The sequence below is a fragment of the Paroedura picta genome, chromosome 6 (assembly GCF_049243985.1).
Source record: "Paroedura picta isolate Pp20150507F chromosome 6, Ppicta_v3.0, whole genome shotgun sequence".
Taxonomy (NCBI): domain Eukaryota; kingdom Metazoa; phylum Chordata; class Lepidosauria; order Squamata; family Gekkonidae; genus Paroedura; species Paroedura picta.
The window spans coordinates 74,765,850-74,887,745 of NC_135374.1; the positions used below are offsets into that span (position 1 = coordinate 74,765,850).

Sequence of the window (121,896 nt, forward strand, 5' to 3'; positions counted from 1 at the left end):
TCCAAGAAAAAGTGCTGCATGGAACAATTTGAATCAATGACATAATGAACAGGATGATCTAATATGCTGTTCTCATCTCTTGTTTTTCAGATTCTATTAAACATCCCTTGAGTGCTATACTTATTATAGCACAGAGTTTTGCAAGAAGCTATCATTACCCTGCAAACATTATTTCAAAGAGAAATGGCTAGACAAATAGAACCATTGGTTAACTACATAGCCCATAATTATCTGCAGCCATGTAGCATGTGGCCTTTTATATTGACATGTAGAGCTGTAAAAATGTCAAGCTGTTTTTTATGGCAGGAATATATTTGTGCCTGATGCTACTGAGTGATAGAAACATTCCCTGACATCTGAGATAAAAGCCTCTCATTCAAAAGTAATTGCAATTTAAGCTCTTTGGTATTAGCACTGGGCAAGCAGCAATATTACTGATGCCAGTCGTCTGATCAATGACCCCTAATTGAGAGCTTTCCCTCACAATGTATTTTTGCACAACAGATGCATATTTCTTACTCGTGTGTTATGTACAGCCAATGACTCCACTGGAGCTGTTGTGCTTCCTTTGCAGAAGTATCTATTTATCATTTAGAGGTATCAATCAACAGTAGCTTGTACCCTAGAAAAAATATTTCACAGTACCACTCAAGTAACATACACATGACTACAACATGTCCTATGTCAATGTGTTTGCATGAATACAGAAACCAAATATCATTTTTTCTGGGCCTGGGACAAGCCTGTAAAACAGCACCCCGCAGATTCCCCCTCCACCTACTGGAGTTGAGCTGAGGGGTAGGATTGCCAGATATACGTTGGGAAACTCTTGAAAGTTTGAAGATGAAGCCTGGGGAGGAAAGGGACCTCTGTGAAGTACAATGTCATACGATTCAGTCTCCTAAGCATCCATTTTCTTCCTGGGAACTGATCTTTGTGTACTGGAGATGTAGGATTGCCAGGTGGCTCTTCTGGTGCTGCCACTCCCCTATGTGCTGATGTCATCCAGAAGTGATGTTGGTACATTGGAGATGTAGCTCGCCAGGCATTTTTTCATCTTCATCAGGCAAGGCTACTAGCTCCCTACCTGTCTCCCGAGCACTTGGCCACGGTGATCCATGCGACGGTCACCTCCAGAATTTACTTCTGTAAATCGCTCTAAGTGGGCCTGCCCTTGTCCCTGGCCCGGAAATTGCAACTGGTGCAAAATGAGGCTGCGAGGATCCTCACTGGAACACCTTGGAGGGCTCATATCTAGCCAGTGCTGAGGCAGCTGCATTGGTTGCCCGTTGCAGCCCGGGTCTGGTTCACAGTTTTAGTTTTAACCTTTAAGGCCCTTTGCAGTCTGGGACCAACATACCTGAGGGATCGTCCTCATTTCTACTCCCATCTTAAACCGCCTCCTGAGTTTGCCTGTTAATGCAGATGGCAACATGTCCCATCCAGGGAGGAGATGGTGACATGTCCCATCCAGGGAGCGTGGCATGGGGGCGTGGCCAGCTGATATCTCTTCTGGGACTCCTTGATGCCCGAAAAAATATTTCAGAGGCTCCTCCATGGCCAAAAGGATAAAAAAGGCTGCCTTAAGAGCTTTCCTCACAGAACCAGTTTGAACATATATCTTTAGCATCAGATTTAGGGTTGTTGATTTTTTAAGTTGTGTGTGGAATCCTTTCTCTGACTCAAGTTTTAATCAGTCCCACTTATTGACTGGAAGGAAATTGGGTACAGAGACAGCAAGATGGAAACAGAGCAAGAGAAGATGAAGCTGACCATGGAATCTTCTCTCTTCTGGAGCGGGTGACGAGGAAAGAGGAGTTCTGTATAGGCAAAGCTAATTACCTCTCCAAATGTTTTCTGCAGAAGGCAGGAGAAGAATGGAGACAAAATAGGGTTGCCAGATCTGGGCTGGGAAATACCTGTAGATTTTGGGGGTGGAGTCTGGGGAGGGCAGAGTTTAGGGAATGGGGGACCTGGTCTCTATCATCCTAATATCAATTGTAATACCAGGAGATCTCCAGGTACCACCTAGAGGTTGGGTACCCTAATACAAGAGCACCAGTTGCAGATTAGACTATGAGTGTTAGGGCTTGCGTGCTGTGCAAGGCCAAGAATGGCACGAAGGTAGGAAGGGAGGCTCTGCCCATGTTGTGCACCACAGATCTAGTTCCAAGCAATATATATGGCTGCTCAGTAGCAGAAGTGGGAGAAGAATGAAGGAGGGCATTAAGCCCCACTCAGTTTAGCCAATAGGCCATTCACCATCTTTAGATATATAGCTGCTGTGTAAACTGTTTGCTAAAACAGCTGAATTGGGTATTTACACTTAGGAATCATTACGATCAGTTATCGTTCATCACCAAGAATAAAGTTACTCTAAATTAAGTAGAAATCAGCAATGAATGTGACCTAATATTCAGCTGTACACTAGTGTGGCCATGTTCTATCCTGTATGCAGAAGGTCCCAGGTTCAACACTTTCCTCCACCCCAAGCATCTCAAGTTAATGGATCTAAAAGGAGGTGATGTGAAAGACATCTATCTGAGGTCCTCAAGAGCTGCTGCCCACCAATGTAGAGAACACTGATAAACCGACAGTCTGATTCGGTATAAGGTAGCTGAAGATTTCCCGGAATTATAGCTGGTCTCCAGGTTACAGGTATCAGTTTCCCCAGAGAAAACAGATGCTTTAGAACAGGGGTAGTCAACCTGTGGTCCTCCAAATGCTGGCAGGGGCTCATGGGAATTGTAGTCCATGGACATCTGGAGGACCACAGGTTGACTACCCCTGGTTTAGAAGGTCCATTCCCATCCCCATTGAGGTCCTTCCCATCCCCAAAACCTGGCCTTCCCAAAATTTCCAGGTATTTCCAAAGCCAGAGCTTTCACCCTATAGTAGCCAAATGCCAGAGGTACACGAGCTTGCATAAGAGGGAGAGAAATTTCCACGATTTCCCCGTTCTTACTAGTCCTCCATCCCATCCCATTCTCAAAGGTCCTCCAAACTTCAAATGGAGCGAAGGATGTATTGTGCAGTCAGGATGTCATCATTTTTAAAGACTCACTTTACATAAAAGGGTTTGTACATCCTATATTCCAGAGGTGGTGCACACTCCACTACTGCAAAACAAATCCAAAAGAGTGTTGTGGCACTTTAAAACCCACCCTGGTTTATCATGATATAAAGTTTTTGTGGACAGCCACATCTGATGGAGTTCAGCAAAGTGTTGTTAGAATTTAAGGCACCATGACAACTCTTTTTTTGTCCCTTAAAGAAAGCAATTTACTGGCCCATATACTTCTATGTAGAGGAAATGTCTTTGCTGTTTATTTCACGCAAGTCTTATGAGATCTCATGCAATAATAAATTAGTTTGTATTAAGTTGGCTCAGGAGATAGTCTCTGCGATCACCAGATGGCACTGCAGAGTAGTTTTGTACGCTAGTTAAACCTGTAGCCTTGTGCAGCCTTCAAAAAGGCTGGATGACAATTTTCAGTTCATTTTAAAGCATTCTATGGGGCGCTAAAGTGAACTTTTTAAAACAGTATTGGCTGTTGTATGACATTAAGAGCTTTATCTGTTTTTAAGACTGCTGTTGAAGATATTTCATTTCTCTTCTGCTTTTAGTTGTTCGCGCCTGCTTACTCTGTCGCTGCTTTTAATAGTTCCATGAACTTTTCTCTGCTTATTCTTTTCATGCTGCTGTTATTGTGTTTTGAAACATGATTTTATTGTGTCTACTTTATTTTATGAAAGCTGCCTTTTCAGAAGCAGATCGCAGCCTGGCAGCCTGATTCCAAGGCCCATTCCGCACAAGGACCAATGTTGCCAATTTTTAATAGTGCAATCTTGAGTTACGCATACCTGCCTTTGTAGTGGAATCCAGTAGCATTTTAATAGTTTCCCACAGGTTTCCAGTCTCGCCAAAAATCGCTAGAAAGGAAGCGATTTTTTCAGTGCTTTGTCCCGTCCCTGGCCGTCAATCAGCCAATGGGCGGCCATTATCATGCTCCCGAAAAGCCACTTTCCCTTTAAGAACAGGTTTTGTAAAAAAAGAAAAACACACGTTGCAACGAATATGCCTTGATTCCTTCTAACGTAGAGACCCATCTAGCTGGCAGCTGGCGTGTGAGCTGGCGATTCATCGTTACCACGCTCCCCCCGAGTGACAAAAAAATCCCCCCCCCCGTGCACAGATGTGATTTTCGGCCGAAAATAATGGGAACTTGCAAATGGGGCTGTGTGACTTGGTGACTTAGGGGAGCTTTAAAGCAGCTCTGTGGAGGGACTGTTGCCAGAGAAGCCTCGCCGGTTCACCAGTTCGTTGCTTTCTGCTCGCTCCGAGGAAAAAAAAAATGGCGATTGCTTCGGAGGAGAGAGCCAAGGGGAGGGACTTGGCTGGAACTGCAACAATGGGAATGCACAGGTCTTTTTCGCTACTGTTGCAGATTGTTTGCAAGAGTGTAGTGCTTTTCGGAGGGTGAATCCACTTTTCTGGATTTCCCTTTAAGCACTACAATGAATTGCTTTTTGTGGATCGGTTTCAGGAGAGTGGCAGATTGTGTGCAACGTCGTGCATAACTGCAAATTAGTAGCATTTACAATTTGGACCTTTTTGCAACATTGAAGTCGTGTGGAATGGACCCAAGTTCTCAGATGGCTCTGTTATCTACTGGGGGTGGGGGGAGGCTTACAAGATGATGGCCATTAGAGAGAGTTGCAAAACCAAAACCAAAAAAGGAACACAACACAACCTTTACAGGTAGGAACTCAGAAGTTGAGCTGTACAATAAAATAATGTAAAAATGTTGATTATTTATTATAGTGCACAATTAAAAACAGAATAAAAACTACATAAAAACTATACAGAACTAACAGCACATAAGACCAAACGCATTTCGACCCCACTGGGTCTTCCTCAGTGGTCAGAACTGTGACAATACACTCTATATAAAATATCTAAACTCATTATAAAGTGTAGTTGAGTGGTTGAATGGTATCTGTAAATTATGGCTCCAACCAATATATGTAAATTTTAGACTTTTTGGAGACCACCTCCTATGGCATATGCCTAGGCTCACCACTCTTCGCTATTATATCATTCTGTGCTGAGAGTGTATCTCCTGTGCGTCAGGAAAAAAGAAAAAAAGCTATCAATTGGATAATCTCATGGATTGTAAGCCATGAGAGAGAGTTGCCAGCTCCAGGTTGGGATACCTGGAGATTTGGGGTGGGGGGGTGGAAGACGGAGTGGTTTGGGGAGGTAAGGGACTTCAATGGGATGCAATGCCATAGATCCCACTTTCCAAAGTAGCCATTTTACTCAGGGGAACTGATCTCACCAGGGAGATCTTCAGCCACTACCTGGAGACTGGCAACCCTACCATGACACTATGATTTGGCCCCAGTTATCTTTCTGTGGTCATGCCTCTTACAAAGTGATTCTTCTGTAGGGGCAATTGCAGGTTTTCTGGTTAAAGTGGACTAAACTTTGGGCTTTAGCCTCAGTAAAGTCCAAATTATGTAAGCAGTTTCCCAGCACAACAGTCTTGTCCGAAACAATATTACAGAGATTGAGCATGCTATGGAGATGGATCACTTTTTGGATGACGTAAAATCTATGAAGTTTTAAATTAGTTAAAGCATTCATTGTGGGTTTCTATAGTGCATTTGCCATAAACGCATAATGTGCTCTATGGATTAATGACATCACACCACACATACAGAAATGAGAAATCCTGATATTTTGAAAGTGATAAATCTGCATTACATGGATCATCAGTGCACTAGTCTTTAAATCTAAAATGCACAATTTACAATCCAAAAACCATAAAAATGTATATAATTTCAAGACATGTATTTGTGATTTTTTCTTCTTTTTGTAACTTCACAAATGGCTCTTGCTACCAGTAATTCTAGCCAAATGAAGGGGAAAGCAAAATGAATTAGATTTTTTTAAAGACCTACCACAATGTTCTCATTCCTCATGCCAACTGATTGCAAAATAAGTTAATCATACATCAAGCTGTAGTCGCTGTCAGCATGTGACACTGTTCCTTTGGATACACTTCCCAGTTTCACTGCCAAAACTTCAACTGCTCAAGAAAGTAGCACTTAATATACACCAGAGTCACAGACATACATGGGTCACTGGTGCCTTTTCCAAAATAAACTGAGGGGGTTAGGGGGGAAGCAGTGAAATGCAACAACTTCTACTTGCATTCTTATTTAAGTCTATGTGTAGGCATAAAGCTCAATCTATTAAAAGTTTAAAGTTAGCAGATCAGTAGAAGTAAAATTAAGCATATGTGGAAATTCTTCTGAGATCTTAACTTCTTAAAAATGTGCAACCACTTCCTGTCATTTGTCTTTAACTGTAGTACCATAATCCAGCCCAGTTGATTTTAAGGCCATCTGGCTAACCCTTGAAGCAGTTTTTCTGTTTCACAGACAGCTCCTCTACCCGTGGACTATTCTTTCTTCATACCAAAGTTTCTAGATGCTCCAGTGTTTTGTTAAGAAAGACCTACCATATATACTCAAGTATAAACCAACCCGAATTTAAGACAAGGCACCTAATTTTACCACAAAAAACTGGGAAAACGTATTAACTCGAGTATAAGCCAAGGGTGAGAAATGTAGCAGCTACTGGTAAATCTTAAAAATAGATACCAATAAAATTACATTAATTGAGGATGAAGGTTAAATCTTTTTGAATATTTATTTAAAAGAAAAACAGTAAACTAGCTCTGTAAGTGCAAATAAGGATAATCCTTAGCAGGATTATTGCATGAACTGTCCTCCAGTGGAGGAGCTCAGGGTGGCCTAAATGCTTAATCCATGCTTCATCATCACAGGCTCTCCCATCCACCCCCCCCCCCCCGCAACAAATACAGAAAAGTCAAGTAGATGAGTAGCTGCTGGTTTTTGTACCCCACTTTTCACTCACTAAAGGAGTCTCAAAGTAGCTTACAATCACCTTCCCTTCCTCTCCTCATGCCAGATACCCTGGGAAAGCCCTGACAGAACTGCTCTGTGAGAACAACTCTGGAAGGAGAACCAAACAGTGCCCCCCAGGCCAGCAAACCAGAGTAGAACAATACCCAAAGTTGGCAACCTACTACAACAAGTATGACGGCTACCAAACTGAGAGAATGGATAACTCTAACTACAACAACAGTGCCCCCCTCCAAAACACTGAAATAAAGAAGTGTAAAACTGAACACTGAAAGAAAGAACGGTAAAAATCAACTTTTAAAAGGAACATAACCCCAAAAAGAAAAGCCAAACAATGCTGCCTCTCAGATAAAAGAAGAAACACTAGGAGAAAGAAACAGTGAATCCTAACGCACCCCCAAAATCCACCCCACCCACAGAAACCAAAATAATAGTTGGGAAGAAGTGATTAAGAAGAAGAAGAAAAGTGAAGGCGGGGGGGGAGATCAGAGTTCCTCAGTCAAACCGTTGATGTCTTCTCCAGCAATGATCCTCCAATGTTCAGTGCAGCAGCCAGCCAGCCATCAGTGCACTCTCTGGGAGTCAAACTGCAAACTCTACCAGACAAAGCAGCACAGGCCAGGCCAGCAACAGAAGGCAGGTAAGAACACCCCTAGCCTTATATACTTTCCTGGCCAAACACAGAAGTTTTTCAAAAAGGAAAAAAGTTCTGTGCTTGGCCAGGAAACTTTCCCCCCCCAAAACATGCTTTCCTGTAGGCTAACTTCATCAGCATTGCAATAAAATACAAACTGCATTGCAATGATTGGCTAGCCTCAGCAGGCTGTTCAAAAGTATTTATTTCAATTACTGTATATACCCGAGTATAAGCCCAGAGGGGCTTTTTCAGTATAAAAAATGTGCTGTAAAACTGGGCTTATACTCAAGTATATATGGTACCTAATCCATCTGCCTAGTTTTATTTCATTGTTTAAACATTTGTGTGATTGTTTGTTTTACAAATGTCTAAGGAAGTTAACAAAGATTTTAAAAGGCCACAATACAAATTTTAATAGATCAAGTGAAGCTAACACTACAGTAATGGTGGTCGTATATTTTCAGAAAACAGAACAGCCTGGGAATCTCCTGGAATCATAGCTTCTCCAGGTGACAGAGATCAGTTCCCCTGGAGAAAATGGCTGCTTTGAAAGGTGGGCTCTGTTACCATTATTAAACTCTACTGAGGTTCCTCCTTGCTCCAAATCCCGCCCACTCCTGGCTCCACCCTGAGTCTCCAGGTATTTCCCAGCCCAGAGCTGTCAACCCTACTTACACTCCCTGAAGGATCAATACAACCTTGGTTTGGCACCTGGGCACTAAAACCAAATGTAAATATGACACTGGAAAGCAATCTTTGTTGCACCCACTTCTGAAAAAGCTAGCTTCATAGGAGAAAGGGCAGTCCTTAACAGATGTTGATCTCAAACCATGTAAGGTTGGTGTTATGTATGTGGACATGCAGCACAACTTGCCAATATGCAAACAATGGCTTGAAGGCTACCTACTCACTAATTGTTAAAGTCTATAATTATGGATCAATCCAGAGGCCAATCAGGTTCACCTGTTAAGGACCACTCAGAGCCCTCAGTGGGCTGCCTGAAACTGTATATAAGTTCATGTGAGTGCACATTATCCCTGTTCAGTGCTTGGAGTTGGAGTTTGAATAACGAGCTGCTGTTTTCAACGAATGTCTATGTGCACACTGAACCCCAGACTTATCAGTCTTAAGGTTAAAACCAACATTTTCAGTTTTGATCAGAAAGAAACTGGAAATCAATGGACGATTATATATTCCAGGTCTGTCTAATATATACACTTTGTCTCTGAACCAATGGTAAATTCTAAGGCCTTTTGAGAGGTAGCCTGTGAAGAGAAGACTTTGTAGTTGTCCCAGAGATCCGCATGGGACTGATCACAAGGAGAGCCTAGTGAGGGCAAGATTTGTTTGGTGGGGGGGACGGATCTCACAGGGATATATTGCCATGTAGTCCACCCTTTAAAGCAGTCATTTTCTCCAGGGGAACTGATCTCCACCATCTGGAGAACGGTTGTAATTCCAGGATGACTACAGGCCCTAGCTGGAGGTTGGCAATCTGCCCCCTCCCCCACCCCCAGAACGGATGTATTTATTTTGCTACTTTTTCAGGGCAAAACACATGACATTTGATCTCAAGATAATGCGAGATTTTGAAAGCATACTAGCAGGAAAACTAAAGATGCAATCTTTTGCTTGCTTTTGCAATACTTCATTATTTTACTTTGAAATGTCACTTGGGCTTTGCTTCTGAGAAACTATGTTTAGAATACAGGTACGTAAAAGCCACTAGTCACGGCAAGGCAGGTGGTTGATTTAGGGGTACCGTTAGAAGGCCACTGGATTTTCTATCTCACCCAAAATGTCAGGCTATCTGTGACTGAAATTCACAGTGCCAACCTAAGCACAGTAACACCCTTCTAAGCCAATCAACTTCAGTGAACTTAATGTTGGAATATGCAAGATCTGGAGTGTACATGATTGAGCAGAATATAAAGAGTATCCTACGGGGTCACGAGAGGAGATGTGTATTTAGCAAGCCAGAATAGGAACTTCCTTATGATTTTCAAATTAATTCCTCCAGTGTTCTGACAGGCTCAATGGGAAACTTCCTGCTCCTTTGAATATACTTCCTCTCTGTTTGCCTCCAGAACAGCAGCTGAACAGAAGAATAACATCAGACAACAGTCAGAACAGATAACAGTTAGTTAGGTCTCTTCTCTCCTCCTTGTATACATTGTTGTTTCTTTTCATAAATAAAACGAATTTATTCTTTAAGCAGACTGGTGCTTTACTTTTTGCATATTTAAACCCTGCCAACACTTAGAAGGCTGTAACTGGCCTTTAGATGGCGATGCTTGAGAAGCAGGAGCAATTAGCAAATGAGCAAATATTTATGGCATGTCAGTGGTACAAAGCCTAGTTCCAGAATGGTTGACTATACTATGAAAGGTGATACTACAGTCATGTTTAATAGGAACGGCACTTCCTTCACAGGTACTGATTTCATGGCTCCAACTCCCCAAAGATTTGAATGATTAATTCAAACCAATATATGCCTCTACAATTGTGACATCTGTCACATGTTATACAAAAGTCCCTTGGAAAATCCTGATGGCTTTATCAACAATATATTCAAAAATGATTGATGTTTACTGAACATATTATTTTCTCTGTTCATCAGATGTTGTCTACACTTTGCCATATTTAAAGTCTGTTTACAGCCAATAGTGTTAGTAAACAAACCCTGTAGTGTGACTTACATAATGAAAATCAATCACTACACATTTTAAGTCAGAAATGTCTGACTGGCTTACTAAAGTTGTAAACATATCTCCAGATCTATGCTTTTGAAAAAAAATACAAAAATATTTATACCATCCTTACTAGGAACTAGCTCAGCACCATATGAGAGCCAGTGTGGTACAGTGGTAAAAATGGCCGATTGTAATCTGAAGGACCAAGTTTGATTCCCCACTCCTTCATGTGAAGCCTGCTGGGTGCCAGTCTCAGTTCTCTCAAAACAAAAATTATATTCCTCCTTGTTTCTTGCCTACCTCAACCTGTGATACTATCTCCTGATGTTTTCTTAAATAATAAAAAGCTGCGTGGGGGGGGGGGCAGAATTTGGTTTTGAGTGAGCCTGTGATACTGGAGGGCTAACACTTCTTCCAATGCCATTTCCCTAATAGGTATCACTCCCCAAACCAGCTGTTAGCCATCTAGTAAGAGGAACGGCTGATATTTTTCCTGTCTTTTCCCTTTACCAAAACAGCAGATCTGGGGAATGATTTCTGACTTCCCTACCCTAGAAGCAAATATCTAATCTAAATTCCACCACCACTCCCAACACACTTTTTTCCTCCAAAGAAAACATTGGGATACCCAGTTAATAATGGCACATGTAGTTGGATTCTTACTCACTGCAGTTGGCATGGAGACTTAGAAGGGATCCCTGAGGTAATGACTCCTTGAGGGTGTATCAGTGCCAGATGCCTTCTGCAATAGTTCCTGATATTTCATAATGTCACAAGAGCTACCTTGCATTGTTGAATCATCATCTCCAGCTGGATGCTTCTGGGACGATCACAAGTGATTGCCTTTTACGATGCCCAGGCTAGCCCATCAGATCTCAGAAGCTAAGCAGGGTCAGTTTGACTGATAGTTGGCATGAAGTGGAAGATCATTGGAATACTTTTTAATGTCTTCTCTAGGTTGTTGTATATATGTGCTTCCTCTAGGTCAGGGGTAGTCAACCTGTGGTCCTCCAGATGTCCATGGACTACAATTCCCATGAGCCCCTGCCAGAGCTTGCTGGCAGGGGCTCATAGGAATTGTAGTCCATGAACATCTGGAGGACTGCAGGTTGACTACCCCTGCTCTAGATTAAGCCTTCAGTTGTTTAAATAATGTGAAAGATACTCATACAGCAAAAACTTTTATATGTTAAAATATTTACACTTTAGGTAAATTAGTTACACCTGAAGCAAAACATCCCTGTTTCACTTAGTCAGTTCCCTTGAAGAGAAAAATAGCTGGGGGGGGGGAGAAGAGAGAGAGAGATTCTGTAGCCTTGTGCCCTGCAATGGCCCCTCTCCTTCCCAAGCTCCATCATCTCCAGCCTTCAACATCAGATCTGCTGGCATTTCCATGATGGAGTTGAAAATCCTACTGGCCAGCTGCTGCATAATACAGGATCCTGAACTAGATGGGCCACTTGTCTGATCCAGTAGAGGCCTTCCTAGGTTCACCTGTGTTCCCTGCAGAGCCTCAGTATGCAGCACTTGACTGAATGTATCAAGAAGCCATTCTTGAGCACCCTTCCTAAGGCATTTTCCTGCTTGCAATTTGTGATTGCATTTTAATTATGCATTAAATCAGTGTTAACTATAGTTTGATTTTTGCATTCCTGTTCTGGTTGCATGTTGCTATTTAAACACTTAATACTTCTGCAGTAATAACCGGGGGGGGGGGCTTTTGGGATAGAAAATGGGATAGAAATGTTTTAGTAAATAAATGGGATTAATGGGAATAGCACTAATTTATTTCAGTAGGCTGGAGAACATGTCTCCCAAGTTACAACCAGATTGTACCCATACAATGGATATAATCACCACTGGAGGTTTCTATAGAACTTTGAAGCTCAAATGCCATACTCTGAGCAAATAATTTTGCTGATGCCTTGGGACAAAACATTATTGAATCTCACAATCCAGGCTGCTCGGCAAGGTTTTTTTTATGACTGACACTTCAATTACATGTTAAGATTATACCACTGATCTCAGCTCACTAGCTGAAATAATGAAGACTCTTTGATTACAGTTTTTCCAAGAATGTTTTCTGACCCTCTTAAGAATTAGATCTATGTCATGTGAAACACTCTGGTCTAGATTTATAAATTATTTTTCAACCTGTAAGGGATATGATGCCAGTGATAAAACATTTTTATAATAGTTTGTATTAATGGGAAAATATATTGCTAGGCCATCTGTTGCTTCCATGTCTCATCTGCGCTTCAAAAAATGTTGTCCTATTTTAATTTAAAATGATTCCCATTTGAAATTTCCAAGTGCTGTAAACAATGACTTTAGGAGTCTGAGTAGTTCATAAGGGAATCTCAAATTGGATCAGGGCCAGCCTCCATACACTATTCTCCTCTATTAAGTTCAGTTCTCTAGCACTCACAGTCTTAGACCGTACTATGCAACAGATTAGAATTCCTTCCTTCTGCCAAAGGAATTCTGGCAATTGTAATTCTGACAGCACCTCACAGCTATTGGGGTTCTCTAGGGGAAGGTGTGAAAGGTAAAATGATGTAAAATTTATATACATTTGGAATGTGGAGTTGGAAGGAATTTAAAGGTCATCTATTCCCACAAGGCTGGTCCATCTATTTGCCTGCTCTCCATAGATCAACCTTGTGCTATAGGGGCTGCAATACACCTATAGCAGAGAAACAGCTATTGTTACAGCAGAGGGCTAGAAATTAAATGGACAAGAAGTGAAATCACAGCTTCAAGGGAAGAAAGAAAATATGCACACCCAGGGCACACCCATAGAGACATTGCCAAACACAGCTGGAAGGAAGGGATATATATGGAAGATCTCAGAAGTTTGTACAATTAAAATAGCCATTTCTCATCATCACAGTATATAAATATGTTTTGGTTTTCCAGCATGTGAGCCGAGCTCCTTTGTCCATATCCAGTTTCAGCTGTGACATTCTTCCTCTTATTGCACATGACACAGCAGGAGTTGTCTTCTGCTTGTTTACTGACTGCAATTGGTGCCAAAGTGTGGTTTGCCTTGTCTTTTGAATTATATTATTTTGGGGCTAATATCCTGAAATTGTTACTTAGTTCCTCACTTCCACCGGAATTCTGTTCAAATCCTTTGAGAATTGGGTCTTTGTTTCAAGAAAGGAAAGGAAAATGCCTGTGTGCATTAACAACACACTATCCCAATTCCAGATCAGGTAAATCTAAGATTTTGTCTACAGCCTCAAGCGCTTCACCTGTGGTTCAGCCAAATGGCAAAGAAAAAAACATGTATATATCTTGTGGTCCTTTGGAGCAGCTGTCCCCAACCCCCAGTCTAGGGACCGGGACTGGTCTGTGGATCAGTAGGTACCGGACTGCGGCTCCTCCTCATCCTCCTCCCCAGCTGCTGCCTCGGGGACTGCCCTGCCGCTCTGCCACCTTTGGTGCTCTCCGGTGGCTGCCATGGCTGAGGCTCCCCCTGGCTGGGGCTCCCCCCTCTGGGCAGTGGGAAATCAGGGGCACCAGCAGGAAAGCAAGAGGAGCAGGGGCTCAGGTGGCGGCAACGTCCCTCGGCAAAACACTACCACCCCCCCAGGCCTCAATAAAATTGTGAAGCGTTGATAAAAGGTTAGGGACCACTGCTCTGGAGGACAAGATAAAAATGTGCTAGAGAGAATAAAAGCCAAACAAATAAAAGTCTTTATCATGATGGCCATTATGGGTATGCACAAACACACACAAAAATATTTGGCGATGGGCTCCAAAATTTGAGACAATTTTAATAATTTTTTCCCTAGAAGCAGCAGGAACAGGGAAGGAAAGGAAACTGGCCTGTCAAACATGTACTTGGAGGGCCATTGTTTTCTGCAGGAAGATCTGGTCTCTATACCATCCATTATTTCTGGTGGGAGCTAGACCCAGCTTCCAGCTCTACAAGAGCAGCTTTTAGCTTAATGGTCCGTTTAAAATGTAAGCAGAAGAAGAAAAGCTGGTTCTTATATGCTGCTTTTCTCTACCCGAAGGAGTCTCAAAGTGGCATTTCACATTCCCTTTCTTCTCCCCACAACAGAAACCCTGTGAGGTGCGTAAGGGTGAGAGAGTCCTGAAATTACTGCTTGGTCAGAACAGCTTTATCAGTGCTGTGGCGAGCCCAAGGTCACCCTGCTGGTTGCATGTTGGAGAATGCGGAATCAAACCCAGCTTGTCAGATTAGATGTCTTTGCTCCTAACCGCTACATCAAGCTGGCTCTCTTGGTAAACATGTTTGTCATTATCTTCTGTAGTGGTAGAGCTGGCTTCCTATTTCCATATCTACCCCTAGAAAATAATGACCCTTTAAAACTTAAAGGGAAGTAGATGCCACTAAACTAGTGTTTGTCAGGCCAATTCCCCCCCCCCTCTTGGCTCCTGGTGTCCAAACCTCAAAATCCTGGGAGATAAATTTTCTTTACTTCCAGATTTTGAGAAAGGTTTGGGTCATTTTGGATATCCCTGATCTGATCCAAATCGTCTAATTTCCAATTTATTTTCACCCAGCGCACACACCTAGTGATCATGAAGTCTGATAAAAGTTTTGCAAACAGGAATATACTTCAAATTGCACTGAGGTATAATATAATGGCCAGATTATTGATGCTATCTGCAAACATGGAATTTCATTGTTAGTTATGGGATGATTGGTTCCTTTAAAAAATCACTAAGGAAGAAGAAAGGCTATAAATCCAATGGCAGACAGAACAGGTACCAATTATGGCAAGGCAAACCCATCTGTACCTTGTAGCATTTGAGCATAATTTAATTAACCTAGTAACTCAGCTGGTAAATAGGAAGTGTGAGAGGCTACGCCCAGCGTTTCTTTTTATGGCAACAAAATATTGTTAATAATTTTATTCCAGTGGACCCAAGTGAATCCAACCAATTGTCCAGAACGGTCCATACAGCTGGCTTTTATCTACAGAAGTTCAGCCTTTGGGTCATCTGGTACACAGCTTGAAAAACACTCAGAAACCACTTAGTGTAAAACCTAGATTGTGCACTGTAACATTCACTACCAATATATGCAATTCAAGATTTCTTGACAATCATATATTACAAGGAATACTGGTGATATTGTGTCAGCAGGCTCACTTTATCTAGTCACTTCCCAGTTCATGGGCCATACACAATGGCAAAAGTTAAGGGTCAATACTTGAAGGATAAAGTAGCTGAGATACACCTACATGCTATAATAAGACAGGCCTACTCTAGCACAATAATGTTTCTCACCTATGGTGAGAGCCAATGGGACACACTAAAGCAGCAGAAGATATTCTAAGAGCCAATGGGACACACTAAAGCAGCAGAAGATATTTAAACCATTTCCCAGCTTGTTTCCCCCAAACAACTTGTCTTCCCACCTGTGATTTTCTAAACCATGTTTACATGAGAAAAGCTGTGGGTTTGGTCAATGGTATCTCCAGAAAAGTATTTCAGGTGGCACAACTGAAACAGACCTGTTTGAAATATTTGAGAGGTTCTGCTACACTAAAAAGACAATACTGGTATGGACAACCAGTGGTTGATGTAGTATATGTTCGAAAAGACAAGTTAAGAAAGAAGCTAAGCATCCCTTTGCCCCACCATCTCCTTACTGTGTCTACTAGGAGCACTTTTTCTAGTTCAGAAATGCCAATTGAACTATTGCTTCACACACTATGCTAAACTGGTTAGGAGTGCGGACTTCTAATCTGACTTCTAATCTGGCATGTCAGATTCGATTCTGCACTCCCTCACATGCAGCCAGCTGGGTGACCTTGGGCTCAACCCGGCACTAATAAAACTGTTCTGACCGAGCAGGAATATCAGGGCTCTCCCAGCCTCACCTACCTCACAGGGTGTCTGTTGTGGGGAGAGGAAAGGGAAGGTGACTGTAAGCCGCTTTGAGCCTACTTCGGGTAGGGAAAAGCGGCATATAAGAACCAACTCTTCTTCTTCTTCTATAATATGAAATTTGGGTCAGGTTTCTAAGAAAGAAACAATAAAAATCTGAGAAATTAAATAAGTGCATCATCCAACATATAAATTCCACTGAGAAACAGCAAGATATGGATCCTAAAAATAACTGTTTGTGGGTATGTTGTAAAAAAATAACAAACATTTTTTTAAAGTTTAGATCTAACGGTCGTCATAACTTCTAAGAGATGACAGAAATAAATTGAATTGAAAGAATCTGCAGCTATTTATACAATCCCAGGAAGACCTCACAGCTGTAGCAGTTTTTGATTCTGGGTGGATTGTTATTCCTTGACTTCTTTGATATAAACACAGGGTGTTGCTGGGTTCATCTGCTTCATGGGTTCAACACCTTTTGATTTTGCAAAGTTAATTTATCCTACCAAGGAATTTGAAGATGCACACCTGGTAAAAGAAGAAGAAGAAGAGTTGGTTCTTATATGCCACTTTCCCCTACCCGAAGGGGGCTCAAAGCGGCTTACAGTCGCCTTCCCATTCCTCTCCCCACAACAGACACCCTGTGGGGTGAGTGAGGCTGAGAGAGCCCTGATATCACTGCCCGGTCAAAACAGTTTTATCAGTGCCATGGTGAGCCCAAGGTCACCCAGCTGGTGCCATGTGGGGGAGCGCAGAATCGAACCCTGCATGCCAGATTAGAAGTCCACGCTCCTAACCACTACACCAAACTGGCACTACACCAAATAAGCAGAACAACACAGAATTCATAAAAGGACTTTAATAATAATAATAATATATAACTAGCATGTTAACAAATATCACGGAGGACATTTTTAGCCCATTAAGCAAGGGAGATCCACAGAGAGAACCAGAGCATACACAATTAAGGTGGATGTCTGTCTCTTAAAGCATGCTGACCTAACAGGGCTTGGCCAGTTCCTTGTTGACTGACAGGAAGCACCTTTTAATGTAACTAGCTGGTAACTCCAAAAGCTAGATTGAGGTGATAACTTTTGGGAACCATTTATTTATTGTTATTTATTATTACACTTGTATACTGCCCTCCCCTGAGGTTCAGGGTGGTTCATATGGAATGTAAAAGAATAAATTGAAATTGGGTTTTGTGTCAAATTGTTCATTAGTGCCCGGTTTTTAAAGTTAAATAAAGGGGGGGGGATCTAAGAGGAAGAATTAAATAAAACAGTGAAAAGAAACTCTCACATTGGCTTTTAAATCTGACATTCACTATGGTAATTTGAAGCATTCTTTTCTGGGAATAACACACAGTTTAGACTTGACAAGAAAGCTTGTTCTTCTAACTGTTAAAAATCTCCAGCGATCTGTAATGTAGTATGTAACTATGCATCACTGTGACATCCTCCAGCGCATAGGGGCATAGTAGAGAAACAGTTTAGAGCAGTTAGCTGTTTGAGGGAAGCAGAATGAGACACAAAGGCTCAGCAGTGGGAGGTGGGCTGATCAGCTGAGTGAAGATGAAGCATCTTGAGGGGCAGGGGCTCTCTGTGGAAAATTGCTTTAGTTTAATGGGTTCACTGACTATTGTAAGTGTGGCCATTTGCTTACAATACTCTTTGCTTGCTCATATATATATATATAAATATCTATATCATTAAGAGCATGTTCTGAGACCATGCAACAGGTCTTACACCTGAGGAAGTATATGGTTGCCTGGAGCCAGTGTGGTACAGTGGTTAGGAGCTTCAGCTTCTAAGCTGGAAAGCTGAGTTCGATTCCCCACTCCTTCTCCATATGTGGCCAGCTGGGTGACCTTGCATTGGTCCCAATTCTCTCAGAGCTCTTTCAGCCCCACCTGCCTGACAGGGTATCTATTGTGGGGAGGGCAAGGAAGGGTGATTGTGGGCCACTTTGAGATTCCTTCAGGTGGTGAAAAGCAGGGTATAAAAACCAATCATTCCGTACAATGGGGAAAATAATGTGATCGGTGCTTCATGGGCCAGTGCAACATTTTGTAGCATCCTACCTTCATTTCAAATGAGCCTCTTGTGGCGCAGAGTGGTAAGGCAGCCGTCTGAAAGCTTTGCCCATGAGGCTGGGAGTTCGATCCCAGCAGCCGGCTCAAGGTTGACTCAGCCTTCCATCCTTCCGAGGTTGGTAAAATGAGTACCCAGCTTGCTGGGGGGTAAACGGTAATGACTGGGGAAGGCACTGGCAAACCACCCCGTATTGAGTCTGCCATGAAAACGCTAGAGGGCGTCACCCCAAGGGTCAGACATGACTCGGTGCTTGCACAGGGGATACCTTTACCTTTACTTACCTTCATTTTACACTAGAGAGCCCTACCCGCTTTTCTCTCTGCAATCCTAGCGATTGCAGCGTTCCTCACCTTCTTCCGAGGAGTGAGGAACACGTTACAAGCTTCCAGCGTCTCCCCCAGCTTGCGCCCGTCAATCACTCCTGACAACTAATCATCTTGCAGCATGGCACTTTAAACCCCCATGGCTTGCCATGAACACTTAAAATATATGAATTATGCAATGAAACAAGAATCCATTTATTCACATATGCATTGGTTGGGACATGTTTTTAAACCATCTTGCAGCCTCACAAATGCCTATTCATTTATCCAGTGGCTTTGCCATTTTTTAAAAAGACAGTGAAACCCCACTCCCAGAAATGAAGGGGGCGGAACAAGGATGGAACATCTCGTGTGCTGACTACTGCCCTCGCCTCCTGACTCTCCCTTGGCCGGCTGCTTGTGGTAGCTGGCAGGATTTTCCCAGGGGAATCCACTTTTTGGGATTACACTGATCTCACTACAAATCGGAAGATCAGCGCTGGGAGGAGATGGGAGGCTGTCAGCATTGTTTAAAACCACAAAAGAAGTGTCTGTGTAAGGTGAGAGTCTCAGTGCTTTTTGTTTTTGCAGAATGGCCCCAACTCTTCTTCTACCTTAAGTTTCCCTAATGGATGGGAAGAGTCCAGAATATAGCCCTTTCTCATGACCCTGTTTCTAGCTAGGAGCCTGGGCCATGATAGCTGCCACTTTCATTACTTATTCTCAGGTAGGTAATCACAGGATCTTCTGGAGGAATCTATTATGGCTGTTCCCCATAAAATTAGTGATATAAAATGGAGATACTCTACAGTGTCTTCCATGCTTTTAAAATAATCTCAGACAGGTTCCCAAAATATTTCCACATTGTTCCATATTCTGATCTAGATTTGTGGTATGAAGATTAGTTCATTTGTATGTTCTAGGCCAGGGGTAGTCAAACTGCGACCCTCCAGATGTCCATGGACTACAGTTCCTATGAGCCCCTGCCAGCATTTGGGAATTGTAGTCCATGGACATTTGGAGGGCCACAGTTTGACTACCCCTGTTCTAGGCACAGTTATTGATCTGAAATCTTTGTCCATACACATACAGTATCGGCTGTATTTCCAATATGCCATTTGAATGGTGGAGACTACACCTTGTGAACACTGAACAAGACAACTGGGATAATTTAGGCTGTAATTCTACACCTGCACTTGAAAGCCACTGAATAAAGAGGCACCTACCACAACCAAGATGGAATAGGATCCACAGGAATTTTGTTTTAAAAATTCTGCAAGAAGCCACAATATCATGTAATCTGTGTCCACATGTACATATCTTCTCTGAATGAAAAATGAATCAAGTGACTATATAAGTATATTGTAAGGAGATTTGAGGATATTGATTTCAAACACTATCTTCTCATTCTTCTTTATCTTGTTCTCCTCAAGCATGAAACATTATCCCACTATACAAAGCTATTCCTCTGCCTTCTTGTCACTATAGAATTATTTAGACAGGAAAGCATTTATGCTTGCTTGGCTAAACTCATTTCCTTCTAATGTCTTCTTAGGGAGGTTTAGCCATATCCCTATAGCAGAAAGGCTGCGCATTCATAGTTGCAATGTCCCTGATCTTATTCGTCATATTATTTCAGTTTGTCCCAAATTCTATTCATATCACTTTTTAATTAATGACATATTGTCCACTTTGGTGTAGTGGTTAGGAGTGTGGACTTCTAATCTGGCAAGCCAGGTTTGATTCCCTGCTTCCCCACAAGCAGCCAGCTGGGTGACCTTGGCCTTGCCACAGCACTGATAAAGCTGTTCTGACCGAGCAGTAATATCAAGGTTCTCTCAGCCTCACCCACCTCACAGGGTATCTGTTGTGGGGAGAGAAAAGGGAAGATGAATGTAAGCCGCTTTGAGACTCCTTCGGGGAGAGAAAAGCGGCATATAAGAACCAACTCTTCTTCTTTTCAGTCTAAACAGTTGTCCATAGATTGCTTGATGGCTCTGTTCCTACACAAACTTCTTGTTCTGTAGCATTTTAGGCAACATTTTTGAATTAATTCTATATTCTTAATGAAACTTAGAAACATTGTTTTATCATAACTATATCACTGTGTATATTCTATATATACTGTACTTAAATGCCAATAAAAGCTTCTGTATCTATCAATAAAGTGACTACCAGTGCAGTTCTAAGCACATTTACACCCTTCTAAAGCCTTTGGAGTTAATGGGCTTAGAAGGGTATACTCTGTCAAGGATTGCACTGTATATGTGCAAATTGTTATCACAAATCATACCATTTACTGGGTATTCGAGAAAGTTTAGAGACAAGATCCTGATTAGTTCAGAACTGCAATTGTAGTTTGGTGGAAAAGGCCACCATACCCCTGCCTGTACCTAATTTTAATCATAACACTAATACAAGGCAGAGTGTATGAACTACCATGCCTATGAACAGCATACCGCATTAGCACTGCATTGAATGACTGGAGGGCATATATGTTCTTTATAGGAGTGCACACACAGATGCAAAGGTTATTCAATACAAAAATGAGATGAGAATCTTAGCTGAGATGACAGAGAGCCCAGGTCAAGTTGCTTGCGGAAGCAAAATGCACTTTACAAAGCACATCACGAATTCACATTCACAGATCTTGAAAGGAATGATTCATGATGCGGTGCATTCGAATGCATTTTGCTCCAACAGACAACTTCTACTTCTCCCCTGGGCTCTGTCATTAAGTCTTTTTGGAGTATCCCAGAGACATCTTGTTCAGACATCGCTAAACAGCAGAATGGCAAAGGAGCTGCTACCACTCTGCAACCATTCATCCCTGAGCAATTCTTAACATCTGTGTTCGGTAAAGGCAGTACTTTACTATCAAAAAGCATTCCCAAAATAATATAGAGGCATGCATTGAAGCCACATATCCTAATGCAAAGCTACATGTTATTATGTTGCCCACTGGAACCGCAGGCAGGATGTTACTTGAAGCTGAGAGGCAGGGACATTTTCATGGTAATCAATAACACAGAGTCTGATCCCTTCCTCTTCCCTCACCAACTTTGTGCTATGCAGAAGCAGTTGCACAATGGTGAATCAGGTCTCTCCTTTCCAGAATTCTTCCGTAATACACATGCACACATTCATCACATTCATCAGTGCTGCAGAGAAAAAATGGTCACGACAAAATATAATTAAGAGTAAACAGCATGTAGAAACTATAGAGAGCAGGAGTTGCTCTGATGCTAAAATAAATACAAATTTCTTTGCTGGAATGGACAAGGAGATCCCCAGATACCCTGAAGGGGCAGAATGGCAGCTTAGTGTAATGCATGACTTGGTAAGGAAGTTCAGAGCAAGCAGTGGAGCATCCACTGAGCTGTCAGCTTTCCCCAATGGAAGGTTCTGTTCTAATCCCTTGAGGACCCTAAAGCAAAATGGTCCTAAACCCAGCTTGAAGGCTGTGGCTAGCAAGCCTCTGATCCATGCCTGGGAATATTATCACCAAACTGGTTTGTGGTGGGAAACATAGAACTGTCCTTTGTGCAAGGAAGGAAGGAAGGGAGCATCTGCCACAATCCCAGATACTGGGGTGCCCAACCATTTGCCCCTTTGCCTTGACTCATATTTTGGTTTGTTTAGTATCAGAACCTCAGGAGGGTAGAAGCAGACACATCCTCTAGATTATGAAAAGGGGAAATGATTCTCAGGGTGTAAAGGAACTCCAACTAGCATTTCTTTTTTTCTTCTCTAGCTACATTTGCTATATGTTCCCTTGCTTAAACTACTCACTATTTAACTGTGTATCTCATTTAAACGAGACTTGTGGAAGAATAAAGCTCTCTTCAGAAACCAAAGTGGTTGATCCATGGGAGGTGGAGGACTGCCTTACAAAAAAGACTCCAGTCCCATATTAAGTCCACATTGACTCAGAAAATTCAGGGGGGGAGAGGGGGGGTAAGAAACTAGGATCAGTTATCTCATCTTCTCTCCTCTCTTCACACCCACGCACCTAACATAGATGGATGCCAGACCATCACCAAGATACTACGATTTTTCAAGTGGTGGTAGTGCTGCTCTGTTCTGATCTAGTCTGTGTAAAGGAATCCAAATAAGACAATGTTTTCCCCTACAGATCCAGACTCTACAGTGCCTTAGCTCAGTCATGGAACCCAGTAGCAGCAGAACAAAAAGAGTAAGCTGTGCAGCTGAGGGGGCAGGACTGTAACAGAGGCAATATCCCGTCATCTGCAATACAGCCTGTGTTATAGTAAAGCAGCAGCATATACACAGGATGTGCATGAAGCAACTAGTAGATATTGTTTCCCTGTCTAGACACCAGAAGGAAGGCACATACTCAGGGGCCAGCATGGGAAAGTCACACTCATGGGAAAGTCACAGCAACCTGGCTGTGATAGGTGACAGCCAGTGCAATCCTAAGAACACCTTGGTAGGATGCTGAGTAGACTTGCTGAGGATTATTTCAAGGTCTACCAGGATTGTAGCCAAGTGCTCTTCACTGTCCCCAATAACCACTTCTTTCTGGACTAGTTTTCAGGGACTGTATTTGATCTCTGTGATGACAGCTGAACTCTCCTCAGTTGCTGACTCTCCATTGATTTTTATAGATGGTGATGGTACTGGGTGGCCATCTATATGGCTGAACCATGCAACTGCCACAACTTCTACTTTCCATTGCTACTTTTCGAAGGAGAAGGAAAAGGAGAAAAAAAAAAGATTTGTTTACTACTCAAAGGAGTCTCAAAGACCATTTACGCACTGGAGGTTTCATGCTGGGCTGCAGGCTGGAGTTTTAGTCAAGCAAGTTGCCTTACATCTTCCTGCACCCACACAGGGGAGCATTTGGCCCAGTGCACCTCATCAGCCTCCAATTTGTGCTCCTGCACGGGAGCTGGGGCACTGAAATTCCCAGTGCGTAAATGGTCAAAGTGGCTTAAAATTCCCCACCCTTCTTCTCCTCACAACAGATGCCCTGTGAGGTAGATGGGGCTGAGACAGTTCTGAGAGAACTGTGACTGGCGCAAGGTCACACAGCTGGCTGCATGCGGAGGAGTGTGGAATCAAACCTGGTTCTCCAGATTAGAAGCCACCACTCTTAACTACTACACTAAACAGGCTCTCATGAAATACAAGGCCATGGTAGAGCAACAGGGGTAATAACAAGGGGAACAGGTATCCATAGGTCTGTGCAGAAGGCTCATGGCATTGTCTTCCTTTTAACATAGTACCAAGTTCCAGTGTTTTTCCAGCCATTACAGACACAGTTGGAGTCTCGCTGCCAGGATTTGCTGTTCTATACATGCTGAGAACACTTTATTGATTGCCATTATCAGACATCCTCTGCTAAAGTGAAGGGTACTGAAAAGGCATCTTTTGCCAACTATCTTGCATTGATGTTAACCACAGCTAAGCAATAAGCACAAGTGTGCATAAACAAAAGGTTTCATCCTCATATCATTTTAAAAAATGAATGAAAAGCATATTTCAAGATCTTCATTGGGATGAAATTCTGAAGAACCTTAGCTTTCAAACTGCAGGTGTTTGAGGATAAGCCGATAGCAGCTGTGGCCAGCAGTGCCTTTTACCAGCTTTGACTGATTAGACAGAAGCAGCTTTTCTTGGACAGAAAAGATCTGTCCACTTTGAGGCATGCCCTGGTTACATCTGGACTAGGTTACAACATTGTGCTCTATGTGGTGCTGCCTTTGAAAAATGTTTGACACTCCAATTGGTACAGAATTCTGCAGCCAGGATGTTAACTGGAGTCCACATCATTCAAGTCTTCATCCATCTATGTTGGTTCCCAATTTACTCCCAGGCACAATTCAAGGTGCTGGTAAAAGGTAAAGGTAAAGGTATCCCCTGTGCAAGCACCGAGTCATGTCTGACCCTTGGGGTGACGCCCTCTAGTGTTTTCATGGCAGACTCAATACGGGGTGGTTTGCCAGTGCCTTCCCCAGTCATTGCCGTTTACCCCCCAGCAATCTGGGTACTCATTTTACTGACCTCGGAAGGATGGAAGGCTGAGTCAACCTTGAGCCAGCTGCTAGGATTGAACTCCCAGCCTCATGGGCAGAGCTTTCAGACTGCATGTCTGCTGCCTTACCACTCTGCGCCACAAGAGGCTCTCAAGGTGCTGGTATTGGCCTTCAAAGCCCTATGTGGTTTGGAACCAACAGGTCAGAAGGACTGGTACTCCCTCATGAACCCACCTGAATCATCATTGGTGACCCTGCTTTGAGTGCTGAGATTTGGTGTTATTTAATTTGATGAATTATTTAACGATTTAATTTTTAAAATACAAATTTTAGAATTTTAGAATCCAAATTTGTATTTAATTTTACTACGTATCTTGAAATTTTCTGTAAGCTGAGCCTCCATGGAAGAGCAGGGTATAAATGGAAAATAAATTAATAAATGAAATAAACTGGGAGATGTTTTTTTCGGTCATGGCAGCAAAGCTCTGGAACTCTTCTCCAGGGCGATTCCACTGTCCTCTTCTGTTGCCACCTTTACGAACCAATGTTTTAATTGTTGTTTTTATGTCTTTATATTTTAACTCTATTCTTAATTGCACTTCCTCTTAATTGGTAGCACTAAAAAGTTGGCTGTCTGCTTGCACCTTTAACAGAAACATTATTATTATTATTATTATTTAGACTTGTATCCCACCGCTTTTTGAATACTCACAGTGGCTTACAACATAACCCCCATATAAAATCCCCACATAAACCCCATTATTCTCAGCCCCCTATGACCACAAAAGATTGGCAGCCTAGAAATCCCTCCCTTGGGCAGGCCTCCCTAGGGGTGGCAGGTATAGATACAATACAACTGAGCCTGAGGAGGACTGTTGCAAACATAACGTTAGCCTAGATGGGTTTTTCATCTGTTCCAGCAGGGCTGGAATTCTTTTCTTTGCTTCACAACCCATGGCTTCATTTGCATAACACACTATTTGAGAAGAAATGAAAGATATACAACTGAGGCAGCAAGTAACACCCTGAGTGCATGTCACACAAGCACTCAACGTTACACTAATATGGAATAATTTCTGCTTACATTAATCAAACTAAGTTGTGTAAATTTTCCAAGTTATAGAAAGTCCATCTGAAACAAACCAGAAGTACCCCAAGTGCTCTGTGGATTAAACAAAAAGGCAAAGCATTGAGCTAATAGAACATAAATCAAATTTATACCATTGCCAAGTGCCTGAACAGCTCTCCAGTCCCACCTTCATGTTATTTTGTATAATGGAGGGGAATGGAGGAAGCCTTTCATCCACAAACTAAGGAATAATAGCTATCATCATTAAGATTCTACCAAATATTTAATTTAATGTCCTTTAGATCATTTTACCAAGTGGGTTTAAAACAAATAATTGCTGTTATCCAGGCAAGAACATGCTCTTTATACTCTGATGGAGTGTGAATTATAGAGCAGCCATTCACATCTAGTGAGGTCAAGTGACTTCTGCTCAGCAAACCGTGAACTGGAACACTATCCTACAATGTGACATGTTTCAGTCTGTAAATGACTACTCAGGCTCCTGTGCCTCACCACCTGACCTTCTTCCCACTCCTCACCACATGTTGTTGCCACTGTGACTATTACAACTACAGGTACTACTTTACGACTGTCCAGCCTCTCCAAAGGTGGTGAGACCTACCCTTGCATCACATAATACTACCCTAATTTGAAGTGGTTGTTTTTATAGAGCAATATGACTGAGATTACATGTATGTCTCATTCATTTTCCATTCTAAAAGTCACTGACTGCGTCAGACTTGAAACATTACCTGTGTCTGCAGTTAATCGGGGATAGACAGAAGTATATACAAGAGCTTCCTAAGCCACTAACATTGCTTATTAAGTTGGGCAACACTGTAAAAACTGCTGTAGTGCCATCTCAGAAGGTTGGAATATGCAATACCTGCAGTGTGCATGATTCAACAACATAAAATGAATATCCTGCAGGGGGCATCAGAAGAGATGTATATCTTGCATAGTTATAAGAGGAACTTCCTGGAATTTTTCAGATACTTTCCTCCAATGTCCTGCATAAGTCACAGGAAACTTCCTGCTCTTTTGAGTACACTCCTTCGTGCTTGCCTCCGGAACAGCAGTTGGACAGAATGAACATATAGAAAAATTAGACTGTTAAGAATTTCTTTCTTTCTTTCTTTCTTTCTTTCTTTCTTTCTTTCTTTCTTTCTTTCTTTCTTTCTTTCTTTCTTTCTTTCTTTCTTTCTTTCTTTCCAGAGTTGGTTATCTTCTTAATAAAACTATTTTATTTTCTTAAGTGGCCTTAGTGCATATTGACAGCTAGGTTCCATCCAGGTGGCTGCAGGACCACTTCCCTTCCTAATAAGGGGATGTCCAGTATAAGCACTAGAACCTGATTTAGCATGCCCTCTCCAGGCAATACTCATGGTAGGAGGCTGCACCTAAGCTAACTATAAAAAACAGGAAACAGTAGCAAATGGGCTTCACCGGAATCCTGGACACTGTTGCTGCTTTAGACCCCAGTGACCAAATGGACATGAATAGCCTAATTTATGTTTTGTGTTATCACAATTATTGTTATTCTTCTCTATTAATATCATATTAGTTTCAAAATAAATAAACAATAAATAAATAAAATAAATAAAAATAAAAATAAGAAAAATACAAAAAGTTACTGCAATGATCCCATATTCAATTATTTCCTTAACTAATACATGTTATAAAACTGCTTACTTCTATATAAAGTGGCATTGGTCTTGGAATTCTTCAAAGGGTCTTCAAAGCTTGTTATTTTTGTTACCATAGCACCTTGCCTTGTTGAGCTTCCTTTGACCATCCACATATATTAGAAAGAACCCTTGCCTCAGGCAAGAAAATGGCCTCTGGCACAACAGATGCTCATGAAAGTCTATTGCTCTTTGAGCCTTGGAAAGCCAGTTGCTTTTTAAAGTTAGCAGGAGAACAAAGAGCCATCATATCACTGTGCTGGTACAATGGAGTGCTGTCTCTGGAATGCTGCCCAAGGGCATCTGTTCATGATGCTAATAGAGGGCTGATAATACAATGGCATGTCTCCTCTCCCGCAGACACTTGCCACAGGCAAACAAATGCGGGCTCCATCACAAGGCTGGAATGTCTTACTGCAATATGACGTTCTTCTCCATATTTCCTGTACAAGAAAGGAATATATTAAATTCTATAGTTTAGAAATACAACTGAGATCATCAATCAGGGTCATATTGCACAGCAGTAAACTCTGGTGTGCATCAATATATATTCTATAGAAAACCACGGACAGCCCCAGATCCCTAATGATTCTATCCATATTAACTGTTGACTACTTTTGTTCTGTTCTTGTCTTATCTTTTAGGGACATGTAGAAAACATCTCATATGTACATATGCTTGAGAGGAGAGGAAAGGGGCAAAAGGACAAGGTCTCAGCTAACCATTGTTGGCAATTGATTATATATTTGCTCATTATTCACTTAATGAGGACATCTTTATTGTACACAGTGTTTCCCGTGCAATTCAATCTCAAGTGAATACAAACAAATCCAAATTGCTGGTTTTTCCTATTTATCTCCAGAATTTGGTAACAATTGTTATTATGCTGTATGTAAATTTACTCTTACACTTGGTCTATAAGTATGAACTGATTACTTACATTCCCTGACATTGTATCTGAGGAAGTGTGCATGCACATGAAAACTTATACCTTGAATCAAATGTTGTTGGTCTTAAAGTTGCCACTGGGCTCAAAATATGTACAACTGAAAGTTATAATTGTAAAGTGCCTCATGGCATGAAATGAAATGCTGCTGTAAAGGCACTCCATTCTCAAAAGGTACAATAGAGGGACTCAACCTGTTTAGCAGCTTAAGCTGAACTACAAAGAACATCATTGTATTACCTTAGATTTAAGTACCGTACTAGGATTTTGAGTCAAGCTGTGCCTAGATATGCAGACTTCACCAGTACAAACAAGTTAATGCCATGAACACCACCATTAATAAGACTGATAGGGTTATATGTAAATCCGTAGCAACTAAGGAGTTTTCTTCCAGTTTAAGTGGCTCTTCTGTTGGAAGAAGGCTTCAGATTTTGCTTAGTAGAGTGAAAGGATACATATCACAGCTTTGGCCTTTACCACGATTACTCATGTTATATAAAGAAAGATTTCTGCCAACCTATTCCCTCCCTGTCTCCTTCAGTCAGGGTTCTTGGGAAGTAGGAAGCTAGATGCTACTCATTTTTTTTAATTTACATTATTTATAATCTGCTTATCTCATTGAGACTCAAGGTGGATTATTTATTTATTACACAAAGTAAACCAATACAATCAACAGGATGGGACATTAAATAAATGATACAATAGGATTCGGACTGTAGAAATTTGGAACCAACCAGAAATCTGAAAATAGGAACTTACAGCAACATCCTTTATCTACAATTTGTCACTGTTGAAAGTGATGCTAGAATGCAACTATTGCTAGTATTTATTAGATCAACATAGACTAAATGATTGCCCAGTATCAACAATGGAACTAATGGTCAGCCTACCACTAAATGGCTTCTTCTGTGACATACTGCATTTTTTGAGAACTTGGTATGCCATGATGCATACCTTTAATAGAGGAGTTTTGTTTTGCATTTAGGGTTGCCAGCCTCCAGGCGGGTCCTGTAGTTCTCCTGAGATCATAACTGATATACATACTACAAAGATCAGTTCCACTGGAGGAAATGGTAACTTCAGAAAGTAGACTCCGTGTTGCTCTCCCTTCCAGCCCCAAACTCCAGCTACTTCCCAATCTGGAGTTGGCAGCCCTACTCCCAATGCAACTTTTGACTTTCTAATGGTTACAAAACAAATAATGGTGGTGTTCACTGATCAGGAAACCTTCCATTACATAGATCAAACCAGCATTATCAATAATTAGAGAAGACTGAATTAAAGTCATAAAAGCCCTGATTTGTTTTTAAAGATTCAGAAGGAGGGAATATCATGTGCATATCAAAATATGCTTTGTTAATTCAGTGCAAGAAATGCTCCAAAGATAACATGGTGAATAATATTCAAGATATTTAATAGACATATTAGTTAAGAATGCACTTCGGGAAGCTTCCAGTTTAAACTACTCCCTTTTTACACATTTTGAAACCTCAGTTTACCGTTTAACTGTGCCATTATATATCATAAGAAGGATTTCTTTTATACAGAGAGGGAAAAGAAATTAGATACTTTAAGTAGCTTTCTAAAGTATTTTGTTGAGGGGGGGAAGCATTCTCTCCTCAGAAGGAATAAAACAAACCCATGAGTCTTGTGGAGGTTTGAGTAATTTAAGATTGCAAGCCTGGGTTCTCTCCAATATAGTACTCTGTGTTTTCCCAAAAAGAGAAATAGTAGTGCAACACCATTGTTTATTCAAAGGTACTCTGTTGGAACTGCTGCTTGTGTGCTGGAACAAACCCGCCCACATCCACATTCTCAAGATTACATCAGAACACTGTGGCATGAACTCTAAAATTCCTGGCGGATGTCATTTACACTTCAGAAAGCCAAGATCATAGGAAGCCATGCACGTGCTGGAACAATCAGGCTAATAGCAGAAACTCCATGTGAGTGTCTTCCTATTTATCATCAAATAATAAACCTTCAAGAACATTTAGAGACAAACCATCACATATGCTGAAGAAAAAAGCATTAACAGTTGGAAGATTGTTATTTTTATAGACCCCACCACCACCTCCACCAAATTCCTGAAACAAGTATACTTTAGCCTCACAAAACTTTGTCACTTTTAAGTCAGGTGAAGAAAAACAATTATAACAGCAAATGCTATGGGCTCTAAATGGATGGAGGATACACTTTTAACATTTCTGATCATTTACTCACTACATTTATTTCACTACAACTAGATAAAGGGATTTGTGATCAGAAGTTAGCACGATTAAGTCAACGGATCCAGTGCATACACATCGGCTGAAATCTTCCTAGATTACAGTATCATTGAAGAGCAATAAATAAATTTTGTAGTTGTAACACACTGTAAGTACCAGGGTTCACACTTAATACTGGCAATTCAATGAATCAATCAATAAACCTTTATTGGCATACAAATAGTGGCATTTAATGCTTATAAAATGTAGTATATTTTTTCCATTTCTGTCCTGTGTTGACAATTAAATACTTACGTGGCCATTTGCTGCTATTCACAGGTTTTACCAAATGCTTTAATCCAGTATTAGCTATACTTATTGCTCAGTTACTTGTACATCTTAACTCCAATTAACCCTCCCCAGCAACTAACAACCCATTACTACCTATATTTAATGGTTGGAGAAGTCTGTTTCAGTGTATCTGAAGAAGCATGCATGCACATGAAACCTTATACCCAGGATTAAACTTTGTTGGTCTTAAAGGTGCCACAGAATTCATGGCAGTTTACATAACATTCCTCTTCAAGTGTAGATAAGACTTTTACCTATGTAGCTTCAGGAAAGGTGCTGCTTTGTGCACGTTCCACATGTAACCTGGGACCTAATATGGTTATGTCAAATAGAGGACTCATGTAAGAACATAAGAAGAGCCCTGCTGTATCAGGCTGTAACCTTTAATTTGAACACAGTACAGCCTTGAGAGAGAACACAATACTCTTAGAATTTGAGTATTGTTAAAAATTCATTTACAACAAATGAAAATTGAATGTACTCTTTAGCACTTATTGATTCATGCTAAAAAGGTAAAGGTAAAGGTATCCCCTGTGCAAGCACCGAGTCATGTCTGACCCTTGGGGTGACGCCCTCCAGCGTTTTCTTGGCAGACTCAATACGGGGTGGTTTGCCAGTGCCTTCCCCAGTCATGACCGTTTACCCCCCAGCAAGCTGGGTACTCATTTTACCGACCTCGGAAGGATGGAAGGCTGAGTCAACCTTGAGCCAGCTGCTGGGATTGAACTCCCAGCCTCATGGGCAGAGCTTCAGACTGCATGTCTGCTGCCTTACCACTCTGCGCCACAAGAGGCTCTTTGATTCATGCTAAGTCTTCTTTATTGTGACCATAACCGATGAAAGCTGTTTAGCAGAAATGAAGCAAAATAAAATTAAGAGACAGCAAGCAAATTTGTTCATTGCATCTTAAATTGTCCTGTTTCAGACACAGTTTTTCTCTAGTGTGTTGGTGGTTTTCCACTGGGTCTCCTAAACTGTTGTTGTAGCATAAGAGTCATACAGTCACCATGGCATATAACAAATGTTGGTGCTTAGGTGCTTCCTTACAAAGCAGCATTAGATTCAGGTGGGCAGCTGTATTGGTCTAATGCAGCAGAACAAAGTTTTTCAGTGGCATTTTGAAGGCCAACAAAATTTTATTCTGATATACTTGCGCACAAAAGGTTATACCTTGAACAAAATGTTGTTAAAAGTGCCACTGAACTCATACTTCATAATGCAGCACTAAAGATTTAAAGTACAACACAGGCCAGTAGAAGAGCCAGTGATGCCAAAATGACCAGAGAAACAGCACACACACAGAGAGAACGGCAGCACAGTTGTCCACCTCCCACACTATGTGATTTGGAATGACATGTTTTAAATTGGGTGGTAGCACTGCCCTGTCTAACAGCCCAATCCAAAGCAAGAATGATGCAACTCAAGAATGATGCAACTCTGTTTAGGATCGCACTGTAATTGTGTTTTAAAACAGTATGTGTTGTAGTGGTCAGAGCAGCCTTTCTTAATTTTTTTTACCACTGAGAACCCCCTGAAATATTCTTCAAGCTTTGAGAAACCCCAGAAGTGGAATGATCATTCAGAATATGGTTGGCAAGCATAGCTATGTACACACCCACCCGGGGCCCCTCCTTTTCCCACCCCTTTCAGATCCATCATTGGCCATTTGGGGAGCGGGGGGCAGGTCAATGTCACCATATATGGCCATATCACTGGATAATATATTTAAAATTTATTAACTCCCACCCATTTGTGAAACCCTTCCAAGGCCATCAAGAAACCCCAAGGGTTTCACAAAACCCTGGTTGAAAGGAGTGTCAGACTAGGATCTGGGAGACTCAAGCCTGTATCCTCTGTCTGCCATGGAAGTATGCGAGGCTACCTTGAGTTAATCACACTCTCAACCCTACCAACCTCACAAGACTGGGATGGCTTTTAGGGCCATCAGGACTTTTCCCAGTAGGCTAATAGGCTCTTCTTTACACATCAGGGGAAGGCCTTGACCATGATGCCATATGCTGGCCCTAAAGGACAATGGTGTGAAACAGGACATTGGATTAGATCAGCTTTTTTCAGGCTTTTGACCATGGAGGAGTCCCTGAAATAAATTTTCAGACTTCAAGGAACCCCGTAAGTGATGTCAGCTGGTCATACCTCCCTAAGTGACATCACCACCCATACCTTTCACCCTCCTTTTGCTCCCTCCCACTTTTACTACTACTACTATAGTGGCTCTGCCTCATGAAAGCCAGGAAAAAGTGCAGGAACTGAAAATACAGCTGAGTTCTCCCATACCATGCCACAACCAACTCCCCCTTTGGTTTTTATACCCATGGCCTACCCACTGAGCCCTCCAGGCTGAGGCAGCCAGTTCCCCAGGTTGTGGCCAAGTCCATTAAGTCAGGAGGGGAAAGGCAATGGACCCCCTCCGGCACTCCCACAGACCCCCGTTTGGGAATCCCTGCATTAGCTAGATCTCCATCTGACCTACTAGAACACTTTTGGATTTTGAGTTATAACTTCACACACAGTACCATATAATCAAGAATCACAGACAGGTGAATTTCTGCTGTCCGCATATATAGTTGAGACAAGCTGTGTTTTATTAAAGATTCTTAAACAGCGATGATGATGATGATGATTCCGATGAAGCACTTGAAGACGCAAGTGATTGCTTCCCGCATGTATCACTCCTCTAACCCACCTAAGAACACCGTAATTGTTCCAGAGAGGGGGAGGCGCGGCAATGAAACGACCCTGCAAACCAGGGCGCGCGAGGGAGGCAGAGGCTGGCTGCCCGCGCCTGCACGCACACCGCCAGCCTCTATTTCCGCACCCGGGAGGCCGTGATGGAGACTCACGCAGCCGGAGCCCCGCAGCCGTGTCGCCACTGGCTCCGCGCTCCCCCGTCCTCCGCCGCCGCACCCGTGACTCTGTCCCTTTACTACCTGAGCTCCCCGCCGATTGGGTGGGCTCGTCCCGCCTCCAGCCATGACGCAGGCCGCCCCGGGTTTGACAGGCAGGTAGGGCTCGGGCTCCGCCATGTTGGGAGCGGAAGCGGACTGAGCCGCGATCGCCTTCGCGGGACGAGTCAGGAACTGAGGCTGGGCGCTGGCGGCAGTTTGAGGTCGCGTTGCCTTCTCCGGTCGCGGCGAGACCTGGCCTTCGTCCCGCGCTTGCTGGGCAGCGGCGTCCCGGAGTCTCCTCCCCGGGGGGGGGGGGAGCGGGAGAGGCGGCGGCGGCGGCGGGAGCGTCCTGACCCTTCGCGGGAGGAGGCGGCGGCGGCGGCGGACCGGGGGACGCGAAGTTAGAGAGCAACGATGCCGTTGGCGCAGCTGGCGGATCCCTGGCAGAAAATGGCTGTGGAGAGCGCGGCGGAAAGCAGCAGCAACAGCGCCGAGGTAGGCAGACCCGCACAAGGGCTGGCGCGCTCCGACGGGACTCTCTGGCAGCCGCGCGGACTTCGGCACCCTCCGTCGCCCGGCGGCCCCACGGGAGAGGAGGCGTCCCCAGCCTCGCCGGGCTCCACGCTTGCCGGGGGAGGGCGAAGGGGGATACCCCTGCTCCCTTCCTCCCCCCCCCCGTAGGTCGGGTAGGGCTGGGCTGGGCAGGGGCGCTCCCTTCCTTCCTTCCTTCCTTTTCAAAAAGGTCCCGGCAGAAGAGGGGCAGAGGGAGTTCCTCCTTCGGTCTCCCCTTCTCACTCGATTGCCCGGAATCCGAGCCTCTTCCCAGCCTTCGCGCTGCACGCTTCTTTTCCCGAAACTAGGACAGTTAACTTACTGAAGGTTAATTACCCCACACGACTTTCCTTGGGGGGGGGGGGGGAGAGTCTCCTTTTTTACCGGAAGTCGGTTGGAGAGGACAGAAGGGGTAGTTTCTCCTCCTCTGCAATACAGGATTGTGCAGTATTCTGACACACAGTAGTGGGGAAATGGAATGGCAACTCTTCCGACTTCATGAAGTCGGAAGCATGATGTTGAAATAGCTCTTGGGACGTCTAATTTTTCTTTTTTCATAGATGCTCCTTTTCTTCTAAAAAGAGTAAGGATGAGAAGTGTTTTAACTCTAGCACAAGGAGGGGAAAGGTGTGGGTAGGGGAAAAGGTGCTTGGAAGAGAAGGAATATATTGACTCCTGCCATTAATAAAGTTTGAGTTCAGTGGAAACCTTTTAAGACCAACAATCTTATTCAAAGTAGAAGTTTTTGTGTGTACACACACTTTTAAAGAGACAATGAACTGAAAGCTACCAATCCATACATATAGGTAGACGGTAAGCAGTAAATTAGCATGCAACATAATGAAGATGTTAAGGACCAAATAGGAACAACAGGCTTAGTTTATATGGTTACCATTTGTTTGGGTTTCATTCCAGGGGGAGACTGATGGGCAGAGGTATCCTTAATTAGTGGAATGCAGAAGGTAATTAACTGAGACACTGTCATGACCATCCATCCGTCTCCTCTCAAGCATGGAAGCGACCTTACAGCATCCTCTTTTTTGAAAGAAGTTGATTGACTGTGTAGAATAGTCTTTCTCAACCAGGGTTTCGTGAAACCCTGGGTTTTCTTGATGGCCCCAGAAGAGAATTAATTAATTTTAATATATGTTTTAAATTTGTCAAACATCAGATGATATGACCAAAGTTGGTCATGTTGACCTCCCGCCCCCATTTTCAAAATGGCCAATGATGGGCCTGGAGGGGGTGGGAATGATAGCCAAGCAGCCTAATCAGGGTACTGTCAGGAAGGGGAGGGGCCCCTGGTCATTATGTTTACAGCTACACTTCCCATCCGTATCCTGAATGATCATGTCATTTATGGGGTTTCTCGAATGTTTCAGGGGTTCTCAATGGTAAAGTTGAGAAAGGCTGGTATAGAGTTATCTCCCCTATTCGTAGACTAGAGAAATACATTTCAGTTTACCATTCCAAATTATATTACATGGTGAGAATACAGATGTAAGGGCTGAATGTATAGTGAAATAAGAAATCAATGTCCTTATTAAGTCCTGGGTTTCCATTGATCCCTGTGTTGTAATATCTTTCAACTCAGCAATTTCCCTTTCTAGTCTGTTCCTGAAGTTTCTTTGTAATAAAATGGCTGCTTTGAGATCACCCATTGAATGTGCTGAAAGCTTGGTCTTAATGGTGCCACTGGACCCTGTTCTGCTGTCTTCCTGACTCTACCATTAATACCAGTGTTGGCTTTCAGACAGTCTTCTTTGTCCCATGTGCTTGCAGTGACAGGGTAAGCAGTCTAGTAACAATTGCAAACAGGGGAAGAGAAGAAATTTAGTAATGATAAAAAATATATACAAAAGTTGACTCTAGTCGGTGGATAATATGGAGGATAGTTGAAGGAGCTTTCCTATTTATATTCTACTTCTGAATTTTGCCAAAGGAGGAGTTAAAAAAAAAACAAAAAAACTCTTTTCTGCTCTTCCACAACCCAAATATGTGATCTTCCTGAATCCAGTAGTATCCTGTTTAGATGAGTGAGTGTTTAGGGGTGGTCCTTTCACCAGACCATTGAGAAGGACCTGTGGGACTGATTTTGCTGCTTTTATTTTACTCTAGTGGTGTCTGTTTACTTTCACAGTGCATGTCTTTCTCCTCCTTCCATTCCCTCTCAGTTTGCCCAGATGCCCAGCTTTTCTCACACATAGGTCCTAACCTGGAAGGAGGAGTTGTTTACATATGAGTGCTATTTTTTAAAAATAAGACTAAACCTGCTTCCACTACAAAGGAGCATCTCATGGGTCAACAAGGATCCATCTGTATCAGTCACTGCCTCCTGTTATGTTCTAAGTTGCAGCTTGTAATTTATCTAATCGTATCAATGTACTTGTGGTTTGACTGAATTTAGGTCCCCTCGCTAGATAAGTCACTTATAGCATATTTCTAAGAAACACTCAGATACTTCATAAGTTGGATTTCTCTTCCTGCTAACAGTGAAGTACTGTGAAAACTTACCATAACCAGCTTCCGGACCCAGCTAAATCAGGAAACTGGAGAGTTAATTTCTTTCTAGCCTAGCAGAGTTTTTTTTAAGCAGTGTTTTCCCCAGTTCTAATATATTTATATAATACTTTTGTTTAAAACTATTTAAACTTAGTGTGTACTAATTAAAAAATCCAACGAGTATCACTTGTCTCCAAACTGCTTTAAATGGAACACCCTCACTGTTAATGCTGCTTACAAGTGCTTCTGCTTGTTGCCACTTTAAGGGGGAAATATAGTGTTTGATATATATATATATATGTGTGTGATATGTTGGCTTCGTAAACAATATCTCCATGCTGTCTTCAATCACATCTAGCCTTGGTGCAGAGAGAGAACAAGCAATTGTTCCAGTGTATGTATAAAGGAGTTCAGATATTATATCAAATACAGAATGTTACTTTTTAGTCCGCTTTTTATATCAAATGCAGAATGGTACCCCACAGTCTTCCCCTGAGAACTGTCACATTTAAATTGACCCTTGAAATACATTTTCACCTATAAAGATACATATTGATGAGTGCAGAGTTATTTAGTTATTTATTTTTCATTCAGGCAAGAAGGATTTTATGTTGACAGTAATGGGATGGAATTAATGCCTGACCCATCCTCCATGGCAACAATCTCACCAAGCCTGGAGCTGCCACCAAAAAGTAGGGTTGAGCTAGGCCCCTCCCTCCTTCTCAGTACCTCCAGCAGCCCCCAATGATGATGGAGTCCTTTCAACAGAACCAGAGCAATATGCCTGTCTCGGCAGTTAGAAGCAACCCCAATGCCTCTCTCCAGGGTCACAGAACCTTCAGCCCAAGTCAGTGATATCATCATCTAGCACAAAGTAAACAGCAGCGTGGGTACACCACAGGCTCTGCCAGCCCAGCAGTAACAGCCAGTGTGTGCCCAGCCAGGTTTCAACTGCTGGCTCAGGTTTTGGTCCACTCAGGTCCAGGGTGGGGGGGATTAATCAAGGTTAATCAACAGGACATGAGAAATACATATAAAGAAACCAGGGAGGGAATGAATGGGATGTTGGGTTTACAGTAGATGCAGCAGCATTCCTGTGGAGAAAGGACAGATCAGGGTGCCCATAACTTTCTCCCCAAGCCTTATTCTTAGGCCTGGGGAGGGAGACTGAGGGCAAGGGGGCAGTGCTAATGAGGGAATAGCCTCACAAAGTGGATCTTGCATGTAAATTCTGTGAATGTTTCTTGCTACATAGGATTTTTGATGTTATTGGGACCTAGAAGGCTACTGTCCTATGTGCCCAGATTTGAATATGAGTTATAGTACTTAATTTACATGAGAATAGTCACTAGAGTGTACAGACTGAATCAATTCCTGTGTATGCAATACTACTTATTCCAGCACATGGAATATGTTACACAGCCAAAGGAAGGAGGGGAAAGATGATATGCTAATTCAAAATTCCTTTGTTTCATAAAACACAGGATGGAGAAAAAGGACAAAAAGGTGAATTGTTTCTTTAAAACCTATAGTTAAAGGTTTTCATTAAATATTTTACTATTATAAAGTTTATGTGTAAGATAGAAATGTTGTAATTTTTACAAATCATATTATCAGACATTATGAAGTAAGGCTGAGGCTTGGAAAAACTATGAACATTGTTACCTTGAAATTTATTGACTCTGACACATGGAAGATGCACCGGCGATTGATTGAAAGCTGTGTGGTCCTGTAGGCTTCGCAGTTGTTCGTGTGATACAGCTTTTCGTTCACTCCAGAGCAGTAAAGATTGAGGAGTTGTTACAATCAGTGACAATCTGGTTTTCTGTTTCCACCATACCTTTGGCCACACCCTTCAGACCTTCTGTAGTAGAGGACCTTCCCCAGTACTACACCAGTTACCCTTGGCCTAGTAATACTATTTGTAGCTAAAAGAATAGTGCATCAATTGGTCTTGTAGTGCAGTAGTTTTGCATCAGTCTGCATTTGGAGGTTTATGTGAAATTTAAAAAATCATTTAGTATTTAATGGTGCTTTTTATAGCTCCAACAAAATTGTTTTACTCTGATATTTTGCCAAGGTACGTGGTACATTGAATTTCCAGGCAATTGTATAAAGAGAAAAGGCTTATATATTTAATTATGCCATCAGTAAAACATGGCAATAAAGGCAACTGTTGAAGATTTGATCTAAGGTATTATCAAAAGGTGTATAAGGAGGTCATGGTGCAGGATTCTTTGGAATGATTGTATCTGGCCAAATGGGGCAACAATGAATACTTGGTATTCAGTAAAGTATTTGTCATATGAAGGATGTGCGTAACATCTAATAATTAAAAGTAGAAAAAGTTCTGTGATGTGGTCTTAAAAAAGGCAGCTTGCAGAAGAGAAAGTTAAACCATTAAATTAAATTTAAATATAAGTGGGAATAAGCAGTATTGATGTTCTGTCAATATTGGACTAACATAGAAGGACTCATCCATTATGTAACACAGTCGTCTCAAAGAGCAACACTTCAAGAAAAGTGGGACTGCTGTTTCCAAGGATTTTCCTTGAGTGTCTTAGCTCGCTACGCTGTATCTCAAGTTCTACCCTCTGACCTTGGAAGCAAGGGTATGTAGGAGACTGTAGAAGACAAGAGGGGAAAGGACAGAGCGGACTTTTTGTACAGAATACTTTGTTTTACATCATTAGTGTCAGTATAAATTTCATGTGTCTTTTATAGTTTATTAAATTTGCTAGCAAATTTTCAAAATAAGCCTAAAGCATGTTGCCTTCTCAATATTTTTACTTTCAGCTGATTATACTTAAGTATTTTTCAATCAGAGGTTTTGATGTCTGTGAACTTGTACATTGTGCAAGCTGTGTATTTGGAACTATCCAGGGCAGGAGATGCTGTCTCCTGCAGCTGGTGGGTGGTGTGTGCTGGGAGTGATTTGGTGAGTTGGGAGGAAAGAGACTGCATTAGGCTGCTTTCAGACGATAAGCAGTCAATATTTAAAAAAATAAAATAAAATAACTTCCCCAAGTTAATTTTGTATCTGTTCTTGCACTGAAAGATCTGTAGACTATATTTACCCTAGTGTTGTATTAAATACTAATTGTGCTTCCATGGCTGAGTGGAACTCTGAATTTGGGTCTCCCAGATCCTAATTGAACACTACACAACAGCATGTCTATTTTATGCATTTTAAAAATATTTTAGGGTCATACTTCGGTATTCTACCAGAGGATTAAATAGTTTTTGGTAGTGTGTCATTTTATTACTCTTATTGTTCTAAAGAAATGACTGGATATAGTGAATCACAATCCACAATAGACCTTTCGATAAATAGTACATTGCATATTACATGGTTGATTCACTAGGTAAGTCATAAGATATATGCAGTTATTGCTTGGATATTACTTGTGCGTAGTACAATTGTGGGTCATTGGAATGATTATAACATACAAAAGCTAATGTAATTGTGCAGATCGCAGGCTCCTACTTTAGAGTTTTCTTAGATATGTAATGTGTAGGATCTTTCTTGACAGTTATTTGTCAGATCTGTTTTTCATTGGAAAATAATTAAAATATACAAGATTTTGATCCTGTTGTTCTTTACAAATAGTTCCGTAGAAGACTATAGGGTTTAATATTGATTAACTAGAATGGATAAGAGTTGGATGCATTTCTGCTTTATTTTACCTAGAGAAAGCGGCAAGGAACAACAGAAATATTCAGGTTTCCATATATTGATTATATAATTTCAACAATGAAAAATAAAATAATTATTAGTAATTGTTTTGACTACCAAGCGTAGGTATATGAATTGTCTGATTAAGGATGTATTTCTACAATGTTACAGTCATGCCAGTGCATAGGAAGTGACTAATTAGGGCAAATAGAAGTTGCTTTAAGGAAAAAGGAGTTACATTGAAATGCCCTTGGAAGCTTCCAGTAGAGTTTGCTAGACTCCATGGGAGGGATTGGTGCACAGTTGTGTGTTGAGGCTATTTTGTATACATAGATATGAGTGCATATTTGTGGATTCTTAGTGTGAGAACTGAGGAATGAAAATAATGTTTGAAACTAAAAACTGGTTGCTCACAGGAAAAATTCTAGTTCCAGGTTGGCAGTTAACCACTGCTTTTTCTTTGGCAAAAATCCATTTCCAAAGTTGAGAGGGATTTGCAGTGCTGTTGCTAAAGTTGAAAGCGATGGCTGAGGACCAGCTTTAATGCTGTGGGTTGGCCTTTTCATTATGCATGTAATTTGTTGCAGGTCCTAGTCATTATAAGATGTATTAGATGTATTATTGTTTAATAGTAAATGCATATATCTGAATGAACCATAACAAATGTAAAACTGAGATATATCTTGAAATACAGTATTGTTCTATGGTGCTGGTTAATATAATGAGCTGCCAGCCCAGACTATGAGTTTATCAGTTAGCAATCCTTGGAATTTCAAATAGCAAGAAGAGGTCTATCTGGTGGTATTATTAAAAGAAGGCCTTCTTAACACTGCCTGCCCTTCTGGGGAGGGGCTGTGGCTCAGTGGTAGAGCATCTGCTTGGCATAGAGAAGGTTCCAGATTCAGTCACTGACAGCTCCAATTCTGGGAGATGATGTGAAAGACCTCTGCCTCAGACTCCAGAGAGCTGCTGCCAGTCTGAGTAGACAGTACTGACTTTGATGGCTCTAGGGTGTGATGTGTCATGTGTATGGTTTCATGTGCTTGGGGGGCGGGGAGGAAAAAACGCCATCGCCACTGCATCCTTTCCCCATTGTCCTGTCCACTTTAACTGAAATGAACCTTTATGTGTGTAAAAAAACAAACAAAAAAGACTACAGTAAAAGTATTATTTGTTGAATTAAGAATATGGATAAAATGTTTATACTTTAGTTGCTTTAGTAATTCCTTTTTTAAAAAAACTTTTTGCAGAATGGCCAGCAAATTGTGGATGAACCCATGGGAGAAGAGGAGATAAATCAAACAGTGAGTAAAACATTAATGTGCATCTGCTGCTTGGACATTGCCTAGCCAAGATTATGGGAAAACTGGCAATGACTTGTACTTTTGGAAATAAAGCTTTCATTACACTAATGTGATTTTAAAAATTTCTGCCACACAGTATTCTCGAAAAGTTGATTCTGATATTGACTCATCAGTTATGTTAGTATTGCAACATAGACATATTGGGGAGATTTCATTTTCAAAAGTGAAACTTTTTAGGGAAAATGTATCACTGGAGTCAAGTGCCTGTGTCATGGCCCCACACATTTTAACAGCAAGACCCATATAGTTAGTATGGTGTGATGGCAACCTAGCACTACACACGGCATAGGTGGAGGTCATAAAGGTAAAGGTAAAGGTATCCCCTGTGCAAGCACTGAGTCATGTCTGACCCTTGGTGTGACGCCCTCTAGCGTTTTCTTGGCAGACTCAATACGAGGTGGTTTGCCAGTGCCTTCCCCAGTCATTACCGATTACCCCCCAGCAAGCTGGGTACTCATTTTACCGACCTCGGAAGGATGGAAGGCTGAGTCAACCTTGAGCCGGCTGCTGGGATTGAACTCCCAGCCTCATGGGCAAAGCTGTCAGACGGCTGCCTTACCACTCTGCGCCACAAGAGGCTCATTAGGTGGAGGTCATACCAGCATACTATAGTGTGATTTGAACTTTTTGCACTGTGTCTGAACGGAGGAGGATGCAAGTTGAGCAGATGACTAGTTTATGCCCTTTTGATGAGATGGCTTGAGGGAACTGACATTCTTTTCCCCCCTTCTTTTTGGGTTGGTTTAGAATTAATTGGGTCTTTATTTATTGGTTTGTTTATTTGTTTATTTATTATATATTTATATACCACCCTCCCCTGAGGCTCAGGGCGTTTTTTTTTAAATTACCTTAAGAGTGTACATTAACTAAGCCTTTTGTCTCTCTTCGTGGTGCTACCTGAATAGTAAGTGCAATAGAGCCAGAGGTAGACTCATGTAAGCCCCATTTATTAACATCTGTAGAAGAGTCTTAAGGACACATGCTCAATTTTTCCACTGACAGTAGTGAAACTTGGTGTTTAACTTTGGCTGCATTTTGCTGTGTTGCTTCCTTTTGATATTGATATTGCATGATCTATGCATAAACAAATACTTGCTGCATACAAGTAGAACATGTTTGTAGAAATATTTGAAGTTTACATATAGAGCCTTATCTTCAGCTGAAGGTAACATTGAATGATCAGCAAAAGCACAAAACTCATGAGCAAACAGAATTTAGGAAGTTTCCCAGTTTTATTTCTCTGTTTATAGAAGTACACTGTCACATGACAGTCAAGGATATAATATCCCTCCCCCCTTCTGCAAAACCTGATTGCCAGACAAATTTATTTGTATTTATATACAACCTTCCCTCATGGCTCAGGGCAGTTTACAGAAAATGTTAGATGAGTAACACCGTTTGGTGACTGTGTCAACATCAACAAACATAGCATAACATCAAGGTCAGATAACTATATCAACAATCTTAAAATTCAACAATCGTAGCATAAAATTTTCAGGTAACATTTCATCCACAATCCCAGAGAGTGTGTTTAGCGGGAGTTCATGATTAAACCTTAATTCTCCAAGATCTGTAGTCTTTTAGTATGTAGCACTAAATTAAATTTCTCATTAGCCACTGTTTATCCAAGCCATTTAGCACTATGGCATCTGATTTAAGAAGTATGTGATGTAGTTACTTAAAAAAAATATAACCAACTAAGTTCTTTGTAATAAAGCAAATAATTGTGCTGCACCACAGTGTAGTGTCTCCAGTCTTAAAACAACTATGCAAAAACGTTACATTTAGTATTTCTGAAATCTCTGGATTATATCTCTAAGGTCAAAGCCACCCACAACTCACTCTCCCTTTAATTCTGGCTTGCTATGCATGGTTACTCACTGCTGCCCTTCACCTCTGTACTGCAAATATTCCTTGCCACATCCCACTTCCAGGTTTAACCTTCCCTTGTTAAAAAAGCAAGGGGAATTCACACTGGAAATAATGAGTTGAGAAAAGCACATACAAATCTGCAGCTCAGTCCTTTAATCAGTTAAATGATTGGGAGCATGCTGTGTACAATTCCTAGCTCTGTTATATTTTCCACCATGTTATTTGACAGTTAGCTTTAGTAAGTTAAACTTTAATGCTCGGACTACAAGTATTCAAAATGTAAATAGTACTCCTAAAGAAAAAAATCGGCAGACAGTTTTAAAAGCATGTTAACAGTTCTTCATGTATCTGGTGAATGTCAAAATTAAAAATGAAAAAAAATTTCATTTATGATTCTGCTTTCTAAAGAGATTCAGGATAGATTCCAAAATATGAAAAGCAAATCAAGCCTCAGGTGCCTCATATAAACAATGCAGCAAGGCTAGAATTACAGAACAGGAAAACAATACAAATGAAAAACTGTCTAAGGGATAACATACCATAGTGAAGAAAAGGGTTACAAAGGTAAAGAACATTGCTATACAAAAGGGAAGTGATATATACGATAAAATTTACATACTGTCATATCCTGCTCTGTTTCATTATGCCACCATTGTAATTACCTTTAAAAATGCCCTCCTGAACATTCCTGTTATGCACATTCTGTGAAATGATATGTGGGAACCTTCCTGTCCACTTCAAGATAGGCTATTCTTCAGTATAGGAGCTGCTAAGGAGAATGCGTATGAATGAATAGTTGCTGATTTTACCCATTTATTAGCTGGCACCTTCAAATGCCTGTGTTTGGTGATGTTATTGCAATAGAGCGCATAACGGGGGAGGTAATTGGACTGAACCTAAGCTGCATCATTGGAAGAAGTCAGTTCTTTGCTTGTAATTGTGAGCATTCATTAGTTTAAATTGAGCTGTTTATCACATGTGAATATGCCTATCAATGGTCCTTGTTGATTCCCATGATCTCCAATTTTTTATGGTATTTTGGTAAAATTTGTTTTTGGTCAGTTGGCTCATTGGCAGTGTAGCAGGAAGCTGCTTGTTGGAATGTAATTTTTACCATAAACTTGTTATATGGCTTTGGGCAAGCCACATTTCCCTCAGTGCCCCCCCCCCCAATTTACAAGGTAGGGATGAAATGTTATGATAATATTGTTTAAAGCAGTGGTCCCCAACCCCCGGTCCATGGATTAGTCAGTACCGGGCTGCGGCTCCTCCTCGTCCTCCTCCCCGTCTGCAGCTTCGGGAGCTGCCCTGCCACTCTGCTGCCGGATCACATTTGGTGCTGTCCAGTGACCACCGTGGTTGGCACTGCGCAGCTGCTGATGGCAGCATCCCCAGGGGGCGGCGGGAAGTCAGGGACGGCGGCGGGAACAAGTGGAGCAGTGGCTTAGGTGGCGGTGGCAGCAGCAGCGACGTCCCTCAGCAAAAGACTAACCCCCCCCCCGGGCCTCAGTAAAATTGTCAAGCATTGACCGGTCCCCGGTGATAAAAAGGTTGGGGACCACTGGTTTAAAGCATTCTGAATACCCAGAAGCACTGTGTAAATGCTGCTGTTTGTATTGTACTGGTTTACAATATTAGAAAGACTGTAGATTTGTTTTCTGTATTTAGACAATAAATAAGGGGTTCCCAGTGTGGCAACCAAGGTGCAGTGGTGCCCACTGGAATCTTTCCTGGCACTTTCAAAATGTTTTTAAAAAGTGGATGGTACCCCATGGGGTGCAGCCCTAAGTAAAGCTGCCTTCAGCTGCCTCCTGAAGATCGACCAGGAGGGGGTAAGTCATACCTTTCTGGGGAGGTTGTTCTATAATTGTGGGGTTGCCATGGTCTAGGCCAGTGGTCCCCAACTTTTTTTATCACTGGGGACCAGACAACGCTTGACAATTTTACTGAGGCCCGGGGGGGGGTAGTCTTTTGCTGAGGGACGTCACTGCCGCCAACTGAGCCCGTGCTCCACTTGCTTTCCTGCTGGCACCTCTGACTTTCTGACGCCTGCTGGGGGGTGCTGCCAGCAGCAGCTGCGTAGTGCTACGCCGAGGGGGAGCCTCAGCCATGGCAGCCATTGGAGATCACCAAAGGTGAGCCAGTGGCAGAGTGGCAGGGCAGCCCCCAAGGCAGCAGTCGGGGAGGAGGACGAGGAGGAGCCGCAGCCCGGTACTGACTGATCCATGGACCGCTACCGGTCCCAGGACCGGGGGTTGGGGACCACTGGTCTAGACACACTTTTATACATCCACCAAACAAGCATCTTTAATTGGTGGAACAGTCAGACGAGCATCTTCCTGTGATTTTAATTCCCAGGCACAAACATATGGGGAAAAACAGTCCTAAGCCCCGTGGGGTGTGAAAGGGCAAAACCAACACTGTTAACAGTGGTATTGTTAATAAAATCTTTTGGTGACCAAATTTTTTTCCAACCCTTTTGTGTTGTTTCAGTGTGTGATGCTAATGGAGTGAACAAGCCTGTTAAATCTTCTCACACTCTCTTATTCCTTAAAAATGTGACCAATTAATGAAAAGCTTCTGGATTCATAGAACACTATGGCATCTGAACCACAAATATAATTTTGCTATTTTCTCAAAACCAGCATTCCAGATGACAGTTTAATGTGACTAATTAATGTTCTCTGTGTGTATTTGCGTATAACAACAAAACATGGTTTGCTTCTAATCTGGACGTCTTTAATTAATTGGCTGTGTGCAAGAAGAGGAGAAAGGAAATGTGTCCACATTAGAATTTCAAAGGCTGGTTCCTACAATCGTCAAGTTGGCTGTTCTGCCATTTACATCTGAAAAATACCAAAGAGCATATATGTTTTATTCTACAGACAACCCATACATTTTAACTTAAACAATCATAAAATCGTAGAGTTGGAAGGGACCTCATGGGTCATCTAATACAACCCCCTGCACTATGCAGGACACTCACATCCCTATCGCTCATCAACTGTAACCTGCCATCCCTTTGAGACTTCACAGAATCAGCCTCTCCATCAGATGGCTATCTAGCCTCTGTTTAAAAATTTCCAAAGATGGAGAACCCACCACCTCCTAAGTAAGCCTGTTCCACTGAGAAACCACTCTGGCAGGAACTTCTTCCTGATGTTTACACGGAATTTCTTTTGAATTAATTTCATCCCATTGGTTCTGGTCCATCCCTCTGGGGCAAGAAAGAACAACTCTGCTCCATCCTCTATATGGCACCCTTTTAAATTCTTGAAGATGGTTATCAGATCCCCTCTCAATCATCTCCTCTCCAGGCTAAACAGACTAAGCTCCCCCAACCTTTCTTCATACGTCTTTGTCTGCAAATCCTTCACCATCTTTGTTGCCCTCCTCTGGGCACACTCCAGTTTGTCTACATCCCTTTTCTACTGGGGTGCCCAAAACTGAACACAGTACTCCAAGTGGGCCGAACCAGAGCAAAGCGGTACCATCACTTCCTGTGATCTAGACACGATACTCTATTTGATACAGCCCAAAATCCCATTTGCCTTTTTAGCTGCCGAGTCACACTGTTGACTCATGGTCTACTAAGTATGGTCTACTAAGATTCCTAGATCTTTTTTGCACATGCTACTGCCAAGACAATTCTCCCCCATCCTATATTGGTGTGTTTGGTTTTTCCTACCTGAATGCAGAACTTTACACTTGTCTCTATTGAAATTCATTTTATTCAGTTTAGCCCACTTCTCGAGCCTATCAAGCCTATCAACTTAAATTCAAAAATATTTTTGTCCATAAAGCTTAGTATAGACAATCAATTCACTGACTTCTTCAAATATAATATGCACAGAAATAAGATTTTATATCAATGTAATGAATCTTCATCTAAAGAATGACTTACCTATTTCTTTCCTGATCTCTCCACCAAAAGTACTTGAGGCAGTTCACATCACAAGAGATAATACAATATAATCAGTAGACACCACTGTAAACTCATTCCTTATTGAAATATAGCAGCTGTAAAGTAGATTTCATTTATATTAAGGCAATAGCAATATTAGTAAATTTCGTATGATAAATAGAAGCAGCAATAATAATATATCCACATAAAGTCTCAGTAAATAAATACATCTTTATGTCAGAAAGTGGGAGTACTTGGCACCAGGCAAATCCCTGTTGATCATTGAAGTCCTGCCACTTAAAAAGCCCAATCACCCACCTTTTCGAGTGAATAAATGCTTCAGATGATGTCCACAGGCATCTTAACAGGTTCATGAAGGAGGTAGTCCTTTAATCATCCTGGCTTCTAGCTGTGTCAGACTTTAAAGTTATAATAACCAGAATATTGAATTAAGTCCAGAAGCAAATTGGTAGTCAGTATAGTGTACCTGTAACTCTAGACAGAAATCTTGCTGCCGCATTTTGAACACGATGAAGATTACAATCGGAGACATAGTCCATTGCAGTAGTGTAGTTTGTGTATCTCAGGCCAAATTACTTTCTGAAGGAAAGGCTGTTGCTGTCAAACTAACAGAATCTGGCCAAAGATATTTTGTCAGTGAGGAGATCTTGAGCCTCTTGCTCTAAATGTGGCTCAAATAGCATCTTAAAACCATCAAGTTACCTTGCCAAAGGAAGTGTAGTCCTGACCAAAACAGGCTCGATTCTTCAGTCTCTCATTTGTTATAGAATTGAACAAGTGTGCTACCATATTGCCTGGACTAAGTTTCAGTACATTGATCTTAATCCAGCCTGTTACTGCCCCCAGGCATTTGTTCAGAACATCCTACACCTTAAAATACTGATGATGACTAAATCTCCAAGCAGCCACTCCCAAAGATTTCATTTGCATGTTGAATAACATGGGGAATCACTGGAAACATCCTTGGAGATCTACATAGCATAAGGGGCCTGTGAAACTGCTAAAGTAATAGAATCCAAGATATGGTAAATAGTATATTTTATTTGTGTTTAGTGATTATAAAGCAGCATACTTTTAAATGTTAAGAACATACGTGAAGTCATGTTGGATCAGGCCAGTAACCCATCCAGTACGACACTCTGACCAAGACACACAGTACTATACAGCGGCTAAAATCAGGAGGTCCACTAGTAGGGCCAGAATTCCAGAAACCCTGAAACTGTTGTCCCCCAAGTGCCAAGAATAGAGAATATTACTGCCCCAGACACAGTGTTCTATCTATACCTTGTGGCTACCTCTGCTCTGTATGTTTATATAATCCCCCCTTGAAGCTTTCTATGCTTGTAGCTGCTACCACTTCTCTTGCTTGCTCTTTGGGTAAAGAACTAGTAGCTGTTTCTCCAAGCAAAAGAGTTCCATCCCCTTAATTGTTTCAGTTGTCCTTTTCTGCACTTTTTCCAATACTATAATATGCTTTTTGAGGTGTAGTAACCAGAACTATACACAATATTCCAAATGAGGCCACACCATAGATTTATACAGGGGCATTGTAACACTGGTTGATTTGTTTTCAGTCCCCTTTCTAATAGTCCCTAGCACAGCATTTGCCTTTTTGATTGCAATTTTACACCAAGTCAACATTTTCAATAAGTTATCTACTACAAGTCCAGGATTTCTGTCCTAATCAGTTGCCACCAGTTCAGACCCCATTGATGTGTATTTATAGTTAGAAGTTTTGGCAACTTTGCATTACTTTGCACCTGCCTACACTGAGCCTCATTTGCCATGTTGACACCCACTTGCACAATGTGGGCAAGCCTTGACAGATCCCACTGGAGCACCTCACAGTCCTCCCTGGTTCTCACCACCCTGAACATCTTAGTGTCATCCTCAAACTTAGCCACTTCACTTCTTCCTCCCAACTCCAAAGCATTAATGAACAAGTTAAAGAACACTGGACCCTAGTACTCAGCTCTGTAATACTTCCCTACATACCACCTTCCACCGTGAAAACTTTTTCCTGTTAATTAAACAATTTTAGTCCACAAGAGGACTCATACTCTTATTCCAAACTGCTGATTTTACTTGCAAGCCTTTGGTGAGGAATTTTATCAAAAGCATTCTACTGTATCCCTCCTGTACACATTTGTTCACCCCCTCAAAGAACTCTCTTGAAAGCAGGTGTTCTGGAGTCTGCATGCACCTTACATTTTCCATGGTGAAGATAGGAGCAAAAATCTGTTTACTTTCTCTGCTATTTCCCTATCATCCTTTAGTAATCCTTTATCCCTTGGTCATCTAGTGCCCCCACCAAGTCCCTGGTTGTTTTTCTGCTACTATTTGAAGACATTTTATATTTTTTGCACTATATTCTTCTCACGTTTTGAGTTTATCATTGTAAGATGTACAAGAACCACTTAAAGTAGTGCAGTTGAACCATTTTGTGCAAGGCCAGTCCTAACAGAAATGAAGCTGCTTTTTGGCCATTACTGCATAGTTGGTAGCTGGGTGTGTTCTGTTTGCGTCTTTTACACTTCCGTTGATAGCTCTGTTTCTTAGTAAACTAGGCGGCTGAATAAAAGTTGAGGAAGCTGTAGTGCCCAGAAGGCTGTCCCACTCTGAAGGAGAAAACAGCCACTAACCTGAGCCCGTGAGAATGGTGCTCCAGCATCCAATCATCTTTGAGATGGGGGGGGGGGGTGGAATCTTGGAGGAGGACCAAGCTAGAGTTCAGTTCTGCCTCAGGGAGACAGCAAAGAGAGTTCAGGTCTGGCGGAGTGGTTTGGTGCTACTTCTAACAGAATAGAGTACTACCCAGTTGTTAGACCTGTCTCTTGCAAGGAGCAAACTTTGTGCCATTTAGTCTTACTCTTGGGAAAGGGCAGGTTGGCAGTGTGGATGGAGTCCTGTGTGTATGTCAGGATCCAATCAAGTGGCTAATTGGCTACAGCCTGTTTATGCTGTATAAAGCATTAAAGAAAATCTAAACTACTCTTTAGTTTCTCACACAAGTTTCTCTTTTGTCTGTCAGGAGACCTGTGCTGCTGATCTGTTCCTTGAAACCGACTTGTAAATAAATAAATCTTCTTGGTTGTTAATATATCATTCCTGGTTCAGTGATCTCCATATTCTACTTGTGCACCACAAAACTTACCTCACAGCAGCAAACCCAAAGCCTAGATCAGGGATTCCCAACCATGGGTCTGTGGACACTTGGGGGGCTCCCTGGGAGCTCCAGAGGGGTCTGCAGTTTTTCCCCTCCTACCTTAATGGACTTGGCCACAGGCAAAGGAACTGGCTGTCTCTGCCCAGAGGACTCATTAGTTAGGCCGTGGGAGTAAAATCAAAGTGGGGGAAGTTGTGTTGTGGTATAGGGGCTCTGGACTGTCCTCTTAGCTCCTGCCATTATTTCCACCTTCATAGGATGATGGAGATGGACAAATGCCTGCAAAGCCTTGGAGAGTTTCTGGCTGGCATGACTGGTGCTGGCATGACTGTTGTTGTTACCCAAATTGCTGGGGATAGCAAGAGGCTGGGTAACACAGGATCTTTACTACCAATTTTTACGGGGTCCTTTCCCTGGAAGAAACCCTTTTTAAATGAAGAAGACAAAAGCTTACACTCATGGGATTTATTTGGGGAAAATATTGGGATACACTCAAAACACACACAGAGCAAAAACATACATACACTAAGTTCTACAGGGGGACAAGTTACACTAAGTTCTACAGGGGACAAGTTCACTAAGTTCTACAGGGGGACAAGTTCAAGATACTGCACCTTTCTTGGATCCAAGCAGCCCAGACACAGGGTTGACGACATCAGGGGATGGACAGGATGCCGGGTGTGGACAATAACACACACACACACAGGGTGTGCACAAGGCTTGATATAGTGTTTGAAATTCCCGGGTCAGCCCCAGAGACTGCCCACTGGGAGGTCCGTGATTGATGATTGGTCTCTGACATTATGCGTACCTGATAGGTGGGTTTGAACTGTGAGGTCACTAGAGTGGGAGGTGTGGAGTAATCTCATCAAGTAGAACAATACCTTGGCTACGTGTAATGTGTGGCTAATGGCCTTGTCTGTTTTATCAGGAAGGACTGGGGGAAGACATTTGGGGATAAGAGATGGTGCTAGACAGAAATTACACTGGACAAGAGAGACAAAAGAAGTTGCAGTTAGTACCTTGAAGGGATATTCCTTTCCTGTAGATAGTCTAATGGTCTTTGGCTGGGGGGGGGGGTGATTTAGATAACGTGCACATTTAGCTCAGTCAGTTGGGCAAGGAGGAAATGTAAGAAATCTAGTGAAGCCCAAACAAGATGGAGACTTAGCCTGGCTTCCTAGGTTTCTTAAGGGGCCCTACTGACTCCATAGTCAGTCTCTGCCAGGCTGGTTTCTGTGTGTGCCAACCTGCTCAGAGTCCAGTCATGGGCTTCTGTGCATGAAGGTATCTCTGTGTGAGGCACCCTTCCATTTTGGGCTACCTCTCGGGTAACATTTCCCCCCCTTGAAGGCTTGTGTCAGCCGACACATGGCTTCACCCATTAACCAAATAGAAATCAAGGATTGGTCACCCATTCTGTGTCAGAAATGTTAGTAAAGAGATTGGAAGAGGGTTCAGGTACAATGGATCAAGGGACTATGGGCCATTCTATAAAACTGAATCCAATCAAAAATAAAACAAAATTTAGTGTATGTGATGTAGGTGTCATGTTACCTGGAGAGTCTTTGGCTTCTTGGATCCACCTTACTAAAGAGAGATTTCTATTATCTAAAGCTAATACAAACTAAGTATGGGGAGAATGGGAAGGGTGCATAAACATGGGGAGGAACATAGGGAAGGATAAATAAATAGAATGAAATTAACTGCAATGAAAGGAACTGAAGAACATGGAGGATTGCTACAGGCATAATGCAATAGACAATATTGGATATATGTGGCACAATGCAATTTGAAATACAGACAATACAGTTTGAAAAACTTCCTCCCCCCCTTGTCCCATTGGTAAAGGTGGGAGTGAACCTGGAGATTCCTTGAATAGTTGAACATGAGGATTGATGAAGATGAGCGACTGGTTCAGCAGTTGAAGATGTTGATATATATATGCATATATATATAAGACATTGCTGGGTGATGTTTGCAAACACATAGAATGGTAAAAGAGGTTCCTCCATGGGGGTAAAAAGCAACTTTGGCGAGGATCCATTTTATGAGAGAGCCACTGGCAAGAGGTTGTGGCAACAAGCAAATAGCTGGAGATGTGTGCAGGTCCGGGTTAGCTTGCAAGTTGATCTTTCCCCCCCCCCCTCGTGACTGAAATGGCAGGGGAAGAGGCAATAAAGGCACTAATCCAGGGCGTCAGAGGGTATGCAGGGTCAGAGATTGCACATAGAAGAAGCAGCAGGCAGGCTGGGCAGCAAGGCTTCATACAGCAGGAGCTGGGGTAAACAGCAAGCATCAGTAGTTCACCAGCAAGTAGGCTGGGGCAGAAAGCGCAGAGCAGCAGGTCATGACCACAGGACACATCCATAGCAAACGCAGGCAGAGGATTGCTGTCATCTTGACCAGGTCAGGTCTGGAGGTTGGCGAGCAGGATACAGGTGAAGAGCACACAGGCAGGACCATCAGGAACTGGCCTGGTGATCTGAGGTTTGTGATGCACAAGCCTGGAGCCTCACTAGGGCAGGCTTGGCAGACGTGGGTTGCAAGAATGTTTGAGTGGCCCAGGGCCTCAACAGCACAGTGGAGCTGAAGAGCTCAAAGGGGAGACACCCAATTGAGAGAGGGACAAAGATTGACAAAAGTTCAGTGGAGAAGTGTGTGCAGCTGCAAAGAGTGAGGCTGCAAAGTCTGTTGAGGCTTGGCTCAAGTAGGAACACAGCCTGATGGATATACTGATTAGGGAAAATACTCAAAAATTTAGAGCTTTGAAGACAATGAACTCAAAATGAAAGATTGGAGCAGAGGGGTGCCCTCATAAGTGACTGTCAAAAAGATCCACTGTGGTGGTTGTCCACCATGACCTTACAGAGACTGAAAATAGAATTTAAGAGGAGCTAGATGCCATCTCCAGGGAGGGAGAGGGAGATTAGAGTGCAATCATAAAACAAGGGAAGGAGATTGCCAAACTCCTGGTGAGTTTGGGAATTTGAGAGAAAACTGATAGGTTACTATGGGTGACTGAAGCAAGATGCTTTGTAGAAATACACAAGAAGAAAGTCCTGTAAGAAGGTTTTGGAGGCTAGGTCTACTGGACCTAGGTCTACTTCACTGTTGTGTAAAAAGAAGCATTCAGAAAAAGAATCAAAGAGCCAAAGTTAAAGGTTCCTGCAAACATGTTGCAAATGGTCTATGAATGAATAGATATATGAAGGGGGGAAATAAGAATTGCTAGGTAGAATCTGGTCAGTTGCTTTCCAGTTAATATAAATCAAAACACACAAAGAAAGCTTCAGAAACCAAAACTGGGATTGTGATCTCTTCCTTGCTATAGAGAACAGAAGAGAGGACACCTAATAAAAGAGGACTTAAAACATGGCAAAAGAATTTTTCAAAATATTGTGGATTGACATTAAAAGAATTTGGAAATAAACATAAACAATCTAAAAAGTTAGAGCACATAAGCACAAACAAATAACCTTAAAGAAAATTCAAGGGTTAAGGAAAGAAACTTGTTTTTCAGACTGAGATCTGCCTGCTTGTAGGCCAGGCTGATGGGATGCCAATTGCTTCTTATAAAAGATACATCTCTTGGAGTACTGCTGAGGATATGAGTGGGAAAGAATGAATGAGGAGAACATGAAGAGTCACACTACACAATACTGTGTCAAAAGAATTGTGTTCTTAAGGAGGAAAGACTGTTCCTCTGTACATGCACAGAGTGCCTTTTTGTAGAAGTCAGGCTGAATGGAAATCTGAGTACCCAAATGAAAGATCTGTATAAGGCTGTTTAAACATATTCAAAACAAAACAAAATTGCAAAAACAGATTTTTAAACAAAATGGTTTTATGAAAAAAAAAGTTTTAACTGCCAATTAAAATTTGAAATAGGAAGTAAAATGTCAGAGGGAAGGAAAAGCTATGGAGGGAATGCTTTTTCTCAAAGAGAAAATATTTCAAATCTTAAAATAAAAACTAAAACAAAATATATCTTAAAACAGAACAATTTTACTGTACTCTACCCCCTTAGATTCTGTCTGAAATAGGAGTCAGTATTTAAAGAAACAAAACCTCTTCCCTTCCTGATTTGGGAAGAAAGAATACTTTCTGTGCTGTTAAAGTTCCTTACTTATGTAGATTAGTTGCTGGGATGGGGGAGAGCAAGGCATGAGTCATGGGGCTTAGTGCCTAGGAAGGCAGTTAGGCAAAGAGTCTGTTTTAAGAATGCAAAATAGTGGCTGTCAGTGTGACTGCAACTATCAGTGGAGGCTCTACCAATTGCAGCCAAATTTAAGATTTGAAAATTTATAAAGTAAAAATGGAAGCACACATGTTGAACAATTATTTTTCATGTGTAAATCAGTTCAGTGGCCCTGGAACTATTTGTGGAAGTTGAGAAAATAAGCTGATTATATCATTGAATTGGAAATCTGTTAACTTTGCTTGCAACATTAAATGGGAGGAGGGAAGCTAAGAGAAAATTGAAAACGAATGTTGTCCTTGCAACAAATTCTTCCCTGTTAAAAGAATTGTTGTGAACTTGAATTTTGGAACTTTGTACAGGTTCAGAGGCAGGGTTTCCTTCCTGAATATGAGATGGGGGAACTGAGAATATTTCCTCTTCTTTAAAGACAAGAGGTGAAGCTGGGTTACTGGGTCTACTGTATTTTCTTTTCAATTTATTATCTGTGTGGCTTTGGAAATCCAGGACATTTTGCAAATGGGTTTTTACATTTAAAAGTTCACCCTGGAATTCTTTGTTTTTCTTATCAAGATCCTTAATTTCCAAATCTTGTTTCTGGGTAAGAGTTTTAAATTTCTCTATTTCCTTCTGCCAGTCCTTAGGGGGTTGAGAAGGAATTTCTATAGGGCTAGTTTTCTGTAGCTCACATCTAAGTATGTCTCTGTTCCTCTTCTCTCTAATGATCTTTACAAAAGCACACATGAGTACAGATGTTGGTTGGTCATGATACTGGGACATGTCTGCTCCAGTATTTCTAAGTTCCTGCCATAGAAAAGTCCTGTTACTGATTCTTTTATTGCGCTGCTGATGGGCAGAATTTCTAGTCTGGAAGTATTTAGGTTTGAGATTATTTGGGGGGAAATTATTTGAAGGGAAACCATTTTGTGGCTTACTCCTTTCTCCTGGCTTTTGTTTGCTCCAACCATTAGGTGGCTGCAGGAAGCAATTGTCTCTATTCCTATTAGAATTGGGGTGATTCTGATTAAAACAGTTTTCCCTCTTGATCCTGTACTGAGAGTGGAGACCACTGTTTGCCTGAATGTTTAAATTTTTGGAGTCCTGGTTAGTGGGAAATTCAAGAGTACCTGATTCTCTAAGCTGGCCTGCAATGGGGAGCAGTTTCTGGATTTCTTGCTTCTCAGTTCTATCTGCAGGGGTTGTAACTAGAACTGGGTGTAAGGGAGCTGAATTTCCCCCCTGGGGTTCTATGAACATTTTGGGGATTATTGCTTCTGGCAGAGGCTCAGAAGGTAGAATGGGAAGAGTCTCTGGATGAATTGTGGCAACTAGAGCCCTCTGGAGCTCTAACTGCTTTTCAAGTTGCTGCATTTTTCTATGGCATGCCTCATGGCTTACTTGAGCATGCTGAACCTTAGTTTGGGAATGTAAATATTGGGCAGCATGTTGAGTTTGGGTGAGCTGGTGACTTAGGTCTCCAACCTTTTCTTCTGCCACATGGGCTCTGTAAGTGGCAGTTTCTAATTGTTCTAGGGTTTTTTGGAGCTCTGATGCAAGTCTGACCTTGTCAGCCCAGATATCTTCTTTCTCACCTTGGAGCAGGGTTATCTGTGTTTGGAACTGGGCATTTTCAGCCTTTAAGGCTTTTAATTGATCAGCAGCCCCAGTCAGAGCTACGAATAGACCCCAACTGGCATATACATTTTTCTTGGAACTCCCCAGTTTCTTTGCACTGCATACAGCAGTAAAAGTTTCTTTTAGCATTGCCAATGGGTCAGAACCTGAAAAGGAATCTTGCTTCCATGGGTTTTCCCCTTGTTTAACAATCCATTTCGTTAATTTATCCAGGTGATCATTGGACTTAAGTTTCTTTGAGAGGTCTACCTTTTCCATTTTTGAGGTACTGCACAAACACTTGAGAATTCTGAAAAGCTCTTCTTTAACGAACAGGTCTGAGCTTTTCTTAATGAGCACTGAGATCTTTTAGTGAGCACACAAACATGGACTAGAGAATCTGGCTAGCCTTTCGGGGCGTAACCTATAAGAACCTTAGAACATAATATGGCTTGCCTTTTCGAGACAAAGCCTAAGAGAGGAGTGCCTGCTTGATCAGGGCAGCACTTCCAAGCCAGCCTTTCGGGGTCCTAGCCTGGTTGGAATCTAGCCTTTCGGGGTCTAGTTCCTATATGAGAAAGTGTAGGGAATGAGGCCAGCCTTTCGGGGTCCTAGCCTGTGAGGAAAGGAATTTAGCCTTTCGGGGTCTAATTCCTACAGTAACACACAAAAGTCAAGAGCAGGGATCCTAACTTTTCAAGCTAAAGTCCCTCCCAAGAAAGTAAAGTTCAGTAACACCCTGAGAGGATTGCTATCAAACACATGCACACATTACTTTCATCAAATTCCAAAAACACAGGGTATCTTCACAGGAAAAATTCCCTACGTCTGTACTCTGAGAACAAACACATGCATTCACTCTTGCTTTCAGACATACAGGGTAGTGCCCAAGCTTTTCCCACCAAAATATGTTATCAGAGATGCAGGGTAGTGCCCACACATTCATCAATATCTGTTCTCAGAGATACAGGGTAGTGCCCGCACATTCTCCACCAAAATCTGTTACCCAAATTGCTGGGGATAGCAAGAGGCTGGGTAACACAGGATCTTTACTACCAATTTTTACGGGGTCCTTTCCCTGGAAGAAACCCTTTTTAAATGAAGAAGACAAAAGCTTACACTCATGGGATTTATTTGGGGAAAATATTGGGATACACTCAAAACACACACAGAGCAAAAACATACATACACTAAGTTCTACAGGGGGACAAGTTACACTAAGTTCTACAGGGGACAAGTTCACTAAGTTCTACAGGGGGACAAGTTCAAGATACTGCACCTTTCTTGGATCCAAGCAGCCCAGACACAGGGTTGACGACATCAGGGGATGGACAGGATGCCGGGTGTGGACAATAACACACACACACACAGGGTGTGCACAAGGCTTGATATAGTGTTTGAAATTCCCGGGTCAGCCCCAGAGACTGCCCACTGGGAGGTCCGTGATTGATGATTGGTCTCTGACATTATGCGTACCTGATAGGTGGGTTTGAACTGTGAGGTCACTAGAGTGGGAGGTGTGGAGTAATCTCATCAAGTAGAACAATACCTTGGCTACGTGTAATGTGTGGCTAATGGCCTTGTCTGTTTTATCAGGAAGGACTGGGGGAAGACATTTGGGGATAAGAGATGGTGCTAGACAGAAATTACACTGGACAAGAGAGACAAAAGAAGTTGCAGTTAGTACCTTGAAGGGATATTCCTTTCCTGTAGATAGTCTAATGGTCTTTGGCTGGGGGGGGGGGGTGATTTAGATAACGTGCACATTTAGCTCAGTCAGTTGGGCAAGGAGGAAATGTAAGAAATCTAGTGAAGCCCAAACAAGATGGAGACTTAGCCTGGCTTCCTAGGTTTCTTAAGGGGCCCTACTGACTCCATAGTCAGTCTCTGCCAGGCTGGTTTCTGTGTGTGCCAACCTGCTCAGAGTCCAGTCATGGGCTTCTGTGCATGAAGGTATCTCTGTGTGAGGCACCCTTCCATTTTGGGCTACCTCTCGGGTAACATTGTGGTATAGGGGATCTGGACTGTCTTCTTAACTCCTGCCATTATTTCAAGCCAATGTGAGACAGAGCCACCTTGGTAGTAGTAAAGGTGAGGGGTGGCAAAAGGAGGGCGAAGGGTGCGGGTGACATATCACTTCCTGGGGCTGTGACAGGGAAGCGTGGACAGCTTAAAAATCTATTTCAGGGGCTCCTCCACCGTCAAAAGATTGAAAAGGGCTGGCCTAGACACTTGCAATCTTCAGAACACCTGGTATCTAAGGGGAAGCTTTATAGTTTAAAATAAACCTGGTTCACCCAAAATCATAGGAAGATGTGTGGGTCCCCTCAGTTGTCAGCAAAGGCCTTGTTGCAGTTGTCAGCCACCTGGAATACTTGAGGTCCAGAGATGAGCCAGACTATCAGTAGGAGCACCAGTCATGCCAGCTAGGAACTCTCCAAGACTTTGCAGGCATTTGTCCATCTCCGTCACCCTATGGACCATTTTAGAAAGTTCTTCACCACTGCAGAAGTTTGATAGTCCCTGATAGTGTAAACTAAGGTTTGCAGCAAGCAAACATTGGTGCACAAGAAGGAGAGGGCAGGGCTTCAGGAGGGGAGGGACCTCAGCAAGAGTATAATCCATAGTCTACTATCCCAAGCAGCAGTTTTCTCCAGGGGAATTAGTCTCTGCCATCTGGAGATCAGTTTAACTTCCAAGAAATCTCCAGGCCCCACCTAGAAGCTGGCAAACCTAGGGCTTAGATAAAGTGTTCCTTTTGTTGTTGTTGGAATGGAAGTGTAGGAGCCCATATAAAATTATCAAAACCATGCTTTAACTTCTAATAAAACTACTTGATTGGAGTATAAGCCTTTGATTAAACACTTTATTAATGGATTTAACAAGCTAAGTCATAGAAGTCTTTATTATTGAAATTGTTTCCTGTATTATAAAAGCTTTCCCATGCTTTTTAACTCCAAAGTAGCCCATTTCAGAGGGAGGAGGGTTAGTTGCTTCTATGAAATATACCATCCTACTTTAATTATCTAGGACAGGGGTAGTCAAACTGCGGCCCTCCAGATGTCCATGGACTACAATTCCTGGGAATTGTAGTCCATGGACATCTGGAGGGCCGCAGTTTGACTACCCCTGATCTAGGATATAGCAGTTGATCAATATCATTTTTTATTTTATATATGCCTTGTTTAGAAGTTAGCAATGTATTTTCTTTGACTTATCTTAAAATAATGGATTGGCTTTATAATTTATGGAAAAAAATTATTCCAGACCATTTCCTGCATTATGAGAGTGGAGGAAAAGGAAATCTTTTATAAGAGGTATACATTCCAGCCGTGAGTCATCCTTTTAAAAACCACTGTATCTTCACTGTGTTCCTGTTTGTTATCATAGCTTCATTGTGAAGTGAGTCATTTGTGAGTTGTTTCAGGAGGTGTGCTGGGAGATTTCTTTTAGATCTTGCGCAGTTCCATTCTATTTAACGTGTACATGAAACTTCTAGTGAAGATTGTCTAGATTTTTGAAATTATATCATCAGTATGCTTCATATCTCTTTTTTTCTGTATGCTTAAATGAAATAGTGGACATCCTGAAAAGGTGTCTGTGGCCAGTAATGGGGTGCATAAGAACCCATAAACTAAAATTCCATCCAGGTAAGACTGAGGTCCTGTTGGCAACAGCGTTCAGCTGACCACCAGAAATGACTACCTGCCTGATAAATAAGATTTGCACCTTGGGAGATGTTGTCAGACCTGCCATTGCAATGGATATCCAAATCACCTCTATTATATAGTATCTGTCTAACCACAGTTGGTGCATAAACTGTGTTCCTTTTTGAAACAGTGGTATCTGAAGGATATTTCATATCCCAGTCTCATTCATAGTTGATTATTGCAGTATATTCAATGTGGAGCTGCCTTCAAAAACTTCTAGAAACAAGCTAGTGCAGAATGCAAGATTGTAAACTGATACATCAGCACTAGAATGGATTTTGCCAATCTCAAAATGAGCAACACAAACTGCTGGTTCAGCATTTCACATTGCAACTGTTTGCCTTAAAATGAACAGGGACTTCACTAGTTCTTCTTCATAAATGAACTTATTCAAACATTAAGAGCAACATCTGAGTCTTTGTTTCATGTGTTTCTGTTTATTAAACTGCGGCAATGGTTATGAGGGAAAGGATCTTTTCCATTCTTGGATCTGTGGAATTCCCTCCCTTCCACTTCACATCTGACACATTCTTTAAGTTTTAGGACTCAATTTTATAACATCTAAATCTTCTAGGCTTTTGGTGATTTGTGTGGCTGATTTTCTTTCCTTATGTAAACTGATCTGGTTTATTAGTACTAAATAAAATTTTAACTGCAAGTTTTTTTGTTTCTTCCTTATTGATAATGCTAATGACTTATTTTGGTGTGCCTTTTATTGATTAATATTGGTTTTAGGATTAGAATCATATATTGCTTCACAGTGCTGTGAGGTGATATATAAATAATCTAAATAAAAGAGGGGAGGTCCTGCAGCCTAGTTGAGAAAAGTGACAGAAAAGTGACTTGCTCTGTATAAAAATGCACAAACCCCCCCCAAAAAAGTTGCTGCCTGAGGCAGCAGAAAGATGTTGAGTGGTAGACTCAGTTCAAGGTCTGGGTTGAATGCTGACTGTGGATTTGGGATCCGCATACATTTCAGAATCCTGCTCTTTATTCAAGCTACATTGTTTATATTATGCTCAGGCATTCTCTTCTTCCAGCGTACTATATACCTTGCCCTTTATTTCTGTTTACTTTTTCTCCTTCTTTGTCTTCCAACTGTTGCTTCCTTCTGCCACATGGCTTTTGTTTTATCACTTTCCATCCTTGGCTAAGCTTGAGGCAAGAAAATCTTACCACAAATCATGTACAGATGCTTAACTATTGGTTGTGAAATAATGCAGTCTCGAAATTCGTGTGTGTGTTGGGGCGGGCTTAGCATATTTTGCATAAGTACGTAATAGCTGGACTTTTGGTCTAGATTTGGGCAATCAGGTTCAAATCGCTGCTTTCTCATGAAGCTCCCTAGGCAGCATTGAACAAAGTCTGCCCTATTCTGTTGGGTTTTGGAGAGGTCAATTGCCAACCTCCAGGTGGTGCATGGAGAATTATAACCTCCCCGCTGCTCAACTATTTTTAGCTGTCTTCTACAGTCTGAAGGGACTGCACAATACAGCCTGAAACAGCTGAGCAGTGGGGAGTGCCTTCCCTCTGCTCAACTGTTTTTTTTCCTGCTTTTGTGGGGAACAAAAAATGGGTTTAAAGATACTCTTAGGTTCCTTTAAACTGTTGGACTGATTCCGCAGTTCTGATTTGCCAGCGCATTCTCACTTCATCGGATTCTAAACGTAGACTCCGAATTTGCATCTGGCATTCTGCTTCTGTGGTTTTTTCCCATTACTGGTCAGGACTCAATTGCAGCATTTGTTTTGCATTTTCTTGGGAGAGTGGGCAGTCCTGCCTACCATCACGCCCCCCTTCCTTTTTGCGTGAGCAATAACGCACTCGTATTGTAACGTAATCAAAAGGTTTTTTTAATTAACGTACCTCTCGCATTCCTCGATTCCCATGGCACTTGAACCTTTGTTGATGTGTGCTCAGTCACCGTGCATGCATGAAAACAAAGGACATTGACTGCCATTACACAACAGTTTTTCTGCATGAAAGTTATCAAGTGACCTGTTGCTCCTTAAATCATAAAGTACATTTAGATGCTGGAGGGGAGATGGTGGGACGTGGAGTCCTTGTTTTTACTTTTAATTTTCTGGAGCATCGCCAGGTGCAACTGTTACTGCAAATTCATGTTGAAGTAGGATCATTATCAATTAAAAAATATGGAGGGGAGGGCAGGAGGAGAGGCAGATTATTGGACAGAGTTGATATGCCATCACTTGAGGTGGAAATGGAGGAGGAAGAAGACTTAAATCCTGAGTTTCATCATTGGAAAACCACAAATTCCCTCCCAGGGGAGGGGGAGAAATCCCATTTTCTGACGATTCACAAATCATACAGCAAACAAGGAAAACATTCAGATCCGCTCCTTAGGAGCTGATTTTAATGTGAAAGGATTGCTGTTCTGTGGAACGCTAAGGAAGCCATTGCGGCATTTTTCATGACTGCAAAAACAGTTCAACTTTCCACTCTATCCAGGAACTAACATGAATAGCCGCAAACTGCTTTAAATGTTTATGGAAGTTTATGATAGTAAACCTGTCATGAATTTTCATTTGTGAACCATGAACAGGGGAGACTTCATGAAGAATTTTACTTCTTGGTTCAGTTTGTGCTCATCTCGAACTATGACATTAAATCCTGATGGGATGCCTACCGCCCCCACTCTCCCCAGACTCTCCTCCCCAATCTCCAGGAATTTCCCAACCCAGAGGTGGCAGTCCTTTAGTGAGGGTTAAATAAGAACCCTGTGTATGCTTTCCTGCCTGAAGTTCTGAAGGAAATGGTTGGGCAGAAAGCATGGCAAGATATCTGGAATTAGGCCTTCATATTTAAGGAATCTTGGGGAGGAATCATGGTTTAGCGGTAGAACTTCTGCTAGGCATGTAAAAGTCCTAGGTTCAGTCTCCATTATCTTTAGCTTAAAGAATCAAGTATTACATGATGTGAAAGACTTCCACCTCAGACTCTGGGAACATGATTCCAGTCATAGTATGCAATACTGAGCTTAATAGACCAGTGGTCTTATTTAGTATAAGGTCACTTCATCTGTTTATGTGTGCATAATTTGTGTATTGGATGTAGTTATATGTTGATAATCTTAGCCTTCCCATGCTGAGTTTTAAAAGAGTAACTCTGTGGGGGTATAGCAGGAATGCCTTATGTGAACCAGTAGGGGATACAGCAGTTTGGAAAGCAGACGCTCAAGGGAATTATCACTTTGCTTTCTCTGCTTTTTCTGCAATGTTCTGGGTTGGACCACCTGTGAATTATCTGACAAAAAGTGAGATGTGTATTAAGCACAATCTAGGGCTAAAGAAGAGGAAGTCAAGACTGTAACTTAAAGGGGCAAACTGAACCAGTAAAATGTATAGTGTAGCAATTACATGTTACCTTTAGATAAAGAAGACTTTTAAAAGGCATTAAATGGCATGCAATACTGACCAAAACTTAGCATTTCCTCTGTATATTTCCATGCAGCTAGAAATATCAGATGGCTATTATTTTTCTCTTTAACTTGTTTGATTTTGTATTTCTGTAGTCTACAACCATTAGATTCTCAGTTCTATGCCAGTCATACCAAAATTGATGTGTTTTCTAAATGGAGATATGAATTCAGACATTTGAATCTTTTAGTTTGTTTTTGGTAATTTCTCCATCATATATAATAAAATCTCCATTTGGCTTGTTAGTATTTGCAGTATAATTTCATGGCATCTGTGAATTGTTAAATACAAGCTTGTAAAAACATATTCCTGGCATGAATGCTAAAAAAGAAACAAGACTTTTATTTTATTTTGTTTCTCAGGAAGAAGGCAACATTAAAGAGATTGCAATAACATATCACGTCAAAGAAGGGCATGAAAAAGCAGATCCTTCACAATTTGAGCTCCTTAAAGTACTGGGACAGGGGTCTTTTGGAAAGGTAAGGAAAGGTCTTCTGGATTTGTACCAGCTACTCTGAAAATTTTGTCATAGCCAGTACCACTCAGAGGTTCCAGAACAGATACTCTGGACTTAGGGTTGCCAGGTTCTGCTTGGCAACTGGTAGGGGAAACCCCCATGACCCAGAAGTGAGTCAACACATATGGGATATCAGTGTGATGCTCTGGTATTTGTGTGTGTGTGTATTGGGGGACTGGTGAATTTGGCTTTTACCATTGAGTTTTTGCCCAAATACCAGGTGGCCTGGATGTTGGGACATCATTTCTGGGTCATGTGGGCAGTAATGTAGAAATGTCGGCGCATGTTGGATAAATCTTTTTCAGGGTATGTTTCTCCTCCTCCTGCCAGCCATCTTATATCAGCAGTGGAAAAGTGGGACCTGGCAGTGGAGGACCTACATCTACAAAGGGGGGGGGGGAGGGCTGGCAAACCTATCTGATTTTGTAGTATTGCATCTTGATTTTTTTATTCTAATCTTCAGAAGCTACTTTATCTCCTCTTGCTTGTTGCCATAGCTCAGATATGGAAAATTGCCAATTGTCAAATATATTTTTATAAACTAAATGTTTTTCTTGAAATCTCATTAGGTCCACACACATTTATGCTTCTTTTCAGGAATAAATTAACAGACTTCTTTATTTGGCTTAAAATACATTGATTCTCATGCTCATTTCTCAAAATTATATCTATTAAATATCTCTCCTCTGGGACACTTCTGCGAATTGAAATGAAACTCTTCATTGTCTAGCTTAACACTTAACACCATTAGATGAAAAAAAATACTCTCGGAAACAAATGCTGCTGTATCTCTTAGCTGTTCTGCTGTTAGGAGGAGAAGGAGCAAACTTCCCCACTCATCTCACTTCAGTCCAGTGACTGGTATGTCTTTTTGTCTGGGAAGGTCCTCTAATGGCTGCAAAGCCCCAGGAGGCTGCTGGGAGAAGGGAAAGATGGAGAAAGATCTGTTTTCCACCAGGAACATCAAATGGATGCAAGGAGTGTTGCTAACATTATTGTGGTAGCATATATAGAGGATTTTCTTTAAAGTGCTGGAAGTTTGGTGTGAGCTTTTTCACCCGCCATCGAGATTTTATTTGGTTGAGCATGCCAGTCATTCTCTTATTTGTCATAACTATGTATTTTCTTCAGAGATTAATGGAAATGTCATGGCTGTGCTTAATGTAACTTTTCAGTACTCAGTTTAACTATATGATAGACTAATCTAGGGTAATTCAGCTGGATAAAACCAGAGGCAATTAGGTAATGCCTACATCATTCAGTTTTACCATTCCATGGATAACAAATTCAGTAAGAATGTGTGATTAACATTGTGTTTAGCATTTGTCTTTCTCATGAAGAGCAATAGAGCATATGGTGTTTGTAGGTAATAAGTACACCACATATCCTTATTTTGTTCCAGAAACATAACTGAAATACTTGAAGACTAAAATATCTAAACAATGTCATGTTGGAATGCTAGTACACTTGTATTAGTAGAATTTGTTGTGTTAGAGTCTACATCTGGGAGAGTAAATCAGCATCTGCCATGCCCTGCCCTACCTTCAGGCCTATTTTAAATAAAGGTTAGAAGGTATAATTTAGTTGGGGAATATGTGTATTGCTTTAATTATTGTGAACCTTAATACTCAAATTCAGGATTTAAGTTTATGGAGATTAGATCATTGTAGTTGGCACATGAATAGCTCAGTTAAAAATCTGCAGATAACTGTATGGGTTTATGAACATGTTTGTCACTATGCAGAGATTCTACATGCATGAAATGCATATATAAATTTTGTTCATTCATTCAGTTGTTCAACTGCGCAGATTTTTTGCCCTTCGACTGTTTACCTCATTTGTACCGATTTATGTGATTGCCATAGAACATTTTAAACTTCTATTTTATACAGGTATTCCTTGTAAAAAAAATCTCAGGATCTGATGCCAGACAGCTGTATGCAATGAAGGTATTAAAAAAGGCAACATTGAAAGGTAACAGTAGCTACAGATTTAATCCTTTTATAAATAACGCAGAAATAACATACTGAATTTCAGAAGCAGATCAGCAGTGTAGGGAAGTGTGACTAGGTTACATGTGTTTGTGTAAATGGTGCACTGGAGTTTGTAGAGTACATTCAAAGCAATTTCCAATTTCTGATCTTTACTTGCTGCATGAGCTTCTGTATGTTGTTTTGAAAGATAGCTTTTATTTTGATAACCCTTCTTAGAATTTGAGATGACACATAAAAATCCTGACTGGAAATGCTTTTTTCATTATTTATTATAACCTAGTCAATATATATCATAGCGGACAAAATTGTGTGTTTGTGTGTGTGTAAGACACTGTCAGGCAACTCTGGGACACTTTAGACATTCTCAGATATTTGGGTAACCTTTTTGTGATGTTTCTTATTATGTCATATTTGGAGCTCTTATTTGGTTTAAATTTACTCTCAGAATGTATGCTTTAGGTCTGTGTTCAACATATATGCTGTATTGCCAGTGCTCTTATTGAGTCACTTCTAAATTTAAATGCCATGGTGATTTTCTTTCCTCATCCGTATTCATGATAGTTTTGCTTATGAGCTTTTCATTTATTGATTTGGGTGATTGCATTATTAATGCACCTAAGTGCCTAGAGAAGCTTATTTATTTTAAAATATTTTTACGCTGCCTCTCCACCAAAGTGCTCAGGGCAACTCACAGAATAAAAATAATCTTGTTTCCTAAACCAATGCAATCCATCAAAACTGTTGCTTAGGAGTACCTTTTTTCAGTTACGTTTTAGCTTGTAAGCTGGCCCCTTATTTAGACTTAGCCAGCCCATATATAACTGATGAGATGTATTTTGTGGACTTTTATCAACTTAAGATGTTTAGTCGTCTTTGAGTCTCAGTGAGAAAGGTGGTCTACAAATGCCGTAAATAAAACTCCACAAGCATAGCTAAATTAGTAGTATTAATTTGCACTAACTTTTGGGTTTTCTTCTATAGTTCGAGATCGTGTCCGGACAAAAATGGAGCGTGACATCTTAGTAGAAGTTAATCATCCCTTTATTGTAAAATTACATTACGGTAAATTTTAATTTCTTAAATTACTAAGCATTTCTGCCACCATGACATATGTTTTTGCCATCTATGCACATAATTCTGATCCCATCAATATGGAAACAAGGTACAGTAAGAAGTTCCCCATTTGACACATTCCTACAAGTCTATTATTAGATCACTGGCTAGTTAACTTAAAGGCATCCCCTGTGCAAGCACCGAGTCATGTCTGACCCTTGGGGTGACGCCCTCTAGCGTTTTCATGGCAGACTCAATATGGGGTGGTTTGCCAGTGCCTTCCCCAGTCATTACCGTTTACCCCCCAGCAAGCTGGGTACTCATTTTACCGACCTCGGAAGGATGGAAGGCTGAGTCAACCCTGAGCCGGCTGCTGGGATCGAACTCCCAGCCTCATGGGCAAAGCTTTCAGACTGCATGACTGCTGCCTTACCACTCTGCGCCACAAGAGGCTCTAGTTAACTTACAGTTCTTAAAACAAGGGTCATTGGCATAGTGCATCCTCCAAGGTCATACCTGCATTGTCTGCTGGCATCATTCTCACAGCCATTAACAACAACATATCCAAGTCCTTCCTTTCTCCTTCTCACTTGGGCTGCTGTGGCCTTAGCCAATCTGGGTGCCAGGACTCTGGGCTCATGTCCAGCAGAACATGTTCACTCAAATGAAGAGGTGTTAACACATCAAAGTGCAAGCATGTTTTTCCTTTGAGTTGTAAATGACCCTCTCTATCCAGTGAATATATCTTTCCCATTCTCTGCCAGTCCCAGGGATGCCAGTTCAGCCCAACATCACCGTAACTGTCACAGAATGTCTTCTGTTCTTCATGGTTGGACTGCAGTTAAAATTCCTGCTTGTGGAAGCTATCTATCGGGTTATTTCCTGCCCAGCATGCAAACCAGGAATCTGAACTTGGATAGTTTAGAATCCTGGTTTATGTGAGGGTCTAATCATGTGTCCAGGTGCCTGTTCAATATCATGGCAAATCTGAGTTTGAAGGCTTCCCAAACCATGCCTTTTTCTTGTGGTCTTCGTACAAGAGGTGGTACATGAACATGGCAAAAAAAAAAAAAACCATGGCTGGTACAGATGTAAGGTTTTATAGCATTTGTGTTTAGCCACAGACAATACTTACAAAGGGAATGATCAGTCCTTATATCAAATATCCACATGCTGGCTAATGGGGCAAGTAAAACACAGCTGTTATCTGTACATGTGCAGATGTCACAGAAACACCCAGAGTATAGGTAGCATTTTCACTTGCAACCCAAAATGTCTTCTGAAATGGTGGCAGTGACTCCTGTTACCAAGCAGAGAAACAGATTTTGGCCAGTGAGAACGAGAAGAGATGGGACCAGCAGCAATGGGGAACAAGCCAGAATTGAGGTCATGGGGTAGGAGGAGCTAGGAGCAGGGAAGAAGGAAGTCTGTACTGGAGGCAAGGAGAGTGGGGAGACAGAGAAGAAATGGGGGATATGGGATTTCCCCTTCTATGCAAGTCCTCAGAGGTCCCCTTCTTGCATGCTTATAGTATCTGAATCTGAACATATAAATAAAATGGTAAGGGGGTGCTGGGAGGAGTTGGGACTCATCGCCTACCATTCAGGTAGGCTGTCCCGGCTGTTCCATCCCTGATTGGCCATCCATCCAATGAATGGCCAATCAGGAGGGATGTTTCGCCCTTGGCAGCATCCCCCTCCAACTTCTGGAAGAAATACCAGCCCAGTAAGCAGGACCTGGGATTGAGGGCAAAAAGCCTGGGACTGTGGGCCTAGTGGGGGAAGGAGGGAGGGAGCCCCTGCCAGCACTCTTCCCTGCCCCGAGCAGCCCTGGCCCAACCTCGGCAGTGCTGCCGAGGGGGTTAGGGTGAGCCAGTCCCGCTGCCGCAAGCATCTCTGGCTGTGGCATTGCCAGGCGTAGGCAGGGCTGCCTGGGGGGGGGAGGAACAGGGTCCCTGCCAGCACTCCACCTCACCCCCACAAAGGCCCGCTGAGGCCTCTCCAGGCCACAGCGGGCCTGCCCGGAATGGGGGGGGAGAATGGAGTCCCCGCCAATGCTCCTGCCACCCAAAAGGCTTGCCCAGGTCTCGGTTGGCCTGCCTGGTGTGGAGGGGGGGCATAGTATCTGTTGTATTTTTAGATACAGCGGGGGGGGGTTGCTAGTATTTAAATATGTCTCTGCAATATATGTGAGTGCATGATATTGTTGGCTTTTTTCAGCTTTTCAAACAGAAGGAAAACTCTACCTTATTTTAGATTTTCTCAGGGGAGGAGACTTGTTTACACGCTTATCCAAAGAGGTAAGTAGCATGTTCAGTATAAGGGTAACTTTATTACAGTTTGATTTAATTTTAAAGAATGTACTCAAGTAGGGAAATGTTCCTCCCAAATTCTGAATTAATTGAATGTCATTTCATAGCTACTTTATTTACTGTGAAATTCCCAAACACAACTTTGGTTGGATATTTCTCCTCCTTCTGTCAAAACCAACTGCTTAGAAGACTAGAGGACATCATTGAGATGTGAAAGGCTATTGAAATAGCATTTGGAACCTGATGTAGGTTTGCCAGATCTTTTGTGTTAATAAACTCTCGGGATCTTATTTTTAATTACAACACTAATTCTTTCTAATTGTGAAAGCATCTTTTTCACCGTAAGGAAATTATTGTGAATTTTCCTTTATAGGTGATGTTCACAGAAGATGATGTTAAATTCTACTTGGCTGAATTAGCGCTTGCTTTAGATCATCTGCATAGTTTGGGAATAATATACAGGGACCTAAAGCCAGAAAAGTAAGCACAAGTTACTTTATTAGCTGCTACTTCTCATTAAATATGAAGAATTGAGGTATTAAATGGCTAAATATTTTAATTATATACGTTCACTGTCTCTTTAATCTAACACATACTATATGTTTTCACCTCTTGGCCTAAAGACAACATCCCATTGCAAATATAGCCTGTAGTATGTTAGAGAGTAGACCAAAACCATTCATATGAAAACATCCTGAATAAGTTTCTTAATGCTAACATGGATTTATCACGAAATAGATTCTGTTACATAGAAGTATGCAATAAATGGTTTAATTTTAATCCTTTCAGTATTGTATGTAAACATTTTTCACTGTATTTTTAACTCAATCAAAAACCATTTCAAAATGCCCCCTTTTTTAATTTGTAGCATACTACTTGATGAAGAAGGGCATATTAAACTAACAGGTATGTAAAAGTAAGCTTCTACTTTGTGTAAGTATGCCAGGTCTTCCACTGTGGCTGGAGACCCAGCACTCCCTTGAAGGCCAGCAGGAGGGGGCAATGAGGCAGAAAAGGAATGGGCTTATTGCCATTGCACCTGTACATGATGCCACTAACAGCAAAAACCAGGCATGATGTCATGACAAATCTGAGCTAACCATAGTGTTTTGGTGAAGCTTAAAGTATCACTGCTGTCTATATGATGTCAGTTTTGGTCTCATATCAATGTGCCTGTCTGCATCGCCAAAAGCTCTGCGGGGTGCCAAACAATAGTTTGGCATCCCTAAAGCCATAAGTATTGTTTAGACCCTTTTTGCATGGAAAACAACGTTGAAGAGAGTACAGTTGTAGAAGACATGCTGTGTATCAGTAGCCCATTTTCAAAAACAAGTAACTTCTGACAAGGAAATTCTTACTGTTTTTTTCTCCCTCCCGTCCACATCTAGATTTTGGCTTAAGTAAGGAGTCTATTGATCATGAGAAAAAAGCATACTCCTTCTGTGGAACAGTGGAATATATGGCACCAGAGGTAGTTAATCGGCGAGGACATACACAGAGTGCAGACTGGTGGTCGTTTGGTGTGTTAATGGTAGGTTTCTGGGGAACTGATAGTGATAAATTCTATGGATCCCTGATCTTCAGCTCAGTTACTTGGTGATTACATTCCAATGAAATAAATTGAATTACTTTCTAATAAATGCATACAGTAAAGTACATAAAAGTAGGGATTATTTTTCATGTTCTGATTGTAACAAGGAGGATGAATTATCCAGGTTCCATGTCCACAGAAAGCACTTTCTGGAAAAGATGAGGACCTCACCTTTGGAAGAGATGCACATTACATACACATGTGACTCAAGCTTTTTATCCCATCTGTTTGTAATTTATAAAGTTGTCATTAAAAATTTCTGCAGTGCTGATTTTTTTCACATGAGGAAATATATTGTAAAATGGATTAAATATTGTCAGCATTGTACAATTGGATATATTTCCCTTATTCTTCCCTAGTCTCATTATAATTGCCTTGTTTGAAAGTTAGCTTTCAATCTTAGGCAAGTGACGCAAGGCTGTGTACATAACTCTGGCTTTAAGTCTCAGGAAAGTGTGCTTCTTCTCTGCACCAGTAGAAAAAGCAATTTTACCCCTTCACATTACTATGATCAGTGCTATCAGTGGTGAGCCCAAGGTCAACCTGCTGGTTGCACGTGGGGGAGCACGTACTCAAACCCGATTAGAGGTCCGCAGTCCTAAGTACTCCACCAAGCTGGCTCTCTGCAGTAAGTTGTCAGAACCAGTCAAGCATTGTTCCTGAATTAGTCAAAATGTTTAGAGTTTGGTCTTCTTACAGAGAAGTTGTGGAAACTTTACAGCGTGTAAACCGCTCCGTGCAATTTTGGGTTGGCTGTCTTTAGGTGTTTAAAAGTAGTTACTTTGTTTGTTCAATGCAATATGACTATGACACTGAGCCATGAACCACCACTTCTTATCTGATCTTTCCACGGAGAATTATGGAAGCTTATTTATTTTCCCTGTCAGTTTTTACCAATTCTTCCTGCTGCTGCAAAATCTCCCCTTCGTATAGATTAGTGAACAACAATGAGAGGGGGAAGCAAGAAATTTATAATGCCATCCTAAACAATTACATCCTTCTAAGACCATTACCTTCAGCTGACTTAAAAGGGTATAATCTGTTACTCTGAATCCAAACCCTAGATGTAAAAATATTCTATGTTCCATAAAAGAGATTCAAGTCCAGCAATATCTTAGAGAGCAAAAAAGAATTTCAGAGTATAAGCTTTCAAGAATCAAAACTCACTTCATCAGACATGAGTAGGAATAGAGATTTCCAAGTCTTTATATCCCAGTCACAAGGTGTTGTAAGGAAAGAACTCGGGATGCAAAGGTATAATTGCAATTGGCTTGAGGGGGAAATGCTTAGGGACAGAGAATTAGCATCTGTAGCTCTGTAAGAATCAGAAGTGTAACCTCTGCATTATTAAAATATGTATTATACTTTGGCAGAGTTTGACAGATTCCCCAAATCTCATAATCTTGCACAAATTCTTTTGGGGATGTGATATAGCCTTTTGGGAAGTAATATATAGTCAGAAATGTTACATATATAACACAAACAAGGAATTCTAATACTTTGTGATAATGCTTTCAAAATAAAAATAATTTTGGACATGTCAGTATGCTATTATAATTCATTTACCACGCCAGAATTTACATTTATTTGAATATTCTCAGACTTATTTAACCAAAACTGATTATTATGGTTGAAAAGAATACAGATGTGTTGAGTTTTAAAAGAAACATAATTTAACCTCATTTGGAAGAATAAACACCCATATATATTTTTTTAATTTGAAGATTCACTATTAGACGGTTACATTTATTTATCAATTGGCAAGGCTTTACTTGTTTTTGGTAGTCTGATCCCTCAGAAAATTATCAAATAACGAATCACACTATAATTTGGATTTTAGTCTTTTTCTAGCAACTGTTTTTTATCCTATCAGTTAAAGCAAGCTGTCACACCTATAAATGATCACATTAACGATGAATATAGACATCGAAACATTTTAAAGAGACTTAAAGGATAAAATTGTACTTCAACTATGACTGGATAATGTACAATTTTACCTTGGGGTAGGAAAGGATATGCACGTTAAAGGTGCCTTAAATATGAGACCCAGGTATATTGATTATATTATATTAGGTATATTAGCATGACAATTTTAATTTTACTTAATTGCTATATGGATTTTTTTCCTCTTTTTTCTCTTGTCATTTGCTATTGCTCAGACAGTTTTTTAAAAATTTTGCCTAGGTTAAGTGATACCTTTAAATTTGCTTCATTGAAAGCTGGCATTTTTTTAAAGTGTTCAGTGGATATCCAATGCAGAAATTTACAGCTAAAAATTATATTACCCCAAGGGTTCAGTCTTTTGTTTTAGGAATGTGAACACAAACGGATGAATTACTTGTCAATTCTGGAAATTGTATGGGCGCATTGTTTTGTAGAGACTTAATAGCTGTGTGTAGAAAATGGTTTTAAAAATACTATTCTGCTAAGTAGTTTTGTTAAAATTAAAAATAAGTTTTCTCCAGGTCTTTTAATATAATTGATGAAAGTTTTACTCTATACAGTTTGAAATGCTCACTGGTACTCTACCTTTCCAAGGGAAAGACAGAAAAGAAACCATGACTATGATTCTCAAGTGAGTACACTCTTATTTATATATACATATAAATAATATATATATTACCAGGTATTCTGTTGGGGATGCAGTTTGGGCTTCAATATCTAATTCCCTACTTTCCCCTCATTTCCAAAAAGTACTGATAAATCCCTGCTCACTAATCGTACTAATGTCATTTCTCACTTAGTATTCTTTCTGTTTAAAGCTGCGAGACCTTTTCTAGTTTGTAATACTCCCTTTATAGGCCCATTATCTCTTAATGACAATTGTGATGTTTTCTCTTCTGTCTTTTATCCTTTTGCAATCTTTGGAATATTAACGGAGTAAGCTGACCTTGGGAAACTTTCTCATCTTTTCTCCTTCTGTTCCATCTTTATTCTCCTTCTGTTGCCAAGAATTCCTCCTTCCAGTCTCCTGTTTCTGCATCCTCCTCAAAATGCCCTCTCTTGATCCTCACATACTGATTCAGTTCTAACATCCCCATCAAGATGCTTGCGAGTTATGTTTATATTGAAGAAAACTATCCAATTATATCATGGAAATCGTTCCTTTTATGTTGGTAGCTATTTCCGTATTTGTTTAGATGCTTTTGGTTTTCAGCATTTGCTTCAGTACAGAATTTGATACAATAAAATACTTCTATATCCCAAGCTGGCCATGGTCATGTGCAGGTGCATACCTCAACTATTCATTTAATACTTCAGTTTCTGTCAGACTGCTGTTTGTTTTCCTGACTTTGTAAACTTCTGTTGTATTCCAAATGAGTTTTAGTCTTTCCTCTAAATATGTCCATAAATGTTCAGCTTGACATCTTTGCTTTGTTAGCAAAGGGTTGAATTTCGTTTCTTTTCTAACAATGAAGCCTTCCTCCAATGCAAGGAGCATCTGCCAGTGCAAAGAATCTTCCACTAGGATGACATGTCTCTTTCATTGACGGAAAGCTCCTTATATTGAAGGCAGGCAGAATTTAAACACTGGATGTAACCTTGTGGTTTAACATGGTAATTGTCCACCAGCAGTCTGTTGTTACATTTATGGGTGTTTTCCCCCCTGCATTACAAGAGATTTTCTGCATATTGAAGCTTTGGCTCTGAACTTACTTTTTCTTCCAATAACACAAGTCTGTAATTTGATAGATGAATTCTCTGACTGAATTTTATTCACATAATTTGATTCACATCTGTACACTGCCCGTGGCGCTGCGGGCGCCACGGACTGAATAAAACAGTAAGGTGTTCTGGGGCAGGATGTGTCCAGGATGAGGAAGGGTCCGGATTGGATTGGACCCTTCCTCATGACAGACAATCGGAGGGACGCCTACCGATTGGTCCCTCTGATTCCCAGCCCCAGCAACTGCGAGCCGCGCACAGCGCGGCTCGCAGTTGCTCCCAGCTGAAGCGCCTCTTGCCGCATCAGGCCGCCGCCCAAGGGAGCCCCTGGCAGTCGCGCGGAGCGCGGCTGCCGGGGGCTCCCTGCCCGGCGGCCTGACGCAACGAGAGGCGCTTTGCGCCTCTTGCCGCGTCAGGCCGCCGCCACAGAAAGACCAGAAAGACCGCAGAAAGACTTTGGCTCTGAACTTACTTTTTCTTCCAATAACACAAGTGTGTAATTTGATAGATGAATTCTCTGACTGAATTTTATTCACATAATTTGCTTCACATCTGTACACCGCCCGTGGCGCTGCGGGCGCCATGGACTAAATAAAACAGTAAGGTGTTCTGGGGCGGGATGTGTCCCATACCCACTCTCACTCCTGGGGGCTGCTAGCGCCCATTGCATTTCGGACTGCAATGGGCTATATTTCTAGTAATAAAATAACAGGGATACTACACAATATAGTTGCAAAAGAAATTACTTCGTTATCACATATTCTTTTGTATTATGGACTAAAGAGGGGAAGACACGTTAAGATTATTCTGCTGTATCAAATAACAAAAGAACAGCATAGAGTCACACAAATAAGAATTGAGGCTGCCGGGGGTATTATTTAAAATTTTATTGAGATAAGCTGGAAGTGGCTTCAGTGATGGCTGCACCCTGCCTGAGGAAGGAGGAACCAAGGTGCATACCTTAATATCTTTCCACTCAGTTGTTCATCTGCAGTGTTTCTGGGTGTTTCCAGGTATTAATATGGTATAAGGGCCCCCAAACTGTATTTAGGTTACAGATCTCTGAAAGAGTGATATGCCGCATGGAATGTAGCCTGTCTGGTTCTCCCGCACCGTGGTTACTGTAGTGTTCCTCTGGAGAAGCAAATGGCTTTTTACTCTTGCCTTAATTGTTGTTTAGGCGCAGTTGTTTCCAGACTTTGATGTCTCTGCCATCTGAGGAACTGAAAATATAGCTGCCTATCTGAATATGTCCCCCAGAGGGCACTTGACTCTGCAGCAACGAATTGCATGATAATCCCTGGGTCGAAAGAGGTCCAACTGGCTTTGACCAGGGCCAGGGTTTTTTCCGGCCCTGGCCTCTGCCTGGTAGAATGAGCTCATTGAGAACATCAGGGCCCTAATGGAACTAGAGCAGTTCTGTAGAGCCTGCAAAATGGAGCTTTTCTGCTGGGTTTATAGAATCAGAGTTGGAAGGATACCTCCAGGGTCATCTAGTCCAACCCCCTGCACAATGCAGGAACTCACAACTACCTGCCCACCCACATGCTCAAGTGATCCCTCCACCAAAAATCTCTCAAATCCAGCCTGGCCTGGAGGAAATTCACCTACCATCCCACAGTGGTGATCAGCAATTCCATGGGTATGCTATGAAGGGCCACAAGAAACAAACACTGGCACATCCCTTCCTGACCACCCACTCACAATCTGCCTAAGTTCATCAAATTAGCATTTCTGCCTGGAATGTTTATGATTGAGGCCCGTTAGGATGAATTAATATGCGAACAATAAAGGGCCTCCCCTGCTGCAACCTAACAACTCTCTGACGGCCCCAAGCAGAAGAACTAATTGAAGAGATCACTAATTGTTCTGCAGATCAGTAGTCAATCTATTTTAATTGTTTTAATGTTTTTAACTTTATTTTTAACAATGTTGTAAACTGTCCCAAGACAGCTGTGCCAATAGGGGAGGTCTAGAAATTTTATTATTATAAATAATAATAAAATGGTTTTGAAGCAGCCATAGGATACAAGGTTAACGCTTCTTGGAAAAGGCCGCAGAATCCACCAATATGGTGTGCAGTCTTAATGTGGAGAAGTTATCTCTATAGGCCTGCTTCATGAACTTCTGATGCTGGAATCCATATGGAGTTCCTCCACCAACAGAAAAGACAAGTCATTTTGTCCATTAGTGCTGGATAGTGTGCTTCCATATTTCTTTTAAAATGCTGCAGAGTGATATAAAGCACAGGCCACCAAGGTATAATTTTAAGGAACAAAAAAGAAGACATAAAAGGCAAAAAAAAAAGGGGGGGGGAGAAAGAAGGTTTAATTTACAGGAATTTTGCCAGAGAGAATTCTTCATGATAATGTTGGGGTGGTTAGGGAAAATGTGTCTGCTGGTGCTTTCTATTTTTAATTTTTATTTTTTAAATATTTGATTTATAGACTACCCCTCTTCACAAGCTGTCTCAGGGCAGTTTACAACATAGATAAAACATTCATAGGCAAATTTTAAGCTATCTTGAAAACTGAAACCAACAATTCAAAACCTACTCCACCCACTCCAGCTATCTTCATTCTGGCCTGTAGGACTGGCTTTAGATCAGGACCATATACCCAGCTCAAAAAAAAAATGGGGGGGGGAACAGAGAGGAAAGGAGAGGTGGGAGGCCCACGCAACTTTAAGCTGCTGTGAACTCAACCTTAGACCTGATGGAGGAATGCCCTCTTACAGGCCCTATAGAACTCATTTCACCAGGCTGGGACCAGGGCCCAGATATCTTTGGAGTCAAGGATTTCCAACAGACTGGCACTTGAAGAACAAAGTGGTCTCAAGGGGGACATATTGGGAGAGATGGTTCCTCAGACACACAGGACCCAGACTACATAGAGCCGTAAAGTCAGTATCATAACCTTAAACCTGACCTGGAATTCAACTGGCAGCCAACGTAGCTGTTGGAGAACAGATTATATACATGCCTTCCAGAGTGTCCCTGCAAGAACCCAAGTGGCTGCATTGTGCACCAAGTGCAGTTTCTGGGCCAGGGACAAGGGTAGTCTCACATAAAGCAAGTTACAGTAATCCAGTCTGTAATTACCATTGCATGGATCATTGTAGCACGGTCTTCTGGGAGCAGGTAGGGGACTAGTAGCTTTTCTTGGCACAGCTGGTAAAATGCTGTGGGCTACCTTTGTGATCTGAGCCTCCGTGGGAAGCTAGCCTTCAAAGATCACACACCCCCCCCATATTCCTGATGGTTTGCGAAGTTGTCTGTTGCACACCATCAAGGCAGGAAAGGCACACTTCCTCTCCTGTTCCCTTCTTCCCCAACCATAGAACCTTTGTCTTCAAGGGACTGAGCTTCAGACACCTGAGGAAGTGGTGGAGCCACCCAGTCACACCTGGCCAATGAAATTCGGATGTATCTGTTGGCCACCCATCAACAGATAGAGCTTGGTGTCATCAGCATACTGGCAACATCCCAGCCCATACCCTCAGATCAGTTGTATGAGGTGGCTAATATAGACGTTAAATAGCATCAGGAAGAGAATCGGCTGTGGGTGGCACATTGCCAAAATTCAGTTTCTGAATGATAATTCTTCCCTGCTCATACTCTCAGACCAGCTGTACAAGGAGGTGCATATAGATGTTCAGTGGCATCAGGGGGCAGGGGACTTCTTCTGGTACACTGAATGTTTGGAAGGCTTCTTACGGGGCAGGGTTTGCTCTGGAGTCTTTTAGACTTCAGCACATTGTGGGAAGTACCAATCATTCTTTATACAGAGAGAAGATAAGAAATGTACACTTTCTGTCATGCCATTTTGATATAGTGCATTACTTTACTATTCCTTTTGTATTGCAAGGTTTAGCCCTGTTTCCGTAAAGCTGTATTTCTCTTGGGTTCTTAGTTTTACCCCAATACTAGGAAAATATATAGATGAATGAATAAGCTTGAGATAGTGACTTATCTTCTGTGCATATCTTTTTTCAAAGATGATCAGTGCATGCCTTCATATATGCCTATCAGAAATAAGATGCTTAAAATATAACTGTGTAATATAAATTATTTCCAATTGTACCAAGATTTTGCTTTGGTTTTCAGTAGCTAATCATTCTAGGGTTGCCCCACTCCCCCAGAATCCTCTGCTATATTATAAATTAATGAATTTAATTACTTGGTATGAGATCTTAGTTATCACGGCTAAATCTATCAATGTCTTGTTGATGATACAAACCAATGAAATATCTTCAGCTATTTTTCTCTGAAGGTGATGTTATATTTGAAAAGAATCAGTCAGCCTTTCTAGTAGACTGAAAGCAGTACAATAGCTTGGCTTTCCATTTAACTCAAGAAATAATTTTAAAATAATAGGAATAGATTTTATTAAAATAGAACATCTGGGGCCTATTGAAGCATTGCTTGATTTCACTGGTGATATGCAATTCCCTTCATATTTTGCATTTTTAATTTAATTGTAATTATATGAATATATCTACAAGGAGTGTGCCTTCAGCTAATCTTCCCGGTTTTCTTTTGTGATATCAATTAACCAACAGTTTAGAATGTAACCTAAATGACATTTGGAATTTTTGAGGGTCGCCAAATAGGCACAGATGAAGTGCATTTAAAGGGCTCTCAGTCACTTTACATGTCTTTTGGATTTTACTTGCACCATGGTGGTTACTTGCAAAAGGGACTGTGCTTCCTTTGACGTTTAAATGCCTTTCCACCCCCACCAATGGAGAATGAGGGCACCTTCTTTGGGGTCCCATAGAATTGGACACCCTGGTCCGACCTTGCTCAGACTTGGGGAGGGGGAGGAAGGCACTTTTACATCAAAAAATACCCTTCCCCCCAGAGCCTCTGGAACAATTCTCCATTATAGCCTATGGAGATCACTGACTAATATGGTCTCTATAGACTATAATAGTGCTGGATATAATAGTTCCTGAATATTTTCCGAATATCATACCAGGATTGAGAAACTCTGATATTTTTAGGTTCAGTATACTTGAACCCAAAAATACCACTTTGGTGTCTGTTTGTTTTTTGCACACTCCTAATATCTACATTTCTGTCTCACCACAAAAAATGGTATCAGAATGGTTTATGTAAAAACCAGCCTTGATACCATGGATCACATGGTATAGCATCAGGTGACCCTCGAGGTTTTAGGTCCCTTGGTAACTTTCCCCCATCTTCAATATAGAAAAAGACGACCTTGACCTTGACCTACTTGGCATTCAAAATGAACAATGTAAAAAAAAAGATTTTTAATAACTTATTATTAATTCTAGAAATTCATATCCTTCTGGTTGATGCTCCTTAAAGTATGACAACTTATTTTGGAATACTGTCCTTTTGTTAGCTTCCTTTTGGTAGAATATTACAGATTTTCTTGAAAAATGCAGTTTTGACTTCCACTGCTGTAATGTGGGGATCTGTTTAATCCATCACTCTAAAGCACTGGTCTCCAATCCCCGGTCCGTAGACCAGTACCGGTCCGTAGATCAGTCGATACAGGGCCCACGGCTCCTCCTTGTCCTCCTCCCCGGCTGCTGCCTCGGGGGCTGCCCTGCCAATCTGCCACTGGCTCACCTTTAGTGCTCTCCAATGGCCGCCATGGCTGGGACTCCCCCTTGGCATGGCATTGCACAGCAGCTGCTCGGTGGGAAAGGCATTTCTCAGTGAGCAAACTGATTTTAGTTACGGGGATCAAAAAACAACAAACAGGAACCTGGTTAGGGAACAGTATCCAATCCAACTGTCAAAATGGGAAAGAGGAGTAACCCCATCCCCACCCCCAATGTTAAATGAAGCTGTTCAGACCCTGGTTCCCAAACCTACCAACAAAAAATGCAAGAGTGGGGAGTCATAGAATCATAGAGTTGGAAGGGGCCATACAGGCCATCTAGTCCAACCCCCCTGCTCAACACAGGATTAGCCCTAAGCATCCTAAAGCATCCAAGAAAAGTGTGTATCCAACCTTTGCTTGAAGACTTCCAGTGAGGGGGAGCTCACCACCTCCTTAGGCAGCCTATTCCACTGCTGAACTACTCTGACTGTGAAAAACTTTTTCCTGATATCTAGCCTATATCGTTGTACTTGAAGTTTAAACCCATTACTGCGTGTCCCCTCCTCTGCAGCCAGCAGAAACAGCATCCTGCCCTCCTCCAAGTGACAACCTTTCAAATACTTAAAGAGGGCTATCATGTCCCCTCTCAACCTCCTTTTCTCCAGGCTGAACATTCCCAAGTCCCTCAACCTATCTTCATAGGGCTTGGTCCCTTGGCCCCAGATCATCTTCGTCGCTCTCCTCTGTACCCTTTCAATTTTATCTACGTCCTTCTTGAAGTGAGGCCTCCAAAACTGCACACAGTACTCCAGGTGTGGTCTGACCAGTGCCATATACAATGGGACTATGACATCTTGTGATTTTGATGTGATGCCTCTGTTGATACAGCCCAAAATGGCATTTGCCTTTTTTACCGCTGCATCACACTGCCTGCTCATGTTTAGTTTACAATCCACAAGTACCCCAAGGTCTCGTTCACACACAGTGCTACCTAGAAGCGTATCGCCCATCCAGTAGGCATGCTTTTCATTTTTCTGACCCAGATGCAGAACTTTACACTTATCTTTATTAAATTGCATCTTGTTCTCATTTGCCCATTTTTCCATTGTGTTCAGATCTCGTTGAACTCTGTCTCTATCTTCCGGAGTATTTGCCAGTCCTCCCAATTTGGTGTCATCTGCAAACTTGATGAGTAGTCCCTCCACCCCCTCATCTAGATCATTAATAAATATGTTAAAAAGTACCAGACTGAGCCCTGAGGTACCCTGCTACTCACCTCTCTCCAGTCTGATGAAACACCATTGACAACAACTCTTTGAGTGCCTTCAGAGAAACCGGTTCTTGATCTCCTCTTGCTTGGCTTTGTGTCTCAGCTGCCCAAAGCTTCCAAGCCTGATGGGGAGGAACCAGCAACAGCCAATCTACTGAGGCAACCCAGAGATACAGCTTGAGGCCAGAAAGTTGGTACATACATTTTCTAAAATAAAAAAATAAATGATCATCCTCTCTAACCAGATTTCTTCTTTTTTTATCTATATTCAGCTTGTTCATCACAGCAACTAGGCATGATTTGGAATGCCAATGCAGTGAAATTTCCTTGGTCTGGTCTCTTTTTGAAAGTTTAGGTTAAACAAGATGCACTGAAACCCTACTGATACTTCCTAGGTTTTTTTAGGGTTAACTGTGCTATTATATACATTGTCGCTATCTAAGCCCAGTGACTTCAGCAGATACAAGTAAATTTGCATAGGATGGCATGTCAAAGCTAGCATTGTCTTCAGACTTTACAACCAGAATTTTTTCAGCAAAGCTAAGCTTGCTAGCTGCACCTGTATGTATACAGAATTGAATTCATAGATGACAGTAAAACAAACTATTAGGTACACTATTTGTTTTACCAAATATTTCCTTCCCTTATTTTCCTTTGTTTCCCTCCTTACTCCAGGAAAGCTTTAAGTTATGCTGAGTTTTTTGAGGTAGGAAGGGGGGAATTCTACATCCAAAATATACAGTGGTTTTGTTTTATAGCCAGTGTTGCTAAATTTCAAACAAATCACAAATTCCCATCATAAAATATTTGCATGTCATTAATGTGTTTTTTTTTATAGAGCTAAACTTGGAATGCCTCAGTTTTTAAGTCCAGAAGCTCAGAGTCTTCTACGAATGCTTTTCAAGAGAAACCCTGCAAACAGATTAGGTAAGTATTTAATGAAGCTAACCCGCCTTATCTCAATGTTTCTTTATTTTCCTACTAACTCTGTCCAATACTGGTATTTAAAAGGAGCAGGTCCTGATGGAGTTGAAGAAATTAAGAGGCATCATTTTTTCTCTACAATAGATTGGAATGTGAGTAGGAATTAAAGTAAAAGAGCAAAATTTTGAATATTTATAAAATTCTGAATTGCGTTATATTGTCCTATTAAGTAACATTTGTTACATAATGTTTATCCTAGAAATTGTACAGAAGAGAAATTAATCCACCATTTAAACCTGCAACTGGTAGACCTGAAGATACATTTTATTTTGATCCTGAATTTACAGCAAAAACTCCAAAAGGTAAGATATTTCTCCTGTTCTCAGCAAATATTACAATAATTTTCAATTTTCGGGGAGGGGGGGTAAACCATCGCCTAATTTTTGCTCTCCTGGATACTTTTTCCTTGTAGGGGCAAATATTTCTGCTCTTGGAGTCTAGCTGAGAACACAGGCAGAGCAGAAAGCAAGTGGGAAAGGATCAGCTCAATATATTTATGCCGCCTCTGGTTTCACTACTTGAAGTGCTCTCCTTACAACTATTCAGTAGTTGTCCACATTTAAGATATGGTTGTCAACAGCAAAAGAACCCTGTTAAAACTCTGCCTTGTCTGGCTTCCTTATTCGTACCGTGACCACTGAGATTCCACAGGAAGCCCACAAGCAGGCCATGAAGATCACTGTGTTCTCCCCCCCCCCCCGTCTTTGTAGTCATGGCTAACAACGCATTTGTTAGCGTGGTTGCCACATATTTTGGTAGCAAATTCTATAAAGTAAATTTGGCTCTGATCCTAAGAACTGTGAACATGCAGCACTTGTAGAGATTATCTTTGTTCATTTAGAGATTGCTCAGTGACCCTCCCACCACACACACACAGCCATGCCTTTTAAAATTGGGAGACTTTGAGGAATATCATGGTACAACTGCTGAGGTGTATGGGCAACAATGAACCCATCCCATGCTTGTGAAAAGGGCTTCATTTTGGAGGAACTGTTGAATTTAGGAAACCTTCCTTTTACCTTAGTACTATATATATATATATATATATATATAGGGTTGCTAACCTCCAGGTGGTGACTGGAGATCTCCTGGGATTACAACTGATCTTCAGGCAAGAGAGATCAGTTCAGTTGGAGAAAATGGCAACTTTGGAAGGGGGACTCTATGGCATTATACCCCATTGAAGTCCCCCTCCTCCCCAAACCCTGCCTTCCTGAGGCTCCATCATCAAAATCTCCAGGTATTTCCCAGCCTGGAGCTGTCAACCATAACTATGCCCCAGTTGCTAGGCATCCCATGTGGGTAGGGGGTGGAATATACTTACTGAAGTATGCAAGCCTGCACACACCCCATATGTCATAACGACGGTAGTTGCACTAATTGTAAATAAATGCTGGCACAATCGTAGATAAATCCTGTTTGGAGACGGGTACTTCTAGACATATATCAAAAGTACCTATATGTGGCAAACTGCAATACCATGTGATTTTTCAAGAAAAATGTGTATGTTTGCTTTCAGACTCACCTGGTATTCCTCCCAGTGCTAATGCTCACCAACTCTTTCGAGGCTTCAGTTTTGTAGCAATTGCGTCAGACGATGAAAGTCAAGCAATGCAGACCTCTGGTGTACACTCAATTGTTCAGGTGAATGTTCTTCATGAAGAGCTGTTTGTATTGTCTGGGATCCAGAGCACTGTGAACAGAACAAATACTTATCATGCAGTTCTGCATGTAGATACACAGTTGGCTAAACTGCACAATCAGTGTGTACAAGGATTTTATCTGCTTGTAGAAGATGTCTGAAAGTGGCTTACATTTTCCTTGCGCTAGCTTCTTGTATGAATGGCATGTAGAAGGAAAGTAGTTACTGAACATTTTGAAACCTGAATCTATAATAGGCTTGTAGATTTTGGTCTTTTTTTTTTTACTCATTTTGCTGTACATCACAACTTCAAGACCAATAAATAGTCTAAATTCTTCCCATTTGCAAAGTATGCATTTAGTAACACATAACACTGCCTTGCTTTTTCCCCTCATACCTTTGTCTTAAATATTGTGGTCCTAACCTAGCTCTTGGTTACATGCCTGATTGTTAAAAAGCCAGTGTTTTTACTGTGCAGCTTTTATACAGTCACTTAACTCATTTGTTACAACTTTTGTTGCATACCTGTGTTAAAAAATTTACACACAAAATATAGTAAGCAGTAAATAACTGTATTTCATTCACTAAGTCAGAACTGGGATAAGAATAACATTCAATAAAAAAACTTTAAAAAATTCTGTATAATTCATTAGCAATCAGTAAACATTAGGTAGATATTAGATGTTTGTAAAGTATTCATTAATTGATAATGTTATTTTGTTAGCAGTTGCACAGGAACAGTATTCAGTTTACTGATGGATATGAAGTCAAGCAAGACATAGGAGTTGGCTCCTATTCCATATGCAAAAGATGTATACATAAAGCAACAAATATGGAATATGCAGTAAAGGTAACTTTTCTTATGCCTAAGCATATTCTCAGTAAATCTATGATGGGGTTTGGGTTGGGATGGAGCCATGGTTGTGGGTGTGTTTAGGAGAGATTATTTCCATAGCTTGAAGTGATTTGGGGTAGGGAGAAAAAAATAATATGCCTCCTAATAAAGTAGATGAAGATAAATTTAGAAGGAAGGCTGATTGTATAGGTTCAGGTGATAAACTACCACCAGAGGAATGATCCATTTCAACATAACTCATTTGCTATAGGAAGGCTCCCACTGAGAATCCAATTCCATCAGTATTGAAACAATCAAAAGTGACAAGTCCAGTGACCTAGAAAGAGGAACATTTTAGAGTAGCAGTAAAGAATCCATCTAGGCCTTTTTGAGGTTTAGATGCCTTGTGGCAGAAGTTTGTGAAGCTTACATGCAGATATTTAAGATATTTAAGATATTTTAAAACAGGAAGCTTGAGTTAGTCTCCTCCAAAGGCTTAGCTGTCTGGATGAGAGACAGTAGATGACATAAAGAAAACTCTGCTGATCAAAATGGAGCAAGGGCCTATCTTACCCACAATCCTATTTCCTACAGTGGCCATGCAGTGCCTCTATTGTGAAAGGGCAGTAGCATTCTTCGGTTATTCAGAGGCATAAGGTCCTAACTAGGAAACCTTGGAGAGCCCATATCCAGCCTGTGCTGAAGCAACTGCATTAGTTACCAGTCTTGGCCCAGGGTTTGGTATTAACCTTCAAGGCCATCCACGGCTTGGGCCCTAGCTATCTGGGGGACCGCTTATGTCCTTATGCCCTCTGTAGGGCTCTTGGCTCTACACATGCCAACCTGTTGGAGGTCCCTAGCCCCAAATTAGTCAGCTTGGCCTCGACCTGGCCCAGGGCCTTTTTGGTCCTGGCCCCCATCTGGTGGAAAGAGCACCCAGAAGAGCTGAGGGCCCTGTCAGAGCTTTCATAGTTCCGCAGGGCCTGCAAGACAGAGCACTTCTGCCAGGTCTTTGGGTCAGGCCAGAGTTTGAGATCAACCAGGCCCCTCCATGGGATCAGGTCCCCGCATTAACATCTGGGCACCCCAACTAAGGTGGCTGTTATGGGGAGGTAGAGAGTTTCCAGCCTTCTTGTTGTGCTGTTGGCGGTATTGTTATTATGGAGTTTTAAGGGTTTTTTATGGTTTTATTTGCAAGCCGCCACAATTTCTTGAGAGGTGGCGGGGTAGAAATCTAATAAATAAAGCCTCTGACCATGGTTGTTCACTTTATTAATCATGCCTAATTGCGTTTAATATTCTATTGTGAATAGATTAAATCAAGGAACAGGTTAAAACCAACTATTTCACTCTGCAACAGAAGGGCAGACTAAGCAGAGAACAGATGAAGAGGCCAAATACTGCTATGCATGTCACAAAGACCCTGACACTGAAATGGGGTTGGAAGGGGGTTAGTTCTCCCTGGCAAACTGCAATTTAAATGCCTCTGAATATAAAGCAATTGTAGACACAAACTGTGTTGCAGTTTAAGTTAACTGACTTAAAATCTCCTACCTTCAGATTATAGACAAGAGTAAAAGGGATCCCACGGAGGAAATAGAAATCTTGTTGCGATATGGGCAACATCCAAATATTATTACTCTCAAAGATGTAAGTAAGCATCGTTTCTTTTTTCTTTTCTTTTTTGCAATTCAGTCAATTACAGTGTGATGCCTTTTATCAAGTTTCCACTAATCTACTTGCTTGGTAGATAGATACCCTGCATATCATAATAAAGATTTTCTTTGCTCTCTAGAGTTCTTCATGAACTGCAGAGATCTTGGGGGAGAGCATGGTGTTTTCTTAGACTTCATGCTGGACTTCTTCAGACTGCAGTGAAGTACTGCTTCTGTCAATGTATAGTGTGAATGTTAAATGATGTTCTCCCCTGATTTCTCTGCTATTCACATGCATATGAAAATATACTTAATTATGTTCACAGTTCTTAGCTTCTTGCACTAATTTACTGATCTTGGTAAATTTTAACTCAAACTTTGTGATGTGTGATATAATCCCTTTTAAGGAATTTGTTTAATATATGTGCATAGACTAGAAATACAATTAACAGTAAATTTCTCTAATTCTAACCATTCAAAGTTTGGGGTGGTGCATAATTCCAAAAACTGATAAAGGGTGGTCACACTGTTCATTTTAACACATTCATTATAATTCAACATCCGTTGCTCATTATTGTCAGTGCCCATGTGTTTTCAATTCTAATACTAATGGAATGTTTTGTGCCTTCTTCAGAACCTATAACCCTTATTTAGGTCACTAGTTGAGTTAAAAAATCTTGTAGGCTACCTTCTGCACTATGATATAGGTGAATACTTTCAGTGATATGTTTTACTTTTCAGGTGTATGATGATGGGAAATATGTTTACCTAGTAACAGAACTAATGAAAGGAGGAGAACTCTTGGACAAAATCCTTAGACAAAAATTTTTTTCTGAAAGAGAAGCCAGTGCAGTCCTGTTGACAATAACAAAAACTGTTGAATACCTCCATGCACAAGGAGTAAGTTTGCTTTCTTGAGTGTTTATATAAATGTATAATAATAATACTTTGAATTGACACTTACCTTTGACGTAGTAGAAATATCATTCTATTTTACCTATAACTTTATATATATATATATATATATATTATGGGACACTAGTATTGTATTATATTGTAGAAGTAACTATAAGGACTGAAAGAACAAAGAACTACAAGCAGTAGATCGCTACATGATCATTGCTGTAAATTGTCAAATTGCTTCCTTGAGGTAACAGCTTCACATAGTTGCTGCAGTGATGTAATGCCTGTGATCTATACAGGGCCAGAATCATGCAAAATTAGCCAAGTAGAGACTTAAAAATGAAAATCGTGTCCCTGATTAGACCTGATGGACAAATTGTTATAACTTAGATATATCAATTGCTAATTTAAAAACAACTGTAGCCATCTGGAAGACTCATTGCTGCTGCATTGTATCACTTACCACAGTAGCAAAGGATACCACACAAGCCTGTCCCTATGTGAACACCACCAAAATAAATGCTCATGATCAACTGTACTAAATTTGAATGCGAGACTCATAATTATGTTCATAATATGAACAGACCATTCAAAATAAATTATTGCCAATATATCCTTTCTAACAGTCTTCCCCAATCCCGGGGCCGTGGACTGGTACCGGACCATGATGGGGAGGGAGGTGTGGGCGCCAGCACACCAGGGGGGGAACCTCCCCTCCCCATGGTGCAGTGCTTGCTGCGGCGGGAGCAATTGGCCACTTCGGCGGCTGATCGCTCCCGGGCCCCGGCGCAGCGAGCACCGCACTGTGAGGGGGTGAGGGAGGTGTGGATGCCTCCCTCTCCCCCCCACCCCCCGGTCCCTGGCCCGAAAAAGGTTGGGAACCACTGCTTTATAACATTAGTCGAAAAGGTATAGTTTGTGTAAAATAATATTTTTGTTTTGTTTTAGGTCGTACACAGAGATTTGAAGCCTAGCAATATCCTGTATGTTGATGAATCAGGCAATCCAGAATCAATACGGATTTGTGATTTTGGGTTTGCAAAGCAGCTGAGGGCAGAAAATGGCCTTCTAATGACTCCTTGTTACACAGCAAACTTTGTTGCTCCTGAGGTAAATTGCCACTTTCAACATGTTGTTTATTTGTTTGTTTGTTTGTTTGTTTACCACCCTCTGCTGAAGCTCAGGGCAATTTACATAAAACATAGAATATAGTACATGGAACCTAGTTTTCTATAACAACAACATTAACATGAACCATGGAACTGATTCAAACAGGTCCAGGTCAGAACATATGAATGGATTTCTGTGGGAGAGGGAGCAGGGGCCCTGTGGATATTGCTGGTCGCTCAGCCTCAACCAAATGCCTGGCAGAAGAGCTTCCTTTTGCAGGCCCTGTGGAACTGTTTTAGCTCCATCAGGGCCCTGATCTCCTCTGGGAGCTCATTCCACCAGGTGGGGGCCAAGACAGAGAATGCTCTGTCCCTGGTTGAGACTAGGCAGGCTTCTTTAGGGTCAGGGATCATTGGCCAGTTGGTGGTGGCAGAGCGTAAAGTGCTTTGAGGAGCATAGGCAGGGAGGCGGTCCCTCAGCTACACTGGGCCCTGACCGTGTATGACCTCAAAGGTAATACCAGAACCTTTAGCCTAATCCAGAATTCAACTGGCAACCACTGTAGTTAATGGAGAGTGGGCCGAATGTGGGACCTCCATAGTGTTGCTGAGAGGACCCTGGCCACTGCACTTTGGACCAGCTGTAGTTTCCAGATCAAGGCCAAGGGCAGGCCTTGGGTAGAGCAAGTTATAGAAGTCCTGTCTAGAGGTGATCGTCACGTGGATCACTGTGGCTAGGTGTTCTGGGGCTAGATAGGGTGCTAGTAGTTTGGTAAAATGCCAGCTGTGCTACCCTTGTGACCTGGGCTTTCATTCTGAAGGAATCATCCAGAATCGCACCCAGATTCCTGGTGGGGTGAGCCGTAGAGAGCTGCACACCATCAAGGGTGGGCAGTTGTGCTTCCTTGCCTGGATCCTTCCTACCCAGCCACAGGACCTCTATCTTTGAAGGATTGAGCTTCAAAGCAGACTACTCTGCTTTAGCCATCTTGTCACTGCTTCCAGGCAGCTGGCTAATGTTTCTGAGGGAGAGTCAGGGTGGCCATCCATCAGGAGGAAGAGCTGGGTGTCATCTGCATATCGATTTCATGATCCAGTCCCTTTGCCTAGTTCAGTACTGTATCTGTACTGGCCCTCAGTCACAATTACTACACATGTGCTGGTCCAGCTGTGAAGCCTTCAAGGGACTAACTAGTCAGAACATGAAACATTCCTGCTTTTTCTGTAGCAACAGTGAGCCTGCTGACAAGGCAGCAGTGGGTGTAATGAGTAGGTTTCTACTCTGCTGTCATAGACTCCCTGAGGTCCAGAAACAAGGACTTTTCCTCTTACTCCATTTTTATGTAGTTCTTGGCTTTGACTTTTCAAAGGCTCCTAACTTTTACCCTATGTGCTGGGAGTTTTCAGTCTAATTTTTTTTTCTGTTTTAGAGTCCCCACCTGCAAGAGCTGCATTTAGTCTATTGGCTTATTGAATTGTTCAGATGTAGTTATGTAGACAGAAAGGAAACCCACACGTTTAGATTTGAAGAGACTGAGATAATGGTGATAATCACAACCAATGTAACTGATTTTGTAGAAACTAATAGATCAATTGTTTTCCATAGGTTCTAAAAAGACAAGGCTATGATGCAGCATGTGACATATGGAGCCTTGGTGTTCTGCTTTATACAATGCTGACAGGGTATGTTTGTGGGCACTAAACTGGAAAATCTTATACTGACTTGTAAAAATAGACAAAGAATTCAAGATCTATTTAGACATTCAAACCTTGAGAATCCCTTCTTGCCACGTTGCACCAGATGCAGATATGTTTAAACACATGCATACACAATGTTCTGTTAAGATGTGTTTGTTGTCCCTTTGGCTTCCATTGTCTCCATGTTTTTCCATACTCTGACCCTTCCATGTGTCAAATTATTCATGCACTTTCACGTGAACAGACATATCTCACCCTCAGCCATCATGCACATTAACATGTGCATGTTACACTAACCATCATGCACATTAACCCTACTGTTTTCCTTACATTAGCTTTTTAGTGGTTGGTGGTTTTTGGTGAGCATGCCTAAAAAGATTATTTAGCTGTCTACTAGTCGGTCAGACTACTAGGACTGGATGGAAATCGCAATAATTGAAATTATTAACAAAATAACTAGTACAGGTTGCTTTTACTTTTATGGCATAGGTGAGGCACACACTGACCTACAGCAATCTTAACCTTCATCTTCTGGCTGTGAAAGGTCTAGTTCAGGCTTTCTCAACCAGGGCTTTGTGAAACCCTGATGTTTCTTGATGGCACTGGAAAGATTTCCTGAAAGGCATTAATTTTAGTTAAAATTAAAATGTATTAAAAAAATATTGGGTGATATGACCATATATTGTCATGCTGACCTGCCCCTCCCTCACAAAATGGCCAATGATGGGCCTGGGGGTGAGAAGAAGAGGGGGGGCCCTGGTGGGCATGTGTGGAGCTATGATTCACAACTATACGCTGCTTGATCATGCCACTTCTGGAGTTTCTCAAAGCTTTGCATAATGTTTCAGGGGGTTCTCAGTAGTAAAAAACTTAAGGCTGATCTAGTTAGATGCTGTAATAATATCTAAAGGGGCCCTTCAGATATTGTTACAGATATTATTACAGATATCTGAAGGGGCCCTTCAGGTATTATTACAGCAGGTTCTGTAGGGTAGCGATCCCCAACCTGTTTGCCGTGGACCACATGTGGTCCATCGACTAATTGGAGGTGGGCCGCGAAGGAGGCCTTCCCCCCCGGCCCTTTACAACACACTTCGGGTGTCATTGTCTCCCATCACTCCCAGATGGGACTATGTCGTTGCAGAGAAACAAGCTCAGGGTTCCCATTGATTTGTCATTGTCATGAGTTAAAATTTCCATGAAAATAAAATGTTCCTTATGTTCATTGTTGTGGCGTGTCTGTATCTTATTTTGAAGTGATGTTTAAACATTACCATAGCGATCAGAGAGCATTAGGGCAGTGGTTGAGAGTAGAGGAGTAAACTACCCCTCCCACACCGGGGCTCAGTAAAATTGTCAAGCGTTGAGTGGTCCCCAGTGATAAAAAAGGTTGGGGACCACTGCTCTAGGGCACTTTTCTACCTAGTTCTTTTTATAAATAGTGGAGCAAGGCATTATGTGCTCAAAGGGTTTCCTGAACTATTATGACATCCTTCCTGTAACAATAGCTGACCCATAGTTTGGTTGATTACCATGGTTACATTGGCAATCAAAATTCATAACATGGATCATTTTTATTTAGGACCAACCAAAACATAACAGTTTAAAAGCTTCCAATGTCATAAGAAATCTCCATCAGGGCAGGTATTACAAAACAACAAAAAAGGTTTTTCAGATCATGATTTTATGATCTTGTCAGGGGTGGAATGTGGTTTCATGGTGCAGACCAGAACCCATAAAAGCAAGATACAATAAATCACCCCCACCCCAATGTCTCTCATTTCCCTTTTCAAAAGAGCAAATAGATATTAGATCCTGGAAGATCCATCTTATACTGGCAAAACAATGTCTTAAAATCATGACTTGGAAAATCTGCTTTTTTTCCTTCCTATGTTCATTTTGTGACATCTGACTTGATTAAAAATTTTCATGAATGCAAAACTTCACATTGTTATATGTTGATGAGTTGGTCATAATTAAAGGCACATTGTGGTTTTGGCTTTTATTTTTGGATCAACATGTTTGACAATGTCTGCTAGAATGGCCAAACTCTCTTGAAAAAGTTCAGAAGCCCTTTGGATATATATGGCTTATCACACACAGACGATACACTGAGGAGAGGAGGCCAGGTACATTAAACTGTTACAGCTTGTTGATGGAAATGACATGTGGGAAGGGGAGGGTTGCAGGGGATTGAACAGGATCTGGCCACCTGAAGTTGATTTTACTGCTGTTAGCTGCCCTGAGCAACTTGGAAGGGCGAGTTAGAAATACATTATTATTGTTGCTAGCAATCCAGTTCTTGGTTTCCACTGAGCATTTTTTCCTGCTTCTGACTTCAAATATAGGATGTACTTTATTTTTTCCTTGCTTTTTAATCTTAAACTATTTTTGTTCACCTCAGTAAATTAGCATTGAACACTTTCTAGTGTACACATACCCCATGTGTTACATGTTTTATATTTTGATGATTAGTAATGCTTATCACAGTTTGAACTCGATTTGTAAATAACACTTAAATTCTTTGGTTAATTAGCTACACTCCCTTTGCAAATGGCCCTGATGATACCCCAGAGGAAATTTTGGCACGAATAGGTAGTGGGAAGTTCTCTCTCAGTGGTGGATACTGGAATTCTGTTTCAGATACAGCGAAGGCAAGTATATTTTGTGTTCCTTGTGTTGTATGTCAGCTGCATTCTTGAGTAGGGAGGCAGCCCTCCCTCCCTTGCCCAGTTCCCACTGCACAGTTCTTTGAGCCGGCAGCAGGCGCTCCCAGCAGCTCTGGTAGTAGGCTGGCAGTGGTCTTTGACCTGCATGGAGGTGGGAGTGCTGGTGGCACTCTTCACTCCATGTGGTGGCAAGGAGACCAGCCAAAATGGCTGTGGCAAAGGCTGGCAGTGCTCCTCAGCCCACTCAGAGGCAGATAGGCTGGCCAGAATGGCAGACGCTGGCAGCGCTCCTCATTCCACACCAAGGCAGGGGGCCAGCCAGAAGGGTGGACAGCAGAGGCTGGAGGTGCTCCTCACTCTATGCGGAGGCAAGGAGGCCAGCCAAAATGGCAGGCAGCTGCAGCAGAGGCAGACAGAGTTTCTTACCTGGTACATAGGAAGCTTCTGATTGATCCTCAGTGAGGAGGGCTCTACCAGTGAGGGCCAGAGGCAAACCAGTGCTTCCCGATGATGCACCAGTTCCTTTGAGCATCCTTGTAGGGGAGGGCTGGCCTATTGTCTGAATACCAATTAGAGGGCCAGCACATCTTCCAAATTACCCTGTACATTTTATGTGGTATGATGATGATTAGAGAGGAAGAGAGGGAGAATACTAGCTTTCTCAGAAAGAGGCAGATGCCAAACTACTGTCTTGAAATAGTAAAGCTAGTTTTTAAGAACATGTCCCTGGAACCTGAGACTATTGATGAAGTTCAGTGATATTCTAAATTAATATGCCACATATATGGATCCAGTAGTGCATAAGTGGAAACATAAATGGATTTAGCAGTTTTGCTTGTGCATGATGTTGTGGAACACCTAGCGCATTCTTCCTGTATTATTATTGTGTGAAGAAATTATGGTACAAGTTTTTGTGGAAGCGCAAGTGGGGATTCAATTAGGTTACACATAACACAAATAGCTACTGTGATCTTTTCTTGCATTTCTTGTGCAAGAGGTCAAATGCAAATGGGAATCTTCAACTAGATCTAACCTACTGTATCCTTCTATCTGGATCACCCTTTGTGATTTTTTTTACCTAATTTGAGAAATTACCTCTGTTCTTGTCGTCTTTTCAAATACTAAATTGGAATAACATGAAACCCTTGAAGGTGACCGTTGATCTGTATAATTAATTGTACATGTTATACATTAAAAGCTTGAAAACTTGCTTACTTGATTTAATAAGTTCACTGTTCACAGGATCTGGTTTCAAAAATGCTTCATGTTGACCCTCATCAGAGACTGACAGCTGCCCAAGTTCTAAAACATCCATGGATTGTTCACTGTGACCAGTTGCCTCAGTTCCAGCTGAACCGGCAGGATGCTCCTCATCTCGTGAAGGTAAATATTTGGAAACTGCTTTTGAAATTCTGTTGTGAACAAATTCCATTTTCTTGTTGTTGTTATGTGCGAAGTCGTGTCCGACCCATCGCAACCCCATGGACAATGATCCTCGAGGCCTTCCTGTCCTCTACCATTCCCCGGAGTCCATTTTCTTAAATTTGAAAAAAACAAAACCTTCCACTTTAAAACTCACTGCACCCTACTCTACTGTTCTCTCTGCACCCTACTCTACTGTTCTCTCAAGTATTCCCCACTCTGACTGCATCTGCCAAGTTACCTACAGGCTTCAGTCTGAACTTGTTTTCCAGTTTGTGTCTTGTATATCTTCTTAGTCCACTGTCCCTGCACTAATTTGTTCATACACAATAACCAGTAAAGTTTTCATGATTAGGACATCAAGTTTTGTAAAACATTGTACTGCTATTCCTTGTCGAAATTATTTATTTGCTTGTTTTATTGCATTTGTATACCGCCCTTCCCTAAGGCTTAGGGTGGTTCACATATAATGTAGCAGGAACAATACATCAACCATGGTGATTATAACAATGAAGGTAACAGTAATAATGATAACAGTGATAATGAACAAAGGATAACATTTTAACAGGGTGAACAATCTAACAGGCCCACAATTGGTCATATCTATTGCATGGGTTCGAGGCTCAGTAAATGTTGTTTGGTTTCAGTCAACCTCAACCAAATACATCCGGGAGCTCATTTCACCAGGTAGGTGCCTGTACAGGGAAGGCTCTGGTTCTGGCTGAAGTCAAGCAGACTTACTTGGATCCAGGCATCACTAGCCAGTTGGAGGTGGCGGAGCGCAGAGCTCTTTGAGAGCCGTAGGCAGAGAGACAATCCCTCGGGTACACTGGGCCCAGACCTCGTAAGGTCTTGAAGGTAATTGTTAAAGCCTTATGCCTGATCCGGAATTTGACTGGTAGTCAGCACAGTTGTTGGATTATGGGCCGGATTTGGGACCTCCATGATGTTGCTATGAGGACCCTGGCCACTACATTCTGGACCAGTTGCAGTTTCCAGATCCAAGTTAAGGGTAGGCCTGCGTAGTGAGTTGTAGAAGTTTAGAGGTGACCATCGCATGGATTACTGTGGCTAGGTGTTCTGGGGCCAAGTAGAGCACTAGTAATTTAGCGTGGCGAAGGTGGTAGAAGGCCAGTCACGCTACTCTTGGGGCCTTGGCCTCCATTGAGAGGGAAGCATCCAAGATCACACCCAGGTTCCTAGCGAAGTGGACCACTGACAGCTGCTATGTAAGGCATGCACTTGAATATCACAGGACAAACCATATTATTGATGTGTGCGGTCATGGAAAACAACAGGGAATTAAACTAGATATGATTATGGAATCATATTTAACAGTTTTTTAAAAACACTTTGTATTTCTAGGGTGCCATGGCTGCTACATATTCTGCATTGAACCGGAATCAGTCACCTGTTTTAGAGCCAGTGGGCCGCTCAACACTTGCTCAGCGAAGAGGTGTCAAAAAAATTACCTCAACTGCCCTGTGAAGTTACCTCAATTGAAAATGTTGGTACCATAGTTAAAGATGATAGCACAAAATCTGGGCAACAGGTAGCACATATCCAAGATACCTGCAAGCACACTGTTCCAGCTGGTACCTGTTATGCTGCTGTTTCCTGCTTTCATCTACTCTTGCTTTAAACTGCTGATAGTAAGGAAAAGAAAAAAAAACATTGCCCTTCAGATGGAATGTAAAGTGGAATCAATGGAAAATGAACATGCTTGTGAGAGAATTATGAACACTTCTCACATAAATACACTGAATAAAGCACTCTGCACCATATAGCATTATTTTTATAGGGAATGTTTCTGGTCCCTTTAAAATATTCTTTGTTACATGTATGGATGGACCATTTATGTTAAGCACTTAGCTTAAACAACTCTGTTTATATGAGCACTGTATTATTTGTGCCATCCAGCATTTTATATGTTTTGTAAACTTACTATAAACAGTACACTTCTATACTGTTTCTTTTACATGCCTTCTATTTAGATTAATTAAAGGAAAATTAAATCTGATTATACCATTAATCAGTATGGTTGGACATCTCTAAAGCAGCTAGACTGTTAAACAGCTATTGAATGTAATATTGCAAATAAATGTTTCCCTTGCCTGTTTCCCCACAGATACATTGTTAGGAGTTATGAGAAACAGGTGTCACAGTATTTAAAGCTGTAACAGAATTCTCGTTGTCACATGTGCACTCGGTACTGAACTGAAGTGAAAAAGTAGTTATCTGTGTATTGCTAATTCCATTGTCCTTTTTGTTGACCTTGGAACCCATGTCAGAATAGTTTTCAGTTCAGGTTTTGCCTGTAATTGGTCATTCTTTAAATTCATTGCTTTAAAAGGAGGTATAGTTCTTATGTAGTGCTGAAGGGCAGTAGGAGGAAATGTCATTTTTAAAGCTGTAGTAGCAAGCAGTCCAATAATGGGTATGCTAAGCGGATTTTTTTCCCTGTGATCAGGAAATCTCAGAAGCAAATTCTTGTATTTGGGCTACTTTCGAGCTGCAATCAAAACTAGCGTGAATGTGGTCAGAGTCTGTGTAGACCGTTATTATGAGTTTTGATGGACTACAGATTAGCAAATTTGATGTTCATGTTATATAATCAGGATCCCAAGTAAAAACAGCACAATCTTCAGTTTTTATCGTTTTTTTTTTTGTAAAGATGAAATAGTACTACATCTTAAGATTTTTATCAGTCACATCATCTTCTTGAGTACAATTTCTGGGAAACATTGAAATTACATAGATCAACGTGTGCAATATACTGAAAAGCAGCAAAATTTGATGGATCACCCACTATTCTACCAAAGAAATTCTTCTTTATGTAATATTTGCCCATTGTATTTTGTCCATAATGTAGTCACCGGCCTTGGTGCAAATGCTTACCTTCCTTCTTATCCGAGAATCCAATGATTTTTCTTTTCTTCCTCTTCAGGTTTATCTGTAGAAAATTACTTCATCTTACATACTTTTGCCTTAACATGTTAATGTGATTACTTTTTCTATTCCATCTTCTTTATGTTAGCTTTTTTTGTTTGTTTCAGGTGATCAAAAATAATAGTTTCATTCAGCACTGGCTATTTAAAAACATGATTGCTGTTTTAAGAACATAGTTGGGGATATGCATCTGAATAGTTTGCAATTATATTTCTGTCATGTATTTATTTTAAAGCTACCTACCCTTCTGGATATATTTTCCCTTTAGTTATGTTACCTATGGACCTTTAATTTATTATTTGATGAATTTTGGTCTTTAGAGCTCCATATATACATTTTTTTGCTATGCATGGAAACTTTTAAAAAAACATCTTTTTTCTATATGTTGCCTGCAGCAGTCATTGCAAAGATAAATACAAAGTCCTAACACCCTGACCTGAACATTATTCTAATTTTTTTTTGAACGCCTCATGTTGAATCTTGGAAGAATTCAGCTGATAATGATAGAATGGTGTCATTGGGTAATGCCACACTAGGCAAATGAACTCTGCTGGGCTGCAGGGCTATCAATAATCTGGGACCTATGTCCACTGTTGTTTGTACTTGTTAATTGTTAGTGTTCCATGCGAAGAATGAGCCATCTGCATTTTCTTAGTTGGAGATTATTGTGGTAGTCTATAAATGACCTCTTCTTAATATTCTTCCTTTCATTTTTATGTATATTTTTAAAATAGATTGCTGCTCTTATCTATATGGTCCTTGATGTTTCATCCCCAGTGTATCATTGGCATATCTCAGCACCATTTTGCCTCTGAAGCACATCTGATGCAACTTACAGCTAATAAACAGAATTTGTAATGTGTACTTGACTTCTGGAGAGGTGCATAAAAAAGCAAGCTTTGTTTTGATGGAGTGCTAGTTTTTCATGCAAGTTTTAAATTATTGTGAAGGAAACCAACCTCATCACTTTCTGCAAAGTTGGCCATACTGAGTGTGATCGTGCACAGGAAATTTGAAGTTGAGAAATACAGTAACAGAATCTTTAAATTGACAAGGATGTTGAAATGTCTGCAGCTATTTGAGGAAATCGAGGAAGTCCGTTCTATAAAGTTCATTGTGCCAAAGTAAGATTGACCAGAAATTTAGAAGGGTTTCCCCCTTGTTACAAAGTAGTATGCAGACAGTAGTCTATGTCTCCTATGCCTTGGGAAACTTCAGTTGATTTCCATGCAGTTTGACATCTTCATGCGTATCTAGTATTTAGATATGTTGGCCCTTTAATTAGTAAACATGCTTCCACTGTAGCAGGGGTAGTCAACCTGTGGTCCTCCAGATGTTCATGGACTACAATTCCCATGAGCCCCTGCCAGCAAACACTGGTAGGGACTCGTGGGAATTTTAGTCCATGAACATCTAGAGGACCATAGGTTGACTACCCCTGCTCTATAGTTGTATAAGACTCTTCTCAAAAAATAAAGGTGACTCTGAAATTATAACAGGTGCAAACAGTTAGATTCAAGCTTACCCATTTTTTAGATCTTTGCTCAGGTTTTGCAATAAGTTTCTAGGACGGAAATTCATTTTAGCAGTTGTCTTTGAACGAAAACTTGCATCTGACTACAAAAGAATGTGAAGGCCAGTTTCCCAAGATATACTTCCATAGATCCTTTTTTCAGCACTATCCTTAAATAGATGTAAGCTCCCCTTCCTCTGCCTGCACTCTGTTATATATTATTTTAGGTTCTTGGTCAGCATAATCTTCATTTGTTTCAACCAAATCTGATTTCATAACTGATTTTCCTTTACTGTGTAGTCACATGCTAATATGGGAGGAAAACATTTCCAAGGTTGCACTGAGTGTGATTGAAAAAGCATCATGCTCATGGAAGAAATGGGAACTTTCAAAAGATTTTATAGATGAAAGTATCAAATTAGCTACAGTACTGTTAAAGGCTTAGATTTTGTTTCTGATCACTGCTGGCAGTGATCATACAGCAATTTTCTTCTTTCCATAAAATCCTTTAAATGCTACAATCCTAGAACTAAATACAATACATTTAAACCCAAAAAGCCATCATTTCAGTTAGGCACAAGTGTTGACTGTCCAAGTTACATTATTGTAAATTGGTATCAGCCAAGATTAATAGTCAATCTTTTTCAAAGCTTTTTAAAAATAATCTTTTATCTTTTCATTCTCATCACTTGATGTTGGCTTTTTACTTTATATGAAAATGCTATAAGACAACTGTCCATTGAAAAGACTTATGATTGCTTCATGTTAGAAGTATAAACAACCACCCTTCTTGTCTCTGCTTTTCTCTTCCTGTATCCTGAAATATTAGTATTAATAGTGCATATAATCCTGCCAAAAGATTTTTTAAAACCATGTACTAAATTTCTTAGTATGTGAACTGGGGAATTTAGAATAGATGCTATGAAGAATGGTTACTAAGCTACCCAGGGTGTTTAGGACAGCTATGAATTCTATAGTTGTTTTTTCTGTGGCCACTTCAACTTGTCCTGTGTATTCATAACTGTGGTAGGAAAAATCAATATGCTTGCTTACATGCAGCCTTGGCACCTTAAACCACGAAACTGAATTATTACCACTTTAAAATTGTGGTACTCATGGGTTCTTTCATATGAAGTGGAATCACTGCACATTTTTTCTTCTACTATAGCAAGATATTTGGAATTATATTGCCATTTGGTAGACATTGAACAAGAATTGTCAGGTTCTGTTGTCACTCTGGTAATATGAAACAAGTGTCCAGGATTGAACATCTCCTGATGAAATGTTAGGCAGCACACCGTACCTCCAATAAGCATTGTGCTGTCCAAGCTATATCTGGTTTTATGGTATCCACAAATATCTTTGTTCTGATTTTTAAAAAAACATGAAAAGTGAACTAAGTTGAAGGATTGTAGTTAGATGCTTAGCAGAGCAAAATAAAGGACCAGTTATGGTTTGAATATCAGAAAAATTGAGATTTCTTTAGTATGCCTTGTTAGATTATCTGTCTAGTAAAGAGTAAACAAGTATTTAAAGCTGATTTTAAATACATAATCAGGGCATAAGGAAATGTATTTAGATTTTTGTTGTAAATGTCGTAGATGAACTAACGTGCTGCTTTTCTGATAATAGGAAAGATGGCTTTAAGGCATGTAAATCCTTGGTAAGCAGTAATGAATGGCTTTTAACTCATGAAAATGATGTATATGATTAGCTTTATCTTGATACTTCAGACCTAATCAAAGGGATGGTGCACTCATGAGGGATGTAATTATTTTGCAGTTTTAGTGAAGGGGGGTTGGGTTGGGGGATCTACTTAAGAGATTTTTTAAAATATATCAGAAAATATTTTTCTACAATTCTGTACAATCATTCTTTATATTGACTTTCTCAGCATGACATGTAAGTCTAGGGTACAGTAACAAAAGTTCAACTGTATTGTACCTTTAGGATAGAATTTTTTAAAAGTATCTATTAGATGCTTGTATTAGCATAATGGAATGGAAATGCTAGTAAAAAGCCTAAATAGTACTGAATACTTTTGACTGTTTCCTTGAGAAAGAGAACTTTGAATGTTTCTAAAATATTGTAAATGTGTAATCAGAAGTGTTCAGACATAACCATAAACAGGCCTGGAAAGATACCATTGCTTGTATCCTTGTTAAAAGGCAGGTTTTGTAGTCTTCAAAAGAAACTGAATTTATACAACAAATAAACTTTCAAAGATATTAACAAATGTGTGTATCAAGTAATTGTGACTTCTGATGTCTTTCTTACAAAATAATCTTTAGTGGTGTGGTTTCTCCTTAGTATTCTAATTTTATAATATAAAAATCTGAATTAGTTTATTTAGGTCATCAGAAATAATTTACAACCAATTTATCCCCTTCCTAGAATTTTCTAGTATGCATAGAGGGTTCATAGTGAAAGACGGGAAAACATCTTTCAAATTGAGATGAGTTGTAAGACAGGCCAAATTATGTTACGGGTTACACTCCTTTAGCTTTTAAAGAAAAAAGAACAGCATGTCTGCATTCTCTCTCATCCTCTGATCTCTTGCCGAGCCAGAGAACTTGAGGGAGGAATGTTTTGGGCTTATCCTGCGTTGAGCAGGGGGTTGGACGAGATCGCCTGTATGGCCCCTTCCAACTCTATGATTCTATTAAGCTGGCTTCTGGGTCAGGTAAAAACAACCATCACTTACATAGATGTCTTTTGGTTTAGTGTGGATGGCGTTGGGAAGCAGTTTTCATTCACTATCCAGGTTTCCGAACCATTTTTGCAATCCTTTCTAAACCAGCTTTGCTGGGATGCTTTGGGAAAGATTGACAAAAAGCCAGGATGTCTGCCATGTGGCCAGGAGAGTCTGGCTTTCCCTGGTCCTCTCTCCATTCAAACAATTTCCTTTTCTTCAGTTCCCATAGTGGTTATTCCACCACCACCGATCAAGGGTGGGTTGGGGGGCTTAAAGTTTCTAAAAATCTATAGTTGACAACATATCATTGTATTACATCAGTTAAAGATTATTTAATACCTCAAGAAAGCCCTGTCTCTGTGGCATGGAAGGAAATGGCCTCCATAGGAAAATGCAGGAAAAGCTGCAAGCTCTGTTTCCATTGCACGGCTAGGGTTGCCATTTCTAGGTTGGTTAGTATCTGGAGTCTTCATTGGTGGAGTTAAAATGGGTGGGATTTGGGATGGGGAGGGACCTCAGTATTGTATAATTTATGGAGTCCACCCTCCAAAGCAGGCAATTTTCTGCATGGAACGGATCTGTTTGGTCCAGCGATTGTTGTAATAACGGGGGAGGGGGTCCCTTAGCCCTTCCTGGGGACTGGTATCTCTGCATTGCACTTGTAAGAACAGCAACACAAGGCCATATAGGCTGTCTAGTCCAACTGCCTGTTCAGTGCAGGATCACTGCCAGTGAGAGGAAGCTCACTACCTCCTTAAGGTTCCATTGCTGAACTATTCTGAAATTTCCTCCTGATATCTAGCCAATGTTATTCTCCAGGTACTTTAAACCCATTACTGCGGGTCTTATCCTTTGCTGCCAGCAGGAACCTTTCCCTGCCCTCCTCTAAGTTAGTGGTCCCCGACCTTTCTTTGGTCAGGGACCACCTCCGGGGCGAGGGGAGAGCCAGCGGCCTGGTCACTGCACGGCAGCTGCGCGCAAACGTGCATGCGCAGTTGCCGCACATTCGCATTTCCGCCAACGCACACGCATAGCAACTGCGCGTGTGCATTTGCGTCGCCGGCGTACCAGGCCTGCCTCTTCCCCGAGCTTCTCGCTGTGAGGGGGGAGGCAGGTGCGGCTGCCGGCAGCCATGGCCTTTGCAGAGCAGTACTGGGCTGTGGACCGGGGGTTGATGACCCCCGCTATAAGTGACCACCTTTCAAATACTTAAAAGAGAGCAATCATGTCTCCTCTCAGGCTCCTCTTCTCCAGGCTGCACATTCCCAAGTCCCTCAACCCTTCCTTATGGGGCTTGGTCCCCAGATCATTTTCGTCACTGTCCTCTGAACCCCCTCAATTTTGTCCACCTCCTTTCTGAAGTGAGACCTCCAGAACTGCACGCAGTACTCCAGTACTTCCTGCGCACACACACATCTTGAGATACAAACTGGGCATGCGCACGAAAGCTCATACCTTGAATAAAACTTGGTTGGTCTTAAAGGTGTCACTGGACTCTAAACTTGTACAGGAAGTGTGCCTAAGAACCCTCAGTTCCTAACAGAGAAAGCTGCCATGGCGATCAAGGGGAGACTCAGGGGCGTGTGCGCGGGGGAGGGGGTGCATATAACCTCGAAAAACGCACACAAACTCCTGCCCCCGCCCCGCTGCTTGAGAACGGCCAAGCAAGAACAGGAAAACGACGGAAGCCGGAAGCGCTCAAAACATCCGCCTGCGTGCTGCCCTCCGGCCAGGAGAGAACGCTGGAGCCCCTAACCGGCGGCGGGCGGAACTTCGCGAGCGAAGGGGATGCCGGGAGCGGCGACGACGAAGAGGAGCGATTAGCCCGCCCGCCCTTTCTTCGCTCCGGAAGGCCGCGGAAGAGCCTTGCGTGGGTGGCGTCGCGAGAAACGCGTCAGCGTCACGTTTGCTCGGCGCGCTCCTCTTCGCTGCTTCCTTTTACCTCACCCAGGAACGCCGGGAAGGCCGTCTTCCTCTCGCCGCTGCCGTCATGCCGAAGAATAAAGGTGAGGAGGCCGCTCGAGACCGCCGCCCGCCGCCCCCCCGGCTGCGTAGCTGGGATGGGGGTCGCTCCTGCTGGGCGGGGGGCTTTTCTGCCTCCTCCTCCTCCCGTGTGAAAGCAGCGCCCCTTCGCTGCCCTTCCTCGCTCGGGGTTTTCCCTGTGGGTTGAGAGGGGCCTAGTTCAAGTCGCTGTGTGCCTTTCCCACTCCGCACGCTTCCTTTGTGTTTGGCTATACAAGGGCCTCGTCTCAGTCACCGTCCGATCTAGATTTCTTTTCTTAAAAAAAAAAAATCCTCTCTCGGGTATTGGGTATTCAGGAAGACTTTGCTCGGCCTGGATTCAGAAGAGGTGCTGTTGACTGAGGTGGATGTTCCTCACCTCGCTGGACAAATGATCTGAATCTGTATAAGACAACTTAAAGTTCTATAGGCATTTTGTGGCCTGTGCATTGAAATTCTGTGGGTTTCCAATGCTTTTTGTTCACCTAGTAGTTAATCACTTACTAGCAGTCTATTATTAGGACTTGTTCACCTGATTTCAGTCCCCCCCCCCGTTAATTTGTATATATTTGTTTTTTGCTTATCAAAGGAAACTTGCCTTTTCTCAAACAGCTGTCTGGGAAAGCAGTTCCCTGTGGAGAGACTGCTTGGTTATACTTCTTTATTAACGAGTTTTCTTCTTGGGATAGTCATACATGTTTGTATTGAGATGTATGCTGTCTGGTCTCATTACGCTGAAGTTCTGAGGATGGGTAACAGTAAACAACTTATTAAAGAATTTTAAGACAGGCGACTTTTGAAGTATGTTTTCTCTTACCTCCTAGAATAGAATCATAGAGTTGGAAGGGGCCACACAGGCCATCTAGTTCAATCCCCTGCTCAACGCAGGATCAGCCCAGAGCATCCTAAAGCATCCAAGAAAAGTGTGTATCCGGCCTTTGTTTGAAGACTGCCAGTGAATAGACAGAAGCTGTCCAGTTTATGATGTGAATCTCTACCAATTATGGCGCTAGAAAATTATATACTAGTAAAATAGTAGGATCTGTGTCAGAGTCCAAGACAAAAGTATTCTAGACAGTGAACTGGACTTGCTGATTACTCATCATTAATATATACTGGAAATTGCAGAAATATTTTTGAGTCCTAATTTAGGGTATGAGGCCATATATTTTTACTGTGGGGCATTTGCAGATATTTTACACTGCTATAAGTAGTATTATTGCAGCACCTGGAGAACAACTTCAGAATGTTAAATCAACTTGAATTGACTAAAGGAGCATGGTTGATCGGATGGTAATTTTATATGTATTCCTAAACTATCTGGAAAACCGCACATATTTTTATTGCACATTTTTGCAAACATGTCTCTTAACAGTCTCAAATGCTGATTTTCATACTGGTTTTTAAAATGTGACTGTTGTCACTTTCTTAATTTAGGTAAGGGAGGTAAAAACAGAAGAAGAGGCAAGAATGAGAATGAATCTGAAAAAAGAGAGCTGGTGTTCAAAGAAGATGGACAAGGTGAGATATCATTTTCTGTTGTTTCATTTTATTACTAGAAATATAGCCCATTGCAGTCCGAAATGCAATGGGCGCTAGGAGGGAGGCTGGAAGGGGCCGGGACAGGAACGGGCCCAGCCCACCCCGGTGGCCAGCAAGTGCCAGGCAGGCGTTGGAGGAGAGGAAAGGTGATGGGAAGGCGGGGGGGGGACGCGGACGCAGGAAGCGGGGTCATGCAGGCGACCGGCATGGCAGCAAGTCTGGGGCGATCCCCGGCCGAATGGCAAGTCGGCGCAGAGGGCGGGGAGGCGGTCCCGGGGAGCGGTAGCATGTGGGGGGGGGGCAGCGGGTGAGCGCTACGGGGGCGAAATAGGGCCAATTGCTGGGTGGAAGAAGGCAGCTCTGTCCACCCCCCACCCGCGGCTCTCTCGAGCCTTCTCCCGGCCGGCGGAGCAGCCTTGGCGCGTCTGACGCGCCGAGGCCGCTCCGCCGGCTGGGAGAAGGCAGCTCGGCCCACCCCCCACCCACGGCTCTCTCAAGCCTTTTCCCGGCCGGCGGAGCAGCCCACCCCCCACCCGTGGCTGTCTGGAGCAGCCGGCCAGATTCCCTGGCCGGGTGAAGCAGCCAATGGGGAGCCGCGCAAAGCGTGGGCTGCTTGGGCTGGGATGGACACTTGGAGGAGCCAATCATTGGGCTGGGATGGACACTCAGAGGAGCCAAGCGTGGGCTGCTTGGGCCGGGATGAACACTCGGAGGGCTGCTTGGGCCGGGATGGACACTCGGAGGAGCCAAGCGTGGGCTGCTTGGATCGGGATGGACACTCGGAGGAGCCAATCAGGAGCCGCTTTGCGGCTCCTGATTGGCCCCTCCGAGTTTTTATCCCGGACAGGGCCCGTCCTAACTCCTCCCACACAGCCCTTACTCCTTTATTCATGTGTGTGTGTGTATAAGTATATATGTGTGTGTATAGAGAGAGAGAGAGAGAGTACATCAGACATTGGTTGCGTCTAGTTTTCAGTATTTATCTGCTTTAGGGAGATTTTTTTTATAGTACAATTCTATAGCAGATGCTGGAATTTGAGACCATGGATTTCTGTGGGTTTAGATTGGAGTAACTGCTTATAATTGCATTGGAGTTAAGGAAGCTCTGACAGATTTCCCATAGTTCAACATGATCTGGTTTCCTGCTCTTCAAATGTAAATGCAGATAGTTAAAACTTAAGAAACCGTTGCTGTGGGACCCAGCCAGCTACTGCCCGGTTTTGCATTTGGCATTTCTGGGTAAGGTAGTTGAAAGGGCCATAGCAGACCAGCTCCTGGTATTCTTTGGCTCTTGATCCATATCAGTCTGGCTTCCATCCTGGCCACTGGGTAGAGATGGTACTGGTTGCCCTCATCTCCATTGCTTGCTGGATCAGGGTGGGTTGGCTGTGCTTGTTCTGTTAGATATGTCTTTGATGTGGTGGACCATGAACTGCTGGCACACCACCTCGCTGGGACAGGGATACAGGGCACAGTTCTTAGCTGGTTATATTCCTTTTTCCATAACCGGACCCAGATGGTGGCTGTGGGGGATGAGTTGTCAATTCTCAGGGGTAGTCAACCTGTGGTTCTCCAGATGTCCATGGACTACAATTCCCATGAGCCCCTGCCAGCAAACACTGACAGGGACTCGTGGGAATTTTAGTCCATGAACATCTGGAGGACCATAGGTTGACTACCCCTGCTCTATAGTTGTATAAGACTCTTCTCAAAAAATAAAGGTGACTCTGACTACCCCTGCCTTAGGGCACAGTGCTCTTCTCCATGCTCTTTAACGTGGGCCTGCCCTTGTCCTTGAACTGGAAATTGCAGCTGTTGCAAAATGTATCTTCTAGGGTCCTCACAGGAGCACTTTGGAGGGCCCACATCCAGCTTGTGCTGAGGCAGCTGCATTGGTTGCTGGTTCCAGCCTGGATCTGGTTCAAGGCTTTGGTCTTAACCTTTAAGGCCCTTCATGGTCTGGGTCCCACATATCTGAGGGACTGTCTGTTGCCCTATGCCCCCTCCATGGCCTTGTGCTCTACAGGTACTGACTTGTTGGTTGTTCCCAGCCCTAGAGAAGCTCACTTGGCCTTGGCCAGGGCCTTACCTGGTGGAATGAGCTCTCGCAAGAGCTGTGGGACCGGCGGGAGCTTTCCACATTCCACAGGGTCTGCAAGATGGAGGTCTTCCGCCAAGTTTATGGTTGAGGCCGGGATCTGAGTGGAAGATCTGGTTGGCCGCTCCCCTCCCTGGTGCTAATGCAGTAGTACACCAGGGTCATCTATTGGCATTGGGTTAGTGCTCCCTCTCGCAACTTCCTCTATTGGATGTTATTACTCGGGGGGGGGGTACTTAATTTATACTGCCATGTTCCTTATTAATATGTTGTAATTTTATGCCTTTTTTGATATTTTTAATAGCGTTTTATTGGGGTTTTATGGATGGGCTGTTTGTAACCCGCCGGCTTTGGTAGTGGTTGGAAATAAAAATCTAAATAATAAAATAATAAAAATATGGAAAGTATGCTTAAGAGTCAAGGTTCATGAGACACAAAATATAGCAGCATTTTGAGTCTGATGAACCTTGATTCTTTGAGACTTGTTTGTTAATGCCCTCCTTGATTGTGATGGTACTATTTTGGATACCTTGTTCCATTTTTAATTTCTGTTGATGTTCTTTTTCAGTCAGGCACTTGTTTGATTTTCTTTTACCTTGGTAGGGTTTTCATGAGTATCAGATATCCCTGGATTTATATTCTTAGATCCAGTTTTATTCAGTTTGCAGAGGTATTTGTGGAAGTGGAAGATTGCTTACCCCATCCTACTGCGGTCACCACACCCACAATGTTATGGGGATCCTCACTCAACAGGAGCGGAAGGTGGAGTAGAATGGCAGGCTGTAACGTGGGGTGGAGTGTGCTGCCGTGCCATTTAACTTGGTGTCAAAGCTTATGATAAGAGTGCATGCTTTTAATCCATGAAGGCATAAAATCATTTCAGTTAATATTTGAAAATATTTCAATCACCTACCTTGATTGGGTTGCAGAGTGGCAGTTAGGTAATTTATAGTTTACTAGTATCAAAGCCCATTTTGAAAATGGGCCATAGGACAGGAGGGCCCCACAGGGCAGGGCAGTTAAGCTTGCTGTCTAGGTGTTGTGGACCAGGCACAGGGCACCCCAGTGAGACCTTGTCTAGCACAAAGGCACTACAAGCAAAGTTCGTTGAAGCAAACATCTTGGCAGAGACAAAGCACAATAAACCCCAAAGGGCATTTATACAGTAGACCAAATAGAGGAAGGGGGACGAGGGGTACCTAGGCAGGAAGGGAAGTTGGTTCCCAGCGGGCCCAGATGGCTCTCCCTTTGAAGTAGGATGATTACCAGGGTTGATACATTGCAGACACTACAAGGTCATTAGGAGCAGGCTGAGAACAGGAAAAGATAACACTCTCTATCAACCAGACACTTTGGTATGCGAAGGAGGGCCAGGGCCAGCAGCGGTTTTATTACTTTATGGCCACAGCCCGGGAGACTCCCGGGGGACATAGGTGAAACCTTGTCATGAATCCGAGTTCATCACACTAGTCAGCAGTGCTTTGCAGGAGCCCTGCTGCCCTCTGCCCTTGCTCCTGCAGACAAGGAGGGCCAAGCTCCAAGCTGGGCCAAATGTCCCCTTCCCAGCTCTCCCTGCAGCCAGAAGCCTTAGGTGTGTAGTGAAACCAGACAGCCCTCCTTGTCCTATCAATGGCCAGGAGGCCATGGACTGCAGCTGGACAGCTACTGCCAGCTGTCCGCCTTACCTCCTGCCACCGAGTCCACCCCATGACAAGTGCAGGGATGCAAAGCAAGTAATAGGGCACTGGGGTACCAGTATGGTGTATCAAATCTTACAGTATACTTAATCAACAGACTTCTAAGGAGGCTTCAGACTTCAGTGGAACACCTTAAGCTAGGAGTAGCAGTCTTACTCTCTGTTAAGAAATTGTTTCTCTAAACCAGTGGTCCCCAACCCCCAGTCCAGGGACAGGGACCGGTCCGTGGATCAGTTGGTCCGAGGCCGCAGCTCCTCTTCATCCTCTTCCCTGGGTGCAGCCTTGGGAGCTGCCCTGCCACTCTGCTGCCGGCTCACCTTTGGTGCTCTCCAGCAACCGCCATGGCTGGGGCTCCCCCTCGGTGTGGCACTACACAACTGCTGCTGGCAGCGCCCCCCAGTGGGCAGTGGGAAGTCAGGAGCACCAGCGGGAAAGCAAGTAGAGCAGGGGCTTAGGTGGCGGTGATGATTCTTCGGTAAAAGACTACCCACCCCCCGGGCCTCAGCAAAATTGTCAAGCATTGACTGGTCCCTGGTGATAAAAAGGTTGGGGACCACTGCTCTAAACTGAAGTTTCTTGTTGACAACAATGAAATTTATGCCCCTTGAAAAAGCCACACAGTGAAACGCGTTGGGATTTGTTTGATATTCTGAACATTAAAGAACTATTGAAATTTGAAGACTCCTTATAAGACCCTATTTGATACACCATACTGGTATCCCAGTGCCCTATTACTTGCTTTGTGTCTGGTCCTTCACTGGGTCCTACCCCTCCTATTTCAGTTTTGCAAGTGCTAGGATATGACACACCATAGGAGGAGCAAGGGGCAGGGAAGAGCCTTTCATTGGCTCTCACTGTGGAACTGCCATCAGCTTATTGGGGGGAGGGTGTTCCCCAGTGAGTGCCAATCAGAGATTTGGCAGATCTTTGGAAAGGTGGTCATTTTTTTATGTGGGATGATGATGATACTAACATGATGCCTCATAGGCAATCCGTACAAATAGAAATTCATTTGAACAAATTGACTGCTGTTTTTTAAAACTCAGCCTTGTTTTCCTAGTATTCTTTTCTTATTCTGCAACAGCTTTTGTTCTCGTTGTAAATGCCATCTATTAAGTTCATTAATTGTTTTTGGGTTGATTAATCAAGGTGGGATAGTGGATCCAGGAGTCTTGTGATAATCACTGTGGGCATCTGATGCTGGAACCTCAATTTTGGCTTTGTGTAGTTTGTAATATTCAAGTCAGCTGTCTACTTGTTAGTCTCTGGTTTAAATAACTCACTACCCTTTACTGGAGAAAAGTGTAAGTTATAGTGGTACATATATCTCTTGATTCTTGTGTACAGTTGTCTTGGCTGAATTGGTCCATAATTTCTTTCAGAGTATGCCCAAGTTATCAAGATGTTGGGAAATGGGCGACTGGAGGCATTATGTTTTGATGGTGTAAAGAGGTTATGTCATATCAGAGGAAAGCTGAGGAAAAAGGTATGTTCAAGTATGTATTCAACTGTACATGGATATGTAACTCTTAGAGATGCTGTTTATGTATGTATATCTTACCAAAGGTTTTAACAGCTTAGGTAAGATTCTGGATTGTGTTTGGCTGTATTAATAAACTGAAAATTGTTTACATGTGGGCTATATATAGCTGGTGGTTTCCACTGACAATCTCTTTGGTATGTCTGTGAAATGACCCAGAGTGTCCTGGCTTGTTGGTACTTCTAAGAAAAGGGACTTCTTACTTCTTACAGCACACAAGCCTTGCTAACAACATTATTTCATCACTGTCTTTTCTGCACAGTTTCATGTGCTATTGTGCAAGCCAGTCCCAGTTTTCTATAAGATTCGGAGTGTTTGGCATTCTCCCCTTCATCTTGAGCTCGTATTTCCTGCCCAGACAGGCATGTGATGAGGTCAGGAAGAGCATTCCTTCCTCAGTTCTCTCTTTGCTGCCATAATGAGAGGTCTGAAGCTTTTTATTTATTCATTTAGATTTATATTTATTTAGATTTATATACCGCCCTCCCCGAAGGCTTTTACCTTAGGAAGATATTCAGAAAATTCTCTGGTAAAATTTTTCAATCAAGAAATACAAAGAATGTAGGATCAAGATGGTCCAGAACTGTGAGCATGACACCCTTCTGCTGAGTTTTGGGGAGGGGCACCACACCATAGTTTGACTCTTGCTGCCTGTTTACCCATAAAGTCAACCATGAAGGGAATCCTGGAGTAAAAGGGCAGAATCTGAGAAGCAGCCACTGTTCCAGAGAAAAGGACTTGAACGCCCTCAGTCATATCTGCTCTCTCTCCAATGGGTATTTCATCTGGCCACGCTTTAGTGCAATGTAATGTGGCCAGCACTCCTTTTCCTTGCTGCTCACCATACAGTCCACTGTATATGCCTCAGTGGGGCCATTAGCCATCTTAGCAGTATCAGTTTCCCATGATGCCTTCAACCATCACACACATACCTCCTCAATTAATGAGCTTGCCGCTCTCCCCTGTGGAACTGCACAAAAGACACAACAGTGAAAACAGGGGTGCGCTTACCTGTAACGGTAGTTCATCAGGTAGTTATCTGTCGAGGTATGCATTTCTCCTTCCATGTGGACTGCACAGTGGTGAAAGGAAAACTTAAGGAGGAACGCACTTCCCATCTCCATCACATGCCCATTTGAGTGGGAAATGCTGGCTCAAAGGGGAGGGGAGGGGAGGGGAGGGGTGTGTTCCATACACTTTGCATCTTCTGGAAAGCTTTAGCATTTTATTCTGTGTGATGATGATGATGATGACTGGCCTGCTCAAATAGAAGACCACATAATGAAAACCAGCAGCCATGTTTTCTGTCACCTGGTGTCTCCCTCCAGGGCTGCTGAGTCTAAAAGCTTTATGAGTTTTCATTATAGGTTTGTGTGTTCTCAACTGAATTTTGCTCATGTCTTTCCTGTACTTTATGGAAGCTTTGTATTTGCAAGTCAGAACGTCTGTGGTCATTTCTGTCTCTTTGACTCACATTTTTCATCCTGGTCTCAACATTATACCAGTATCTTCAGAAAATATTGACAAGATCTGTGAATTTCCATGTGCCCTTCCTTGACACTTTCCCTTCCCTTTCAAATTGATTCTCCTTCTCTCCACCTTGAATCTAGGATTGGTTACTTTAATTCGCTGACTTTGCTTCCCCATCTCATTTATCATTCCTCTCTTCCCCCCCCCCCCTTCTCATGCTGAGTCAATTTCTGTCTGGCTGCTATCCTCTGTTCTCAAGCACACCTCTTTGTATAGTTGCTCCTTAATAGTCCGTCCAGTATATTCATAGAATCATAGAATCATAGAGTTGGAAGGGGCCATACAGGCCCGCTGCTCAACGCAGGATCAGCCCTAACCATCCTAAAGCATCCAAGAAAAGTGTGTATCCAGCCTTTGCTTGAAGACTGCCAGTGAGGGAGAGTTTACCACCTCCTTAGGCAGCCTATTCCACTGCTGAACTACTCTGACTGTGAACATTTTTTTCCTGATATCTAGCCTATATTACTTGAAGTTTACTTGAAGTTTGTACTTGAAGTTTAAACCCATTACTGCGTGTCCTCTCCTCTGCAGCCAACAGAAACAGCATCCTGCCCTCCTCCAAGTGACAACCTTTCAAATACTTAGAGGACTATCATGTCCCCTCTCAACCTCCTTTTCTCCAGGCTGAACATTCCCAAGTCCCTCAACCTATCTTCATAGGGCTTGGTCCCTTGGCCCCAGATCATCTTCGTCGCTCTTCTCTGTACCCTTTCAATTTTATCTACGTCCTTCACACAGTACTCCAGGTGTGGTCTGACCAGTGCCGTATACAATGGGACTATGACATCTTGTGATTTTTATGTGATGCCCCTGTTGATACAGCCCAAAATGGCATTTGCTTTTTTTACCACTGCATCACACTGCCTGCTCATGTTTAGTTTACAATCCACAAGTACTCCAAGGTCTCGTTCACACACAGTGTTACCTAGAAGCGTATCTCCCATCCAGTAGGCATGCTTTTCATTTTTCTGACCCAGATGCAGAACTTTACACTTATCTTTATTAAATTGCATCTTGTTCTCATTTGCCCATTTTTCCATTGTGTTCAGATCTCGTTGAACTCTGTCTCTATCTTCCGGAGTATTTGCCAGTCCTCCCAATTTGGTGTCATCTGCAAACTTGATGAGTAGTCCCTCCACCCCCTCATCTAGATCATTAATAAATACGTTAAAAAGTACCGGGCCGAGCACCGAGCCCTGAGGTACCCCGCTACTCACCTCTCTCCAGTCTGATGAAACACCATTGACAACAACTCTTTGAGTGTTCTCTAACCAATTCCCTATCCACCTGACTATCTGAAAATCCAGATTGCAGTCCTTTAACTTATCCATCAGAACATCATGGGGAACCTTGTCAAAAGCTTTACTAAAATCCAAGTAAATAACATCAACCAAATTTCCACGATCCAGCAAACCTGTTACTTGGTCAAAAAAGGAAACCAGGTTGGTCTGGCAAGTCCTGTTGGAGACAAATCCATGCTGACTTCCTTGGATCACCGAATTGTCCTCCAGATGTTTGCAGATCACTCTCTTTAATATCTGCTCCATTATCTTCCCCTCAACAGAGGTCAGACTCACTGGTCTGTAGTTTCCCGGGTCATCCTTCCTCCCTTTTTTGAAGATCGGAATAACGTTTGCTCTCTTCCAGTCCTCCGGGACATCTCCAGTCCTTAAAGAGGTCCCGAAGATGATGGATAAGGGCTGTACAAGTTCACTGGAAAATTCTTTGAGCACACTCAGGTGCATTTCATCCAGCCCAGGGGATTTGAACTCATCCAGTGCAGCTAAATGCCTCTCGACAACCTCTCTATCCATGTTAACCTGCCACCCAGACACTATCCTTTGGCTACTGCCATCTCTAGATGTGCCTAAACCCTTTGACCTGTGGGAAAAAACAGATGTAAAATAGGCACTAAGCCTTTCTGCTTTCTGTGCATCTTCCGTTAGAGTTTGTCCATCTGCACCCAACAGTGGGCCTATTGCCTCCTTTACTTTACGTTTGCTCCTCACATAACTGAAAAATCTTTTCTTGTTACAATGGGCTTCCCTGGCCAATCTTGGCTCACACTCAGCTTTGGCCTTTCTGATGATTGATCTACAGTGCCTAATAACCTGTAGGTACTCTTCTTTAGAGCTTTGTCCTTCCCTCCATTTCCTGAACATTTTCCTTTTCCTTCTTAGTTTCTCTTGAAGTTCTCTGTTCATCCAAATAGGCTTCTTAGAGCTCCTGCAGTGTTTTCGTCTTTCTGGGCTAGTCATTGATTGAGCATGCAATAGCTCCTGTTTGAGTAGCGCCCACCCTTCACATGCTCCCTTCCCTTCCAGTATTCTCATCCATCGTATGACACTCATCATGTCTCTGAGTTTATTAAAGTTTGCCCTATGAAAATCCAACATCCGCGCCTGGCTACAAGCTTCCTTGGCTCCCCATCTCAAAAGGAATTCTATAAGGACATGGTCACTTCCCTCTAGGGTCCCCACCTCCTTCACCTCATCCACCAACTCTTGCCTGTTGGTCAGTATTAAGTTGTAACTAGTCTTATAAGACTAAAAAAACCCGTTTCCATTTGGTCAAATCAAGAGATTCTTTCATATATTTCTTTACATGTACATGGGTTGATACTGATAATCTACTTCATGAGCTTCCATGATCCTTGCTGTTTTTATTTTTATTTTTCACTTTGCTTTACCATTTCTGCTTCCTTTTGATCACTTTCTTCTCAATTGTTATCCCTTATAGCTTGCCTACTGTTTTCTGTTTATATTTTCCATGGTGGTTCACAGTTCCTGTTGCTGCTAAGATCTCGAAATTTCCTAATGCACTTATTTGCTCTCACTTTCATCCTGTCTGCAAAGCGATTCCCTGTTCCTGGAATATTTTTTAAAATTTATTTTATTCCTTGGATATTTAGATTGTCCCTCTCCAAAAAGGTCTTGGTGCGGCTTACGATAGTAGGTCCTCACCAGAAAAGAGGAAAGCAGTTCCTTTTTGTTTCTAGATCCCAACTCAAGATCCGCTTCAAGAACATTTCCCCAAAATCAGGTTGCCCTGATTGGGCAGAAAAGTAGGATATAAATGTTGTAAATAGTGCATTTCCCCTTCTCTTCTGATTATTCCTTAAGTCATCCCAGTCATTAATTTTAAATTAATGACCTCCCCCCCCAATTCATTTTGCAGCATCTATCCCCACCACCCCTCTCTGGCTGCTGCATTTCTTTCTCTGAGGATAAAAAAGAAAAAAGTTGGCTGTATCCAGCATTTGTTACCTTTCAGCAAAAATTTTGCCTTACTTAGTGTTAAATTTTTAATTAGAAATGGGTAAGATTTTTTAAGTCTTCACTTTCTTGCTTTGTTTTTGTTCTAGGTTTGGATAAATACATCAGATATCATTTTGGTGGGTTTAAGAGATTACCAGGTGAATATTCTTTGCTTTGTTTTGTTTATCTAATACTGAACTCAGTATGTAAACAACGTATCTCTTATAAAGTCTAAAATAATATTGTGCCATGGTATGAATATATTTTATATGCTCCCCATTTCAAAGGATGGCTTGGGGAGAAGTAGATTAGCTAATTGTGTGGAGTTGTGTTTAAAGCCCAAATTACTAATAATTTGCAATTCAAAGTGGGTCATATTTGGATCAAAGACAGTTTGTAAGGGTTTTGCTTTAAGATCCTTAAGAATCATTTTGTTAGGCAGTGTTGCTTTCACTGGGTGATGCTAGTAATACTGGCCAAGATCTTGCTTGCTAAAGCCCAGCTCCATTGCCTGCATATAGGGGCAAGTACAATAGGCTTCAGTAGGCTATGGAGCATGAAAACATAAGGAGAGCCTTTCTATCAGTGACCCATCTTGGCTCCACCCTGCTTTTTGTTCACTAGCGAGAACTTCAGTTTCATGCCAGGTGTGGGTATGAACAGAATGGGAGGAAGTAAATGGGAAGGGTCTGTAGGCCCACTAAGAATATAGATCTCTGTAGCACAGGTCTATCCCTTAGCCACATTGCTCAAGGTATTTGTGACAGACTGAAGCTATGGAAGAAAGGAAAATCAACACACTTCATTTCATGAGTTTATCCTAGAGTAACTTTGTTTAAGATTACACTGTAATTTTATAATGGCAAACTATCAGAAATTGACACAGTGAGCTTACTTGGCATTAGCATAGCATTTGAGTGTTCAAAATGCTTTATCTTAATTATCATAGTTACTCTACCACCATGTACAGAAAGCGAATAGTGTATTTTTTCATCATGGAAATCTCGGATGGGGGAATCTCACCTCCTAGTGACTTTGTGGGAAGATCAAAACTGTACACAACTCAGTGTCTTAGCCACCACATAATACTAGGTCTTTTGATAACACAAATTATAGTACAAAACCTATCAATATTCAGGTTTTTAGAAATGTAATCGTGACCTGGTTGGCCCAGGGTAGTCTAGTCTCATCAGATCTCAGAAGCTAACCAGGGTCAATCCTGTTAGTACTTGGATTGGGAGACCACCAAGGAATTCCATGGTTGTTATATAGAGGCAGGCAATGGCAAACACCTCTGTTCTTCTCATGTCTTGAAAACTACCTGGTTGCCATATAGCACTTTCCCCCACCAGTGATCTTAATTGGTTGCAACAAATAATGCTTTTACTTTGTGTGTTATTTTAGAGTCAGGATACGTTGTACTTTTGCCAGTGAAAGCACATATAAAATGCTGAGTAACTGCTTAAAAATGACAGTGCTTATACATGTTAAAGTGGCAGTGCTTTTGGAAGAAACTCTTTTTAAATGTTACTTAGAAAGCACTTTATTATTATTTTTTTTTAGGATAACAAGGCTGATGTTATTCTAAAATACAATGCAGATGAAGCCAGAAGTCTGAAGGCATATGGAGAACTTCCAGAGCATGGTAAGAATTTCTTAAGCACAAATCAGAGGGCTTTGAGAACAAGGGGAAACGTCCAGTGGAAATTCTTATCGGGTGCTTACGATAATTCTCTTATTTAGCCAAAATTAATGAAACGGACACATTTGGACCTGGTGACGATGATGAAATCCAGTTTGATGATATTGGAGATGATGATGAAGATATCGATGATGTAAGTATTGTTCTTGGAAGTATTCAACTATTCACATGGTGGTTCTAGGAAATTGTGCAAAAACATTGAAACTTCTCATCTTAGACCTGCGCAGATTGCTAGCTGCTTAGTAGTTTATCCAGCGGTATTCCAATGTCTATTCAGATGGATACAAATCCATTTCCTTGCATTTGAGTTATGCAATACGTGTCTTTTATAGTGTACTTTAGGATCCCTGTTGTTGAACTTGCCAAATCATGTAGATAGTAATTATTTTTCAATTGTAGAAATGGAAGCTCAGCAAAAGGTCTGGCCTTAAACGGCAAATAAATGAAGTTAATGATTTCTCTATCACTGAACTCAATGGGAGAGAATTGCACATGTCCTATCTACTAGGTAATTGATACAAAGACAGTTTTTATAAAAATGGTATAGGAGGCTAAGAATCAAATCAGCTGTAAATGTAATTACTTTATATAATACTGAGTTGAGATTCATTGTCCTGATAATGTAATTATATCGCTCTTTTACTTACAGATCTAAATGGAACTGGGAGGTATACATTCCAACTTTCCACCTCAAGAATTATTTTGTTTCAAGTCCCTATCCTTAAGACTGAAACTGCATAACATTTGTAGTTACAGGAAAACTATCTATTGCCCAATGTTTAAGTATTTATATTTCTTTAAGAAACAGATAATGTTGGACTTGGAAATGAAATATTTCAGCTATTTTTGTCTCTCTACCAATTAGACTTTTACATCTGAGTGTAAATATATTTACTATGAGCTCCCATGTTTGCTTCATCTGTTTTTGCCACTAAATTTCACTAAACCTGTGTTCTCAAATAAAAAAATAATTACTTGCCCTTTAATTATCATGTATTTTGATTAAACACCCAGTTCAGGTTAGTGTTGAATCTACCAGTGCAGTGTCATTTCCTGTTGTCCTTTAAACTTGAAGTCAACTTGTAAGATTCTGATAATCGCAAAGGGCAGGGATCTTCATTAAAGTTCATAAGGCCTGGATATGCTTTTTAAGTTTAGGTGCATGTTACTTTTATACTGCTTTTGATATTAAATTTCCTCTCACAGATAAACTTGCCATAGTGGAGAGAATAAATTTTAAAAATTATGTATGTTTGAATTGCTATTCTGTATTTGGTAGTGGTAATGCTGAAGTTAAACACTGGGTGGCACCAAATTCAAGTTATTCATTGATTTGGAAGACTTGCACTGTTCTCTTGTAATTAAAACATTTTGAAAGTTTAGGGTTGCCCTTGCAAGAATAAATGGCAAATAGTTATGTTGATACATACTTAGAATATTTTTACATTACAAAAAAACTTATGTTATAGAATAAAGTTTTATTTTGAACTTAAATTCCACAAATTATAAGGTACAACTGGAGAGACATATAGTACAGTCTGATTTGGAGTATTTAAGACATTAATGTGAAATTTTAATAATCTTTATCACTAATTAACAAACAGATCAACTAAAGGAATGAGCTTTTCCAGCTTGAGTGGGAGTGGTGCACCTAAAAAGTTCAATAAAGACTAACACGGTCATAAATATTTACAAATTCTGGACTCTGTTTGTGTCTCCTCAGTATTTAATATTGCAATCTTGATGTTATTCAAAGGGAATTAAATTCTTACTACATAACACATTTGGTATAATTTCTCACATGAATACTGTCTGTTCTTTAATATGCTGGTAAACCACCTAAGTTATGAAAATGTACTACATTTGTTTACCATGCTGTGAAATTTGCCTCTTTTGTGTTGAATTCTAAAGTTGGGAATCTGGTGGCAGTTGAAGCTCCAATATTGCTTTTCTGATAAGTATTGAACTAATTTTAATTGTGTCCATTCAAAGAGATGGATTGAAGAACAAGTATGTGTATGTTTGGAAAGTTGTATTTTAGTATATGGGTTTTATTAGGGTTTTATTCATAATCTTATAGAACTGTTTATTGCTTGGAACTCATGGTTAGCTAAAAAATTTCAAACCATTTCAATTGCTTGAATAACCAAATAGGTTATGTGGCAGCACTACAATAAAAAATACTTTGGAAGCATGGTAGGACCTTTTAATACTAAAGTGTGGCCCTTCACTATACTTGAAGTATGATAAAAGTGAATTTATCTAGTTAGAGAAGGCAGACTGAACATCTGAATCCTAGACTGAAAAGATGGATGTGAAAAAGGAAGGACGAACTTTTGCTCTTGAGAACTGTTGTGTGTTTAGGTGATTCAGATCAAATGATAACAGGACTATAAGGTGTAATGAACATATATTTATTTATTTTATTTATTATTTATTTGTTTGTTTGTTTAGATTTTTATACCACCCTTCCCTACAGCTCTGGGCGGTTTACATAAAACATTTTGAAACATTTACATAGAGCACTCTCAAAATCAATATAACAATATAACAATACCATACCAACTAGAACACTATTTTAACAATAACTTTGACACTCCCTCAGTAGGTTTGGTCCCTCAGTCTGTAAAATATGGTTGCAATCAGTTCACATATCATATGGAGATTTTATGTACTGAGGCTACATATTCCTGAGGTGGTATGGAGCCCATATATTATACAGTAGTTTCAGTGTTGACCAGCTTTAAACAGTTAATATTTAATACTATTTCGCTCAGTTATATATTTGGGAAACAGCCTCCTGGGTGGAGACTGTCCAGGGCCCTGTCCACCCAGGTCCACCCTGATTGGCCCTCCTCCAGCTCCCACCCTCCTTCCATGGCCTCCTAGAAGCCCTGTGGCTGCGGCCTCCATTGTGGCCCACAAGGAGAGAGGCGGTGACAGGGTTTTGCTTGCCCGCAGGTATGCTCCTGCTGGGAGGGAGCTGGGGGGGGGGAGTTTGCAGCCTCCTTGCGGACCCCAAAGCCCTGTTGCCACTGGTGGGGGGGGGCCTTTCCTCTCCTTTAGCCTGCTTTGTGGGCCAAAGGGAGCCATGGCCCCCCTCTCACGTCCTCCTGCCTGCCACCCCTTTCAAAGCCCATTTTTTAAATGTATACATCATTAATGCTGGGTCTTCACATCTTTATGACAACATTTTTTGTTGAACGACTCATTTTTATGAAATCCATCCACCAAAATCTACAGTAATTTAATTTACTCCTGAGTTAAAATCTCATTTTATTTACTGATTTCGGAAATCTACCTGTATCAACAAATTGAACTAAAGAGAAAAAGCCAACTTTATAATTTTACAGCAGTTATTATCACCTAAAAGTCAGGTGATAACAGCTGTTGCAAAGAACTGACTTTTACAGAATTTCAGCATGGGTTTCCTTTATTGCTTACAGTTCTGTAAAGAACTGTAGCCAGTCCTGGAAGTCTCAAAAGTTTGTGTTTTCTCAAACATAATTTGCATTCTGTTTCAAGTATTAACTTGAAATATAAACTGATGTGGCTGGAAGGATTGTGGCAAACATGTTGAATCTTCATGAGTGGATTTCTTAGAGCTGCTTTTGAAAAGTAGGAAGCATCCTGAAAATGATTCTGAGGACGATAGTGGGCAAGCACTTCATTTACTTCATTTATTTATATCCCACCTTCCTAATGGGGAACCCAAATGGTTTACATGGATTCTATCTGCCATAAGCTTCCATGGCAGAGTGGGGCTTTCTCAGATTTTAATCTGACCACTATGCCATGCTGAATTTGCATGCATACACATACCCTCCCCATTAGGATAACTGATTACCAATAAAAATGTATGGTGTAGAACAGCCTTTCTCTACTTTTTTTTTTACTGTTGAGAAACCACTGAAACAGTCTTCAGGCATTGAGAAACCCCAGAAGTGGCACAATCATGCAGAATATGGTTGGGAAGCATAGCTTGTGTACACACACACCCAGGACCCCCCTTCCTACCAGATCCAGGACCATCATCAGACATTTTGGGGGAGGGGAGTGTCTGTGTGACCATATATGGTTGTATCATCCAACAAAATTTAAGCATATATTAAAAATTAACTCCCACCCATTCAGGAAACCCTTTCAGAGCCATCAAGAAACCCCTAGTCAAGAAAGCCTAGTGTAGAAACTGGAATACTGGTATTATCTGCTGTGCTTGGTCATCCTAAGAAGAGTATAACCACAGGTTATTGTAACAGTATTTTCATATCCAGTGTAACATAAACCAGTCCTGAGTTCTGTTGAAATGAATAGACCTACACATTTAAATTTTATTGCCATGTTGAAGCCTAGGCCCCTTCTAATTTTTTCTTGAGTAACTGTCTATTCTGTCAAGAGTTACTGTTTAGCAGCACCAAATCCATTGCTGATAATTGAATTTTAAAACAAGAATTATCATTTTAGCTTATCTAATCCTTTAAGTATTACTAGTTAAATTCCTGTACTCTGTTAGGATATTATTTTTTCTGAGAATGAGATCTGGAAAAATGACAAATCCTCAGCAGTTTAAAATCTAGCTGATTGTTAATTTGTTATAACATATATTTTACTTAGGCTTAGGCTTAGCCTTCTGTGACCCTGCTTATAGATTTATTATAAATGTCATATTTGTACATGTTTAATTGAAGAATTCAAATTCTGAATGGAAAATGTGAAATTTTTATTGTCTTGCAACT

At 41.6% G+C, this 121,896-nt stretch overlaps 2 protein-coding genes across 3 annotated transcripts; both read left to right on the forward strand.

The window, feature by feature from the left end:
- The first annotated feature begins 33,708 nt into the window (after positions 1-33,708).
- RPS6KA3 (ribosomal protein S6 kinase A3) lies at positions 33,709-101,334 on the forward strand. Of its 2 annotated transcripts, none has more exons than XM_077343067.1 (22): positions 33,709-34,214; positions 41,700-41,753; positions 64,101-64,217; positions 66,148-66,229; positions 67,231-67,311; positions 69,522-69,601; positions 69,987-70,093; positions 70,482-70,519; positions 71,002-71,144; positions 73,709-73,779; positions 82,558-82,646; positions 82,731-82,795; positions 82,903-83,005; positions 84,223-84,347; positions 85,070-85,195; positions 86,741-86,830; positions 87,577-87,735; positions 88,687-88,848; positions 90,454-90,530; positions 93,082-93,199; positions 94,457-94,597; positions 96,002-101,334. In XM_077343067.1, the coding sequence occupies exons 1-22, from the start codon at positions 34,134-34,136 to the stop codon at positions 96,122-96,124; spliced, it is 2,232 nt and encodes a 743-aa protein (XP_077199182.1). In that variant the 5' UTR covers positions 33,709-34,133; the 3' UTR covers positions 96,125-101,334. The 2 variants fall into 2 exon arrangements, with proteins under 2 accessions (XP_077199182.1, XP_077199183.1); XM_077343068.1 differs by having other exon boundaries at positions 33,710-34,214; positions 85,073-85,195.
- Positions 101,335-103,554: 2,220 nt separating this feature from the next.
- EIF1AX (eukaryotic translation initiation factor 1A X-linked) lies at positions 103,555-118,856 on the forward strand. The gene is made up of 7 exons (XM_077343069.1): positions 103,555-103,799; positions 105,232-105,315; positions 110,514-110,617; positions 115,566-115,616; positions 117,022-117,103; positions 117,202-117,293; positions 117,810-118,856. Exons 1-7 carry the CDS (start codon positions 103,784-103,786, stop codon positions 117,813-117,815), a joined length of 435 nt encoding a protein of 144 aa, XP_077199184.1. The 5' UTR covers positions 103,555-103,783; the 3' UTR covers positions 117,816-118,856.
- Positions 118,857-121,896: the final 3,040 nt, after the last annotated feature.

Coding starts and splice junctions, on each gene's coding strand:
- RPS6KA3 (XM_077343067.1), top strand. CDS start 34,134: ATGCCGTTGGCGCAGCTGGCGGATCCCTGGCAGAAAATGGCTGTGGAG. Junction 84,348..85,069: donor GTGTACACTCAATTGTTCAG/GTGAATGTTCTT, acceptor TTATTTTGTTAG/CAGTTGCACAGGAACAGTAT. Junction 94,598..96,001: donor ATGCTCCTCATCTCGTGAAG/GTAAATATTTGG, acceptor TTGTATTTCTAG/GGTGCCATGGCTGCTACATA.
- EIF1AX (XM_077343069.1), top strand. Junction 115,617..117,021: donor TGGGTTTAAGAGATTACCAG/GTGAATATTCTT, acceptor ATTTTTTTTTAG/GATAACAAGGCTGATGTTAT. Junction 117,104..117,201: donor TGGAGAACTTCCAGAGCATG/GTAAGAATTTCT, acceptor TCTCTTATTTAG/CCAAAATTAATGAAACGGAC.